The sequence below is a fragment of the Xenopus laevis genome, chromosome 7L (assembly GCF_017654675.1).
Source record: "Xenopus laevis strain J_2021 chromosome 7L, Xenopus_laevis_v10.1, whole genome shotgun sequence".
NCBI lineage: Eukaryota > Metazoa > Chordata > Amphibia > Anura > Pipidae > Xenopus > Xenopus laevis.
The window spans coordinates 137,305,304-137,422,154 of NC_054383.1; the positions used below are offsets into that span (position 1 = coordinate 137,305,304).

Here is a 116,851-nt window from a genome sequence, read left to right on the forward strand (position 1 = left end):
GGACAACGGGAAAGAACAGTAGGACAAGATTGGGGAAAGTAGATAAGCAAGATAATGAGACGTAGTAGCGAGATGGAGTTGTGAGTAGAGATAGAGAGCACGGATATGAAGGAGAAACAGTAGAGTAAAGATTGGGACAGTTAGGAAGAGGGAGACAGTCGGACATGAGGGAGAAGTAGGAGATGGAGACGTAGGCAAGATGGTAAGAAGTAGGGATGATGGAGAAAGTGACAGAAGATGGAGACGTAGGAAGAGTAAGTGGGAAGTAAGGGGGAAGATGAGACAAGTAGGGAAAGAAGTGGTTAGAGTAGGTCAAGATAACAATAGTTTTGAGAAGTAGAGACAAATGGAACAGTCAAAGGAAAGAGGAGTACAGTAGGACAAGTATGGAGACAGTAGGATCAAGCTGGAGAGACAGTAGGACCGTGGAGACAGTAGGAAAAGGGAGACAGTAGGACAGATGGATGGACAGTAGGGTAAGATGGAGACAGTCGGCAATGGAGACGTAGGACAGAAAGTGAGGAAAAGACGAAGTAGGCACAAAATGGAGACAGTAGGACAAGATGGAGACAGTAGACAAGAGGGAGCAGTAGGTTAAGATAGGAGACAAGTAGGACAAGATGGGAGAAGTAGGACAAGGAAGGAGACTAGTAGACAAAGATGGAGAACAGTAGGCTCAAGATGGGAGACAGTAGGACATTGATGAGACAGTAGGACAAGATGTGAGACGTAGAACAAGATGGAAGGACAGTTAGGATAAGATGGAGACATAAGACAACAGAGGAGACAGTAGGACAAGGATGGAGGAGCACAGCTAGGACAGATGGAGACAGTAGGACAATCAGGCAGACAGTAAGCATTAGAGGGAGACATAGGACAAGATTGGAGAGAGTAGAGCGCCCGATGGATAGCAGTTAGGACAAGATGAGACAGTAGGACAGACAGGGAGACAGTCGGAAAGATGGGACATAGGAAGATAGAGACAGTAGAGCGATGGAGCAGTAGGGCCAAGTTGGGGTTCCCCCCGGGACCTGGGCCCCCCCCCCCCCCGGGGCGCCCGGGGGACCGGGAAAATCACCACGGTAGATGGATTTGGCGACCCGACCCTTAATGGGCCCCCGCCGGGCCAGACCCCTCTCCCGACCATTTTGATTAAAAAAAAAAGATTTCTTTAGGCGCCGCGCTGCGCTATCTGCGCATGCGCGCAGCAAAATACAGAGCTCTGAGCGGTGCCTTTCAAGAAGGAGCGGCGAGCCGTGCCGTCACGCAGGCGCGCAGTGCGCATCACGGTAGGTGGGGTCGGGGGGCCCTGGGCAGTAGTCCCGGTGGGCCCCGGGCCCCCCAGTCCGACCCTGCAGTAGGGCAAGATGGAGACAGTAGGACAAGAGGGAGACAGAAATGATTTACTGATATTGATGTGAGTAGGAGCTTTCAGTTTTATCTCCTGGGTGCCAGTCCTGTTTCTATTGGCCCTGGTGCTGGTGATGTCATGAGGAGGCAGGAGTACAGTCTGTTTAATTAGAGGAGCCCAGAGCTGCTTGGAGATCACAAGGACCTGGGAGGAGCCTGAATTTGGGGCTCAAATTGGAAGAGGTGGCACTAGGGTCTATAAAGTCCTCCTGTCACCAACATGTCCAGAGACCGTCAATATAGTTAATTAGGTTCTCTCCTGGCCACAAGTTCTGCTCTGAAGTTCCAGTGACTCCAGCAAGTGACTTATGTATAGTAACCTGTGACTGTTTATACAGAGCTCAGTTGTGCCCAGATGGCAGTTAGTGTCGGCACTTGTGGATTGTGTCATGTGACCTGGCTGTTTGGCAATTAATTGTGGCTGGAGGGGCAAGTTTAACACTTTGGGACACTGGAAAGAGAAGACGTGGAAGGAATCAGGGTAAAGGGGCAATAAGGGTATTAAATGGATGGGGGGGGGGCTGTAGAAGTAAAACCCAGATCTTCCTCTCTCTTCCCCCACAGTGTAGACCCCACTCTTCCCCCCTAACAGGAAATGTTTCTGAGCTCCCCACCCTAAATAATTAATTACCCCAGGGAGAGAGATTGCGTGTGGGAGCTGCCCTGTAGCAAACAAATGAATTCATTATCTACTGCCACTGCTCAATGCGACTCATGAGAAAATAGGACTTGGGAGGATATTTACAGTGTCGGCTGCAGGATCATAAGAACCAGAGAAACCCAGAGAGAGGGAACAGTCTGAGCCAAAGGGAATAAAGTCGCTGTGATTTCTACTTCCTCTTCCTCCTGCAAATTGACATTCTTTTTTATATGTTTTATATGTTCAGTGACCAGAATTGACCTTTTTTACCTAAACTAATAATTCATAAAAATGTTGTTTCCACCATTGGTTTCTTGTTCATCAAATAATGTATAATATTATCTAGTCCTGAGTCCCCTGAGTATAGATTCATTTACCAGGAGGTTCCTGTCTGACCATGGGAAAGAGAACAGCCCAGGAGCAGGAAGTACAGAGAATCAGAGCTCTGTACCTGGGTAAGTACTGGGGGAGATTGGATTCACTTACCCAGGGGGAGGTTCCTGTCTGACCATGGGAAAGAGAACAGCCCAGGAGCAGGAGAGTAACAGAGAATCAGAGCTCCTGTACCTGCCGGTAAGTACTGGGGGAGATTGGCATTCATTACCCAGGGGGAGGTTCCTGTCCTGACCATGGGCGAAAGAGAACAGCCCAGGAGCAGGAAGTACAGAGAATCAGAAGCTCATGTACCTGGGTAAGTAGCTGGGGGAGATTGGATTAATTTACCCAGGGGGGAGGTTTCCTGTCTGACCATGCGGAAAGAGAACAGCCCAGGAGCAGGAAGTACAGGCGAATCAGAGCTCTTGTACCTGGGTAAGTACTGGGGGAGATTGGGATTCCACTTACCCAGGGGAGGTTCTTGTCTGACCATGGGAAGAGAACACCCAGGAGCAGGAAGTACAGAGAATCAGAGCTCTGTACCTGGGTAAGTACTGGGGGAGATTGGATTGACTTACCCAGGGGAGGTTCCTGTCTGACCATGGGAAAGAGACAGCCCAGGAGCAGGAAGTACAGAGATCAGAGCTCTGTACCTGGTAAGTACTGGGGGAGATTGGATTCACTTACCCCAGGGGGACGGTTCCTGTCTGACCATGGGAAAGAGAACAGCCCAGGAGCAGGAAGTACAGAGAATCAGAGCTCTGTACCTGGGTAAGTACTGGGGGAGATTGGATTCACTTACCCAGGGGGAGGTTTCTGGGGGATTAGTAACAATTTTCTCTCAGTTAGAGTTTTCATTTAATCAGGGTCAGTACTAGGATTAGTCAGTATAGGCCTATGTGGAAGTGGGGGTGCAGCAAGGGAATGGGGTGTAACGGCTCTGGATTTATGGAAATTTGCTGATTTATTTATGTTTTAATTTCTTTATACATTGCAAATGACATGTAATAATTGAAATAAAATAAAATGAACAAATCAATTGTCTGGTACAAATTAAGTTGTACGAAGATCAGAAATAATGATTATTATCTCCAGATGTTACCGGAACATCGAGTCATTTCTAGTAAAATTAACAAGTTTATCCGTTTGGTTCCAGCAGGTAGTGTAGAAGGTTACTAGTAGTTGTAAGTTGCAATGAGTAACCGTTTGTTAAGATTATGTCTCATTGTATTTTGTTGTTGTTGATTTTCTGACACATTCGCTTCCTCGGAGTAGTTCTGTTTCCATGTTGTTTGGTATAATATTTCTAGGGACACTTCTTGGTATGAACTTGTCGATAGTAATGATTAGGGATGTAGCGAACTGCCGATTTGTTGTTCGCGAACGCCGTTCGCGAACACCGGCAAAAATGCGAACGTTCGCGAACAGTTCGCGAACTTCGAACACCCGCTAAAATCGTTCGATTCGAACGATCGAAGGATTTTAATCGTTCGATCGAACGATTTTCATTCGAATCGAACGATCGAAGCATTCGATCGAATGCTTTTCATTCGATCGAATGCTTACAATCGTTCGAACGAATGGAAATCGTTCGATTTTTAGCGGTCGAAGGAATTCGAATGGTCGAATGGTCGAACGATTTGTATTCGAATCGAACGCGAACTCAAAATGCGAACGTCACGCGACGTTCGCGAACATTCGGCGGACGCGAACGGTCGAAGTTCGCGCGAACAAGTTCGCCGGCGAACAGTTCGCTACATCCCTAGTAATGATAGTGAATAAATTCGTGTTTCGCTGGTGGCGAATAAATTCACAAAACTCCCACGAAAATGTTGCTGCAAAAAGTCGCTTGCGTCAAAATCGCCATGCGTCAACACTATTCAGACGCCCATTGATTTTAACGCCGGCGTCAAAATTGACACGAGTGACTTTTCGAACGCGCGGCCACAATTGCCGCGGGCGTCAACTTTCAAGTTTCACTAACTTTTTGCGAATTTTTCAACGTTTCATGAATTTTGCTGGAAATTTGCCAATTTTTCAGGAGAAATTCCAATTGTTGTTCCAATGTGTCTGTAGATTTGTGCGGTCGATTTACTGATTTATTTATATCAGGAGGAGGCCCTCTGGCTTCTGCTAAACTACAACTCCCAGTATCCCACCTCCAAGCCATGTCATGAGGGTGCTGGGAGTTGTAGCTGGGCAGCCATTTGGGTTCTATAAGGGACATTTTATTGCATCAGGTCCCCGGTCCCCTCTATATAAACAAGATCATGTCGAGCAGCGCAGATTTGCCCAATTACGAGGCGACGCAGAAAATGAGGAGCAACGAGACTAGTGCGACGTCTCTGGAGCAGAAATCCACTGGGACTGTCAGCGGGGAGAAACGACAGTGCATGTGCCCCGGTTTCACCCCAATCTCAGCTCAGCCTCCGACATCAACGCCGAAACCCGCGCCCTCTCCTAGCGACTTTGCCGCGGATGATCAGACTGAGCAATTTGACTGTAATCGCCTTGAATCGCGCCCCATTATCTTATCACAAAGTGACACACAATGAAATTTCCATCTGCCGGAGCCTCCGCCGGGATAAAAGCCTCATTCGCTCCTCGCGGGGTTATTTTTGGGTCTCGTCTCTTTTGTGTTGTTTTTATTACCGAGTCAGAACCGGCGACTGGAGACGCAGACGTGGAGACTGGAGCTTGAGCTTCTCATAAAAGGGATTTGGATTCACAAAAAGTGGGGGCTTTTATTATAGGGGTTCAGTTACAATATTATATTAACACACTCCCCTGGTTACCCCACTGAGCATTGTGCCGTTTATTTCTAACATTGCCCCCCAATTTGTGTCGTCTTCTGGTACCGTGACCCCAAAAATACATGATACAGTGACCCCAGCATTTCATAGGGGGCAACTAGTGACCTCTTTATAAACACAACAGCCGGCTCCCTTTTATCTGCATTTCTGGCTGTTTCAGGAGTAAAGTGTCAGTTGGAGAGAAGGGAGAATCTGCTCATAAAATATGGACTGTGTCTGGCTAAAAACTCCTGCACATAGAAAGACACAAAACTCTTTTTGTATTAACCCAAGGGGAAAGTGATGCTCAAACCTCAGTGATCCCCCCTCTGGAATTGACGTTTGTTCCTCCCCCCAGAGAACGGGACGTTATTTTTCTAAGTTGCAGTTCCAGTTGTGGCCACAGGAGGGCGAGCTTGGCGTTTGGGCTGGTACCAGATCTCAGGGGCACCTTCTCTCCTACAACTTACACCTCATTGAATATTTATGGATATTAAAAGGCTGACATTTCAAAGAATTTTAATGGCAATAATTCAACCTCCAAAAACGAGAAACTGCTCAGAAAGCGTCAGCAGCTTGACTTGGACTTGACAAGACGCCTAATCAAGTGACATTGTTGGAAATACCAACGGGGAGGAAAACTGCCCAGAATTCTGATGCTTTACACCAATTAAACATCAATTCACGGTTAATTCAACCTCCATATTGTGCATTTCTGATACATAACCAATTTAGATTGTCAGCTCTAATGCACAGAGATCTCTTTACCTCACTGTATCTGTCTGCGTGTTTGTATGTAACCTCCATGTTTGATATATTCACCCTTCCATCATACAACTTACTGCACTACAAGCCTAATCAAACATCTCATCTAATCAAACTTTGTTATACATCTTTGCAAGACCAAGACTGTGCACATGCTCAGTGTGATCTGGGCTGCTTAGGGATCATCATAAATGATCAAAACAGCACAAGTCAAATAATATCTGCCAGAAGCCGATACAACAAGACTGATTAATAATCAGAATATACAGACTGCACTGGGTCCTGTGTTGTCATGTAATCTAATGTGGATTTTATAGTTTTTGGATTGTTTAATACAAACTTTCTCCAACTCTGCAGAACCAGTGGCTGCAGCAAAATAATCTTCCAAATAGAATCCCAGTTTATCTGTTTAAATCTGGCTCCATGATCTTTGTCCCTGCAGCTGGAGTTGGAAACAGTAAAGGGGATGTAAAGGCAAAAATAAAATCCAATACAAATCTCTACACAGTCGCCGACTGCTCTACAGGGAAACAAACAAAGCTGCTTGAGTTCTGCATGGCTGGGAAGTAAGGCGGGGGCTCCCCCTGCTGTACATAAGTATGATTGTTTCCCCGCAGAGCAGTTAGGGACTGTCTGACAATTCCTATCCACAGCATTAAATGAAGGGAGAATTTCACTGCATAGTCAGGTTTCTTATAAAAACTGTACATATTTTTTAATTAACGTATATTAGAGATAGGTTTGTTTTTCATATAAGAAAGTAAAAATGGGATTTTATTTTTTATTTTTTGCCTTTACATGCCCTTTAATATCTTGGAATTAAAAATAAATAAAAAATGAATGTACAATGCAAAAGTGCTTAGAATAGCCCCCATTATGAATTGTACATTCTCTTATTTCAAAGCTTTACTTATCCTTTAAATTCATCTTTCTGATTACAGGAGGGATTCCTTTTTTATACACGGGCCACTTGTAACACTTTATTTTGCCCTCAGGGGTAAGCGCCATCTTGTGGCTGAAACAGGTGGTGCAGCAAATATTCACAAATCCTTTTCTTAAGGGCGACTAATGGGCGACTAATCGGCTATTCTTCGGGGCAACTATTTCCCGGAACTGCCTTCCACCTGCAAAAATGAAAAATGGCCTGCACCAATACACTAGCGGTGCTTCGAATTCCGAAGTCGCCCAAAGTTTCCTCATGAAGCAACTTTGGGCGACTTCGTAAAGCGCCACAAGTGCCATTGGCGCAGGCCAGTTCGAGGAGATTGTTGCCCCGAAGAAGAGGCGATTAGTTGCCAGGCGACTCCCCGAATCTGCCCGTGTGCCCCTGCCATTAAGGTATTGTTCACCTTTAGGTTAACCTTTAGTAGGTTAGTAGGCTAATTCGAAGCAACTTTTCAATTGGTCTTCATTATTTATTTTTAGTGTTTTTTGCCTTCTTCTTTTGACTCTTTTGCGCTTTCAAATAGGGGTCACTGACCCCATCTAAAAAACAAATGCTCTGTAAGGCTACAAATGTATTGTTATTGTTCATTTTTATTCCTCCTCTTTCTATTCAGGCCTCTCCTATTCATATTCCAGTCTCTTATTCAAATCAGTGCATGGTTGCTAGGGGAATTTGGAGCCTAGCAACCAGATGTGAAATTATAAACTGGAGAGCTGCTGAATAAAAAGCTAAATAACTCAAAAATAATAAAAAGTGAAAACCAATTGTAAATTATGACAGAGTATTAGTCTCTACATCATACAAACAGTTAATTTAAAGGTGAACAACCCTTTAGGGTCAGAGTAAAAGGCATCAATATTCTTTTCCAGGTCACTCTCACCTGTGAAACACAAACACGAGCACTTGTAAGGCAATTACAGGTATGGGACCTGTTATCCAGAATGGTCGGGACCTGGGGGTTTCTGGATAAAGGATCTTTCCATAATTTGGATCTCTATTCTAGAAAATCATATAAATATTAAATAAAGCCAATAGGCTGGTTCTGCTTCCAATAAGGATTAATTATATCTTAGTTGGGATCAAGTACAAGCGACTGTTTTATTATTACAGAGGCCACAATTAGTGGGACTGAAGCTGATTCGTTACAATGTATCAGTCCATTTCCTGCAGGAGCAGCTCAGCCAATCAGAGCTCAGTGAGTGAAGATGAAAGGGCATCGAGGATGAAGAGCAAAGTCAGTGTCGGCCCCTACATAAAGCCCAAGGGGTTAAACACATCGCTCCCTCTAATGACCTGATATTTCGGGTGTTTTCTCTTCACTCCTTTGATTACTGTTTCTTTTCTGTTTGTGGAGAAGATTGGGATGAAAGCGACTCCTGAATATTTTATAGGAATAAAACTCTGTCTTTGCCACAAAGAGACTTTATATCAAATGTCTAAATACTCACAGCCCTCCTCTTCCTGCCATTCTGTATCCAAAGGGTTAATACAATGTTAGGCCCAGAATTAAACTTCATTAGAATTGGGGGAGATTGGATTCACTTACCCAGGGGGAGGTTCCTGTCTGACCATGGGAAAGAGAACAGCCCAGGAGCAGGAAGTACAGAGAATCAGAGCTCTGTACCTGGGTAAGTACTGGGGGAGATTCACTTACCCAGGGGGAGGTTCCTGTCTGACCATGGGAAAGAGAACAGCCCAGGAGCAGGAAGTACAGAGAATCAGAGCTCTGTACCTGGGTAAGTACTGGGGGAGATTGGATTGACTTACCCAGGGGGAGGTTCCTGTCTGACCATGGGAAAGAGAACAGCCCAGGAGCAGGAAGTACAGAGAATCAGAGCTCTGTACCTGGGTAAGTACTGGGGGAGATTGGATTCACTTACCCAGGGGGAGGTTCCTGTCTGACCATGGGAAAGAGAACAGCCCAGGAGCAGAAAGTACAGAGAATCAGAGCTCTGTACCTGGGTAAGTACTGGGGGAGATTGGATTCACTTACCCAGGGGGAGGTTCCTGTCTGACCATGGGAAAGAGAGCAGCCCAGGAGCAGGAAGTACAGAGAATCAGAGCTCTGTACCTGGGTAAGTACTGGGGAGATTGGATTGACTTACCCAGGGGGAGGTTCCTGTCTGACCATGGGAAAGAGAACAGCCCAGGAGCAGGAAGTACAGAGAATCAGAGCTCTGTACCTGGGTAAGTACTGGGGGAGATTGGATTGACTTACCCAGGGGGAGGTTCCTGTCTGACCATGGGAAAGAGAACAGCCCAGGAGCAGGAAGTACAGAGAATCAGAGCTCTGTACCTGGGTAAGTACTGGGGGAGATTCACTTACCCAGGGGGAGGTTCCTGTCTGACCATGGGAAAGAGAACAGCCCAGGAGCAGGAAGTACAGAGAATCAGAGCTCTGTACCTGGGTAAGTACTGGGGGAGATTGGATTCACTTACCCAGGGGGAGGTTCCTGTCTGACCATGGGAAAGAGAACAGCCCAGGAGCAGAGAATCAGAGCTCTGTATTGGGGGGGGGGGTTGGAGTACAGGAAAGTAATGGGATAAGTAGTTTAGTTTGTCAGTAGAATTTCTCAGGGTCAGTTGAGAATATACAGGGGGGTGCACAGGTGAGTTTATGGGGTGGGGAGGCAGTTGCATCCAGAGGGGGGGGCAGGTTGGGGGGCAGATCAGTCAGTGTCCGTGTGGTTAATTAATTACTAACGAGAGACAATGTGTTTCCCATTTATCATTTTAATTGAGGTCGGTCGGCCCAGGGGTCGTCCATCAAACTGATCAGTGAGTCTCCGAGTGAAACGTTGGTTCTAGGGGAAGGGGGGGTGATGCGCGGATCTGAAACTCATCTCTGCGGGGGGGGGGTATCATAATAAAGTCTCTTCTTTACAAGTAAATATATTGTGTGGCAAACGCACAGCAGTTGGGTCTCGCTTTATGGCAGAATTCATTACAACTATAGGGGTCCCTTCAATAAAAAACGGTACCAGTGCAGTTGCCAATAGCGACCAATCCTTTAATTGCTAAACCTTGGGCACGAAATAAATGGAATAAACCAAAAGCTCATTGGCGGGGTGAAAGTTTAGGAACAGAAAGGGTTTGTGTTGGAGTAAAACTCCCAGTTATTACCGTTTCATCTCAGAGCCTTGAGCCGTACAACTCCCCGCAGCCTCCAGTCTCTCTCATGTGCGACTCCCCGACACCCCCCCCATGTCACAGAATGGAACGTTCTGAAGAATCTTTTTGCTTTTGAAGTTCCCAGAGCGGCGCCATGGGGGGGGATAAAGATTCTCCGACATCTGAGTTTGTCCAAGGGGGGGGGATCTCTGACTCACAAACTCTCTGCAACTCCCGTCACCTTCCCCCCGGGATCTTTTTGTTATAGGGATTTTATTTTATGGCCCATTTCTAGTTCTGCAGAGAAAGTCCCAAGTCAGGAATAATATTTGTAACCCCTTCCGTGCTGAACTCTGGGACTGACCCTTCTACTGCAACATTATTCATTGACTTCTTATTCTGAGCAAGTTCCCTGTGTTACTAACGTCTGTCCCATAGCAACTGTTACAATTGGTAAATTAGTCGCTCCATTTCCCAGCAGCCCCTACTGAGCGTTACTAACGTCTCTCCCATAGCAACTGTTACAACTGGTACATGAGTCGCTCCATTTCCCAGCAGCCCCTACTGAGCATGTTCCCTGAGTGTTACTAACGTCTGTCCCATAGCAACTGTTACAATTGGCCCATGAGTCGCTCCATTTCCCAGCAGCCCCTACTGAGCGTTACTAGCGTCTCTCCCATAGCAACTGTTACAATTGGCCCACGAGTCGCTCCATTTCCCAGCAGCCCCTACTGAGCGTTACTAACGTCTCTCCCATAGCAACTGTTACAATTGGCCCACGAGTCGCTCCATTTCCCAGCAGCCCCTACTGAGCGTTACTAACGTCTCTCCCATAGCAACTGTTACAATTGGCCCACGGGTCGCTCGATTTCCCAGCAGCCCCTTTAGCTCAGTGTATAAAGTTCCATAAACCCAATGGTTCTTCTGTGAATATATTTTTACAGATAAAGAGATTTTCCATTCCGGCTCCTTTTCACCTGATTCCACCAGCCCCGGGTTCAGACAATAATCCAAAACCCGAGAACAATATTTAGGGAAAGTGATTACTGTACAAAAAAGAAGGATTTCATGCAGAAAATCCCAGGGTGCTGTGTCAGCAGTAAAGGGGTGAGACGTTCTGTACTGATGGGCCCTGTCTGAGCGCAGGGGGAGGGGTAGTACATAAATACTGCCTGCGGGGGGATCTGTAATCAGCAAAGCACTGCATGCTGGGAACATTCTACTATAAATGTAACAAATGAGTCAAACATCGCATGTGAGAAGCTTTAAATATATAAGGTTTGTGCAGTTTCTGGCTGTAATCTGTCTGAACTGCTGGTTGTGACTCCTGACAACTGAGGCTGTTTCTCTCTCCTAGAGGTGATTCCTGAGTCGCATAGAGACTGTGAGCTCACGTGCCTAGATGGGAGGGAGAGAAAGGTGACATGTTTGGCAGAAGACGTGGGGGTATTGCCCTGACTCTGTGGATGTTTATTCCTCACAGACTGAGAGTTGTGTCTGTTCTACAGGCGGCTCCTGCTGAACCACATCATTACTCACATTCTCTAACAATGAACTAGTGCCAATTAGGCAGTGACTCCCCCGGCAGCACAACATGTCACATAACCCAGTGTATCAGACGTGAAACCTGGAAGAACAACAAGTTCAATATGAACCCCCAGGAACCCCCCTCTTCTCTTCCTACATGTTCCTCATAATAATAAATGGACTGTCCTTCCCCCCTATCTCTTCCCTATTCACATAAGCTCTTGGCTACAGGACCCCCCTCCCCTGAACAATAAATGAAGGTCAATAGTATAAACACTGCCGATATTGTCCAACTCTCATTATCATCAATGTATCTTCCTACTGTCACCTGCTGTCTTGTGTTACTGTAGTTATTTACTTGTTCCACTAAACCCATCTCTCCCTACTCTCTCCATCTTGTCCTACTGTCTCCATATTCACCTACTGCCTCCATCATGACCTATGGTCTCCATCTTTCCCTTTTGTCTCCCTCTTGTCCTACTGTCACCCTCTTGGCCAACTGTCTCCATCTTGTCCAATGGCCTCCATATTGGACTATTGTCTCCCTCTTGTCCTACTGTCTCCATCATGACATACTGTCTCCATCTTTCCCTATTGTCTCCCTCTTATCCTACTGTAACCCTCTTAGCCTACTGCCTCCTTCTTGGCCTACTGTCTCCCTCTTATCCCACTGTTTCCCTATTGTCCAATGGCCTCCATCTTGCCCTACTGTCTCCATCTTGACCTACTGTCTCCATCATGACCTACAGTCTCCATCTTTCCCTATTGTCTCCCTCTTATCCTACTGTAACCCTCTTGGCCTACTGCCTCCTTCTTGGCCTACTGTCTCCCTCTTATCCCACTGTTTCCCTATTGTCCAATGGCCTCCATCTTGCCCTACTGTCTCCATCTTGACCTACTGTCTCCATCATGACCTACAGTCTCCATATTTCCCTATTGTCTCCCTCTTATCCTACTGTAACCCTCTTGGCCTACTGTCTCCCTATTGTCCAATGGCCTCCATATTGGCCTACTGTCTCCCTCTTGTCCTACTGTCTCCATCTTGTCCTACTGTCTCCATCTTTCCCTTCTGTCTCCATCTTGTCCTACTGTCTCCCTCTTGACCTACTGTCTCCATCTTGCACTATTGTCTCCATCTTGTCCTACTTTCTCCATCTTTCCCAATTGTCTTTCTCTTGTCCTACTGTCTCCATCTTGTCCTACTGTCTCCATCTTGTCCTACTGTCTCCATCTTTCCCTATTGTCTCCATCTTGCCCTACTGTCTCCATCATGACCTACTGTCTCCATCTTTCCCTATTGTCTCCCTCTTATACTACTGTAACCCTCTTGGCCTACTACCTCCTTCTTGGCTTCTGTCGCCCTCTTGTCCTACTGTCTCCCTATTGTCCAATGGCCTCCATCTTGCCCTACTGTCTCCCTCTTGTCCTACTGTCTCCCTCTTGCCCTATTGTCTCCATCTTGTCCTACTGTCTCCATCTTTCCTTATTGTCTCCATCTTGCCCTACTGTCTCCATCTTGACCTACTGTCTCCATCATGACCTACGATCTCCCTCTTTCCCTATTGTCTCCCTCTTATCCTACTGTAACCCTCTTGGCCTACTGTCTCCTTCTTGGCCTACTGTCTCCCTATTGTCCAATGGCCTCCATCTTGGCCTACTGTCTCCATCATGACCTACGGTCTCCATCTTTCCCTATTGTCTCCCTCTTATCCTACTGTAACCCTCTTGGCCTACTGTCTCCTTCTTGGCCTACTGTCTCCATCTTGTCCTACTGTCTCCATCTTGGCCTACTGTCTCCCTCTTGCCCTATTGTCTCCATCTTGGCCTACTGTCTCCCTCTTGTCCTACTTTCTCCCTCTTGTCCAACTGTCTCCATCTTTCCCTATTGTCTCCATCTTGCCCTACTGTCTCCATCTTGATCTACTGTCTCCATCATGACCTACGGTCTCCATCTTTCCCTATTGTCTCCATCTTATCCTACTGGAACCCTCTAGGCCTACTGTCTCCTTCTTGGCCTACTGTCTCCCTCTTGTCCTACGGTCTCCCTCTTGTCCTACTGTCTCCCTCTTGTCCTACTGTCTCCCTCTTGTCCTACTGTCTCCCTCTTGTCCTACTGTCTCCCTCTTGTCCTACTGTCTCCCTCTTGTCCTACTGTCTCCCTCTTGTCCTACTGTCTCCCTCTTGTCCTACTGTCTCCATCTTTCCCTATTGTCTCCATCTTTTCCTACTATCACCCTCTTGGCCTACTGTCTCCCTTTTGGCCTACTGTCTCCATCTTGCCCTACTGTCTTCATCTTGACCTACTGTGTCCATCTTGTCCTACTCTCTCCATCTTGGCCTATGGTCTCCATCTTGCCCTACTGTCTCCATCTAGATCTACTGTCTACATCTTGTCCTACTGTCTCCCACCTGTCCTACTGTCTCCATTTTCCTCTATTGTCTCCATCTTGACCTACTGTCTCCATCTTGACCTACTGTCTCCATCTTGTCCTACTGTCTCCATCTTTTTTTCATCTTGTCCTACTGTCTCGCTCAGCCTACTGTCTCCATCTTTCCCAACTGTCTCCCTCTTGTCCTACTGTCTCCCTTTTGGCCTATGGTCTCCATCTTGGCCTACGGTCTGTCTCTTGTCCTATGGCCTCCATCTTGGCCTACTGTCTCTCTCTTGTCCCATGGTCTCCATCTTGGCCTACCATACCTGCTCTCCACTACTCTTCCTACTGGCATCACTGAGCTGTAGGACCCCATTATGAGCAGGGACATTGCAGCTTCCTGTACCCCTAAAGGCAGCTCTGTCACTTACAGCTTTTGAGTGTAGTTGTTCTTGAGGTTGCAGCTGTCAGGGCTGCAGAGAAACTGCTTTTCAAAAACCTGGACAGGATCATTATTGTGGTGCTGACCTGCAGTCGGTTAATGTCTCGGCTCTTTATCTCTCATACAGCAAATAATGAGAAGAGACAGTTGGGGAGGGAAGCAATTTTCAGGGAGGGAGAAACCTAGAATTACAAGTCCTGCTCTGACATGCAAATTAATGAAATGAGAGAGGAACCCTGGGAAATTCACTGATCTGCATTAGGGAACTCAACTCTGAGCACAGGCCGCATGCAGTTGGGCTCCTTCACACTATAAACACCCCCTGTCTAATATTCACTAGCAGAGCCATTTCCTCTCTACTGGGGCATCTTCTGAAACCGACTGATAGGAGGGGGCACATGAGAGGGTTTTTTATTGTGAGGGTAGTGAAAGTGTTATCTGCTAAAAGATCCAATGAATGAAGGTGAGGGGTACATACAGAATGAGGAACCACAGATGGACCCTGCCCAGACAGAGGGGAAGGTGAGGGGCACATACAGAATGAAGAACCACAGATGGACCTGCCCAGACAGAGGAGAAGGTGAGGGGTACATACAGAATGAGGAACCACAGATGGACCTGCCCAGACAGAGGGAAGGTGAGGGGCACATACAGAATGAGGAACCACAGATGGACCTGCCCAGACAGAGGGGAAGGTGAGGGGCACATACAGAATGAGGAACCACAGATGGACCCTGCCCAGACAGAGGGGAAGGTGAGGGGTACATACAGAATGAGGAACCACAGATGGACCCTGCCCAGACAGAGGGGAAGGTGAGGGGCACATACAGAATGAGGAACCACAGATGGACCCTGCCCAGACAGAGGGGAAGGTGAGGGGCACATACAGAATGAGGAACCACAGATGGACCTGCCAGACAGAGGGGAAGGTGAGTGGTACATACAGAATGAGGAACCACAGATGGACCCTGCCCAGACAGAGGAGAAGGTGAGGGGCACATACAGAATGAAGAACCACAGATGGACCCTGCCCAGACAGAGGGGAAGGTGAGGGGCACATACAGAATGAAGAACCACAGATGGACCCTGCCCAGACAGAGGGGAAGGTGAGGGGCACATACAGAATGAGGAACCACAGATGGACCCTGCCCAGACAGAGGGGAAGGTGAGGGGCACATACAGAATGAAGAACCACAGATGGACCCTGCCCAGACAGAGGGGAAGGTGAGGTGGAGTACGGCATATCACTAACCCAGGCTGCAGCAGTAATTTAGCCCCACTGGCCCCTGTATGTACCTCAGTCTCAAGCAAGAGTGATGCAAGGGGTCAGCTTCAGGAAGGTTTTGAGGTTTATAAAACTGTTACAGAATGAATTTGGGCAGCTTCCAGGTTACTCAGTGGGAAATTCTGGGAGCTGTTATAGAAAACACCGGGTAGGAGTCACCTGACACATAATAAGCTTGTTTAACTGTATTTGCATGTTTTTCCCTCTACAATATATTAATTACTCCCCCATCAGGGAACGGTGCCAAAATAGAAATCGGCTCCAACTGACAATTTAATCCTGAAACCACAATCAAACAACGGCCTCCCTGATACTGACGGACACAGAGGGTACAGAGACCCCCCATGGGAGGAATAAGAAAAGGAAATGGCACAGAGGGAACCTTCCTGGATTAAACTCTCCCCATTGTGAATGGGCTCCCAGGGAAGGAATGGAAGAATGGGAATGGGCAGAATAAAGGGGAGTAGGAGAGACAGAGAGGAACAGAGAGAAAAGATAGAGACTGAAGAGACAGAGAGAAGAGAGATAGAGACAGAAAGAGAGAAACAGGAGAGGAAGAGAGAGACAGAGGGGGGGGAGAGAAGGAAGAGACACAGAGGAGAGGAAGAGAGAGAGAGAAAGAAGGAAGAGACAGAGAGGAGAGACAGAAAGAGAGAGACAGAGGGAAGAGACGGAGGAGAGGAAGAGAGAAAGAAGGAAGAGACAGGAGAGGGAGAGACAGAAAGAAAAAGAAGAGAGAGACAGAGGGAAAAGAGAGCAGCTAATTACTATGGCAGCGCCATGCGCAGGACTCGATTTGTTTATTTTACAGTTTTATCCCAGTAAATGATTTTCTCTGCTCCCCAGTCACATTGTCATTTCAGTGTCAGGGAGGGAGGGAGGAAACACTCACATCTCTGCTCAGCCTCCTTGTTGTACCAATGTGCCCGCGGGGATGGCAAAATGAGTGGGTGGAGCTTGAAATATTATAGATCAGCACCCAGGGGGGTAGGAGTAAATAGGCTACAGCACAAGCTGCTATGGAAGACATGTATGTATTTATACACAGTGTTTGGTATATTGTATTAATCCACTTGTGGCCATTTTTACCTTGTTCCCAATTAAACTAACCCCCAGTACTTACCCAGGTACAGAGCTCTGATTCTCTGTACTTCCTGCTCCTGGGCTGTTCTCTTTCCCATGGTCAGACAGGAACCTCCCCCTGGGTAAGTGAATCCAATCTCCCCCAGTACTTACCCAGGTACAAAGCTCTGATTCTCTGTACTTCCTGCTCCTGGGCTGTTCTCTTTCCCATGGTCAGACAGGAACCTCCCCCTGGGTAAGTGAATCCAATCTCCCCCAGTACTTAACCAGGTACAGAGCTCTGATTCTCTGTACTTCCTGCTCCTGGGCTGTTCTCTTTCCCATGGTCAGACAGGAACCTCCCCCTGGGTAAGTGAATCCAATCTCCCCCAGTACTTAACCAGGTACAGAGCTCTGATTCTCTGTACTTCCTGCTCCTGGGCTGTTCTCTTTCCTATGGTCAGACAGGAACCTCCTCCAGGGTAAGTGAATCCAATCTCCCCCAGTACTTACCCAGGTACAGAGCTCTGATTCTCTGTACTTCCTGCTCCTGGGCTGTTCTCTTTCCCATGGTCAGACAGGAACCTCCCCCTGGGTAAGTGAATCCAATCTCCCCCAGTACTTAACCAGGTACAGAGCTCTGATTCTCTGTACTTCCTGCTCCTGGGCTGTTCTCTTTCCCATGGTCAGACAGGAACCTCCCCCTGGGTAAGTGAATCCAATCTCCCCCAGTACTTACCCAGGTACAGAGCTCTGATTCTCTGTACTTCCTGCTCCTGGGCTGTTCTCTTTCCCATGGTCAGACAGGAACCTCCCCCTGGGTAAGTGAATCCAAGAGAAGAGAGACACCTGTTTGTACCGCACTCCTGGCTCTTATAAGCATTACAGTGCAGAGACCCCTCTCTCATGGTGGGAACAGACAACATCACTGCAGTAAAGCAAGGACTGGGCAAAGGTAGTGCACCATGTGATACAACCACAGACATCTTTATATTTCAGAAACTTCCACGAATAATGTGGAGAGAAGGGATTCCTCTTCATAACCAAAAACCCAATAAGGAGAACCTTGGACTTATGGCACACAGGGCATTTTGGCAGCAATTTTGGTTATAGGGGAGTTTGGATTCGCTTACCCAGGGGGAGGTTCCTGTCTGACCATGGGAAAGAGAACAGCCCAGGAGCAGGAAGTACAGAGAATCAGAGCTCTGTACCTGGGTAAGTACTGGGGGAGATTGGATTCACTTACCCAGGGGGAGGTTCCTGTCTGACCATGGGAAAGAGAACAGCCCAGGAGCAGGAAGTACAGAGAATTAGAGCTCTGTACCTGGGTAAGTACTGGGGGAGATTGGATTCACTTACCCAGGAGGAGGTTCCTGTCTGACCATAGGAAAGAGAGCAGCCCAGGAGCAGGAAGTACAAAGAAAGTACTTGGAGGAAATTGTTATCACTTACTCAGGTAAGTTCAGGCAAATTAAACTATTTCTCCTCCCAAATGGATGTGCCCTGTTAGGCTTAGGTAAGATGACACAGTCAATGTGCTAGTTATAAATATGACATATATTTCAGTTAAATAGAAACAATCTTTTTTCCACCAGGTACAACAAGCGCCACATTATGAACATTCCTGAGTATCTAAGTGACCAGCTAAAGAGTCAGTGTAACAGTAAGAGCCGTACCAATGAGAGTCTTTCCATAGCAACAGCAGCCGCTATAGGATCAGGGGCAACTGCCACATCAGCAATGTACTGTCTGTGTCGCCTGCCACCTGGGAAGCGCAGGAGGAGGGGTGGAAGGAGCGATGCCCCGCCCCTCCTGAGACTATGACCACCGACGTGATCTCCTTGCGGTTAGTGTCTTTACTGCAGGGTCGGCTCCTAAACCAGACATCCGGGTCATCTGCCATCTCATAGATAGAACCGTCCTCCTCACTGTTTTCTGGGGTGCAACTGTCAGTCCTGGAACCTTCCCTGGCAGAGAGGTGATGGCCCGGGAGGTGGGAGGTGCCTCTCAGGCGGTACTGCAGGAGGATCCCTTTCAGGCGAGAAGGAGGAGGGTTGTCGGAGGGGAGATCCTGGGACGGCCCATCTGAAGTGTCTTCCTTCGGTTCCACTAGCCCATCACTTTGGCTGATGTCTTCCCCTGAGCCTTGATCAGTCCTCAGCTCATCCGGGGAAATAGAACTGCAGGCTAATGTGAGGAACTGGACCGGCCCACAGTGACCATTCAGGGAAGCCATTCCCTTTCCTAGTGCCACACACAAAACATAAGTGTCATTTTCTGTATTACATGGAACACAACCATATCCATGGACTTTATACTGGCCAAGAAGAAACCAATTGGGAATTATATAAGGGGAGATTATATTGGCCAATAAGAAACAAAGGGGGGATAACAAAAAGGGGGATTATATTGGCCAATAAGAAACCAACTGGAGTTGCACTGACCAAGAAGAATCCAAAGTGGGTTATATTGGCCAATAAGAAACCATGGGGGGTTATATTGGCCAATAAGAAACCACAGGGCAGTTATATTGGCCAATAAGAAACCATGGGGGGTTATATTGGCCAATAAGAAACCATGGGGGGTTATATTGGCCAATAAGAAACCATGGGGGGTTATATTGGCCAATAAGAAATCAAATGGGGGATTATATTGGTCAATAAGAAACCAAGGAGGTTATATTGGCCAATAAGAAATCAAGAGGGGGTTGTACTGGCCAATAAGAAACCAAGGGGGTTATATTGGCCAATAAGAAATCAAGAGGGGTTGTACTTGCCAATAAGAAACCAAGGAGGTTATATTGGCCAATAAGAAATCAAGAGGGGGTTGTACTGGCCAATAAGAAACCAATGAGGTTATATTGGCCAATTAGAAACCAATGAGGTTATGTTGACCAATAAGAAACCGAGGGGTGGTTTTATTGGTCAAAAAAAAATCAAGGGGGCTAGGGGACTATATTGGCCAATATGGAACGGGGGGGGGGGGGGTGTTTGTACTGGAGAATACGAAACCAAGAAGGTTTATATTAGGTAAAAGGTTGAACATGATGTACATGAATTATTGGGCCATTGCGCCCCCTAGAGCTCAGCTACATGTAGGGCAGTTGGGTCACAATCCTGGGCCCTTCAGGTCCAGTTAGTTTGCTGGGTGTGATGTCACCATGAATTGTGGCTCAACCTAAACTGCCTGATAATGAAGTGTATAATAGTAACCAATCCCAAGCCATTCTATCAGTGACTGAGTTAAAGGGCAACACAGCACAGAATTCTAGGATTAGAGCCCTGCCTTTACCCACTGTGCTGTGTTCCCTTTCCCTTTAAACTCAGGCCGATTGCTCACTCAGCACTAAATGATGGAAAGACTTTTCCTTGATCTCATGGATTTGTATTGAGTTTTTCTAAATTCCTCCAGTTGCCGGCAGCTCCGGGTAATCACTGCAGGAACGTGAGATACAGGGATTACGGCTTCGTAAGGATAAAATCAAGAATAAATGGTTTCTACTTGCCGGAAGCTCACAGGAGCCCGTCAGTGTCATTTCCCTCACTTACCGGTGATTTTGGGAATCCCCTCGAGCTTTGGCACAGGCAGCGTGATGAGAATGCCCAAATCTGTGCCCACCCACAGCAAACCTTGGCATATGAGAAGGGCTGTGATGCGAGGGGTCTTCTGTCCTGCACACACAAAGGACACGAGGAGAAATCAGACAGACAGACGTAACACAACAGGGTGCTCATTCCACTGAATGTCACATTGATGGGCAACATGGGGTCATGTGGTGCCCCCATAACCTGAATGTATCAACTGAATCACCTCGAGGGTTTTGCTGTATGACCCACCGCATCAGTTGCGTTATCATTTCCAAGCAGAGAAGGTCACGCCAATAACACACAAAGGGAAGCAGCATTTTATCTGGTGCCAGGGATTAACATGTTTCGGGAGTCAGATCAGATTACGTCTCCTGCACTCTGATATTCTTTAGGTTGGTGCCAGGCGTGGGGAGAACCAAGGGGGTTATATTCACCAATAAGAAACCAAGGGAAATTATATTGGCCAATAAGAAACCAAGGGGGTTTAATTGGCCAATGAGAAGCCAAGGGGTGGTTATATTGGCCAATAAGAAATCAAGGGGGTTTAATAGGCCAATAAGAAGCCAAGGGGTGGTTATATTGGCCAATAAGAAACCAAGGGGAGTTTAATAGGCCAATTAGAAACAAAGAGGGGATTATATTGGCCAATAAGAAACTGGGGGGGGGTTATACTGGCCAATAAGAAACCAAGGGGTGGTTATATTGGCTGATAAAAAACCAAGGAAGTTATATTGGCCAAAAAGAAACCAAGGGGGGTTATATTGGTCAATATGAAACTGGGGGTTGTGTTTTGGGTTGCACAGGAGATTACGTCTCCTGTACTCTGATATTCTATAGGTGGGTGACAAGCATGGGGTCCACAGTCAAGCTTTACTCACTGATGGCTTAGGACTACCTCTCGTTGTAAAGCCATGCAGAATGGCAAGCATACTCACTTATTGGAGTGGAGATCCCACACCCACCCACCCCATAGTTTTATATGAAAAAAACACACCTAAGGGCACCCACTTAAAACTCCTTCTTCAATGTTTTCATCATATGGCAAAGAAGGAGCAACTATGGGACAGCACTCAACCCAATATAGATATATACACACACCCTACTATAGATATAAATATATAATATACACACACCTATGCTCAATAAATAGTTACCTGGCAAAAGCAAGGTCCGAGTAGCGATGTTGATCTCCTGTAGCAGTTCTAGGGTCTCCGTATGGAAGAGACGGATAGAGGAACCGCCCGAAAATGCCATCCATACCCCTCCTCCTGACCTCACCATGTGGGTAACGCTTATACCCTCCTCCTGGGAGGCCTCGAAGGTCTGTGGGGCAAAAGCAGAGAGTAAGTATCACACAGTGCAGGTACTCTACCTGAAAACAATGTTCACCCTATACTGTATGTACATATATATATATAAAGGTAATGCTATAGTAAACTGAGTGGCACCGTTCTCTGACTATAAGCTTTACCCCAGTATTTTGCTCTGGATGAGATCTTAATTCTTAGGGGGTAAACCCTTGCAACGGTGTGTAGGCAGGGTGTAGTACAACTGTAACTAGGCGCAGTGCACAATAATTGTGATTCTTGTAACTTAAATAAGAGAACGTGTTTATTGTACAGAATGATCCACAAGGGGGTGTAACATAAAGATCAAGCAGGAACATAGAGTAACAGTGGATAGGCATATACTCACAAGCACTACTAATCACTATTAGTCCCCGCAGGGAAGAGAACAAATACAGCAACAATGAAGGTACACCCAGCTTTTAGCCTTTTCCCTAAGTGGAACCCAGGGGAATCTCTACATCCCTGATTCTATACATTTAGTCCCTACTCTGGGCAATTAGTACCCGGGAAACTAATCCCACTCACACTCCTCGTCAGAGGCTCAGGCTGCTCAGCTAAATAGCCTGACTGTCTGTCACTCCTAGAGTGAGTAGCCTATCCTTACTAGAGCTGACCGGACTAGGTTCCACTTCACCCTTCCTACCTGCTCAGGTAGGGGCTTAACAAAATAGACCCTGAGCACATGGCTACTATATACTTTAACACAGTGCCATCTACTGGGCACTGGTTGGTACAGGGGGCATAACTTTAAGCAAGATAAGGAAACCGGTCCCCCTGATAACTGTATTTTAGGACCCATTTTAGGAGTCTATAACAGTAGGATGCTGCCTGCTAAATAGTACTGGGAGATGAAGTACATAGTTCATAGTGCTACTCCTAGTGCTATAGATGTGCTGGGACTTTGTAGTGCAGAGTAGTTCCCTGGTCGCCACCATACTGTACAGAAACACGTCAAAACCCCTTGGTACAGACTGTGAGGATCCGGATACCCTGGGGCAGACCCCTGTGGTGTGAGTAAGACCCATTGTGAGATATATAATGTGACTGACACAAGGGAAAGGCAGTATCTAGCCTGAGCAGCTGACAGTCTAAGAGGAGGGCAATTTGTGCATATATGCCAACATTGTGAAAATAGAAAGAGGGACAAAAAGATTAGTGTGGCAAACATTATTGACCACACCCATTGTGAGGCCACACCCCTAATTATCATGTCAATTTTACAAAATTTGTCAGGTTATGAAAGTTTGAACACATTTCTGTGGTTTTTATGCATTATTAGTTTTGTAATGAAGGTGAATTGCCCTTTAAGCTGCAAGTAACAAGAGACCTGCTGATCTTAAATTGTTACAATTGTTTCTTTGCTTACCTACAGTTGTTACAATTGTTTCTTTGCTTATCTATAATTGTTACAATTGCTTCTTTGCTTATCTACAATTGTTACAAAGGTATCTACATGAAGTGCACCTGCCACGTATTCTGGTCTCTCTGCCAAAAGTTTCAAGTTTTTAAAAAACTTTGTATCTTTTCCTGGCTGTTCAGTGCAGGAGATCAAAGAGAGAGTCGGGACATTTCAGTAACAATCTGGGACTGCGGTTGAGCTGTCAGAATCGGAACTGTCCCTTGAAAAACAGGACAGTTGGGAGGTATGTTACAGGTACAAAAAGAAGTGAAGTAAGTGGGGTACTTATATAGGAAACAGACTCTGCAACTTCTGGACTGGGTACAGGGGGTATAGAGGACCAGGTCAAGCTCTGACCAATAGGAAACTTTCAGTATGTTTCTGAGAACAATCTTATTTCAAAAGTTTAAGGGGGGCCTAAAATGATTATGTTACGGGGCCAATCAGAATATTGTGACCCCATTGTCTATCAAGGTGGGGGAGATGGAATCTTACACCTCCTTGGGGCAGTTATAAGGGGCATATAAAGGAAAAGCTCAGCTCCACTTTACAACACAAGTTTGTAACCACAAAACCAAGCGCAGGGGGCGAGTGTCAGGGAACGCAGTCAGGCTGCAAATTGTAGCAATGAGCCGCGTGTCTGGAAACACAAAACAGGGGCGGCTAATTAAGCTTCTACAGAGCCAAGAAACCGAGAGAGATTGACCCCAAAGAGGCTGCATAATTAAACACCCATAAATTAGCAACTCTGCCCACAGAGTTCCCGCGAGAGGCTCCTGGAAATTCATTAACGCTCTTATCCGGTTCACTAAAACTACTGGTAACATTATTAGGGTTAGGGACCCTGCACTCCACACTGGGAAGCCCACAAAGTTAAAGAGCCTCATAATTCGCTCCATTTCACATTCATCTCTTCAGAGCAAACCGAGAACCTTCCCCGAATCCTCAGTGACACCCAAAGCCTCTTTTTTATCAGCCCCCCTCTCCCAAAAGCTCCTCTCTGCTCAGTGTTGTGTGTGTGCCAATCCAGCAGGAGCGGATACAAGTCGCAACTCCAGGGGTGCAGAGCCAAGGACCGAGAAAAAGAATCCGAGAAAGCGACTAATTAACTTACCCCTCAAAGTACTCGCACTCCAAGCCAATCAATACTTATAATTAAATCCTGGTTAGAAATGTTCCAGCGATATACTGTTACCATGTCATTAGCAGGCAATTCAATGACCAGGCTCAATGGTGCAGAATTCCATTTGTAGTCTGGGTTACTAGGCATAAAGGCAACGCAAGAGAAATAACTGCTCGGAGAAAAGCGAACCGGCGGGGAAAGAGGGGAGCCATAATGCCGGCAACTCAATCATGTTTTACTGAATTCAATTCAGGCCAAATGGAAGAAAAAAGAAAACAGATAAATGGAAACCCAAAAATCTAATTTTACTGCTGTGTTTAATCAAGGGCAAAACAGGGACTTGTTATTCACCCAAGAACCTCAGCTAAAAAGGGACCTTATCAGGCCCGGACTGGCAATCTGTGGGTTCTGGCAAATGCCAGAGGGGCTGCTATAAGGTGCCATAGAAAGTCAGTATTTAGTGGGCTGGTGGGGGCTGTTTGGGCTTCTGTGTAGGCTTATTGTGCCTCTGTGCATACCTCCCAACATTTTGGAAGTAAAAAGAGGGACAAAAAATTTTTTCCCGCATGTAGCGCAGCAATTTTTTGACCACACCCTTTCTGTGGCCACACCCCCTAATTACCATGTTTGTTTTACAAAATTTGGCAGGTTATGAAAGTTTGAAAATATTTCTCCTTATCTAAACTGTGTTTTTGTGTCTCAAAATTGTTACAAAGTATCTTATTTGCACCTGTTAGCTGTTCTGGGCTCTCTGCTAAAAGCCAATTAAGTGAGAAACTTTGTTTCTTTTTCTGGCTGTTCAGTGCAGAGAAAAGAGGGACTTTCCAGTACAAATGAGGGACTGCGGGTTGAGCTGTCAAAAGAGGGACTGTCCCTCCGAAAAAGGGACAGTTGCGAGGTATGCTCTGTGTACCTCAAATGCCAGGGCCTATTTTAATTCTCAGTCCGGACCTGGACCTAATTATATTATATGGGTGCAACTTGTGGTGACTGACAGTGGCTGAAATAAGGAGACCCCCCTGATGATCCAAAGATAGAGGAAGGCAGGTTGGTGCCTCATTAACAGGAGATCCCATGTGCACTTCTTTGCGACACTTCTCTATGATGTTCTTTAAAGGATAAGTAAACCTTTAAAATAAGTGAATGTAAAATTGACGACTAGGCTATTCTAAGCACTTTTGTTATTTACATTGATTATTTTCTTTTGAGTCCAAGATATTAAGGGATACCTGTACTGTTACTATGAATGAATTTTGTTACAACAGCGCCACCTGCTGGTCAGTTTCCCACCAGTCTGACCAGCAAGTAGTCAAGGAAGTTGCCAGGAGAAAGAAAGAGGCTGATGTTCTTCTGCTTAGGAAAGATGTGAGAAAGGTTTCTAATTTTATTCCTAAGCAGAAGAACATCAGCCTCTTTCTTTCTCCTGACAACTTCCTTGACTACTTGCTGGTCAGACTGGTGGGAAACTGACCAGCAGGTGGCGCTGTTGTAACTAAATCCATTCATAGTAACAGTACATGTATCCCTTAATATCGTCAACGGAATTTAAAGCTGCACAGTCCTATAATGAAGTATTTAATAAATATATATTCATCGGATGTGTGGCAAAACCTCTCTCACCCTGTAACAAACTTGACCTGGGTGTAAAAACCCCAGGTCCGACACTTGAACGTAGAATTGAAGTCACTGGTGGAAAATGGAAAAAACACTCACCCGACGTCTCGAGTTGTCCGGGTGCGTCGCCCCGAGGGGTGTGTGTACTTTCAAGTATGAAGAGATCGGCAAGCACTCCGGACGCCACTTTAGATAGGTAAAATTCAACTTTTATTTCGAACGCATTAAAACCATAATATCCTAGGATATTATGGTTTTAATGCGTCCGTTAATATCGTGGGATAAAAATAAAACAATAAAAAGTGCTTAGAAAGCCCCCTCGTCAATTTTACATTCACTTATTTTAAAGGTTGATTTATCCTTTAAGGTGTTTAGACTCATGAATCGCCTCTCGCCCAAAATCTCAGAATCAGCCCATAAGGCCAGAACAAATTTGGGTGCCCCTCTTCCTTCCAATATGGAATCGGCATAGGAGAATCGACCAAAAGGCCAGTGATAGGTGATCTGATGAAACATAAAGCTCTCCCAAAATTGTGTTGACAACATTCCTGAGCTTTCCTTATTGCATGTGACTCCGTCAGCCCATACAGTCTATGACATTTTGCACCCACATATTATATCACAGATCCCAGGGTCCAACAGTAGATTGAAATTAGGTTAAAAACTCTCCAAATGTTTTATTTGTTGAAGGGTCAATAGGAAACTGTCGACTTGGCCCTTCCACACTGAGTTGGCAGTTTTTTGTCCCTTCCTGACGGCCGCTCCTACTTATATGGGTGGTCCTCCTGCTTGTGGTACCACCCACTACTAATATCAGCCTGATTTGGCCAAGCATGGGTGACAATTGGGGCAAAAATCTGAAGCCTATACCCTGCTGTAACCTTGTCTATTGAAACTGGGACATTTCGCTACTGAAAACTTCTTCCGTGGGACTAAAATTATTTTTCTTTTGTTGTTTTTCAGATACGGCTCCCAATGTGCTTTCACTTGAGGCAAAGTTCTGACTGGTAACCTGGCGAATCAGAGGGCACAGTCGTATTTATTTAAGGAAGGGACGGCAATTTGCATATCTCTGTGCATCTTCCTACCCACAATGCACTTCCCCAGCAGCGCTGCATACGGACTCCAGTCCACAGTCTGCATGCGATAACCTAGGGCTGCCCATACATTATTCATGATTATGCCGGCAGCAGCTGGCAGACTTATGGAACTTAAATAGATGCAAAGTAAGTTTGGCTGTTAAAATATGTGAGTGCAGGAGCAGTGAGGGGGGGACAAGAGAAAAAGGGAGAAGTAAATGCGGCTGTGGTGCAAGATTTGTTCACCCCTCAAATAGGGAAGTGCCACGACTCACGAGATCTTTGCCAACGCTAAGCAGTTAAAGAGGGAAGGATGGAAGAAGTTTCCTGGTTAAAGGATAAATAAATTAATGTAAAATAGATTAGGGGGCTATTCTAAGCACTTTTGCAATGTACATTCATTATTTATTTATTTTTAATTCCAAGATATTAAGGGATACATGTACTGTTACTATGAATGAATTTTGTTACAACAGCGCCACCTGCTGGTCATTTTCCCACCAGTCTGACCAGCAAGTAGTCAAGGAAGTTGTCAGGAGAAAGAAAGAGGCTGATGTTCTTCTGCTTAGGAATAAAATTAGAAACCTTTCTCACATCTTTACCTTGCAACGGTGCTTAGAATAGAACCCTCATCAATTTTACATTCACCTATTTTAAAGGTTTACTTATCCTTTAAAGAGACAGTAACCTGCTGCAAGTATGCCCATGCAGGGCATGAAAAAAAAATCTGCTCTTAAAATCTCCCTGTTAATTTACAAAATCCTTCTGCTAACCTTCTTCTGGTTATTAGGGTCAGCGACTCTTGAAAACCAAAAAAAAAAAAACCCCAATCTGTAGCACTAATTTTTATTGTTCCTATTATACTTGTTCCTCTTTCAGCTCAGGGCAACTCTTATTGGTTGTTTATTCTGACATTTTTCCCAATAAGAAGAAGAAAGTTTATTTATGTACCTGAGTTTTTAAGGTCTCTGGCTCCAGCACCGTCACCTTATTTCGGCAACTTGCCCACACACAGCCATCGATGACCAGTAAGGCCTCCACAGGGCCATCTCCCACCTGTACGACCAATGGGCTCCCGGGATCCCAGAGTCCTCCTGGGAAATAATAAAGAATTTTAATGAGCCGGTTTGACAACCAGTTCTGCTGACTCCAGCCACTCTATGGTACAACTTGCCAAGGGGAATGTACCATGGAGACTTTTCCTTGCCTGCAGTCTGGCCACCATATATTTGGAGGACACATCTGTGCTAAAGAGCCCCACACAGGTGAGTAGTAGTACTGCAAGTGACCAAGCTATCAATCGCTGAGTACCTTGAGTTGCTGGGTAGAGAACAACAGAGCCATCTTGTAGTCCCGCACAGAGGAACCTTGGGCTGTCCCTGAGGCACTTCACAGGCTGCACCCCCGGACTCCCCACGGCCATTAAACAGGGGGTGCCAGTGTCCACATTCCCATACACCATGATGCTGCGAAAAAATGTCAGGAGAGAGAAAAAAGCATTATAAATATTCAAACGGTATTGACTTGCAGCCTAGTTCATTCCACCAATTAAAGGAACAGTTACACCAAAAAATTTAAGTGATTTTTGGGGGCCCAGTAACATGTAGTTGTGCCGGTGCTCTCACCTCCCATCCTGCAGCCCCACACACACAGCAGGACGCATGGAGCCGGCCGCACTCTCCTCTTCTCTCTCGTCTGTGCCTTCTGATTCCCGGGAGCTCACGTTCTCCACACAGAGGACACAAGAGGGCAGAGGGAAAGCCTTCAGCATTCGGGGGGACGTGTGATTGAGGGAGAAAATCTGGATCTGCCCTGCTCCTCCCACCTGCCCCCCGCCAACCTGTAGGGACAAACATAACAGCGACCAACGTAAATGGGCAGTGCAAGGACCTCCCCTCCCACTACCTGTGACAGCCAATCAGCAATTAGCTTTATCTGGCCACCCAACCAATCCAAGAACCTCAGCTTTAGCTGAAAGCCCCTGCAGATCCCTTAGACGTTATTTACTGGGCATCAGTTTGGGTTTTACTAGGGACCTATAATAGGGGTGTCACCCACACTGCAGGGTGGCATCTGGGCAGGTGGTAGTTACAGGAGGTGACCACTGCTCAATCTAAATCCAGATCCCCCCATTGCCCTTCCCTCAGGCCTCTCCCATCAATGTCCCTGGTTGTGGGTGAAGTTTTGGTTGGGATCAGGCCCGGACTGGCAATCTGTGGCTTCTGGCAAATGCCAGAGGGGCTGCTGTAAGTTGCCATAGACACTATTCAGTGGGCTGGTCAGGGACTGTTTGGGCCTCTGTCTACCTGAAATGTCAGGGCCTATTCTGACTCCCAGTCCAGACCTGGTTGGGCCGGATATGCTGCAGGGGAAGGTGAACTCACCCATAAATATCCCTGCGGTAACGAGGTGCTGACCGAGGAGAAGCCCAGGAGCGAGTTCTGGACGGGGGTGTGTGCCGAGCCTCCCAGCTTGAACAACAACAACAAAAAAAAGAGAGAGAGAGTTTGAACAAGGAAATGATCCAAGTGAAAAAAGAAGAAAAACACATAAAAGACAAAAGAAAGAAAAAAAGAGAATGAGGGGAAAATGTAAATTGAGAGAAAACGGGGTGAGTCTGCTCTGAATGAACCCAAATAATGAGGGCACGGGGGGTGGGGCAAAACTGTTCCACCAAAAACATTTGTATAGAAAACTGTGCAAAATTGCTCAATGATTGTTCATCGGATCCACCTCATTTTGTTCTGTAGAAGGTTGAAAAGACTTGATTTCATCAGATTTCCCCTTACACTGTACAATGAGCTCCTTCTTTATAATCAGTGCAGCAAATGGAATTGGATAAAATTAAGTAAGTTTTATCAGAAAGGTCTATATAAATACACCAGTAACCCCTCAAAGTAATGCTGCTCTGAGTCCTCTGTCAAACATCACATTTCTTTCCTTCTATTGTGTACTCATGGGCTTCTGTATCAGACTTCCTGTTTTCAGCTTAAACCTCCAGGGCTAGGGCTTGAGCATGCTCAGTTTGTTCCTCTCTCCCTGCTGTAATCTGAGCCCAGAGCTATGAGTGAGCAGGGAGAGACTCAGGCAGGAAGTGATGTCACACCAAGCTAATATGGCAGCTGCTATCCTAAACAAACAGAGAGCTTCTAGAGCTGTTTACTCAGGTATAGTAAAACATTCTGCAGAATAAATAGTGTTATAGCTTGTACTATTCTAATAATAATTCAGCTATTCTAATCTATTGGCAATGTACTGCTTCAGTAGCTTTCCTTCTCCTTTAAATATAAAGGCAGTGCTGAACCCCCAAACTACTACCTTGGACATAAGCCCGTGGGTCCCTATATAAAAATATAACCCTGCTATAAACAGTGGCGTAACTGGGGAGTTTCAAGTCTTGATGCAAAGAGCCCCCCGTCCCATGCCAGAAACTGTACAACCTGCAGTCAGGGCTCCTGTTGTGACCCGTCTCTGGTGCAGACTCACACCCTGCCCCCCAGTAGCTATACCCCCACGTTACCCTCTTTTTTTTCTATAAAATACCAGCTTGTCTATATGAACCCCTATAAATACAGATTGAGTGTGGCAGCTGTCAGTGGACTGGTTGAATAGAGAGACAAAAGAGACATATTATTATGTGGCACACAGCGGGGGTAACAGTGAGGAGCCAGTGAAGGAGTGTGGGGGGCACGGGCTTCACATGAATCAGAGGGTAGAACTGTAGAAGAGATCTCAGCAGTAACTACTGGAGTGGGATTCCCAGAGGAGAGCGGCAGGGGGGCTCAGTCAGATAAAACGAGGCATATAAGTCGGCTCTGCACAGACTCAGACAAATGGCCATTACTTGTAATTAGAGGCAACAGCAGGAAGACTTGCCAGTCCCACAGGAGTCACCAAATGTCTGTCACATCTCAGCTGTCAGTCCTCACAGGAGTGGCCCCGGGGCCCCAGCTGAACAGGGAGGAGACATGTCCCATAGTGCTCTGGGTGGGTGGGGAGTTATACAGCCCCCCTAGTAACAGACACTGTATAATAACTGATTATTATCATTCTTTAACCCTTATTTATAGAACAGTCACGTAGATTACACATCACTCCCTGCACCTGTGGAACAATCTAAGGTCCCTATCACATTCCCATCAGTCCCTGCCCCAGTGAGCTAACAATCTACTGTCCCTATTACATTCCCATCACTCCCTGTCCCAGTGAGCTAACAATCTAATGCCCCTATCACATTCCCATCACTCCCTGCCCCAGTGAGCGTACAATCTAAGGTCCCTATCATATTCCCATAACTCCCTGCCCCAGTGAATTTACAATCTAATGTCCCTATCACATTCCCATCAGTCCCTGCCCCAGTGAGCTTACAATCTAATGTCCCTATTACATTCCCATCACTCCCTGTCCCAGTGAACTTACAATCTAATGTCCCTATCACATTCCCATCAGTCCCTGCCCCAGTGAGCTTACAATCTACTGTCCCTATTACATTCCCACCACTCCCTGTCCCAGTGAACTTACAATCTAATGTCCCTATCACATTCCCATCAGTCCCTGCCCCAGTGAGCTAACAATCTAATGCCCCTATCACATTCCCATCACTCCCTGCCCCAGTGAGCTTACAATCTAAGGTCCCTATCATATTCCCATAACTCCCTGCCCCAGTGAATTTACAATCTAGTGTCCCTATCACATTCCCATCAGTCCCTGCCCAAGTGAGCTTACAATCTAAGGTCCCTATCACTTTCCATCAGTCCCTGCCCCAGTGAGCTTACAATCTAATGTCCCTATTATATTCCCATCAGTCCCTGCCCCAGTCAATTTACAATCTAATGTTCCTATCACATTCCCATCACTCCCTTCTCCAGTAAGCTTACAATCTAAGGTCCCTATCATATTCCCATCACTCCCTGCCCCAGTGAGCTTACATTCTAATGTCCCTATTACATTACCATCAGTCCCTGCCCCAATGAACTTACAATCTAATGTTCCTATTACATTCACACACACACACTAGGGTCAGTTCTAGCAGGAGCCAATTAACCTAAATAGGAGTGTAACCATAGAAACGGCACACCCAACGTATGCCAGGGGGACCCAAGTCTTGTAAAGAGCCCCGAATGCACAGTTTCAATATATGAAATGTTGTTATAGGGTTCAGAGACCCCCCTGTTCCATTGTGTTAGCCCCACACAGAGGGACTCAGAGACAATGTTGGAAAGAGTGCAAGCTCAGAAGCCAAGTGATCTCTGAGGCCAATGCAGATGATATCACTGCGGCTACTCCATAGCCAGACGCTTATAATGACATTATCTGCCACTGATCACTATCAAGCTTTGCAATTTGCATTCATTGTTTCCCTCTCAGGGAGATGAAAGGGAGTCGTAACCTTGAGATTAAAGGGAAAGTAGGAATGTAGGTCGGCATGCGGCTGAGCAAGTGTTAATGTGCCATCATTATGCATGACTGCCTGCACGGGACATGCGGCGCATTCCAAGGGACCCGCATTGTCTCTATCTATGAGCTGCACCCACTGCTTCACATTTACTAATTAACTCTCCTTGTAACGAGGAACGACTTCACTTATCTGCTTCCCAGAAATGACTCTGTGCAAAGGTTAATCTCATCCCCAGCCCCCGCAGGAGCAACTGGTCACCATAAATAGACACCACTAACCAACTAAACCATCACATCCCCAGATCTGTTACTTCCTAAAGGTTGTGCTCTCTGCACCCCACCCACAACCACAAAATATAATATAGTAACTAACACTGTAACCAGTTCATCCATCAAATTCAACCATGGGAAAGAGAACAGCCCAGGAGCAGGAAGTACAGAGAATCAGAGCTCTGTACCTGGGTAAGTACTGGGGGAGATTGGATTCACTTACCCAGGGGGAGGTTCCTGTCTGACCATGGGAAAGAGAACAGCCCAGGAGCAGGAAGTACAGAGAATCAGAGCTCTGTACCTGGGTAAGTACTGGGGGAGATTGGATTCACTTACCCAGGGGGAGGTTCCTGTCTGACCATGGGAAAGAGAACAGCCCAGGAGCAGGAAGTACAGAGAATCAGAGTTCTGTACCTGGGTAAGTACTGGGGGAGATTGGATTCACTTACCCAGGGGGAGGTTCCTGTCTGACCATGGGAAAGAGAACAGCCCAGGAGCAGGAAGTACAGAGAATCAGAGTTCTGTAACTGGGTAAGTACTGGGGGATTATCATCCAGGACCATCTACTGCCAACTGGTCCCTGACAATCTTTTCAGAGGCCTAACGGTGGGTCCTTTCACCTAACCCCCCCCCCCAAAATAGAGGCTGTGCTCACAGCAGAATCCCAGCCATAAATAAATACACACATATGACCTAGTACATGTGCTTGAAAGCTTTAGTGCATTCAGTACTCAGTGTGACTTATTTAAGAATTATAATAATTGTACTTCATTTCCATCTTCCATAATATCGACACATTGGTTGGTAACTGACCTGCAGATCAGCAGCTTTGGTGGAGAATGCGGGGAGTCGACACACCAGTGTAGGAGACCAAAACGGACCTTTCACCTTCTTCTCTTCTTCTGGGCACAACCAACCCGGCTGGTTCTCTTCCCCTGCAGAAAAGGGCGACAAGTAATGAAAGCTGCTGTTAACGCTGACGGAGAATGGAACTGAGCGGTGACTCCATCTTTAATCAGCCGTTACCTGTTCAGGGATATTTCGATTGGATTACCGACCTAAAGTTGTTAAAGCACAGAGCAGTCCAACCAAACAATTTAGGGTAATCTTAATGTAATACTACAGAGAATTAATCCCGTGATGACCCCAATTCCACAAAAGGAAACGCAAAGAGGATTAATAACAGAGAATATAATGGAAAGAATATTTGGCCGCAAAGAGATTGGAATCACTTTCATCTGCATTTAAGGATAAAGCAGCTGAGAAATGTATAGAGTAGAATATCCCCCTAACACAAAAACATCTCATAAGGGAAATTAATACAATGCTCTAAAAATAAGAATTATCTGCATTTTATAGAAATTGGTTTTACGTGCATTTTGCATGCCATTGAGTACATATATATATATATAGTGAATAAAGTACCCCATATAACACAAGGATATTATAGTTCCAAGATGATATAAAAGTACGAGGGCGAAGACCAGTGTTTTTATACAGGTCATGGAACTCCGAGGTGACTTCTAATATCCTTCTATTTTCCAACAAGGGGAACTTTATTTATTATAATACACAAGTTTTAATGAGTCATGTGACAAAAATGACATCACTACTCACCGTTTATAACTGATGACATCACTAGTCACCATTTATTAATTTACAGGATATTCATGACTTTTGTGTATCCTACCTTCAATTCTTTTGTAAATGATTTAACTGTACCCAGTATTTATCCAGGTACAGAGTTCTGATTATCAAGGTTGAGCTGTGACCCTTCCCTTAATCTCCCCCAGTACTGTATTAGGTACAGAGCTCTGATTCTCTGTACTTCCTGCTCCTGGGCTGCTCTCTTTCCCATGGTCAGACAGGAACCTCCCCCTGGGTAAGTGAATCCAATCTCCCCCAGTACTTACCCAGGTACAGAGCTCTGATTCTCTGTACTTCCTGCTCCTGGGCTGTTCTCTTTCCCATGGTCAGACAGGAACCTCCCCCTGGGTAAGTGAATCTCCCCCAGTACTTAACCAGGTACAGAGCTCTGATTCTCTGTACTTCCTGCTCCTGGGCTGCTCTCTTTCCCATGGTCAGTCAGGAACCTCCCCCTGGGTAAGTGAATCCAATCTCCCCCAGTACTTACCCAGGTACAGAGCTCTGATTCCCTGTACTTCCTGCTCCTGGGCTGTTCTCTTTCCCATGGTCAGACAGGAACCTCCCCCTGGGTAAGTGAATCCAATCTCCCCCAGTACTTACCCAGGTACAGAGCTCTGATTCTCTGTACTTCCTGCTCCTGGGCTGTTCTCTTTCCCATGGTCAGACAGGAACCTCCCCCTGGGTAAGTGAATCCAATCTCCCCCAGTACTTACCCAGGTACAGAGCTCTGATTCTCTGTACTTCCTGCTCCTGGGCTGTTCTCTTTCCCATGGTCAGACAGGAACCTCCCCCTGGGTAAGTGAATCCAATCTCCCCAGTACTTACCCAGGTACAGAGCTCTGATTCTCTGTACTTCCTGCTCCTGGGCTGTTCTCTTTCCCATGGTCAGACAGGAACCTCCCCCTGGGTAAGTGAATCCAATCTCCCCCAGTACTTACCCAGGTACAGAGCTCTGATTCTCTGTACTTCCTGCTCCTGGGCTGTTCTCTTTCCCATTGCCACAAAAGGAAGAAGGACTTAGAATTGAATATAAAAAAGAACTAGTGGCTAAAAAGCTCTACCAGCCTTAAATTATCTGGCCCAGAGAGACCAATGAAATGAGGAGGTCATGAAGCTGGATCTCTGACCCCCTCCTCGCAGCTGACCATGGGAAAGAGAGCAGGACGGGAGTTGCATATATTTTCACAAATGCAGCTCCCATTTACATTACATAAATGTGCCCGTTTATCCAGTTCTATATATATATATATATATATATATATATATATATATATATATATATATATATATATATATATATATATATATATATATATATATATATATATATATACGATTGCAATTAAGAAAGAAGCGTCTCTTTATTTTGCAGGGACAGCAGATTATATTTAAGGCAAGAACAGTGAATGCGCTCATTCTGTCAGTAGTTATATCCAGTGATATCACAATCACCTCCCTGACTGTGGGCTCTATGTGTGTCTCTATGTGTGGCTCTGTGTGTGGCTCTGTGTGTGGCTCTATGTGTGGCTCTATGTGTGGCTCTGTGTGTGGCTCTATGTGTGGCTCTATGTGTGGCTCTGTGTGTGGCTCTGTGTGTAGCTCTGTGTGTAGCTCTGTGTGTGGCTCAATGTGTAGCTCTGTGTGTGGCTCTATGTATGTCTCTATGTGTGTCTCTCATTAGCTCTATAAGCCTGGCTATAATGTCAATTATTGTCTTACACTCTATTGTCTCTGTTATACCCTGGCCTGTTATTTGCCCCATGATGTTACAGAAGCTTCAGCCCCTACTGAGCATGTTCCCTCACTACTACTAATATCTGCCCCACAGCAACTCTTACACACCCTGGAATCGCATTGGGTCCAAATTCTAAGCAACCTTTCAACTGGTCTTCATTATTTATAGTTTTTTAACTATTTGCCTTCTTCTTCTGATTCTTTCCAGCTTTCAAATGGGGGTCACTGACCCCATTTAAAAAACAAATGCTCTGTAAGGCTACAAATATATTGTTACTTTTTATTCCTCATCTTTCTATTCAGGCCTCTCCTATTCATATTCCAGTCTCTTATTCAAATCAATGCATGGTTGCTAGGGTAATGTGAACCCTAGCAACCAGATAGCTGAAATTACAAACCGGAGAGCTGCTGAATAAAAAGCTAGATAACTCAAATACCACAAATAATAATAAATGAAAATCAATTGCAATTGGTCTCAGAACATCACTGTCTACATCATACTAAAACTTTATTCAAATGTGAACTACACCTTTAAGTTCTGCTCACAGTGCAGAAGAGAAGGAATGTTCTCTTTGTTGAATACAGAGAATTACAAGTGAAATATTTACCTGATTTCTAAGAGCAGCAGTCTAGTACGGAGCCTCACAGGTCCCAGAAATAGGAACATTCTGCAGATTTGATATCTTTTTCATCCATTTATTTTCCCAAACAGAGTGTTAAAGGGGTCGTTCACGGTTAGTAGGATGTATTCTGAGACCATTTGCAATTCGTTTTCATTTTTTATTATTTGTGGTTTTTGAGTTTTTTAGCTTTTTATTCAGCAGCTCTCCAGTTTGCATTATAAACAATCTGGTAGCTACGGTCCGAATTCCCCTAGCAACCATGCACTGATTTGAATAAGAGACTGGAATATGAATAGGAGAGGCCTGAATAGAAAGATGAGAAATAAAAAGTAACAATAAAAATACATTTGTAGCCTTACAGAACATTTGTTTTTATAGATGGGGTCAGCTCGAAAGAGTCAGAAGAAAAAACTATAAAAAAAAATAAATAAATAATGACGACCAATGGAAAAGTTGTTTAGAATTGGCCATTCTATTACCTACTAAAAGGTTAACCACCGTTTAATCAGCATAACATAATAATCAGATTCCTGCTCTATGCCGGAGCCCACAGACACCACCCCAATATGATGCCATGATCCATGAATGTAACGATAAGGATTGTTTTTTTTTTTTTTTTTTAAATAAAACCTCATTGTATTTCACAGGCCCATAAAGCTGAATAAATGCGATGCTGCATGTGTAGCACTAGAACATAAATTCCAGTATCAGCTAAGCTCACCCCCTAGTGGCCCACAGTAGTGATGAGCGAATTTATTCAGCAGCCGCGAATTCGCAGTGAATTCCCGCGATTCACCACCGGTGAATAAATTTGCGAAACCGTCGCTAAAATTGTCCGGCGTCAAAACCGATGTCAAAAACGGACGCCGGCGCAGTTTCGCAGGAAATTCGCGAATTTTTCAGCGAAGCGAAATGCCCCAAATTCGCCCATCACTAGCCCACAGCTGACACTCTACTACAACTGTTCTGCAGGGTACAGAACATTCCCTGTATTGGGATGAAATAGGACTACGGGTGAGTGTTACAAACAAAACCTGCCTGGGCTCAGATATCCAGCAGGATGAACACCAAAAATACATTGGGGCGGGGAGGGGAATCACGTGACTTTTTGTCACAAAACGAGGAAGTAAAACATGTTTTCCCCATCCCACGCCTAATTTACATATGCTAATTAGGATTCGGTTTGGAATTTAGCAGAATCTTTCGAAAAGTATTCAGGGGTTCGGCTGAATCCAAAATACTGGATTCGGTGCATCACTGATATATATATATATATAATACACAAAAGCCATGAATATCCTGTAAATGATATCCTTATAAACGGTGAGTAGTGATGTCATGAGTTATAAACGGTGAGTAGTGATGTCATTTCTGTCACATGACTCATTGAAATTTGTGTATTATAATAAATAAAGTACCCCCAGTTGCAAAATATGAGGATATTAGAAGTTACCTCGGAGTTCCATGACCTGTATAACTCGGCCTTCTGCCTCGTACTTTTATATGGTCATGAAACTCCTCGGTAACTTATAATATCCTTATATTTTACAAGAGGGGGTACTTTATTCACTATATAATACACAAAAGCCATGAATATACTGTAAATGATATCCTTATAAACGGTGAGTTCTGATGTCATCTGTTATAAACGGTGAGTTCTGATGTCATTTCTGTCACATGACTCACTGAAACTTGTGTATTATAATAAATAAAGTACCCCCTGTTGCAAAATATAAGGATATTAGAAGTTACCTCGGAGTTCCATGACCTGTATAACCTCGTGTTTATATATGGTCATGAAACTCCTCGGTAACTTATAATATCCTTATATTTTACAAGAGGGGGTACTTTGTTCACTATATATAGTGTCTTAGGCGCCATAGCAAAATTCCCTTGATCTACCCCAATACAGACCCCATTTTGTCCCACATCTCTTTATGAAGATACTGTATATGTATATATAAATATATATATATATATATATATATATATATATATATATATAATATATATATATATATATATATATATATATATATATATATATATTGATAGTTCTGTTTAACCCTCTCATCGCTGGACTGAGTGAGACCCATTTTATATATCACACCAGTCTCTGGCATAAAGAGTTACCAACCAAGCATAAAAAAAAGCAATTTCTTTTCCATCAGACTCGACTGGTCTATTTGTAGCGGGTCTCCTCTGGTTCGGCAGATAAAGAAAAGAGGAAAAAATACAAATGGTTAAAGCGGCAGAGGCAATCATCCAGCGCAGACACGTCGGGGCATTAAGAAGTGTGTTTGTGAGATGATTTAAAGGAAATTTGCGGCATTTAGTGGCTCAGCGGAGCTGGCAGAAAGATAACGATGAAAGAGAAAGGGGCTGAGATGGGGCAGGGGGGCTGGTAATGGCGAGGCCTATTCAGATGACTGACGCGTTTCTCCGCAGAGCGATGGATATTACACAGGTTCTGCTCGCTCGCTGCTAAAATGCTCGCACAGTGGAAAAGCAATTTTTCCTTTTTTGGACTGAGCTATTTTCCCAAAGTCTCCTTTTCTTTCGGCTCCTCTGGAGCAGCTTTTAACGGAGCCAAAGCCTCATCGGTAGTTACTCTGCGCAGGAACAACATAAGTGACTGTAATTGCCTCGCAAATGCCTTTAAAGCTGCACAATCCACACTCCAGGCGGCAGTTACTGGGCCCGGGCCTGTTATTGTGGGGAACAAAGGGGCCTTTTCATGGTAATTCTGGCTACTATTTGCCTGTATGAAAATTGCCTGTTCCCTGCTCCGTTCACTTACTCAGTGCGATCTTGGCCAAGTGCAAACGGTTCACCCAGGAAATTTTGCTCAGCGGGTTCGGAGTGATGAAAACCACCATGAAACTCATTGGCCGCCCAGACCTGGAACAGGGGGAAAAGAAGAGGTTTTAGGAAGGATTTAGTCCTATGACTGGTTATTGTTTCCTTGTGTGCAGATATATATGTATGATATGTATGTATAATATGTATGTATGATATGTATGTATGATATGTATGTATGATATGTATGTGTAATATGTATGTATGATATGTATGTGTAATATGTATGTATGATATGTATGTGTAATATGTATGTATGATATGTATGTGTTATATGTATGTATGATATGTATGTATAATATGTATGTATGATTTATATGTATGATATGTATGTGTAATATGTATGTGTAATATGTAGGTATGATATGTAGGTATGATATGTAGGTATGATATGTACTGTATGTATGATGTGTATGTATAATATGTATGATATGTATGTATGATTTATATGTATAATATGTATGTGTAATATGTATGATATGTATGTATGATTTATATGTATGATTTATATGTATGATATGTGTGTATAATATGTATGTGTAATATGTAGGTGTAATATGTAGGTATGATATGTATGTATGAGATATATGTATGATATGTATGTATAATATGTATGTGTAATATGTAGGTGTAATATGTAGGTATGATATGTATGTATGAGATATATGTATGATATGTATGGCCTGCAGGGAAACCCACCTATTAAATACAGATATGGAACATACAGTAGTATAGTAGTAGTAGTAGTAGTAGTAGTAGTAGTAGTAGTAGTAGTAGTAGTAGTAGTAGTAGTAGTAGTAGTAGTATTCCCCAGTGGCAATAATGTGACTACTTGTCACAATATAAATAAATACATCCCTCTAGTACATCCCCAATTAAACCCAGCAAGGTTGAGGCAAATTGTGTACACATGATTGCTGGGTTTAATTGGGGATGTAGTAGACTAGAGGGGTGTATTTATTTATTATTGACACTGGGACGCATAATTAATTAATTTTACTACAGGCACAACATGCCCAGGGTCTTAAGTGTAATCGAAGGATGATTAACTGAGACACACTGATAGTAAGTTACGTGTGAGATAGTAAAGAGGTTGAAGGGATGCGGCAATGGCGGGTGTCTAATTAATGAGGGTGGTTTTTTCTTAAAATGCAATTGATTTTCAAATGGAGGACTAAATAAATAGAAGATTATTTATGATTGAGAAACAGTAACTCTCCAGTAATGAGCGCAAATAGGCAGAGGCTTCACGAGCTATTTGATATAGTATACATCTTAAAGGTCCCTATGATATATAATAAGAGTGAATGTGATCTTTCAAATAATTAATATAACACTTTGATCGTGAGGATAAATCTCCAGGGCGATATGTACCTATAGCTCAAGCCTTTCAATACTGTCGCAATTCTGTAACATAGTGAACAGTGGTTGTAGCTAAAATAACGAATGGCAACATCATAACGGAGTGAAAATAATGCCACATTGTATCTTGTTCTTATCAGTATTTTTGATGAAATGTTTAGATTAGGATGTTATTTACTGGTGTAATATATATATATATATATATATATATATATATATATATATATATATATATATATATATATATATATATGTGATGAGGGCAGTGTATGCTTTGATGGACTCAATGTGTAATGCCTGGAGGGGAATGGTCACTTAGTGGTGATGATGAGGAGTCATTATCTCTACTCAATCTGTTTTTCCCACCAATAAGTGTATTTAAGGCATTTTGTTAACTTGGCACCTTGAGAAAGGCCTCGGAGAAGGCCGAAACGTTGAGTGCGGATCTTATGTGATGGATTATATATATATATATATATATATATATATATATATATATACTTATATATATATATATATATATATATATATATATATATATATAATATATATATCTCTCTCAAGGTTAGACATGTATGAGAACTTTGTTATGTCTGTCTTGCTCTCTCTCTTGTAATGTCTACATCTAATAATCACTCACCCCAAATCTCCCCCTAACTGACCTTCAGACTGGGCCCCCTTAGCTCATAACAAGGTTACAGATATATAGAAACATTGGGGTGTCACCCTGCTATAGTTCCAGGGTACCCAGGGTACAAATAAGCACTCACCCCCAAATCTCCCCTAACTGACCTTCAGACTGGGCCCCTTAGCTCATAACAAGGTTACAGATATATAGAAACATTGGGGTGTCACCCTGCTATAGTTCCAGGGGTACCCAGGACACAAATAAGCACTCACCCCAAATCTCCCCCTAACTGACCTTCAGACTGGGCCCCCTTAGCTCATAACAAGGTTACAGATATATAGAAACATTGGGGTAACAGTCACCCTGCTATAGTTCCAGGGGTACCCAGGGTACAAATAAGCACTCACCCCAAATCTCCCCCTAACTGACCTTCAGACTGGGCCCCCTTAGCTCATAACAAGGTTACAGATATATAGAAACATTGGGGTGTCACCCTGCTATAGTTCCAGGGGTACCCAGGGTACAAATAAACACTCACCCCAAATCTCCCCCTAACTGACCTTCAGACTGGGCCCCTTAGCTCATAACAAGGTTACAGATACATAGAAACATTGGGGTGTCACCCTGTTATAGTTCCAGGGGTACCCAGGGTACAAATAAGCACTCACCCCAAATCTCCCCCTAACTGACCTTCAGACTGGGCCCCCTTAGCTCATAACAAGGTTACAGATATATAGAAACATTGGGGTGTCACCCTGATATAGTTCCAGGGGTACCCAGGGTACAAATAAACACTCACCCCAAATCTCCCCCTAACTGACCTTCAGACTGGGCCCCCTTAGCTCATAACAAGGTTACAGATATATAGAAAAAAGTTTCAGTTTTATAGGTTTTTCTTATTTTTTTAAAAAAAATATTTTTCTGAGGGGCCCCATCGTTTCTAGTTGTGGCTGTTGCTGTGTGTGTGTGTGGGGGGGGGGGGGCTATAGTAGTTAAAGTTGCCATAATGTTCCAGTCCAATCAGTTCTGTTTGGCTCCTGAATAATGAATGAATCTCTATGGAGCAGACACACACACAATGGATTTCAGAGGCAGAAGTGACTCCCGTCTGTCACTCATGAATAGAGACCTGTCACTAATAAATAGAGACTGTCACTCGGCACTTCATTAATCACAGGCTTTTTCTTGCCGCTGTCAATTCTGAGACTCCATAACCAAATTCTCCCCAATATAATTCCAGGATATTTCATGGAAATTCAAGTTGTGGAACATGCAGCCAAACAGAGGGGTCTCAGAGGTAAATCCCTGTTTAGTGCTGGTTAGAAATGATCAGTAATGAGGTGCAGTCGTCTAACTAGTTCCCCCAGACAGAGGGGACGGGACACTGTAAGGAGACTAGACTGTCCCAGTGTGGGGATTTCAGTCTTGTGTTTAGACAGGTGAAGGGACTGAAGTAAAGAGCTCTGATGTGATCTATAGAGAGACAGCAGGACATTCTTTTTGGCAAATGCCAAAAAAGAGACTCACACAGACCTAGAGTGAATGGTCACTTGTGATTGCTCTCATTTGCAGCCAATGAGAATGAGGCCACTCCTTCTCCCATGGCAGTTAATGAGGAGCAACTATATGCCCCATGGCTAAAAGCTCAGAGTAACCAATCAGTGGCTTGATTTCATCACTCCAACAGCATTAGGCAGATGAAAGCAAACTGCTGATTGGTTGGTACAGGTTATTGGTCAATCTTAGCCAGTTTCCCCATGAGTTTTAGGATTCCCTCCATCCAATGCAAGCCGGCATCTACACTCACTTGTCGGCCTTTCTGGGAAGCTGCAGTTGGAGGTGGCATTTATTAGCCGACTGGATATCTTCTTCTTTTAGCCGCACCAACCTCTGCAGGCCCAGACACCAGTCCTGCGCTACCGTCATGTTCAGGTTCTGAAAGAACAACAAATAAAAGTCAGACTCTCACAGGTCCATTGTCGTTTGTATTCTGCCCGTTTCCAGTCAGCAACTGATCGTCTGGGTTACTGATACTAGCAACCATGATAACCGATTCGTTTTATTGCCATTCTTATTAAATTGCTCATCTTTTCTGCGCCTTTTCTCGTAGGTCTTCTATACGGACTTCCAAACTGCTACTTGGTTGTTAGGGTAACAAGGAATGATTTGAAATTCCAAGACTATATTTGCAGAAGAAAATGTAAATGTTTAAAAATCAATTCGATTGCCCTAAAATTCTGATATCTATATCGCACTGTTTTAAAGGGTAAGAAAACCTTTAAAATAAGTGAATGTAAAATGGATGAGGGGGCTATTCTAAGCACTTTTACAAAGTACATTCATTATTTATTTATTTTTATTTCCAAGATATTAAGGGATACATGTACTGTTACTATGAATGAATTTTGTTACAACAGCGCCACCTGCTGGTCATTTTCCCACCAGTCTGACCAGCAAGTAGTCAAGGAAGTTGTCAGGAGAAAGAAAGAGGCTGATGTTCTTCTGTTTAGGAAAGATGTGAGAAAGGTTTCTAATTTTATTCCTAAGCAGAAGAACATCAGCCTCTTTCTTTCTCCTGACAACTTCCTTGACTACTTGCTGGTCAGACTGGTGGGAAAATGACCAGCAGGTGGCGCTGTTGTAACACAATTCATTCATATTAACAGTACATGTATCCCTTCATAAATAAATAATGAATGTACATTGCAAAAGTGCTTAGAATAGCCCCCTCAACCATTTAACATTCACTTATTTTAAAGGTTTACTTATCCTTTAAGGTGAACTACTGCTTCAAGTGATGCTTTTTAGGCAAATTTCCGTTCTAAAAAGGAAAAAAATGTAAGTGCAATTGCCAAGATAAAAATATCTGGATGTCTCACTTAGGTGAGATGAGAAGTAAAGAAGGTGTGATAGAGAGAGAGAGGAAGAGGGTGTGAGAGGCGCTTGAGGCTGAAGGGGAGGGGGAAGGGAGTAAGCATTTCTATAGAAACCTGTATGTTTCATTAATGAAGCCGTGGATCCAGAATGTAATACAGTGGAGAGGAATTTTAGTGGTTCATGGTGCAGCTGCATTTGGTACTGCGACACTGACCTGATAGGTGCCATGCAGGGTGCTGATCAGCTGCGTAATCTGTTCCACAACCTCAAGATCCCGCTTGACATCCTGCAGCTCTTGGAAGAGGCGCGGGGAGCCCAGCGATACTTTATCTGACAGGGTAGGAATGTCTCATTAGGGGGGTTCTCATTATCTGGCAGCTCTGAGAATGCAATAGAATTATTATAAGGAAAAGTAACGCACTTTGTAACTGACTTGAGAACGAGTGCTTCCTGTTAACCCCTTGTTGCCCTGCCGCCGAGTCTTTCTCAAAGACGTTGCCTTCCTGCCCCAGCTCTGCCACGTGGATCTGAGCTAATGGGGTGTTCCACTTCAGGACGTACCGAGGGCCGAGTGGCACTAAATTCCCAATATCCGGCTGCCCCCTTAGAAAGAGATAGTGCAACTATAAAAACATTCTCTCAATCAGATATAATTCCAATATATAAAATGTATGTCACACGTCCTAATCCCCTTTAATCTCAAAAAACAATGATTTTCCTCTCCCAATTAAATGAATTCAATCTCCCCAACTACTTCCAAGTTAAAGAGCTCTGATTCTCTGTACTTCCTGCTCCTGGGCTGTTCTCTTTCCCATGGTCAGACAGGAACCTCCCCCTGGGTAAGTGAATCCAATCTCCCCCAGTACTTACCCAGGTACAGAGCTCTGATTCTCTGTACTTCCTGCTCCTGGGCTGTTCTCTTTCCCATGGTCAGACAGGAACCCCCCCCTGGGTAAGTGAATCCAATATCCCCCAGTACTTACCCAGGTACAGAGCTCTGATTCTCTGTACTTCCTGCTCCTGGGCTGTTCTCTTTCCCATGGTCAGACAGGAACCTCCCCCTGGGTAAGTGAATCCAATCTCCCCCAGTACTTACCCAGGTACAGAGCTCTGATTCTCTGTACTTCCTGCTCCTGGGCTGTTCTCTTTCCCATGGTCAGACAGGAACCCCCCCCTGGGTAAGTGAATCCAATCTCCCCCAGTACTCACCCAGGTACAGAGCTCTGATTCTCTGTACTTCCTGCTCCTGGGCTGTTCTCTTTCCCATGGTCAGACAGGAACCTCCCCCTGGGTAAGTGAATCCAATCTCCCCCAGTACTTACCCAGGTACAGAGCTCTGATTATCTGTACTTCCTGTGGCTGCTCTCTTTCCCATGGTCAGACAGGAACCTCCCCCTGGGTAAATTAATCCAATCTTCCCACCTACTTTCCAAGTTAAAGAGCTCTAATTCCCTATATGTCTTGGGCTGCTCTCTTTCCCATGGTCAGGCAGGACCCACCCCCTGGGTAAGTGAATCCAATCTCCCCAACTATTTTCCAAGTGAAAGAGCTCTGATTCCCTATACTTCCTGGCCCTGGGCTGCTCTCTTTCCCATGGTCAGACGGGAACCACCCCTGGATAAGTGAATCCAAGCTCCCCGACTATTTTCCAAGGTAAAGAGCTCTAATTCCCTGCACTTCCTGGTCCTTGGCTGCTCTCTTTCCCATGGTCACACAGGAACCTCCCCCTGGGTAAGTGAATCCAATCTCCCCACAGTTCTTTCCTGCCAGTCTGACAACAGTAAAGAGGGCACTTCAGGAGAAGGAAGGAATCAGGGTTCTTGACCTGTGTAAGCATCGGGGGAGGTTGCTGCCTGACCATAGGAAAGAGAGCAGTGCATGAGCAGAAGGCAGAGAGAATCAGAACTCTGTAACAAGCCTATATACATCACAGAATGCCATATTATAAATAGTCACTGCTTTCCCACAGACGTCCTTCAATCTGATTCTACAATAGTTAAAAAAGTTGGTCAAATTAAATCCATTTTTGGAGCTAATCCTCATTTCTAAGTCTGCAAGCAAAAAGATTAAAGGGCATATAAACCCCAAATAAAATGTTACTTAATGAAAGAAAGTGTAATTCTAAGCAACTTAAAAAGTATAGTTCCAGGAGTTATTTGTAAAGGTAATTGTATGCCCTCACTGTGGGTTCTGACTCAAAGTAGCAGAAATAAGTGCTTCTTCAGGTAAGACTCCATTATCTAAAAATGACTTCCATGACTTTTTCAAAGATCTGCTAATTGTCTTTTTAAGGTTTACAGCCCCATTAAAGGCCTTGTCATATGGTTATATAGTTCCAAACACAGTGTCCTTGGGTCTGATCAGTGCAGGAACCTACTTGAAGTTAATGTTGGCACAGACAAGCACATCGTTCATTAGGAAGAGCCGCCGTTCCTTGGATTTGAGGAGTTGCCCTTTGTCCCCATAGACCATCTCCGTCAGGGTTTCACAGAGAAGAAGCTGGTGCTGCCCAGAGCTGAGGTTCTGTAAGAGAGGAACATCGATCCAGTGAGAAGGGACACAAACACTGGATAAATTCCCCCCTCCCAAGATGGGAAGCACACAATGTATAACAGTAATACTTTTCATTTTCAGATGGAATCCTGCTGGCAAATTCTGATACCTTAAAAAGGGAAATGATATCCATAAAGGGCAAGTAAACTTTTGAAAAGAAGTGAATGTAAAATTGATGAGGGGGCTATTCTAAGCACTTTTGTAATGTACATTCATTATTTATTTATTTTTAATTCCAAGATATTAAGGGATACATGTACTGTTACTATGAATGAATTGTGTTACAACAGCGCCACCTGCTGGTCATTTTCCCACCAGTCTGACCAGCAAGTAGTCAAGGAAGTTGTCAGGAGAAAGAAAGTAGGGATGCACCGAATCCACTATTTGGGATTCGGCCGAATTCCCGAATCCTTCGTGAAAGATTTCGCCGAATACCGAACCTAATCCGAACCCTAATTTGCATATGCAAATTAGGAGCAGTAAAGGAAAAAGTGGGAAAAATTCTACTTTTGTGATGAAAACTCACGTGATTTCCCTGCCTACCCCTAATTTACATATGCAAATTAGTATTCAGATATGGTTCGGCCTGACACAAGGATTCGGCCGAATCCGAATCCTGTTGAAAAAGGCCGAATCCCGGATTCGGTGCATCCCTAAAAGAAAGAAGGCTGATGTTCTTCTGCTTAGAAAACCAATTAGAAACCTTTCTCAAACCTTTCCTAAGCAGAAGAACATCAGCCTCTTTCTTTCTCCTGACAACTTCCTTGACTACTTGCTGGTCAGACTGGTGGGAAAATGACCAGCAGGTGGCGCTGTTGTAACAAAATTCATTCATAGTAACAGTACACGTGTCCCTTAATATCTTGGAATTAAAAAAATAAATAATGAATTACAAAAGTGCTTAGAATAGCCCCATCACCAAGTTTACATTCACTTATTCTTAAGGTTTATAGGTAGGTTGTATCCAGCTAGACCAATGGAGTGCTATGCAAGGCTGAATCTGGGAATCAGCAGTGAAAGTAGGAAGTGGTCACTGTGTTTGGGTTATGGGTATAATACAGGCCACCAGGGGGAGGCAGAGAGTGGAGGGGGTTCCTCACCTTACAGAGAGAGCTGCGGTCACTGATGCTCTTGCAAAGCTGCTGGATCTCTGCCATTTGGTCGGCCACCCGTTTCTGCTCATTCAACTTCTCTGCCAAGGTCTCGAGCTCAGTAAGTGCCAGTTGCAGTGACAAACGATCTGGGTGCCCACGGGGCGTGTTCTTCAACATATCCTGCAGGGACAGACAATGAGAAAGGTGCACCGGCAAGAGGCGACTGCTGAATAAGGAGGCGGAGTTAAAGAGTGGGACATACCTGGAGGAGGAGGATGAACTGCGGGAACCGCTGGATGGGTTTAACCATCAACCCATAGAGAGTGACCCTGTCAGGGCTGGAGGCTTGTTTCTTCTGCAGAGAACACACATAAACATACAGTCTATAGATCAGCAGGATTCTGCTACATTGTTTCAGGAGTCAGAAGGAAATATAAAAAAGCCCCATGCTGCTTTCATTGTAGATTCCTGGATACTCAAAGTGAAAGCGAGGGTTTATTTTCCCTTTCTTAGAACTACATGGGGATCTGAAGTTTTTGGATTTCCCCCCAGTACTTCCCCCTTATTGCAATACATACAGTTACTAGACAGAGAGGAAGGCGGGGCGAGGATTGCTCAAGCTCAGCATGTTATATATAAATACAAAGAGCAATAAAGAGAAGTTAATGGTTTTTATGATGTTGTTTTTATTTCTAAATGACACTGTTTACACTGCAAATAATTCACTGTACAATATAAAATGTCATTCCTGAAGCAGCAAGTGTATTTAGTTGTAATATTGGTGCGTAGGTGCATCTCAGCTCATTTTGCCTGGTCATGTGATTTCAGAAAGAGCCAGCACTTTAGGATGGAACTGCTTTCTGGCAGGCTGTTGTTTCTCCTACTCAATGTAACTGAATGTGTCTCAGTGGGACCTGGATTTTACTATTGAGTGTTGTTCTTATATCTACCAGGCAGCTGTTATCTTGTGTTAGGGAGCTGCTATCTGGTTACCTTCCCATTGTTCTGTTGTTTGGCTGCTGGGGGGGAAGGGAGGGGGTGATATCACTCCAACTTGCAGTACAGCAGTAAAGAGTGACTGAAGTTTATCAGAGCACAAGTCACATGACTGGGGGCAGCTGGGAAACTGACAATATGTCGAGCCCCATGTCAGATTTCAAAATATAAAAAAACTGTTTGCTCTTTTGAGAAACAGATTTCAGTGCAGAATTCTGCTGGAGCAGCTCTATTAACTGATACGTTTTGAAAAAAATACTGATACGTTTTGAAAAAAATACATGTTTTCCCATGACAGTTAAATTGGGTTGAAAAAAAGACAAAGTCCATCAAGTTCAACCCCTCCAAATAAAAACGCAGCCCCATACACCCCCCCCCCATACCTTCAGATAATATGATATATACTCACATCACAGTATGACGGTATGCCTTTAATAAATCTAAGCGACGGACATGATGCCACTTACCCTTAGAAAGTCCAGGAAGGCAGGCTTGGTGAGACAGGCCTTCTTAATGAGGGTCATGGCGTTGGTGAAGTTATTGACGTAATCACTGTACACATCCAGCACGATGGACTTGGAAAACTGAAATAAAAACAAAAGACTGAAATCCGGCCAATTATTTTTTTTATATAGTTGGGGGGTCTGTGCGGAGGATAAGTTAAATAACCCTGGACCCGGGTCGGATCTGCTGTTAACACATTTCAGTGCCAAATTGGGTTTGACGCCATGTAAAGGAGCAGATGCTGGAGTTAATGTGCCCAAGCAGATGGTTAATGAAGTCGGTTCCAAGGGGTCGGCTATTTATCATCATTTGTGCCATAAACTCACACGTGACAACATACTCACAGGGGAATTGTTTTTTTGCAATTTTTCTCAAAAGATCCTCATAATTTCCAGGAAACATCTAGTTCCCAGGCAGGAATGTGGTTTGCACCCCTATGGCTACAGCTATACTAAATATATATATATATATCTCAGCATGTATGAGCCGCACACCCTAAAGGCAGTGGAGACCTGGCTGCTCATGTATAAATAGTAAATACAATGTGAAAGTGATGGCACTCACAGGATTTATGAAACGACAGACAAAAAGTGTCATATAAAGAAAATTTATACAGATATGGGACCTGTTATCCAGAATGCTCGGGACCTGGGGTTTTCCGGATAACGGATCTTTCCGTAATTTGGGTCTTCATGCCTTAAATCTACTAGAAATTAATTTAAACATGAAATAAACCCAATAGGCTGGTTTTGTCTCCAATAAGGATTAATTATATCTTAGTTGGGATCAAGTACAAGATACTGTTTTATTATTATAGAGAAAATGGAAATTTTTAAAAATTTGGATTCATTGGATAAAATGGAGTCTATGGGAGACAGCCATTCCGTAATTCGGAGCTTTCTGGATATCGGGTTTCCGGATAAGGGATCCTATACTGTATATATTGTCCAAACTGGTGGACACATACACAAACAGCCACAAATGCCTGGGTGCTGGTTAATCATACGGATTCAACGTAGCAAAACAAAAACCGCACTCACAGGTCTTTTGTGAAAAAGCATCAAAGTTGTTATATATTTTAACGTTCGGCTAATACATCCCTGGCTAGAGTGTATTAGCCGAAATGTTGAAATAAACAACAACTTTTAATGCTTTTTCACAAAAGCGCTGAGAGTGCGTTTTTTTGTTGTGTTTATCCTTTTGCTTGTCCTGAGTGTGTGGACCCTTTTTCTATGAGATATATATATATATGTAATACACAAAAGCCATGAATATCCTGTAAATTATTTCCTTATAAACGGTGAGTTCTGATGTCATCAGTTATAAACGGTGAGTTCTGATGTCATTTCTGTCACATGACTCACCGAAACTTGTGTATTATAATAAATAAAGTACCCCCAGTTGCAAAATATGAGGATATTAGAAGTTACCTCGGAGTTTCCTGACCTGTATAAAAACACTCTGCCTTCTGCCTCGTACTTTTATATGGTCATGAAACTCCTCGGTAACTTATAATATCCTTATATTTTACAAGAGGGGGTACTTTATTCACTATATAATACACAAAAGCCACGAATATCCTGTAAATTATATCCTTATAAACGGTGAGTTATGATGTCATCAGTTATAAACGGAGAGTTCTGATGTCATTTCTGTCACATTATGTGTAGTATAATAAATAAAGTTCCCCCAGTTGTAAAATATGAGGATATTAGAAGTTACCTCGGAGTTCCATGACCTGTATAAAAACACTCTGCCTTCTGCCTCGTACTTTTATATGGTCATGAAACTCCTCAGTAACTTATAATATCCTTATATTTTACAAAAGGGAGTACTTTATTCACTATATATATATATATATGTATATTGAATAAAGTACCCCCTCTTGTAAAATATAGGGATATTATAAGTTACTGAGGAGTTTCATGACCATATAATACCATAAATTTTTATACAGGTCATGGAACTCCGAGGTTACTTCTAATATCCTCATATTTTGCAACAGGGGGTACTTTATTTATTATAATACACACGTTTCAGTGAGTCATGTGACAGAAATGACATCTCTACTCTGTTTATAACTGATGACATCACTAGTCACCGTTTATAAGGATATAATTTACAGGATATTCATGGCTTTTGTGTATTATATATATAAAATACAAAAAGCCATGAATATCTTGTAAATTATATCCTTATAAATGGTGACAAGTGATGTCATCAGTTATAAACGGTGAGTGGTGATGTCATTGTTGTCACACGACTCACTAAAACATGTGTATTATAATAAATAAAGTAACCCCTGTTGCAAAATATGAGGACTACGTCTCGTCCTTTTATATGGTCATGGAACTCTTCAGTGATTTAGAATTTCCTTATATTTTACAATAGGAGGTACTTTATTCACTATATATATATATATATATATATATATATATATATATATATATATATATATATATATATCTCTCTATATATATACACATATATGAATACAGCTATAGGACATTGAGTAAATGGGGGTCCAGGAGAGGATCAACACATTCAGTTTTGGGCACAGAGAGATATTCGGCTAAATGCAATTCTTTCTCCTTACTGAAGCCACAAAGAGGTCCCCGACTTTCTCGGTGACATCCCACTCAGCCACCCGCGAGGACAGTGCGATCTGGAAGACGGAGTGACAGTGCAGGATCTCCTTTACTCGAGAGAAAACGATCTGGCATTTCCGAGAACTGAGCAGTTTGGGTTCCATTTCCACAAGGGGATTCCGATAATCCTACATGGGTGTAGCGGAATGATATCAGGGGGTCATATAGGTACATATTGATTTAGGTTGGAAAAAAAACACACACACGGGTCCATCAAGTTCTACCTTTTGTCTCAATGAATCCTGCCTAACTGCCCTATTTGAACTCATCTCCAATTTTCAATCCAGACTCCAATAGGGCGTTCAAACATTCCCTAGAGCTTCCTGCTCCCACTTACTTTGGAATTCATGAAGGGGGTTATGGGCAAAGATCTACTTGGTCATTTTGGGTCAGGGAACTACTAGGGTTTTAGGGTCAAAGGTTCTACTAAAGACATTGTGCAGTAAAAACCAATACCTAGCTGTACCAAGAAGACCTCCTGTCTGGTAAGACCATAGCTAACTGGATCATTGGGTCACTAAATGCCAGTAAGAGACCATAGCCAACTGGATCAATGGGTGACTTAATGCCAGTACGATGCCTAAAAGTATAGAGGAGGTACTTGCTCCCCCATAAGAGATGATACACAATGGTGCCAAAAGGAGCAACTCATTTCCCAGTAAGAGACTATTCCCAATGATATCAGGGGGCACCGACTGCCTAGTAAAACTGTATGGAGGGGGCACTAACTGCCCGGTAAAATGGCATACACAAATATGTATAAATATATAAGGGGATCATCTAATAATCTCTCTAATGCTTTATTTACCAGTAGGTCTTTCCAGCTGACAAGAAGTCACCCATTCTGAGAAGAAAAGAGGTTCCAGCTAAATATTGGGAAGGGGTTTGTTACAGTGAGAGTTGTGAAGATGTGGAATTGTCTCCCTGAATCAGTGGTACAGGCTGATACATTAGATAGGTACAAGGAAGGGTCGGATGCTTTATTCACCAGTAGCTCCTCCCAGCAGACAGGAGGGAGCCAATGAGATTAGAGGAGGGAAAGGGGTGTTACAGGGAGAGCTGGGAAGTGAATCAGTGGTACAGGCTGATACATTAGATAGGTACAAGGAAGGGTCGGATGCTTTATTCACCAGTAGCTCCTCCCAGCAGACAGGAGGGAGCCAATGAGATTAGAGAAGGGAAAGGGGTGTTACAGGGAGAGCTGGGAAGTGAATCAGTGGTACAGGCTGATACATTAGATAGGTACAAGGAAGGGTCGGATGCTTTATTCACCAGTAGCTCCTCCCAGCAGACAGGAGGGAGCCAATGAGATTAGAGGAGGGAAAGGGGTGTTACAGGGAGAGCTGGGAAGTGAATCAGGGGTACAGGCTGATACATTAGATAGGTACAAGGAAGGATCGGATGCTTTATTCACCAGTAGCTCCTCCCAGCAGACAGGAGGGAGCCAATGAGATTAGAGGAGGGAAAGGGGTGTTACAGGGAGAGCTGGGAAGTGAATCAGGGGTACAGGCTGATACATTAGATAGGTATAAGAAGGGGTTGGATGGTGTTTAGCAAGTGAGGGAATACAGGGATATGGGAGAGAGCTCATAGTACAAGTTGATCCAGGGACTGGTCCCATTGCCATTTTGGAGTCAGGAAGGAATTTTCCCCCTCTGAGGCAAATTGGAGAGGCTTCAGATGGGTTTTTTGCCTTCCTCTGGATCAACTGGCAGTTAGGCAGGTTATATAAAGACTTATATACAGACTTAATGTTGAACTTGATGGACGTGTGTCTTTTTAAAACCTAACTTACTATGTAAATGTAATTAGAAAGTCAACTATTGATCCACAAAGAGCCAAAACCTAACCATGGCTGAACAACCAACCCAATAATGTTCCAAATAAGAGTCCCCAATAAGAGAAGATTCTTTGTTACTTTGAGTTGCCTCTTACCTGTAGAACGCGCTGTAATGACTCCACGTAGCTGCGCTCACTTTGCACAATGGATGCCAGAATGTGACGCCGTAGGACCTACAAGAAAACAAGGAGATGTTGCAGCTAATATGTAGCCTCCCACGGGTGCAATGCCCAACCACAGATGCGATGGTGTACAGGGAACATCGATGGAGCATCATCCTGACCTGCTGAGCGCTGAGTCCTTCTGGCATTGGCCCAAGCTCTGATGGTGGAGGCTTCAAGTCCAGGTCCAGTCCACTGACCTCAAAAAAGCCACTTTCTTCCTCCTCAGAGTCACCTGCAAGGAAGAAAAGAGCACTGAAGAACAGAAGCTGGAAAGATTGCAGCTCAGGGAAGAAGATGGGGCCTTACCAGAGGACACACTCTCCTCATTCCTACTATTCCGTTCCCCTTTGCGGCTCCTGGACAGCTTTCTCCATATTTTTGATCCCTGGGTTTTTTGCCCCAAACCCTTTCTGAGAGACATAATGCACAGAGATATCTAGGGGAAAATCAATGTCTGGGTGTTGGGTTGTCCGGGCCCAGTGGCTGCTCTCCAGCCCACGTACACTCTGGATCACTAACTGGTGAAGATAAAGTGGCAGAAAAGGAAGGGATGACACTGAGGTTTGGCTCTATAGAGAGGAGGGGGCCCGTTCTGTTCCGTGGAGTATCTGCTGACACTTCAGTAATAATTCTGTGACTCACAAGTCACTTCCCTCTTTATAAGAACTGAAATCTTTACTTCTACTAATCATGGGTTTAACTGCACAATACCATGGACACCAAACATTAGGGGAGAAATGCTGCATCCCCGAGACCCCCTCCAAAGTATATCTCTGGGCCCCCCCCAGTAACACTAATGTACCCAGTGCTCTACTGTAGGAACAGAACTAATGCCTTTAACATTTTTTCCACCAATGTCTGTAGCACTTCCCTAAATATGTCCCTTTACAGTGTGATGTATTTAAAAAATTCAAAGTCTCAGATGAGCGAACATGTACCCTCCAAATACAACACATTTAATACCTGTAGTTTCCTTGCGCTGTAAGAAAGTGACCTTGCGCATCACTGCCATGCGAGTCTTCTCCAAACCGTCCTTTGTACCACTGCGAGCGGCTTTCATCAGCTGAGTCATCTGTAACAGGGGGAGACACATGAAGAGACCAACAATATACTGCCATGTATGCAAACATATGTCATGGCTACTGTGACTACTTGAGGGCATGGGGTTGTCAAAGGGTTAGAAATCAAAGTGCTTAGAATAGCCCCCTCGTCAATTTTATATTCACTTATTTTTATGGTTTACTTATCCTTTAAAAAAGAAATGGTAAGCATGGAAAAGAAGAGACAATCGGCAGAATCGGCTGGGAACTGTGATGGGGAGAGTGCTGAGACTGAGAACACTGATAAGGAGAGAGCTGAGATTGGGAACAATGATGGGGAGGGCGATGAGACTGGGAAAAGTGATGAGGAGAGTGCTGAAAATGGGAACAATGATGGGGATAGTGCCAAGACTGGGAACAATGATGGGGAGAGTGCTGAGACTGGGAACACTGTATTTTTAGGACAAGGGGAGGAGAGGTATATTCCTGGGGTCCAGCTAAATATTCAGAAGGGGTTTGTTACAGTGAGAGCTGTGAAGATGTGGAATCCCTGAATCAGTGGTACAGGCTGATACATTAGATAGGTATAAGAAGGAGTTGGATGCTTTATTCACCAGTAGCTCCTCCCAGCAGACAGGAGGGAGCCAATGAGATTAGAGGAGGGAAAGGGGTGTTACAGGGAGAGCTGGGAAGTGAATCAGGGGTACAGGCTGATACATTAGATAGGTACAAGGAAGGGTCGGATGCTTTATTCACCAGTAGCTCCTCCCAGCAGACAGGAGGGAGCCAATGAGATTAGAGGAGGGAAAGGGGTGTTACAGGGAGAGCTGGGAAGTGAATCAGGGGTACAGGCTGATACATTAGATAGGTATAAGGAAGGGTCAGTGCTTTATTCACCAGTAGCTCCTCCCAGCAGACAGGAGGGAGCCAATGAGATTAGAGGAGGGAAAGGGGTGTTACAGGGAGAGCTGGGAAGTGAATCAGGGGTACAGGCTGATACATTAGATAGGTACAAGGAAGGGTCGGATGCTTTATTCACCAGTAGCTCCTCCCAGCAGACAGGAGGGAGCCAATGAGATTAGAGGAGGGAAAGGGGTGTTACAGGGAGAACTGGGAAGTGAATCAGGGGTACAGGCTGATACATTAGATAGGTACAAGGAAGGGTCGGATGCTTTATTCACCAGTAGCTCCTCCCAGCAGACAGGAGGGAGCCAATGAGATTAGAGGAGGGAAAGGGGTGTTACAGGGAGAGCTGGGAAGTGAATCAGTGGTACAGGCTGATACATTAGATAGGTATAAGGAAGGGCCAGATGCTTTATTCACCAGTAGCTCCTCCCAGCAGACAGGAGGGAGCCAATGAGATTAGAGGAGGGAAAGGGGTGTTACAGGGAGAGCTGGGAAGTGAATCAGGGGTACAGAATGATACATTAGATAGGTACAAGGAAGGGTCAGATGCTTTATTCACCAGTAGCTCCTCCCAGCAGACAGGAGGGAGCCAATGAGATTAGAGGAGGGAAAGGGGTGTCACAGGGAGAGCTGGGAAGTAAATCAGGGGTACAGGCTGATACATTAGATAGGTACAAGGAAGGGTCGGATGCTTTATTCACCAGTAGCTCCTCCCAGCAGACAGGAGGGAGCCAATGAGATTAGAGGAGGGAAAGGGGTGTTACAGGGAGAGCTGGGAAGTGAATCAGTGGTACAGGCTGATACATTAGATAGGTATAAGAAGGGGTTGGATGGTGTTTAGCAAGTGAGGGAATACAGGAATATGGGAGATAGCTCATAGTACAAGTTGATCCAGGGACTGGTCCCATTGCCATTTTGGAGTCAGGAAGGAATTTTTCCCTCTGAGGCAAATTGGAGAGGCTTCAGATGGGTTTTTTGCCTTCATCTGGATCAACTGGCAGTTAGGCAGATTATATATAGACTTAAGTTTGAACTTGATGGACGTGTGTCTTTTTTCAACCTCACTTACTATGATCACCGGGGAAGGACACTGAGCCCATTGCACTGCACTTCCATTCCCCATACATGCGATAATAACGTTTCAGCAAAACTTTTGCATTCTATGAACTTCTGTGGGTTAACACTAAATAAACAATTCACCTATGTGGGTGATACTAAGGGTCAGAGTGAGGGTGGGGGCAAAGAGAAAGTGTTGGAAGGGCTTCTTGGCTGGTACCAAGTCCGATCCCTTGACTGACCAATGGAAAAGGAGAAGCCTAAACACATGATGTTCAGAGAATCAGAGCTTTGTAATGGGGTAACTCACTTACCCATGGGGAGGTGCCTAGTGGGTTTATTGTGTATAGGCCGGGGCTTCCTACTATACGGACCTAGTCCTTATGTGACAGTATTGAGGATTATCTGATGTATTTCCCAAGAGAATGAAATGATTGGTCCAGTTAGATACAAATGCAGTGAGAGCTCTACCTTCCAGTTGTATGTGTGTTTCAGCTCCTGAACATCACTCCCCCTGCTCCTTAGAGCCAAGAGGTCCCTCTTAGTCCTGCTGTACCTCTCCTTTAGTCTACTGAGGTCTGGAGAAAGCTGCAAGGTGGGTCGGGCAAGGAAGCATCAAAAGCAGAATAGCGAAGCAACACAGGGTGGGTGATCCAGAGATGCAGGGAGAGACAGAGAAGGGAGACATCAGGCAGACACACATCAGCAGCCAACACAGGGACCAACAAGAATAATTAGCATACGCCAGCCTCAGCATATTATTAACAGCAATGGGTGGTCTTGCAGCTCATAGCCATGTGTTAATAGAATTAGCTGTTTGCAGCACTGCCCCTAAGCATGCCCAACTTCTTTAAATCAAGAATATCAGAATAATAGCATTTACCTATGGACATAGTCTTTATACATTTTTAAAGGAACAGCTCAATGTAAAAATAAAAACTGTGTAAATAAATAGGCTGTGCAAAATAAAAAATGTATCTAATATAGTTAGTTAGGCAAAAATGTAATGTATAAAGGCTGGAGTGAGTGGATGTGTAACATAATAGCCAGAACACTACTTCCTGCTTTTCAGCTCTCTAATTCTGAGTTAGTCTATAAGGGGGGCCACATGGGACATAACTGTTCAGTGAGTTTGTAATTGATCCTCAGCATTCAGCTCAGATTCAAAAGCAACAGTTATGTCCCATGTGCCCCCCTCAAGTCTATGATTGGTTACTGCCTGGTAACCAATCAGTGGAAAGCAAAAGAGCTGAAAAGCAGGAAGTAGTGTTCTGGCTATTATGTTACGCATCCACTCACTCCAGTTTTTATACATTACATTTTTGCCTAATTAACTATATTAAATACATTTTTGTATTTTGCACAGTCTGTCTATTTACCTAGATTTTATTTTCATAATGAACAATTCCTTTAAAAGAAAAGTTCTGCCAAAATCTGGTTTCCCACATATTCAGGTCGGTGCAGTATTTGGCCACTAGGTGTCTCCCTAGTATTAAATCCAGCACATCCAGGTCACTACAGGTTAGGGGATTTCAGTCAAGGGTATGACTAGGGTTCTGGGAGTTGTTATGCAACAAGAACTGAAAGCACCAGATAATTAATGCCTTCCCTGGCTAATATGAAAAAACACCGGCGCTAATCACACGCGGCGATTCATTTTCCGAAGTCGCTGCATTTTTTTTCATTTTAGCCGGTGCAGAGTGAGGGAAGGCGTTTGGGGAGATTGGTCGCCGCAAAGAAGAGGCGATTAGTTGCCAGACGACTAAATCTCCCCAAAAAGCCCAGTGTGGCCTTATACCACTTTTATTATTTTTTATTTTAAAAGAGTTGCCCTGTAACATTTTTACTGGCTAACACGGTACAGCAACTTTACCTGCTAATACAAAGGGGAAACAAAATGAATATCTATTAAAGCAGGAGTGCCCGTACTTTACTAATGAGGGGTCTACTTTTAGTGATGTTGCCCCATTAGGATCTATATCAATAAAAGCACTGTTAGCATTCTGTTCCATTGAAAACATTACCGTATATACTCGAGTATAAGCCGTCCCGAGTATAAGCCGAGGTACCTAATTTTACCTCCAAAAACTGGGAAAGCTTATTGACTCGAGTATAAGCCGAGGGTGAGAAATGCAGCAGCTTCTGGTAAGTTTCAATCAAAAAATTGAGGGTTTCTGCTCCCATTGGAGGTGCCGGCGTCTCGTTTTTGGATGCCGGCGACCATTCTTGTACGCCGGCGAATATTCTTGGATGCCGGCAACTATTCTTGGATGCCGGCGACTATTCTTAGACGCCGGCGACCGTTTTTGCGATTGACCCAAGTATAAGCCGAGGTAGAGTTTTTCAGCATATTTTGGGGGCTGAAAAACTCGGCTTATACTCGAGTATATACGGTACTTAATATTATATTATATTGATTTATGAACAAATGTATATTGCTATGTTTAACTAACAACTATTTATTTAATAAAAAGAATGAAACAGAAGGGTGATTTAGACTGTCTTGAGATCTACTGATCAACAGCTAAAGATCTACTGGTAGATCCCGATATAACTTTTGGGCACCCCTGTATTAAAGGTTCAGTCCTACTGTGAATTCATTGCATCTTCTTAGTGTTCTTATTGAATTTGCACAAATGTACTTGTGAAAAAAGAGTAAGAACAGAGAAGGCTGTAGGGAGTCGCACACAGAAGACACTGGAGAGTGGGTCCATGCTGTGGCTGCTCTCTTGCCGTGGGATTATGGGAGAGAAGTTTTCGCACGGGACGTGTGGGAGTCTCAGAGACGGTGCATGAGGCTGCAGTATGTTATGATAGAGCAGGGAACGGAGCCAGACTTTACTCATCATTAAATTCAACTGCCATGAGCACTGGGCACCAGCGAAATGAAAATAATCTGCAATGCGCTTCTGCCACAGTCTGGGAGAACAAAGAGCAGAAACGAGCAAATCGGGATTTTATTAACTCGCCCACCACATGTCCCCCCGATATAATCAAGGGAGGGACCAAATCTGGGATTCATTTCTCAATACATCCAAAGGCAAGCTTTTTTTTTAGTAAGATACAGACGTATCCAAGAGCCTGGCTGAACCAAATTAGAACCATCAAAACAAGTAAAAAATGTGTGTGATCTTCGCCATCAATTTCCAGGCTCACGGATGAATTGGATTTGGTATTTGGCTGAATTTTAAGAAAAAGGATTTAGGGTTCAGTGTATTCCTAATGTAAACATAAAAATAAGGAGCCCACTGCCAAAATAAAACTGTATTCTCTAGTGATAAGACAATGGCACACTAATACATACTTACTGAGGCTCCTGTGCTGCTCTCTTTCCCATGGTCAGACAGGAACCAGGAGATTGGATTCACTTATCCAGGGGGAGGTTCCTGTCTGACCATGGGAAAGAGAGCAGCCCAGGAGCAGGAAGTACAGAGAATCAGAGCTCTGTACCTGGGTAAGTACTGGGGGAGATTCACTTACCCAGGGGGAGGTTCCTGTCTGACCATGGGAAAGAGAACAGCCCAGGAGCAGGAAGTACAGAGAATCAGAGCTCTGTACCTGGGTAAGTACTGGGGGAGATTGGATTCACTTACCCAGGGGGAGGTTCCTGTCTGACCATGGGAAAGAGAACAGCTCAGGAGCAGGAAGTACAGAGAATCAGAGCTCTGTACCTTGGTAAGTACTGGGGGAGATTGGATTCACTTACCCAGGGGGAGGTTCATGTCTGACCATGGGAAAGAGAACAGCCCAGGAGCAGGAAGTACAGAGAATCACAGCTCTGTACCTGGGTAAGTACTGGGGGAGATTGGATTCACTTATCCAGGGGGAGGTTCCTGTCTGACCATGGGAAAGAGAACAGCCCAGGAGCAGGAAGTACAGAGAATCAGAGCTCTGTACCTAGGTAAGTACTGGGGGAGATTGGATTCACTTACCCAGGGGGAGGTTCCTGTCTGACCATGGGAAAGAGAGCAGCACAGAACAGGAAGTACAAAGAACAAACAATCCCCAATGGGGATTAGACAAATAACCAGTGGCAATCAATCAGCATTAAGCTTTCATTGGACTCATGCAGACAGAATAATGAAAGGAAATGTCTGATTGGATGTTCTGGGATACAGGCAGGTGCACAGTCTCCATCTGTTGCAGAATAGGGAAACCACTAGCCTAACAAATATTGCTGAACTACAATTTAGCTGGCAGGGGGTGCTGGAAATTGTTTAATTTAACATCTATAGTATGCAAATACTTTTCGGGCAACCCCAGTCTCTAAGTACCCGTACCTTAGGTACAAATGGTTTGGCCGGCTTTGTTTTCCTCTCCTCCTCTTCCTCCTCCTCTGAGTCTTCACTGTAACTCTCAAACTCACTGGAGCTCCAGCCGGTGTCCTCAAGGTCCCGCTCAGAGCCTTCGTGCTGCACGTTCTCATAGATCAGGTGGTGTCCCAACCCTACGGAGGTACAGGGAGTTACTGTACTTGCTCCCACTACAGAAATGAAGAAGACACTTTGGATCAGGTATAAGCATACAGGGAAGCCAGAATTGCCCAAAGGTGGTTCCATGTTAAGGAGGGAAAGTGTTACAGTGAGAGTTGTGATGTTGTGGGATTCTCTCCCTGAAGCTACTGGCTGATACATTAGTTATTTTTAAGGAAGGGTCGGATGCCTCTTTAGCAAGTGACAAATTACAGGGTTACTGAAATGAACATGCTTAGTATTAAATAGAAAAGGAGGAGGGGCATGTCTGTTTGTTAGGCAGGATTTAAAAGCTTATATAAAGGAGGAGCTTATGTTAGAAAATGAGGGGGCAGAAGTCTTATGGGGGGAGTTCTTCACCAATTGTAAAGAATCCAGCAAATTAATTGTAGGAGTCGCTATAGACCCCCTAATGTAAGTGACGAGGATAAGCTCCTGATGCAAATATAAAAGGCTGCTAGTTTGGGTAAAGTAATGATAATGGGGTATTTTAATTAGCCAGATATTAACTAGAGCAACAGTACTGCTAGATCAGTTAATGGGAACAAGTTTATAAACTGTTACATGACAATATTATGGCACAGGTTGTTGAGGAGCCAACCAGAAAAAATGCTATTCTGGATCTAGTGATCTCTAATGAGCCAGAACTTATAGCAAATGTGCAAGTCATTGAATCCCCTGGGTAATAGTGACCATAATGTTATATCATTTAATATACATGTACTGTTACTATGAATGAATTGTGTTACAACAGCGCCACCTGCTGGTCATTTTCCCACCAGTCTGACCAGCAAGTAGTCAAGGAAGTTGTCAGGAGAAAGAAAGAGACTGATGTTCTTCTGCTTAGGAATAAAATTAGAAACCTTTCTCACATCTTTCCTAAGCAGAAGAACATCAGCCTCTTTCTCCTGACAACTTCCTTGACTACTTGCTGGTCAGACTGGTGGGAAAATGACCAGCAGGTGGCGCTGTTGTAATAAAATTCATTCATATTAACAGTACATGTATCCTTTAATATCTTGGAATGGAAAAAAATTGCAAAAGTGCTTAGAATAGCCCCCTGATCAATTTTACATTCACTTATTTGTAAGGTTTACTTATCCTTTAATGTAACATGTTGGAAAGGAGTCTTTTTTTCAGTCGAAGCTGCTGTGTTACTATGAAAACTGACAGTTAGATGATGTATTACAAGGGGTATTGGCACGGAAGCCTGAGGGAATGAAATTACCAACTGGGGCAATTGTGCAGGAAATTACCCCTTGCCTGGGCATTGTGGCCATGTGGGGGCAGAACCTCTGAATTATTTGGCTGTAAATATCAGTGCAGAGTTTGAAGAGGCACAGACAGTCCCTCAGGACATTAGACATGGGGTTTCTGCTTGGCTTGTTTTGTTTAAGACACTGTGTGAATAGTAGTGATGCACAGAATCCACTATTTGGGATTCGGCCGAATCCCCGAATCCTTTGTGAAAGACTCGGCAGAAGACCGAACCGAATCCGAACCCTAATTATATGCAAATTAGGAGTAGGAAAGGAAAAAGTTGGAAAAATTCTACTTTTGTGACGAAAAGTCACGTGATTTCCCTGCCTACCCCTAATTTACATATGCAAATTAGGATTCGGATTGGGTTCGGCCTGACACAAGGATTCGGCCGAATCTGAATCCTGCTGAAAAAGGCTGAATCCTGCAGAATCCCGAACTGAATCCTGGATTCGGTGCATCCCTTGTGAATAGGATCAACCTGAAAACTCAAATCGAATTAGATTCGAACTTTAAAAACTCGATTCAAGTTTTTTTCGGAAAAATTATGCCAGGAAGGCTGCAAACAACTCCAAATTGACCCCTGGACGTATCCCATTGACTAAAACAGCAATTCATCAGGTTTTCGGTGGATTTTTTGAAAAACTCTAATTGAATTTGATTAACTCCCTAGTTGGATTTGACAGTTTTGACCATTAAAAAACTCAAAAATTCAAATTTTCAATTTTCAATTCAACCCTTGATAAATCTGTTTAAATGTGTTAATTATGTCCAACCTGCCACCCAACCGAAGCCAAACCGAAGCTCTTGATACCCCAGGGACTGCTTGGAGTTACAACTGGAGGGACGCAGATTCCCCAAAGTTCAATCTCTGGGTAAAGAACAGTGATGCACACAGGGGGCACAATGATGCACACAGGGGGGCACAATGATGCAGACAGGGGGCACAATGATGCACACAGGGGGCACAATGATGCACACAGGGGGCACAATGATGCACACAGGGGGCACAATGATGCACACAGGGGGCACAATGATGCACACAGGGGGCACAATGATGCACACAGGGGGCACAATGATGCACACAGGGGGCACAATGATGCACACAGGGGGCACAATGATGCACACAGGGGGCACAATGATGCACACAGGAGGGCAAGAGTATTTGCAGTGGTTACAGGCCTATGGTATTAACTAAGTGTTGCCCCCCAAAAGTTTCCCAGTCTAATAGCATGCACTCATTATGGACTGAGACTACCCCGCAAGCACCTACAGATGCCAAAAGCTCACTGAAAAGGTGGTGCACCTTGGGGCATAAATCATAAGGCTGGAAAAATAACCCTCATCTTGCAGAGCAGAGCAATCCCAAGGGTGTATATGTGGCACCCACCGACCCCCACTTTAGGCTGCAGTAAAAACTCAGGTTTTCTTTACCATCCTGATTCTCCGGCTCACATGGAACGTCCTCATATATTGCTCCGTCCTGAGTTCCTCGGGAGACAGACAGGTGTTCAGATGAAGATTCTGGAACAAGAGCAAGCAATCTAAGGGCAGTGACATACACACAGGAGGAGGAGCCTGCACCCCCATCCCAAGATGCAGCTAGAGAATCCCCCAATGTTAGCTAAACCCCAGAGAAGGAAGAGCACTCACCCCTTTTAACAGAACTTCTTTTCAGGCTGCAGGTATAGATGTTGAGTTTCTTCCTGCCCACAGTATCCCCATTACTGACGCTGCTGGAGGACCTGCAAGGAAGGAGGGCACAGGTTATGGATCAGGTGGGTAACAATGAGAGGAGACCCTGGTCCTGCCGGGCAGTCTATATATGGGATTCCTGTATAAGAGGTATTCCAACACAAACACCTCCCTTATGTGAGCTCAGGTGTATGTGACTGGGCACAATGATGGATAAACACAAGCTAAATGCAGAATCTGCTTCACACAGACACCAGGGCTGCAGCACAGTGACCAGAATGGCAAGTCCTATTTTAGACTGCAAGCTCTTTTGGGCAGGGCTCTCTTCCCCTTTTGTATCAGTTACAGGTCGCTATGCATGTAACTTTGTAGCTTCTTTATATAAACCCATTTATTGTACAGCGCTGTGGAATATGCTGGTGCTCTAAAAATTAGGGATGCACCGAATCCAGGATTCGGTTCGGGATTCAGCCGTTTTCAGCAGGGAATCCTTCTGCCCGGCCGAACCGAATCCTAATTTGCATATGCAAATTAAGGGCAGGGAGGGAAATCGCATGACTTTGTCACAAAATAAGGAAGTAAAAAAGGTTTTCCCCTTCCCATCCCTAATTTGCATATGCAAATTAGGATTCGGATTCGGTTCGGTATTCGGCCGAATCTTCCACGAAGGAAGAGGAACTGTTGCGACAATGACAATTTAATATAAGCTTCATCATACTGAAATAAGAAACTTTCTAAATACAATTACAAATTCTGTACTGTTTCTGAAATAATCAAGTTTATATTCACTATTCCCCTCTCAGCATCTGTTTCTCTTCATTCTCTTCATGCAGCAGTTGGGTGTCAGATATTCACTGACAGTTAGATCCAATATATCTTATAGGGGGGCTCCTTTCCTAGAAGATGTATTAGAGGTCACTATTAAACTCACCAGACATCATGTCTCTCTACATTCAGGATTTGTGCAAAAGGCAGTTATTTTGTTAGATTTTGTTTGTACTGGAATCAGTTATTTGAGGGAGCTCTAATACATCTGCTAGGAAAGGAGCCCCCCTATAAGATATATTGGATCTAACCAGGGGCGATCCGTAGGCTGCTGCCGTCTGAGGCAGCAACCCTGATGCTGCCCCCCTCTCCCGCTCCGCGCTTAAAAGTTTAGCATCGGAGTGGGTCAAAAGGGGCGGTATCGCTAGTGCAATGAGCGCGTTCTGCTATTTCTGCACTAGCAGAGCCGAATTTCCAGTTTAAAAACCGGAAATTCGGCTCTTAAAGTTACAGGAGGCATCTTTTTGCCGCCCCTTGTAACTGGCCGTTCACTGCAGCCCGAGGCAAGGTGCTCATCTTGCAGCATGGCAGGAACGGCCCTGGATCTAACTGTCAGTCAATATCTGACACCCAACTGCTGCATACCTCCCAACATTTTGGAAATAAAAAGAGGGACAAAAAATGTTTTGTAGCGCAGCAATTTCTTGACCACACCCCTTTCTGTGGCCATCCCCCCTAATTACCATGTTTGTTTTACAAAATGTGGCAGGTTATGAAAGTTTGAAAATATTTTTCCTTATCTAAACTGTGTTTTTGTGTCTCAAAATTGTTACAAAGTATCTTATTTGCACCTGTTAGCTGTTCTGGGCTCTCTGCTAAAAGCCAATTAAGTGAGAAACTGTTTCTTTTTCTGGCTGTTCAGTGCAGAGAAAAGAGGGACTTTCCAGTACAAATGAGGGACTGCGGGTTGAGCTGTCAAAAGAGGGACTGTCCCTCCGAAAAAGGGACAGTTGGGAGGTGCTGCTGCATGAAGAGAGAATGAAGAGAAACAGATGCTGAGAGAGGAATGGTGAATATAAATTTGATTATTGCAGAAACAATGCAGAATTTTTAATTGATTCTATTTAGAAAGTTTCTTATTTCAATGCGAGGAAGCTTATATTAATTTTTCAATTTTTGCAATAGTAATAATAATAAAGGGATGATCTTGCAACACTATTGTATCAAGACAAACACCTATAAAATGCACAGGATTGTGATCAGTTCCCATGTGTGCAGTAACATGCAGAGAAGCAACAGACACATTTGGCTGCTGTGATGCAACTGTCAGTTTATCCGTGATATTTGCAGTGGGTCAGGCCTGGGATTAGCACGTGGCACCTGAATGGTAGAATGTATATGTAAGAAGACTGGTCTGTAGGTAATTATCCCCCTAATGTTGGCTCCTAATGACTCTGATAAATTCCCTGCACTTTAATACATTGGAGGGCAGTTCTTCTCTCTCACCTGAACATCGCTCAAGTCAAAATTCTCACTTAAAGGGATAAGAAATTACACTGCACCTGCCACACCCAAATCTCTTAATGGGTTGTTCACCTTAAAATGAACTGTTAGTATGATGTAGAGAGGGATATTCTGAGACAATTTGTAATTGGTTTTCATTTTTTTATTATTTGTGCTTTTTTAGTTATTTAGCTTTTTATTCAGCAGCTCTCCAGTTTGGAATTTCAGCCATCTGGTTACTAGAGCCCCAATTGCCCTAGCAACCATGCATTGATTTGCAATTGGTTTTAATTTTTTATTATTATTTGTGGTTTTTGAGTTATTTGGCCTTTTGTTCAGCATCTCTCCAGTTTGCAATGTCTGCCATTTGGTTGCTAGGGTCTAAATTACCCTAGCAACTATGCATTGATTTGAATAAAAGAGAGGAATATGAATAGGAGAGGCCTGAATAGAAAGAGACTGGAATATGAAACGGAAACATAAGTAATAAAAAGTGACAGCAATCTAAAACACTCATTTGTTGTGGCTGCTGGGGTCAGTGACCCCTACTTGAAAGCTGGAAAGAATCAGAAGAAGAAGAAATCATTAAAAAAAAAAAAAACTATGCAAAATAAATAAAACCAATTGAAAAGTTGCTGAGACTTAACCCTTCTATAACATATTAAAGTTAACTTAAAGGTGAGCCACAATGAAGAAAGAGGATTGGTGTTGGATAAAAAGAAAAACCCACACAAAGTAAAGTGAAACCTCATTTGTACATCCCCTGGTTTTAAGTTTCCCCTCATTTTTTTTGTGTTCCCACTTTATATTATGCACAATATATTCCCTGATTTTACATTTTCCCATTTTTTTTCTGGTCCCCTGAAAAACATACTATATACTTTACTGTATGTCCAAAAAGAAGCCATGGTCATACATCAAGCCCCCCAAATATAACATATATATTTATACAGTAGATGATGAATAACAAATATATTTATAAATGATGAATAATATATATATATATATATTTATATATATATATATAAAAATGCCTGTCGAGGGTTTCACTCTGATCACAAAGATTTAGCACAGAGGAAAGTCTTTTGGAAGGGGAACTAGTTCAGAGGGAAACCCCTATAGATCTTTACTGAAATCTGCTCTTGACACAAATGTCTATGGTTTTTGGGGGGTCACATTATATGTTTGGGAAACCTTACACTTGGGAGGAGGTTCCAGATCTGTAGTAGCAGCTCATCAATCAGAATGTTACTGGTCAGTAAGCTTACAGTCTAATTCCCTAACAGTGTGTCAGGCCACACATGGGCCAATAAAAGCTTCCCATTTAATTATGCTCAGCCAATCCCGACCAAATGCGCCATTACATCCCTGCACTGCGAGGCACCTATAATGACAAATGTAGCATAATAATGATAACAAGTGCTGGTTCCTATGGATTATTACTGCAATGGGGCCCGTTTGTACTACATTTTAACTGTATTCAGCTCATTGCTCGATGCCGATTCACCCCACTCTAGTTTAATGCAGAAGAAGCTTAGCAATAGACTGTTAGCTCTTCAGGTGGGGGGGATCCCTTGTAGGCAAGCAGGATGTATTTAAAGTGACACGTCACTGGGATTTAGCAGCTGACCGTAATAACCCTAAACAGAGGCATTAGAAAAGGAAGGGGAGCCCTAACTACAGAGGGGAATAAAGTCCAGATAAAAGTCTAACGTGCAGCCCTCCAGCTGTCTGTAGGATGCTGGGAGTTGCAGATAAGTATCCGGCGGCTGCAGATTGACAATCCCACATTACAAAATACCCTGTGATACAATTGCCCTCCATTCGGCCCTAAATCCAGCCCCGTTACTTAGTCACCGTGGGGTCCAGCTCCAGCGTGCCTGGTCAGTCGATTATTCCTCACTGAGCCTCCAGCCAAAATCACAACGGGGTCATTCCCTTTGGGAGGGAACTTTAACAAACAAGTAACAATGAAGCTATTGAAAAGCTCAATGAACCCCCTCATCTCACCCAGAGCTGCCACAGAGCTTGCACTTCCCATCAGCCCTGCCCAGCCTTGTACCGTACCTCTCTAGTTAACTCTTCCCACACCATGCTCAGCAATAGTTCACTTGTGTCCCAAGGATCCCATTGGAATTCTGCAGCAGCAGCAGGAAGTGAGAATTCCGAAGTGTCTGTAACATTCAGACCGGTTGTGCCTCGTTCTCATGAAATTCCCTCCCTCCTCCTCCTCCTCCTCAGCCTCAGCCTGACTCACAGACACAACACTGCAGTGTGGGACACACAGGGAGGCTGCGCAGGGTAGTCCTGGCTGGGGGGGGGGGACATTGAAGGGTTAAAAGATCATGTGAAACATTAGGGGCCCCTCTGGAAAATCCAGTCACATGGGCTGTACTAGTCTCACTTTTCAATGCATTCAGTTTGCAGTCCAGCCACTTGCAAATATGCAAAATGCCCTCAAAATTCAAGTATTTAAACAAACAAGGACCTTCTGCCTCATAGAGCTTGCAATCTAAACAGGTGAGTAATTTCTAGATGCAAAAAGAACGTGGCAGTCACAGGGGCATAGTGCCAAGTCTGAGTTGTTTATGCCCGAAAACAAAGCACAAGTATCACCGAACGCCAAGAAGACTTTTTTTAAACTCAAAAAGTAACAGGGTTTCTACCAATTCAAAAATCCAAATAGGGTGATACCCATTTCCAATTAAAACAGTAGCTCTGGTTTTCATTAAATTAAAAAGGCTTTATTAGGACATTCATAGGCCTAATGCATTTCGTGCCTGCGTGGGTTTCTTTATTTTCTGGGCTGTTTATTAATTTATTACTGCTCCTGGACAGAGCCCACACCAATATTTGTGTCTCTACCAATTCATCTCCATCATCTCTAAATTTGACATTATTATTCTGAACTCTATTCCAAACAAGTTGGATAAATGACAATACAGGGAATGTATCCCCTTTTATCTGCTAATACAATTAGGGATGCACTGAATCCAAGATTCGGATCAGTATTCGGCCATTTTCAGCAGGATTCAGATTCGGCCGAATCCTTATGCCTGGCCAAAACGAATCCAAATTCTTAAAATCATGTGACTTTTCGTCACAAATCAAGGAAGTAAAACGTGCGCGGCTCTATTTTTCCCTCCTGATTTACATATGCAAATTTGAGTTCGAATTCAGTTCGGTATTCGCCCGAATCTTTCACAATGGATTTGGGGGTTCGGCCGAATCCAAAATAGTGGATTCGGTGCATCCCTGATACAATCTATCACTAATCAAACTGACGACGATTCATATAAAACTTAATGTATTTAACACAACAAATGTTTCCACTTCCATTTAATTTGGACAAGAGCCTAAAGATATTCAGAAAATAATTCAAAGTAACTTCCCAATATATATATATATATATATATATATATAATAATAATTACAGATTTTCCAAGTTACCGTATACTGTATACTCCAGTATAAGCCATCCCGAGTATATAAGCCGAGGTACCTAATTTTACCTACAAAAACTGGGAAAGCTTATTGACTCGAATATAAGCCTAGGGTGAGAAATGCAGCAGCTTCTGGTAAGTTTCAATAAAAAAATTGAGGGTTTCTGTTCCCATTGGAGGTGCCGGCGTCTCGTTTTTGGATGCCAGCTACCATTCTTGGAAGCCGGCTAATATTCTTGGAGACTATTCTTGGACGCCGGCGACTATTCTTAGACGCCGGCGACCTTTTTTGCGCTTGACCCGAGTATAACCCGAGGTAGAGTTTTTCAGCATATTTTGGGGGCTGAAAAACTCGGCTTATACTCGAGTATATACGGTATTTATAAATGTAACTGCAATATTTGTCCCTTCGTATTCTCTGCCCCGGTGCTTTTGAACAAACTATGTAGCAGAAGCCAGTGGCTGATGTGTAAGAGAGCGGGCAATGAAGAAAGGGATGGATGGAAATAGTTTTGAAAGGGTTTGTTCACTTTAAATTAACTGTTAGTATGATGTAGAGAGGGATATTCTGAGACAATTTGCAATTGGTTTTCATTTTTTATTATTTTTGGTTTTTGACTTATTTAGTTTTGTATTCAGCAGCTCTCCAGTTTGCAATTTCAGCCATCTGGTTGCCAGGGATCATATTCCCCTAGCAACCATACACTGATTTGCATAAGAGACTGGCGTATAATCAAGGTCTGAATAGCAATGCGAGAAATAATAATACATTTGTAGCCTTTGCGTTTTAGATGGGGTCAGTGACCCCCCTTTTGAAAACTGGAAAGAGTCAGAAGAAAAAAGCAAATAATGAAGACCAATTAAAAAATCTGCTTAGAATTAGCCATTCTATAACAGGCTAAAAGTTACCTTAAACTTTTACAACAATTTACAAATAAGTTTAAAGCCTTTGAAAACATTGACTGAATGTATATTGTAGTTTTGGGTTTTCTTCCCCTTAATTCTGAGGATCTGGTCCTGCCCACTAAAGCTAAAAGTGACTCTGATACCTGAGTAAACCCTCACCCAGAGAGGCCGGCCCTTTATTATAATGAACTGAACCAGATCTGCAACAAATGATCTTTCATAACAAGTAATTCTTCCCTTTAAACCTTTAATGGCCATTGTCTGTGTGCTGCCTAGCAACATCTTACCTTTCCTTTGAATGGAATGCAGAACCACATAATCTACTTTGCTAGAACTCTGTGGGGCAAATTTACGAAAGGGCGAAGATTTACTAACGGTCCCTGGCGTAAATTCGGTAGCGAAGTAGACATACTCTAGCGCCACTTCGCACCCTTATGCCAGATGAAGTTTCGCTCTGGCGAAGGGACGTAAATACGCAAATTCACTAACTTGCGGATTTTACTGAACGTTACCTCTTGCGCCAGACTTTACTTGCCACCTCAGACCAAGAGAAGTGCAATAGAGTAGACAGGACTTGCTTCAAATAAAAGTCCCAAAAAATGCTGGCGTCTTTTACTTTTTTAAGGGTGATAGGCTGAAAAAGATTGTACATTTTTTTGGGGGTACCCTCCTTCCCCCCTACATTTCCTAACATATGGCACCTAAACTATACAGTGGGCACATGTATCTATTTTATTTTATGAAGGTTTCCCAGGCTTGTGTAGTGTAATGTATTTGCTGCAACACAGGGCCGGAACTAGGGGTAGGCTGAGTAGGCACATGCCTAGGGCGCAAAGGCGGAGGGGCGCCAGGCACGTACTTACTCCTACCCCTAGTCCGGTCCCTTCTCTGCCGACCACCCACTGCCGACCCACTTGTTCCCATCTGTGCAAGTATGCGAGTACGCATGTGCAGAAGCGTCTTTTCGCATATGTGCGCAACTAGCCGGCGCAGCAGCCAGGCAGGCCGCCTAGGGCGCCTGCGCGGCTTGGCTGCAACATATGCGTCCATTGTACTTTAACTTGGTGCCGTATGCAAATTCGGCATCGCTAGCGTAACTTTGCTTTGCTTGACGAATTAACACTAGCGCAACTTCACTACCTTTCGCATCCCGGGGCGCAACTTCGGATTTTAGTAAATTTGAGCGGCCCAAATGAAACTACGTATGCAAAGTGCGGCAAAGCCGTCGCTAGGGCATTTTCGGTGCTTAGTGAATTTGCCCCTGTGAATGTTTACCCTTGGGATCAGAGCCACTGGCCCAGAGTCCAATACCCTGAATGGTTCCTACACATTTATTGCACTGCTGCTGAGAGTTGCCAGCGACTGACTTCACAATGAATGAGGGAGAGATCTGGAGGCAATGTAAACAGATGCGCCGTGTTTATGCAAACATATATTTCCAAGCAACTTCTAAATATACATTCATTATGTATTCAACTTATTTGTAAATGTAAAAGCTTTTACAATCAGTATCTTTCTGGCCTTTCTCTGCACTGCTGGCTCTGACTCTTGAAACAGTTGTAGCAGAAGCCGGTGGATTATTAACAGGCCTGTGAAGGAGCAAGAAAGGGATTTTTTTTGTTTTTTTTGTTTTTTTTTCCTAACCGGTTCTGCTGGTTAAATACGGGGCGCTTGTATAGTGACATAAAGTAAAACCATCTACTGCTGTGAATAGTGACACCCTGAGGCCACCTGGAAATAATAAGCCTGTGAAAATGAGACAATGCATAAAAGCCCTTCACAAATGAGCAGTTCACTGCAGGTCTCGCACAATCTGGAAGCAATCTATGTCATTGGATGGGAGGGAGGTTGCAGGAATGGAGGAATTTTCTATTCCATTCAGGGAGGGAATACTGGCTAGGAATAATAATGGCACAGTAGGGTTATTGCAGATGGAGGATTGATGGAAACTGCTGCACTTTGCCCGGGAAAATAATGTGTGGGGGCTCAACTGGGTTTATCGGAAGAAATGCAAATTAATTGAGAAGGAAAGGTTAAAAGTAAGTAAGCTTTATCAGAAAGGTCTATATAAATACACCAGTAACCCCTCAAAGTAATGCTGCTCTGAGTCCTCTGTCATAAGAAACAGCACATTTCTTTCCTTCTATTGTGTACTCATGGGCTTCTGTATCAGACTAACTGTTTTCAGCTTAAACCTCCAGGGCTAGGGCTTGAGCATGCTCAGTTTGCTCCTCTCCCTCCTCTCACTGCTGTAATCTGAGCCCAGATCTATGAGTGAGCAGGGAGAGACTCAGGCAGGAAGTGATGTCACACCAAGCTAATATGGCAGCTGCTATCCTAAACAATCAGACAGTGTCTAGAGATGTTTATTCAGGTATGGTAAAGCATTCTGCAGAATAAATATAGTGTTATAACTTGCACTATTATGGCTAATCTATTGGCAATAAACTGCTTTGGTAGTGTTCCTACTCCTTTAACATCTTCCAATCTCTATCAATACAGTTCAGTGCTCCTAATGGCCGAGTTTCCTAATTCTTTCTATCCCAAGATCAGGCTTTTCAGTGTCTTCTGACTTTCTACCTCGATTGGTTACATCTGCCTTTCTTCCTCGTGGTCAACTGTCCAGTCTAGCGCTAGAATTAGAGGGCTACATCTACTTTTCTCTCCTGAGGTCAGGCTGCTGCAGCTCTGCTTTTCCACCTCCAGAGATCTGCTATTGTCCCCCAAATCAGTCTGTCCAGTTTACTCCTAGAATTCCATATCCAAGATCTTTCTCTTTTGAGGACAGACTGCTGTAGTTCTGCCTTTCCACCTGTAGAGGTCAGCTCTTCCATTGTCCCCCGGGTCAAGCTGTGTCCAGTGTAGTTCTCCCTTTCTACCCCTAGAGGTCAGATCAGACTTTCTCCCCTGAGGTCAGACCCATAAGTAAAATAAGCAGGAGTTCTACTTGTAGTACTTGGGGATTGTTTATTTGTATCCAGTATTGCTGTGTCCAACTATGTTTCCCATTTGTATCACTTGACAAGGCTGGGAATCCCTCTGGATACTTAGTAGCACTGTAGGAAGTAGCAACGCCAATAGGTTTCTATCTTCAACACTGACTGTACATTAATTACAAAATCACAGGAGCCACCAATTACAGTAAATACTCTTTATACAATTAACTGCCTCAATGTTGATTGATCTGCGTGTCATAAACCCAACAAATGATCATTCCTGCGCTTATAAATCATATCTGATGCTCAGCAATGCCTCATGAATAACCAGCAGAAACAGTGTTGGGAAATGAAACCAATATAAATGATATTTTTAAAGAGGTTGTTCACCTTTAAATGAACTGTTAGTATGATGTAGAGAGGGATATTCTGAGAAAATTTGCAGTTGGTTTTAATTTTTTATCATTTGTGGTTTTTGAGTTATTTAGCTTTTTATTCAGAAACTCTCCAGTTTGTAATTTCAGCCATCTGGTTGCTAGGGTCCAAATTCCCCTAGCAACCATGCACTGATTTGATTAAGAGACTGGAATATGAATAGGAGAGGCCTGAATAGAAAGATGAGGAATAAAAATGCACAGAATCCAGGATTCAGTCCAGAAGTCGGCCAGGATTCGGCCTTTTTCTGTAGGATTCAGATTCAGCCGAATCCTTGTTTTTGGCCAAACTGAGTCCTAATTTGCATATGCAAACTAAGGGGGAAGGGAAATCACGTAACTTTATCATAAAACAAGGAAGTTAAAAAAGTTTTTTCCACTTTTTCCCTTCCTGCGCTTAATATGCCTATGAAAATTAGGATTTGGTTCAGTATTTAGCCGAATCTTTCATGAAGGATTAAGCCGAATCCCAAATAGTGAATTCGGGGCATCCCTAATAAAAAGTAGCAATAACAATACATTTGCAGCCTTACAGAGCATTTGTTTTTAGATGGGGTCAGTGACCCCCATTTGAAAGCGGAAAAGCGCCAGAAGAAGAAGGCAAATAATTCAAAAACAATAAAAAAGATAATGAAGACCAATTGAAAAGTTGCTTGGAAATGGCCATTCTGTAACATACTAAAAGTTAACTTAAAGGTGTACCACTCCTTTAAAGCATGTCTTTGATTTGTTGATGTGCCTTATCCAATCAGAATGCCATAAAGCAAGACAGGACTGCTGTGTAGGGTAGATGATAAAAAACAGTCCCCCATGCAAATCAAACAAGGGAGCATATCTCTTTAAGAGGCAAAGGAAACCCCTTTATTCCCCATTATGTTCTTAAAGGGATACTGGCTTGGGAAAAAAACATTTTTCAAAATGAATCAGTTAATAGTGCTGCTCCAGCAGAATCCTGCACTGAAATCCATTTCTCAAAAGAGCAAACAGATTTTTTTATATTCAATTTTGAAATCTAACATGGGGCTAGACATTTTGTCAATTTCCCAGCTGCCCCCAGTCATGTGACTTGTGCCTGCACTTTAGGAGAGAAACGCTTTCTGGCAGGCTGCTGTTTTTCCTTCTCAATGTAACTGAATGTGTCTCAGTGGGACCTGGATTTTACTATTGAGTGTTGTTCTTAGATCTACCAGGCAGCCGTTATCTTGTGTTAGGGAGCTGCTATCTGGTTACCTTCCCATTGTTCTGTTGTTTGGCTGCTGGGGGGAAAAGGGAGGGAGGTGATATCACTCCAACTTGCAGTACAGCAGTAAAGAGTGATTGAAGTTTATCAGAGCACAAGTCACATGACTGGGGGCAGCTGGGAAATTGACAATATGTCTAGCCCCATGTCAGATTTCAAAATTGAATATAAAAAAATCTGTTTGCTCTTTTGAGAAATGGATTTCAGTGCAGAATTCTGCTGGAGCAGCACTATTAACTGATTCATTTGAATTTTTTTTTTCCCCCATGCCAGTATCCCTTTAAATAACACAATTGTACAGTCGGAGTAAAGACTAGATTAGAGAGATTAGAGGAGGGGTGCTAGGGTGCTGCTGAATATTTGGCACCTACACGTCACTGTGTATGTTATGGTGAGGGCTTGACTCACTGCAGGCCATTGGGCAGGTCTCAGTCCAATTTGAAGAGGTTTTTAGGGAATGAGTTCATGTTGGGAGGGGCAGATAATCATGTGACACTAATGGAGGCAAGTTAGATCAATGTACTGTATTTACTGTATATGGCTAAAATAACAATAAAGTCCACTTGACTTGACTTGGAGCTTCAGTCATTATTGTCACTAACAGAATATAGTGGCCTGGCTCTGGGCACATCACTCAGAAATACAAGCAGTTTAGTGAATGTGTGACTTGTACATGTTACTACCTGTCCGTCTATAAGTAAAGACTACACGTGACTTACTTATTTACTTTCATTCTCAATTATCTGCACCAAAGCCTCCAATATAAATGTCTAATGTTAACTAAGAGCGCCACCATGTGGGCTTTTATATATAGTTATATATTATCATTTATATCAATAAACCGATACCGACAGTAATAACGGCAATAGGACCTCGTCCCCCCTCAGAATTCTTTTCCAGGTGGGACCAATCCCTCACCAATCCTCCCCCAATTATTTGCCAATCAGAGCTGTATACCTTAGTAAGATTCATTGATGCAGGTGGTAGTTCCTATAGGAGAGAAGTCCAGGTTTCAAAACCAATTGGATTTTACCTTTATTAGGTACTTAAAGGGACAAACAGAGACTTGCTCTCCTCTGTACAGACTATGAGCAAACTTAGGGGGCTGTTCCTGCTGAATTGTGCTTAGTACAGGGAATACCTATACTGCCATAGTTTTATGGTATCTCTCTATACAGACTATGAGCAAACTTAGGGACTGTTCCTGCTGAATTGTGCTTAGTACAGGGAATACCTATGCTGCCATAGTTTTATGGGATCTCTCTGTACAGACTATGAGCAAACTTAGGGACTGTTCCTGCTGAATTGCGCTTAGTACAGGGAATACCTATACTGTCATAGTTTTATGAGATCTCTATGTACAGACTATGAGCAAATTTAGAAGACTGTTCCTGCTGAATTGTGCTTAGTACTGGGAATACCTATGCTGCCATAGTTTTATGGGATCTCTCTGTACAGACTATGAGCAAACTTAGGGGGCTGTTCCTGCTGAATTGTGCTTAGTACAGAGGAATACCTATGCTGCCATAGTTTTATGGGATCTCTCTGTACAGACTATGAGCAAACTTAGGAACTGTTCCTACTTGAGAAAATATACAATCAGTATTAATATTTGACACCGTATACTGTATATACATTTTCACTAGTTACTACAGTATGGTATACACACAGTGGTTGCAGTATACATGTAATTAGTAGACGTGCTTGTGATGAGTAGTGGAGTTGCTGTTTTTCCCTATGAGACAACTCCCAGCAATTATGTGAGAGGAATGTGGCTCTGCCTGATGCACACACCCAGCTCTCCTATATGCAGCCATTGTGTAAGAGCAGATACTCAGTCCTTACCTGGATAGTGACACAGGAGCTGCTGCCTCTGTAAATAAAACACAAGACAGTTAGTGTATATTGCAGCCACTAATCCCCATTTCTATTTTCATTATGCAGCAGGATTTTGGGACGGACAAGGGACAAGGGAAAGAGAGAGGGAGGGGAAGGTGCAACTGTACAACTCAGCTTCCCAGGTGGTTTCTTTACAACACAAAAAGCATGAGAAGGATTTACCTTCACTTAGTGCAATGACAAGGAGGAGAAATTCTATATAAAAACCACCTGAACCCCAGTTGCAATATGTTGCCCCTCTCTTTTCCTTATAAAACCCCCATCTGTGTATTTTTATGGTGTAATTGTAAATATGGCAGCTCAGTAGCCCAGAGAGGGAAGAGAAACAATCCCATTGTGCTGGGGAAAAAAGTCATTTTATAATGACACTGGGAAAATCTGAGACTGTAGCTTTGTATCGGGTTATTCTGATAATAATTCTGAATGGCACATGAATATGGCGGGTCTGCAGTAAAATACATTTCTATATATTAAGGCCACTGAAATGGTACAACAAGCTTTATGTATAGATGATAATACAGCTATGGGACCTGTTATCCAGAATGCTCAGGTTTTTCCAGGCAAAGGATCTTTCCTTAATTTGGATCTCCATATGTTAAAGGGGTTGTTCACCTTTGAGTTAACTGTTAGTATGATGTAGAGAGGGATATTCTGAGACAATTTGTAATTGGTTTTCATTTTTTATTATTTGTGGTTTTTGACTTATTTAGCTTTTTATTCAGCAGCTCTCCAGTTTGTAATTTCAGCCATCGGGTTGCTAGGGTCTAAATTCCCCTAGCAACCATGCACTGATAAGAGACTGGAATATAAATAGGAGAGACCTGAATAGAAAGACGAGGAATAAAAAATAACAATAACAATACATTTGTAGCCTTACAGAGCGTTTGTTTTTTACATGGGGTCAGTGACCCCCATCTGAAAGCTGGAAAGAGTCAGAAGAAAAAGGCAAATAACTATAAAACTATATAAAAAAAAATAATAATGAAAACCAATTGCAAAGTTGCTTAGAATCGGCAATTCTATAACATAATAAAAGTTACCTTAAAGGTGAACAACCCCTTTAAGTTAACATAGTATATTATAGAATAGCTAATTCTAAACAACTTTTCAATTAGTTTTCGTTACTAATTTTTTATAGTTTTTTTATTTTTTTCCTCCTTCTTCTGACTCTTCCCAACTTTCAAACAGAGGTCACTGACCCCATCTAAAAACAAATGCTCTGTAAGGCTACAAATGTATTGTTATTGTTACTTTTTATTCCTCATCTTTCTATTCAGGTCTCTCCTATTCATATTCCAGTCTCTTATTCAAATCAATGCATGGTTGCTAATAGAATTTGGACCCTAGCAACCAGATGGCTGAAATTACAAACTGGAGAGCTGCTGAATAAAAAGCTAAATAACTCAAAAACCACAAATAATAAAAAATGAAAACCGGTTACAAATTGTCTCAGAATATCACTCTCTACATCATACTAACAGTTACTTTAAAGATGAGCAATTCCTTTATGTCGGCATAAAATTAATGTAAACAATTAGGGGCTGTTTTAATAAGGTTCAAGTTGTGGTTTCCACAAAAATTTGAGTTTATGTTTGGGATTTTTTCAAAGAGTTTTGCCCAAAAAATCTAGATCAATTTGAGTGCGGAAAAAACGTGATTAATTGAAGTTTGAGTGGCAACCATAACTGCAAAGGGCTTTGTTCATATTAGCCCATATACAGGCCAGTGATACAGCGCAAAAGCACTCCATTATTTCCATTTTTTCGCGTTGTTAACCCCAAACTTACTGATTCAAGTTTTTTTCTTAAATTAGAAACCACTGCAGTTGTGAGTTCATTCGATGTATAAAAAAAACTGTAAAATTTGACCTTTGATAAATAAAGTCTGGTTTAGGCTGGTTTTGCCTCCAATAAGGATTAATTATGTCTTAGTTGGGATCAAGTACAAGTTACTGTTTTATTATTACAGAGAAAAAGGAAATCGTTTCAAAAAATGTGGATTATTTGGATAAAATGGAGCCTATGGGAGACGACCTTTCCATAATTTGGATCTTCATACCTTAAGTCTGCTAGAAAATCATATAAACATTAAATAAACCCAATAGGCTGGTTTTGCCAAAAGGAAATCATTTTAAAAAACCTGAGACAGCTTATCCGTAATTCGGAGCTGTCTGGATATTGGGTTTCTGGATAACAGATTCCATACCTGTACTGTACAAGTGGGCTTCCTATAATAACCCATAGACAGGCCCGTGATACCATACAAATAGTTTAATATGTATTATACCAGACAAAAGAGAACTATACAGTGCAAATAAGGTAGCCACCTATTCTGAAAAAAATATATATTGGCCTTCCCATATTTTTATCTTTGTAATAAATAGTAATATCAAGTATCATTTTTACCAGCCAGGTGGCAACCATAACTGCAAAATGGCTTTGTGCATATTAGCATAGACACAAGCCAGTGATACAGTGCAAAAGCACATTGTGTGTGTATATATATATATCACATATAACACCAATAACATGCAGGGAGTTTTTATTTTCCCAAAAGGCAGTGGCCCTACAATGAGGCCTGTGTCTGGGATACAGTGGAAAAAACAGCCTGGAAAACTTTCCATAACCAGCGTGTTTTCCAGATGACTGTGTTCTCTGCACTGTAAATTACCCCCGCTGACAACTAAGTAAAGAAACACTCACAGATAAGAGGCAGAGAAGGAAAATATGTAAAGGGGATTTATTTTTATATCTTACGGGCAACTGTATGGCATTACATGTAAGTGAGCTTAATATTCAGATTTGGAATGACTTACAAGCTGTCAGATCGCAATAAGGGGTTAATTATGAAAAAGGGTCGATTCACCTTTAATTTAACTTTTAGTGTGTTATAGAATGGATAATTCTAAGCAGCTTTTCTACTGGTCTTCATTATTTATTTATTTTTTATAGTTTTTAAGTTTTTGATTTGCCTTTATCCTCTGACTCTTTCCAGCTTTCAAATGGGGGTCACTGACCCCTTCTAAAAAAAATGCTTTATAAGGCTACACATGTATTGTTATTACTAATTTTTATTCCTCATCTTTCTATTCAGGCCTCTCCTATTCATATTCCAGTCTCTTATTCAAATCAATGCATGGTTGCTAGGGGAATTTGGACCCTAGTAACCAGATGGCTGAAATTACAAACCGAAGAGCTGCTGAATAAAAAGCTAAATAAGTCAAAAACCACAAATGATAAAAAATGAAAACCAATTACAAATTGTCTCAGAATATCCCTCTCTACATCACACTAACAGTTAAGTTAAACGTGAACAACCCCTTTAAAAGGGAAGTTCCCATTCCAATAAACGTTTAGTATGACACAGATGGCCCTATTGTAAGTATTTTATCTCAGAATATTCAATTAACGTTCAGTAATGTGCAGCCGACTGGGTGGTACCCGCTTATGCCAGGCTTTGTTTTTAGGATGCCGTATAACATATGGCCAGGGGATTGTCTCCTGTAACAGGTCCAGCTCTGCCAAATGTCCAATCAATAATGTATCGTATCCCGCAGGGTCTGAAATGTGATGTGGAGAGGTGGAAATATTACACACTACATGACTTGTGCTGTAACAGCCACCAATCAAGAATCAGCGTTGGCTACTACTTATTAGAAATCAAAGATTTCATTGGTTGTCATTTAGCAACTTCACCCTTTCACGATAGGACGTATCAGGTTCTCCTAAATGTGATAGGACAATGGATGTTTCCTGATATTTCCATATCATTTTCAGAATGAAAGAAAATCTCTTTTACAAAGAGTAAATGAGTCTGCACTACTGCACCATAGGAGCTAAAGTCATAGCTATTATAAATGGTTAGTTCCCCTTAAAATGAAATTTCAGTGTGATGTAGGTAAGTAGCACAATTTGCAGTTTCTGTTCATTTTGTAAGGATTATGAATTATTTATGTTATTTAGTTCTGTGCCTCTTAGCCTTGGGATTTAGACAGCTATCAAGTTGCTTAATTAGCAGAAGCCAGACTGGGAAATTAATGGGAGGGGGAGGGGCAGAACAGGAAGGCTAATAAATCAAAAACCATACAAATTTTTAAATATGAAGACCTTCCCCTTTAATTACATTACAGAAAAAAACACTTGTATAAACAATGCTCTGACCACAACAGCCTAATCCCTTGTGGCTATAATTCCCTACAGTTAGCAAAGTTCTTGTTTTAGTATTTCAATTCAGTTTCAAGGGAAATATATTCTAATTTGGGAATGCAGCCATGCTTGAAGGGATTGTTCACCTTTAAATGAACTGTTAATAGGACGTAGAGTGTGGTATTCTGAGGCAATTTGCAATTGGTTTTCATTTTTTATTATTTTTGGTTTGTGAGTTATTTAGCTTTTTATTCAGCAGCTCTCAAGTTTGCAATCTGCCATCTGGTTGCTATGGTCCAAATTACCCTAGCAACCATGCACTGACTTGAATAAAAAACTGGAATATCAATACAAGAGGCCTGAATAGAAAGAGGAGTAATAAAAAGTAACAATTGACATTGTGGTTCCATAGAAGATCATCATTACCTGTCTTGTTCTGGAGGTCCGGCCCTTCCACTTTATGTACTGAGGGGGGTCTCTCAATTCTGCTGGAGGAAGAGGTCAGTTGGACTTTGGCTTCTGGGATGGTCCCAGAATCAACTTCTTCTCCTTCACTATCAAAGTCAAATGTTTCCCCATGGTCATCATCATCATCATCCGGCTGGGAGCAGCCAATCCGCTCAGGAGCAACTTCTTCTGGAGGAACAGCAATGGCACGGGTCAGACTAACAACTACTGCACTGACCTCTTCCTTTAACTATGACTAATTGAGAGGTGGGAGGCACAACACTCTAGGAGTAGGGAGTAATAACCCACAAACTCAAAGGAGGGAGGCGCAACACTCTAGGAGTAGGGAGTAATAATTCACACACTCAGAGGAGGGAGGCACAACACTTTAGAAGTAGGGAGTAATAACCCACATACTCAGGGAGGCACAACACTTTAGAAGTAGGGAGTAATAACCCACATACTCAGTGGAGGGAGGCACAACACTCTAGGAGTAGGGAGTAATAAACCACACACTCAGAGGAGGGAGGCACAACACTTTAGGAGTAAGGAGTAATAACCCACACACTCAGAGGAGGGAGGCACAACACTTTAGGAGTTGGGAGTAATAACTTACAAACTCAGAGGTGGGAGGCACAACCCTTTAGGAGTAGGGAGTAATAACTCACACACTCAGAGGAGGGAGGCACAACACTCTATGAGTAGGGAGTAATAACCCACACACTCAGAGGAGGGAGGCACAACACTTTAGGAGTAAGGAATAATAACTCACACACTCAGTGGAGGGAGGCACAACACTCTAGGAGTAGGGAGTAATAACTCACACACTCAGTCGAGGAGGCACAACACTTTAGGAGCTGGGAGTAATAACTCACACACTCAGAGGTGGGAGGCACAACACTCTATGAGTAGGGAGTAATAATCCACACACTCAGAGGAGGGAGGCACAACACTTTAGGAGTAAGGAGTAATAACTCACACACTCAGAGGTGGGAGGCACAACACTTTAGGAGTAGGGAGTAATAACTCACACACTCAGAGGAGGGAGGCGCAACACTTTAGGAGTAGGGAGTAATAACTCACACACTCAGAGGAGGGAGGCACAACACTAGTTGTAGGGAGTAATAACTCACACACTCAGAGGAGGGAGGCACAACACTTTAGGAGTAGGGAGTAATAACTCACACACTCAGAGGAGGGAGGCACAACACTTTAGGAGTAGGGAGTAATAACTCACACACTCAGAGGAGGGAGGCACAACACTTTAGGAGTAAGAAGTAATAACTCACACACTCAGAGGTGGGAGGCACAACACTTTAGGAGTAGGGAGTAATAACTCACACACTTAGAGGAGGGAGGCACAACACTTTAGGAGTAGGGAGTAATAACTCACACACTCAGAGGTGGAAGGCACAACACTTTAGGAGTAGGGAGTAATAACTCATAAACTCAGAGGAGGGAGGCACAACACTTTAGGAGTAGGGAGTAATAACTCACACACTCAGAGGAGGGAGGCACAACACTAGTTGTAGGGAGTAATAACTCACACACTCAGAGGTGGGAGGCACAACACTTTAGGAGTAGGGAGTAATAACTCACACACTCAGAGGAGGGAGGCACAACACTAGTTGTAGGGAGTAATAATTCACACACTCAGAGGAGGGAGGCACAAGACTTTAGGAGTAGGGAGTAATAACTCAAACACTTAGATTATGAGGAGCGATACACACAGTATGTGTGCACTGAAACATACAGTATTTAATTTCATGACCATTCACAGGCACAGGCAGTCATTACTGAATCAGTAAGGGTAACGGGAGTTACATGCAGCAAAACACTCAGGATCAAGGGACTGTACACACCTAGTTTGGGGTAAAAAAAAAAAAAATAAACAACTGAAACAAAAAAAAACAAAGCAGAAAATATGTGAAACTTTACACAGCACACTCAGAGGGATGAGCAGTGATATGCAACCTGTGGCCTTGCTGAGAGTTACAGTTCCGCAACAGCTCAGAGCCACAGGTTGCAGTAGTCGCATGACATGCAGAGCACAGCACACAGGTAGTAGTTATACGGGTGCAGAATAAAGAAGAGAGCTTTGATGTCACAGTACCTACTGCATGGAAGTGAAAGCGGGAACTCTCTGCGGAATCCATCTGTCTCCTTGCTGAGCCTGAAACACAGTGACATTAACTAAGCACCGTCACCCTCTGTGACCCGTCACCCTCTGCGACCCCGTCCTTTCCTGTGCCCACCTTGCCCCAGGGACACTGCTTCCGGCATAATAGGAAACAAAACAACGGATCCGTTGTGTTTATGGAACTGGTGTAGGAGCAGCTCTATGGCCAAACCCCATCCATTCCCCATAGTGGTGCAACTATCCAAAAACAATAACCAACCCTTATCTCTGCCAACACACACCCCATCACCAGCACCCGTCCCAGAGCTCACCCATTCTCCAGCTGGAGAGGAACACTCATGTGAATCCTGTAAATCATTAATAGACCTGTGGGAACAACTCATTTATGCAAAACACTGAGACCTTTGTTATAAAAGCCACAATGGCCAACACAGAACATCCAGTATTAATATTGTGCTGCATAACTCTCTCCCAGGTTATCTAATGTTACCCAAAATCAATGAGGTGCCAATGCCCTTACTGACTGATATCACAACTGGGAGGCTCTCGTGATGACAGTTTTTTTTATATTCAATTGTAAAACCTGACATGGGGCTAGACATATTGTCAGTTTCCCAGCTGCCCCCAGTCATGTGACTTGTGCTCTGATAAACTTCAGTCACTCTTTACTGCTGTACTGCAAGTTGGAGTGATATCACCTCCCTCCCTTTTCCCCCCAGCAGCCAAACAACAGAACAATGGGAAGGTAACCAGATAGCAGCTCCCTAACACAAGATAACGGCTGCCTGGTAGATCTAAGAACAACACTCAATAGTAAAATCCAGGTCCCACTGAGACACATTCAGTTACATTGAGTAGGAGAAACAACAGCCTGCCAGAAAGCAGTTCCATCCTAAAGTGCTGACTCTTTCTGAAAGCACATGACCAGGCAAAATAAAGGCCACATTTTCCCCTTGGAAGGCTTCACCATACTCCGTGCAACGTTGTCAGACATTAATTCGCAGCAAATTCACATATTCATCAAAATGTGAAGTTTCATCTGGGCAGGTGAAAATTTGTCAGCGCAGATGTTTCTAAGCGAATTTTCGCTGGCGTTACTTTCTTCCTAGTAAAACTTTGTTAACATACTTACACTTATTTTAGCAATTTAAATATGGTGGGTACATATAGGTTCAAATATATGACTTAGTGAGTGTTGGTGAAATTGCTTGAAGTGACCACTTATTATTACAAATGTTCAAGAAAAAAATAATAAAGACAAAACGGATCCTCTATTGTCCTAGACATGACTAAACCCTAAAACAAATGTGGCGTGAGCTTCAAATGGTTAAAGAGGTGGTACACCTTCACGTTAACTTTTAGTATGTTATAGAGTTGCTAATTCCAAGCAACTTTTCTATTGGTCTTCACTATTTATTTTTCATTGTTTCTGAATTATTTGACTTCTTCTTTTGACTCTTTTCAACTTTCAAATGGGGGTCACTGACCCCATCTAAAAAAACAAATGCTCTGTATGTATTGTTATTGTTACTTTTTATCACTCATCTTTCTATTCAGGCCTCTCCTATTCATATTCCAGCCTCTTATTCAAATCAGTGCATGGTTGCTAGGGGAATTTGGACCCTAGCAACCAGATGGCTGAAATTACAAACTGGAGAGCTGCTGAATAAAAAGCTAAATAACCACAAATAATAAAAAATGAAGACCAATTGCATCTAAATCTAAAATTTTAATTAAAGGTGAACAACTGCTTTAGAAAAAAAAAAAAATTGGCAATGTCAATAGCAATAGAATTTTTCTGCAAGTGAAGCCCACTTCACCCTTTAGTAAATTTGCCCCATAGAGTCTTCAGGAGCCTTGGGATCGTCAGCTGTTGGGACCACCCAAATCCAGCCATCTTGCTTCTATGCACAACTGTAGAGTAAGTCCAAGTGGGCACCTCTATTGTTTAGTGTCTTTAGTAATGTTGATGCAAACACTTAGGGGCCGATTCACTTACTTCGAGTGAAGGATTCGAAGTAAAAAAACTTCGAATTTCGAAGTTTTTTTTGGGCTACTTCGACCATCGAATGGGCTACTTCGACCTTCAACTACGACTTCGAATCGAAGGATTCGAAGTAAAAATCTTACGACTATTCGACCATTCGATAGTCGAAGTACTGTCTCTTTAAAAAAAAACTTCGACCCCCTAGTTCGCCATCTAAAAGCTACCGAAGTCAATGTTAGCCTATGGGGAAGGACCCCATAGGCTTTCCTAACTTTTTTTGATCGAAGGATCTTCGATCGTTGGATTAAAATCCTTCCAATCGTTCGATTCGAAGGATTTTATTGTTCGATCGAAGGAATAATCCTTCGATCGTTCGATCGTACTATCTGCCCTAAATCCTTCGACTTTGATGTTCCTAGTCGAATATCGAGGGTTAATTAACCCTCGATATTCGACCCTTAGTGAATCGGCCCCTTAAAGTGGCCACTTTTTCAAACACATGTCCAATAAGCCAAAATAAAGACAGAAGATAACCTTGATTGCCCTAGACATGAGCCCACCCTTATATAAATGTGGCATGCCCCTAAAATTAGTTTAAAAAAATTGTTCAGCCGTAACTCTTTTATAGTTCAGACTTTTGAAGGCAATCACACTTTAAATAAAGAAAAGTCGCCAGCTTTTTTTTACAACTTTAATGCATTCCCGACATACAGGATATGATGTCACTGACATAAGATGGAGGAAGATGTAACTTTGTTTTATCAGTTCGCTTGGTCTGAGGTGGCGAAATAAACTCTGGCGAAAGAGGTAAAATTTGCATTTTATTGAATTTGCGGAATAATGAGCGCTCACCCGAAGGAAAAGTTGCCTGGCGATAGAGTGCGAACTACAGTCTCGTTTGCTAGCGAATGGTCCTCTACCATTGAGTGAATCTGCTCCAGTGTTGAGTAGGAACCCTGCCATGGAGCAGGGAGTTATAAATGAAGTGGGCCAGATGATCCAAAAGAAAGTGCTGATGAGAAATAAGCAGTTTTGGGAAGCTCTGTGTTTCCTCATTTCCCCTAAATCATAATAAGTATCTACAGTACTTCAAGTTTAGGCATGTTATTGAGTGGGTAGAGATGCTCATTGAATTCTGTTCCGCTATGTGACTTGCTAGAAGACTATACAAGATTATCCTGACTGTCCCAGTGATGATCTCAGTGTGTATGAATGCACAGTCACCCTCCTCCCTGCACGCCTGCTAGTTCTGCCACTGGGTGCTGGATAGAAATGCAGGTAATCCGGTTAAAGAAGAAGGAAACTGCCAATAGATTAACCACAATAGTACAAGCTATAACACTGTATTTATTCTGCAGAATGCTTTACCATAACTGAGTAAACAGCTCTAGACACTATCTGTGTTTGTTTAGGGTAGCAGCTGCCATATTAGCTTGGTGTGACATCACTTCCTGCCTGAGTCTCTCCCTGCTCACTCATAGCTCTGGGCTCAGATTACAGCAGGGAGGGAGGGGAGAGGAGCAAACTGAGCATGCTCAAGCCCTAGCCCTGGAGGTTTAAGCTGAAAACAGGAAGTCTGATACAGAAGCCCATGAGTACACAATAGAAGGAAAGAAATGTGATGTTTGTTTTGACAGAGGACTCAGAGCAGCATTACTTTGAGGGTTTACTGGTGTATTTATATAGACCTTTCTGATAAAGCTTATTTACTTTTAACCTTCCCTTCTCCTTTAAGAGTTCTTTGTTAAGATGTGAGGCATATTAGATATGTCGATTAGACACACTATTTCCTAAAGGCCTCAATGAATTTTAGCCTCACGTTTTTTTATAGGTAGGATTTTTGTATATTACTGTTGGTTCCCAAGTATACTGATGCTTTTACCCTCCACAGATAAGAATTGCTGGTGAGGATAGCAAAATGAGTAAAGGTAAAGTTAACAGCCCCAGTGGCAGTGAGTATAACTTGTTAATTAAATTGTTCATGTCATTTTTTTTATGCTATCATTTAAACCGGTTCAATTCCATGTATAATACCCCAGAACACACAGTGTGATTAATACAGTGCCAATTCCATGTATAATACCCAGAACACACAGCAGATAAATACAGGGCCAATTCCATGTATAATACCCCAGAACACACAGCAGATAAATACAGTGCCAATTCCATGTATAATACCCAGAACACACAGCAGATAAATACAGGGCCAATTCCATGTATAATACCCCAGAACACACAGCAGATAAATACAGAGCCAATTCCATGTATAATACCCAGAACACACAGCAGATAAATACAGGGCCAATTCCATGTATAATACCCCAGAACACACAGCAGATAAATACAGGGCCAATTCCATGTATAATACCCCAGAACACACAGCAGATAAATACAGTGCCAATTCCATGTATAATACCCCAGAACACACAGCAGATAAATACAGTGTCAATTCCATGTATAATACCCCAGAATACACTGTAGGATAAATATAGTGCCAATTCCATGTATAATACCCCAGAACACACAGCAGATAAATACAGTGCCAATTCCATGTATAATACCCCAGAACCCACAGCAGGATAATACAGGCCATCCATGTATAATACCCCAGAATACCCACTGTAGGATAAATAATGCCAATTCCATGTATAATACCCCAGAACACCAGCAGATAGGCCAATTCCTGTATATACCCAGAACACACAGCAATAAATACAGGGCCAATTCCATGTATAATACCCCAGAACACACAGCAGATAAATACAGGGCCAATTCCATGTATAATACCCCAGAACACACAGCAGATAAATACAGGGCCAATTCCATGTATAATACCCCAGAATACACTGTAGGATAAATATAGTGCCAATTCCATGTATAATACCCCAGAACACACAGCAGATAAATACAGTGCCAATTCCATGTATAATACCCCAGAACACACAGCAGATAAATACAGTGCCCAATTCCATGTATAATACCCAGAACACACAGCAGATAAATACAGGGCCAATTCCATGTATAATACCCCAGAAGACACAGCAGATAAATACAGTGCCAATTCCATGTATAATACCCCAGAACACACAGCAGATAAATACAATGTCATTCCATGTATAATACCCCAGAACACACAGCAGGATAAATACAGGGACCAATTCCATGTATAATACCCCAGAACACACAGCAGATAAATACAGGGCCAATTCCATGTATAATACCCAGGAACACACAGCAGATAAATACAGGGCCCAATTCCATGTATAATACCCCAGAACACACAGCAGGATAAATACAGGACCAATTCCATGTATAATACCCCAGAACCCACAGCAGATAAATACAGTGCCAATTCCAGTATAATACCCCAGAAACACACAGCAGATAAATACAGGGCAATCCATGTATAATACCCCAGAACACACAGCAGATAAATACAGTGCCAATTCCATGTATAATACCCAGAACACACAGCAGATAAATACAGTGCCAATTCCATGTATAATACCCAGAACCCACAGCAGATAAATACAGTGCCAATTCCATTTGTATGAAACTTATTGGAGTCTTTTTTTAAACCTCAGCTACTAGGCATTTATTTGCATGTGTAACCTGCTGCCTAATATATATATATATATGTGTCCCCCCTTTTTTATTCAACCAGCTCTAATTATTAGTCCTCTAATCCGTGCCCTATGGCATGAATGTACTTCATGCTGCTCTTACAGTCTCGTTCTCTCCCATCAGGATCCCCTGTTTTTCTATGGCTAATATAACCGCTTTGTCTTTCAGGCTGATTTTTATGAGCACAAACACAATAATGGAATATCTCTTCCTGGCAGATCAGACGGCAGGAAGCTATACGGAAGCAGCTCATTACTGATAGCCCAGCATAACAAAAGGGATAACGATCTTATATAGTAATTTAGTGCTTAGATGGCTCTGGGCCGCACACTGCTTCCATGATTGTGCCGGAGAAGCAAAGCCATGCATCTGGCTGTAAATACGGCGCTGATAACAATGTGCTTATTTATAAGGACACAGACATATACAAGTGGCCCTACTATGAAAGATGATGTTTGAAAGGGCAATAACTGGAACCGTTCTATTTAGAACTTGTAGCTACGAGTGCACTCGCTTTGAACCGTCACTGGTAGATCATCTGTGATTGTCTCTCCAGGCACGCAGATCTGGGAGTTTGTATGAAACAGACCAACAAGTAGGTAAGTCAGAAACAAACTCAGTTTATTTAAGATTCGGTAAGAGAATTTATAAGGTATAGGACAAAGACATTCCATTGTGATGATGAGAAAAGCATCATTATAATGACGAAAAATACATCGTACAATGGAAAAGATAGATTACGTGGAGAAAACATAATTAATGTGGCTTATCAGTGATATGCACCAGGACCGTCCTTGAAGCACAGAATGTTTTGTCTTTAAACATTCATGTTGCTACAAAAGCTTATCAATGATATGTACCAGGAGAAGTATCTAACTGAAGGTTACTGTGATCAAGTCAGAACCAAGTATTTGCACACACTGCAAATAGTCCAACAGTGTTAACCCTGTATGATACATAAATGTGTTAGCCTTATGTTTAGCTATATATGGTCCATCAATTCCCCGTTTAGTCACGAATGTGACTACAAAAGGAATAGAGGCAAAAATACTTATACGGTACGGGTAGAGAAATACATATAAAAATATAGGTATAAAAATAGTGTAAAAAAAGGAAAAACTTTAGTGAGGTGTACGACACAGAGATATGAGTGAAGGTACACATTGATTGATGAGTAAAGCAAAAATCACAAGTAAAACTACTTCAATAATAGTCTTAACCCAACCACCAACATCAGGCAACCAACTAGTGAGCCAATCCCACCAACCCTGATCTTTATGTTGGGTAATATTGTTGACTAGGCTATGTAAAATGCTGAGCTATTGGTTGATGGCCTGAGAATGATCAGAAAAATTAAGAGGCTTGCAATGGCTTTGCTAGTGGCATTAATACTCTTAACAATAATGCAAGCAATGCTATTAATTTTGTCGTCCTTGATATAAGGTTAAAACAAGGACACCAACTAGTGAAGCACTGAAAGCTATGATTTCAGATTTAGAAAACAAATACAAATTAGATTCACAATCAGGAGGAAATTGTTCATAAAATTACTCTAAATTACTCTTCCTTAAAACAAGATGTTGTGCGACTATAAAAGAGAAAAATACATCTATGCTACTGATGTATGTGTTGATGATGAAGTCATGCCAGGGCTAATTGGTCTTATAAAAAAGAAAGGAGTAACTGCAGGTGTGCTGCAAGGATGATTCTCCTTGGCATAGAATACAAAACAATACAGGATACTGATAAGAACCAACTTGGCAGATGTTACACATAACCTTGGAACAGTGTCTGTAAGGGCCGTACTGGCCCTCAGAAACCGCTCCCTTGCAATTATAGTATACATTACAAATGCTATGAATACAACCTATATAACAATACCTGTGGAATATAACATTTATATACTGTGATGATTAAATAAAATCATATTTGACCTCTAGAATTATTAGGATAGAAAAGAACAGGCTCAGTAGAATTAGCCTGAAAAATGATATAATAAGGCACAGCAAGAACAGAAACAAATAATGTTAGGAAACTTCAATTACGTTTAAAATATCAATATTTTTTTCTATCAGCAGTGGACCTATCTAGCACTAGTGAGAATGATTTGCAAATAATGTCACCCAGATGCAGGTGATTAGCCAAAATGTTGATGTAAAGGCTGACTACCAACTTACCTATCCTTGGATCACACAGTTTTATTAAAATACACTTCTGGTGGTTTGCATGCATCCTGAAATGGGCATGGGAATAAGTGTGGTGTTATACTGAAGACATATGAACTTGGCTCATGGTATTTTAACTATATCGTGAGGAGATAGAAGTTCTGTTATATATTGCATACTGCGAACTGTAAAAGGAAAATATATGCATATCCAACAATCAGTAATATTGAGTGCAGATGCTGCCACAATATGCATTTTAACAAGAGCATTAATATTATAAGTCTCTTTTGACAACTTTAACATGAGTTGGTGAAGAAACATTAACCTCAGGTGCAGAAAATGTTAGTGAGGCTACTGGCGTGTTGAGTTGTGACTTGTCATCAACAACAGGCTTTATGAGTACTGCAATCAGCACAGCGACGAAGATAAGGATGCGTAGCAAGAAGACACAGGTGATAAGTCTTTAGTCTGGCTTCGGACCGAAACATGTGGCCCACAATGATATGATGATGCTGAAGATTTGTCCTGATGCTTCATCTTCACCCGATGGGGACCCACTTCCTTAGCACTGGATGTTAGGGTCCCTGGGACTTAGGTGGTGGTGGGAAAGAGGCGTTATTATGTCCTGCAATTCCCCCACTTACACAACAGGTGGAAGTTGAATCTCCTTTCAGTAAGGCAGATGGATCCAATTCGCTTTCCTTTCAACCTTTACAGCTGTTTTCTGTGGTGAGGAGTACTTGGAATGGTCCTCCCCAGTGCGGTTGAAGAACTTTAGCAACGTATCTCTTTACTAGGATCCAATCTTCTGGAATGAGAACATGCAATGCTGGGGCATCTGCTGGATCTGGTAGGGAAGAATAAACTCGAGAACGCAATTTGGTCAGTTCTTTATATAACTGAATAACAGTCATTCATCAATAGTTCATGTAAAGGAAGTCAGCAGGAGGAAAAGGTACTGAGCCATGTGTGTTGTTGTTTCAAACAATAATTCATGTGGGGAGAGTGCCAGACAGATATAAGCACTATATCAAGGGCATCCGGCCACGCAAGTCCGGCTTCTGCACATTTTTACTTAGTCAGTTTTTTGCTTATGGTCACTCAGAGAATTGGTCACCACACACAAGTACATATTCATAAGTACAACATTTAGATAACTGTATGTAATCTATCTGCATTATCTGAAAAGGGGCACATGATTTTACATATTTGGCTGTGAAAGATGAGAAGCTGAGGGCAAATCTCATTCCTGACACTGCATCACACCTCCCCCCCTTTTTTTTTTTTTTAAAATATGGGTGAGAGCATGCGAGGCAGCAATCAAATATAGTAACAGAGCATGGGGTGCTACAGGGCAATTATCTAAACACTAAAAAAATCACCTTCTGGAGTTTGTGTACATCTGGCGTTAAGCCAATGTTCCTTCTCCTCAGGTTCCACTTGGTCCCGAATGGCTGATAAAACAGCACTAGAGGGAACAGACTGAGTTGGTTCTTTTACAACACATACTTTAAACATTTTATTATACAATGCTGCCTACTTTGCAGCTACATCAGCACGGGCATGACCTTATAATTTAGGAGGTACAGAATTTTCCTCCTCAGAAATTTCCTTTAGTGACAGAAGATTAGCAGTATCTAGTGCATTGGTCATCTCAGACACTTATGGAGGCAGGACAGGCACAAATACTGCATCCGGATTACAGTATATGGTGCACCCTGGTTTAGAAAGGATGTCCCTACCTATGAAACTGTCAGGGATGGAGGCACTTAAAAGAAAGGCAGCTTTTGTGGATACAGGACCAATGGACACTTCCGATGGGCTTGTTTCTGCCATAGGGATAGGATTTCCTCCAACTCACACTGCCGTGATTACATTACCAGATAATGGCAGGTTTGAGTGAGTCTTTAAAACTGAGCGGGCAGCACCAGTATTCACTAAACAAAGTTAGGGTCTTTTAATTAATAAACACTGCAATTAGGAGGTCTGGATGGTGATTGGAAGTGTTTGGAAATACTGGTACCGGGGCTGCGTCGCACCTTCAAGCAGGATTTATGAGGGATGCATTGGAATGTGAAGGGGCTGCATCTCCTGCAGGGAAAAGGCTTTCTTTGGGGATATGCACTTATATGCATAATGCCCTTGATTATTACAATTAACACAAACAACTGTCTTTTTGTTACAGTTATCTGACCTGTTCTGCTGTCTGTTAGTTATTGTTTCTGGAGTTTTGGGAATTATCCTGGAAGTTGTTAGACTGTTGCTGAACGAGTAACACCTGCTGGGGCTTAAGACAGGAGTTCTCAACTTGTGGCAATGGCAATTATCTTTTCTAACTTCTTATGCTTCCAGGCAAGACTATGTATGCTGAGGTTACTTTGAGGATCATTTAGTAGTCCTACCACAAAGGTAATAGCATACTGGACAGCAGACTCTTTGGCATCTTGGTTAAATTTGACAACTATGTCCCAAGAAGCTTCTGAAAGAAAAAAATTGGTGCTTACTGTACTTTTCAGAGCATGGAAACAGACTCCGACTTGGGCTGGGTCAACAGGGTTAGTATCTCAATACATTTTGTCTAACATTTGGTAATCCCCTAGACCACACGCTTTGAGTACAAATAATATATTGGTATAATTAGGCTTATGAGCACCATTGACAAACAAGAGTTCCTGTGCAAATTTGTGTGGATTAGTATGGGGCTGTGGAACATCTTGAAAAATCCTTCTAAGATCTGTGTGTTTTTAGTTAGACGCACTTCTGCAGCGTCCCCCGTCGCCCCCCTTTTTCTCTACTTTGTATTGTACGGGCGGGGTAGAGCTTAGCTGTGGGGCTGGGGACAGCCTGCTCGTCTGTATCTGAGCTATAACTTTCAGAGAACTTATCTCTGAGCTGTTTGTCTTTTTGGTGTCAATTTTTTTTTTCTTTTTCACTGTTCTCTATTATCTAACTTAACCCTTCTGCTATCAACTTTTCTTGTTCCTCTCTTTGCTTTCTAGCTTCCTTTGATTCTGAGGCACTTTCCTGACTTTCTAGGGCACTATCTTGACTATTTACTATGTCACTTACTTGACCCTCTGCTATATCACTTTCCCGAACTCTTTGTATGTCCCTTGGCTGACAATCGTCCATATCACTTACTTAATTTTCGTCTATATCACTCGCCTGACCTTTTTGTATATCAACTCTCTTGACATTCTACTTCACTTTCCTGATTCCTTCTCTCACTCACTGTTCTCATTATTCTCTTATTCTAGCCTAAGCTGGTGGGGCTATACCTCAAATGGTCTCCTTGGGTCAGGCTTTTTGCACAGCACCACCCTGTTCTTAGGAACCGGAGAAGAAAAGAGACAGAACAAGGCATATCTACCTTGTGTGGCCACTTCCGCCTCGTTAATTCCCAGGACCCCCATTATGGATGGGTGATGTCAGTGTCTTGAGCCCACCCGCATTAACTCTAAACGTTCAATTCCATAGACAAAGAGGAAAAAGTAGGAGTTAAAGGGGCTGTTTCAAACCTAATCAAATATCTGAACGGTACAATAAAATATCATTCAATGCTTAAAACTCTATGATTAGATATATAAAGCAAAACATAAAACACAAAGATGCATGCGCATACTTAATTTCGTGTAGCTGAAGTCCGTGGTCTGGAGCTTGTGATATTCAAGACCCCCCCCGTGCAACTTTTTAACTCCTCTCAAGGAAACCTCTTTTACAAGCATCAAGGGGCTTGCGTGCCGGCTTTAGAAGTTTCATTGCTAGGGTCACAGTCACACGTGTTGATCTTTTGGATCACATCCAGTCCTAAATTTGGTGGAGCTTATGTTTACAATACCAAACTAAGTGGGGCTGCACATATACACATATAACAGAAAGAGACAACAAGATTTTTACATATTCCTCTTCTGGTGCCTTTGCCCTGTCTTTAATTATAATTAGGTTGCCATTGTAAATTACGGTGACCTGTAATATTCTGTCCTTGGCACATCCTTTTTAAATAATTAAGACATGCGTCTGGGTTCTTTCTGAGATCGGGTGCATGGGACAAAATGTTTTGCAATCTATTGGGACTTCGGGAAAAAAGGGTCATCTAAACCTATATCTTCTCTCCAACCTGCAATACTATCTTTCCAAGGGTCAACAAAAAATCCTTCTTGTGGGCTACAGCGATATACATACTGTTTACATGTTTTATGTGGCAAGGGTTTTGGTAATGTTTTGGAAATCTTAGAACCCATTTTCCAACACCAGAGCAAGAGGTCGCTGTTGAGTGTACTTGTAAATCAGGAACACAATATAAGGCTGTACGAGAACAAGGTCTCATCAATACCTGACAATTGTGTTACGAGGTCTAATGCCTTAATGCAAGAATAACACTCAATTGAATTTGAATGCAATAAATAGTAAGGATAAAGCAAAAACTGAAGGTCCCAACAATACCCTCAGCAGCTCTGCGAATGTTTCTTAATATCCTCACATTTATTGTGCACAATTTTTTAGGGTTAATAGATTTAGCAGCACATTACATAACAAGTAAAGTGATAGCAATAAATCAAGACAATTGACGGGCTGTCTCGGATCGAGGGTCCCAGCAAAACCTTATCAACTGACAGAGGTATTCCTTAATATAGCGATCACTTTACATAAAGTAATAAAACAAATGATAAACAACAGAAATACGTGAAATACCTTTCAAAATTGCAGTAAGACAAAAACACATACAACAATTCTATAGTGTTGAAATGAATAGATAAAAGGGGAAAGAGAATAAGTTGTGTGAGGTAGAATTTATACCTTTAATGGTACATTAATGCATGGAGAGACAACACAGTCAGAAAAAAATGATCTCCAGTAACCCCTGGCTTACTCTTAAGTCCTAGGGCTAACTGAACCGTCTCTACCTTGAGACCATCCCTGGCTTACTCTTAAGTCCTAGGGCTAACTGAACCGTCTCTACCTTGAGACCATCCCTGGCTTACTCTTAAGTCCTAGGGCTAACCGAACCGTCTCTACCTTGAGACCATTTAAGCTACAACTTTGTTATACACCCCTCAGGCGGGGAAACGGTTTTTGGAAATAGTGGAGGGCAAGGAAAAAATCGTCTTTTCAGACAGACATTCTACTTACCGCTCCAAATGCTATTTCCAGCCGATCCCACTTCCTGACACCAACTGAAAGGGCAATAACTGGAACCGTTCTATTTAGAACTTGTAGCTACGAGTGCACTCGCTTTGAACCGTCACTGGTAGATCATCTGTGATTGTCTCTCCAGGCACGCAGATCTGGGAGTTTGTATGAAACAGACCAACAAGTAGGTAAGTCAGAAACAAACTCAGTTTATTTAAGATTCGGTAAGAGAATTTATAAGGTATAGGACAAAGACATTCCATTGTGATGATGAGAAAAGCATCATTATAATGACGAAAAATACATCGTACAATGGAAAAGATAGATTACGTGGAGAAAACATAATTAATGTGGCTTATCAGTGATATGCACCAGGACCGTCCTTGAAGCACAGAATGTTTTGTCTTTAAACATTCATGTTGCTACAAAAGCTTATCAATGATATGTACCAGGAGAAGTATCTAACTGAAGGTTACTGTGATCAAGTCAGAACCAAGTATTTGCACACACTGCAAATAGTCCAACAGTGTTAACCCTGTATGATACATAAATGTGTTAGCCTTATGTTTAGCTATATATGGTCCATCAATGTTGTGTCATGCAGCGACGCCAATCCGTAATAGTTTCCATATCTCATAGAAATAATACACAGGATAATTCATGCTCAGACTGGGGAAGAGGCTTTGCTGTAGCTCTTGCTGGTTCTGCCGCGTTCAGATAAATCCGATAAGAATAAGATAAATCATTTTTTCCCTGTCAGATGCAGCTAAACATAACATACTATATATATATATATATATATATATATATGACATAATACAAGTAGTCCGTTCTCCAAAGAGAATTCTAGTATCAGCTTGGTGGTGCATGACATATTACAGTGCTATACAGAGATTATACATCATTCCCATCAGTCCCTGTCCCAGTTATCTTACAATCTAAAGTTCTGATTAAGTTCCCATTAGTCCCTGCCCCAGTGATCTTACAATCTAAGGTCTTGATCACATTCCCATCAGTCCCTGCCCCAGTGATCTTACAATCTAAGGTCTTGATCACATTCCCATCAGTCCCTGCCCCAGTGATCTTACAATCTAAGGTCTTGATCACATTCCCATCAGTCCCTGCCCCTATGAGCTTACAATCTTAGGGCCTATCACATTCAATTGGTCTCTTGCAATTGAGACACTGAGACAAAGGAAAGCATGTCTCTTGGAATATGATATTCTCATATACTGCCTTATGAATCTATCTTCATCGCACATATGTTCTCCACGAGGCTGGGATGGGTCTTGGTTCCTGGACAGGAAAGCGAATATGACGTAGGGTGGATATTGGGGGAGGAATATGTTTTATAAAGACTAGGTAAGGCTAGTTCACTCTCTCTTGGAATCTGGAGAGCAAAGGACACACTACAGTTCTGGTAGTATATGGTAACACAGGTAACACAAAGGGAATAGTTTAGAGAAAGTTAGTATGTTTTAGAACTATAATAATAAGTTGTCAGATGCGTTATCCAGTAATGTATTAATTTGTATTTGTTATATTTTGCCTTTTTAATAAAGTAGTGGTTGTAGAAAGCAAGAAGTGTGAACTCGGTCTTTACACTTATTTATGAGTTAATTAATAGTGAAATATTAATGTTAATATTTAACAGAGGGTCCTATCACATTCCCATCAGTCCCTATCCCAGTGAGCTTACAATCTACGTTTTCCATCACATTCCCAAACTAAGGTCCCTATCACATTCCCATCAGTCCCTATCCCAGTGAGCTTACAATCTACGTTTTCCATCACATTCCCAAGCTAAGGTCCCTATCACATTCCCATCAGTCCCTGCCCCAGTGAGTTTACAATCTGACGGCCCTTTCACACTCCCATCAGTCCCTACCACCGTGAATTTACAATCTAAGGTCCCTATCATATTCCCATCACTCCCTACCCAAATGATTTTATAATCTGAGGGCCCTATCACATTCCCATCAATCTCTGCCCCAGTGAGCTTACTATCAGAGTGCCCAATCACATTCCCATCACTCCTTACCTAAATAAGATTACAAGCTTAGGTCCCTATCACATTCACATCAGTCTCTGTCCTAGTGAGCTTACAATCTGATGGCCCTATCACATTCCCATCAGTCTCTGCCCCAGTGAGCTTACAATCTAAGGTCCCTATCACATTTCCATCAGTCACTGCCCCAGTGAGCTTACAATCTGAGGTTCCCATCACATTCCCATCAGTCACTGCCCCAGTGAGCTTACAATCTGAGGGCCCTATCACCTTCATACACACTAGGCTGAGTTTTGTCAGGAGCCAGTTAACCTGTCTGTATGTATTTGGGGAGTGGAAGGAAACCAGATAACTGGGGGGGGGACTCAGACAGACAGACAAGGGTAGAACATAAAAACACCCCCTAGACCCCAGACCTATCCGCTGCCCAGTGAACGAAAACTTTGCAGAAATATTAAAGCTCTGTTTATGTCTTTGGCTGCTGGATCTACCCACTTACTTGCTCACCTCTTCCATAACCCAGAAATCATGCCTATTCACCCCTGCCCATGACTGCAGTACTCACTGTACCCCCCTGATACTGACCCCGGACTTGAACCCCAAAAGTCTGAAAACCACATAGGGACATGGGGTATGCTTATATATGGGATCCCAATACAGTTGTGACATTTCTGCATCCCATGGCATTATGTGCAGTCTTTCCCATAGAAACTGGTATGGGAATCATTTTCAGGCTACACTAGTATTGACAGAAATGCCGCTCCCTAATAATGTTTTGTTTTACTGCTGCTGCAGCGAGTAAACAATGTTGGGAAGAAATCAGCTTGAGCAGATGGATTTATTGGCAGATCACAAACCTGCTCCAATTATCATCCTGTTACAAAACAATGTCTGGAACGGCACGTTCCCCACATTAGCTCACATCACTGAAGCTTGTATTTTAGTAAGTAGGTGTTGTCAGAATCTAAGGGACACTGCTTTGCTGAATGTTTTGCAGCTCTCTGTTATGGACTTTAATCTGTAATCTGGTTGCTAGGATCCCACTTACCCTAGCAACCAGGCAGCACCTTTAATGACAGACTGGAGGATGAAGGATCATGAAAACAAGGTACACTGGGGTGGGGGGAGGGAAGCCACAGTCGGCCCTGGAGCCCCAGTGTGAAGCTTAAAGAAATTAATTATTAACATTTAATAATAATAATAATAATAGATAATTAAGGCAAATATAGGTTCCCACTGAATAAACTGGTTTATAGGTTCAACAGATAATGCACAATATAATCATTTTACGATGGGGAAGTGTGAATACACCTAGTGCTTACCTGACAGCTGTTCTGCACTTAAAGTGGTTGTTCCGCTTTGAGTTAACTTTTAACATGCCGAAGAGTGATAGCCTGAGAAAATTTGCAATTGGGTTTCATTTTTTATTTATTTGTGGTTTTTGAGTTATTTAGCTTTTTATTCAGCAGCTCTCCAGTTTGCCGTTTCAGAAATCTGGTTGCTAGGGTCCAAATCCCCCTAGCAACCATGCACTGATATAAATAAGAGACTGGATTATGGATAGAAGATGGCCTGATTAGAAAAATGAGTTCTTAAAAAGCGGCGCTAACAATACATGTGTATCTTTACAGGGCATTTATTTTTAGATGGGGTCAGCGACCCCCATTTGAAAGCTGGAAAGACTCAGAAGAAGAAGACAATTGAAAAACTATAAAAAATGAATAATGAAAACTAATTGGAAAGTTGCTTACAATTGGCCATTCTATAACATACTAGTTCACTTACAGGATAGAATACTTGCCCATTGTGCCAAATTTGCTGTCATTTTGGGGTTCACAGCAGCCTAAAATTCCTAGTCTGACTTGGTCAGTAGGAGATCAACAGCCCAGGTCCTACAGCACAGAGTGGGTTGCTCAATGTAACCAGGAACAAGGAAACTGTTCTGCATAATTGGTTTTTTTTTGGGGCAGGGGATGAGCCAATGACTACGAACCCAAAAATCATAATTTAATTAAGACATCACTCCATTATTTCAGGCGGGGTTAAGAGCTGGATGGGTTTATAAGGATTTGGCCAAGGCTTTTAAATAGGGTGAATCAGTCAGTTGGATCATCAGGGAAGTCTAGAAAGTGGAGTCACTAACCAGTTGTGGGGTGGTGCCACGTGCAGGGAGTGCTGAATCTGGCGCTGCCAGGACTTAAATAAGGAAATGCATTCTAATCCCTAATGGAAACTAGGGATGCACCGAATCCAGTATTTTGGATTCAGCCAAACCCCCAAATCCTTCAATAAAGATGCGGTCGAATAACGAGCCAAATCCTAATTTGCATATACAAATTAGGGGTGGGAATGGGAAAACATTTTCACTTCCTTGTTTTGTGACAAAAAGTCATGAGATTTCCCTCCCCGCCCCTAATTTTCATATGCAAATTATGATTCCGATTCAGTTCACCTCGGCTGAAGGATTCGGCCGAATCCGAATCCTGCTGAAAAGGGCCGAATCCAGAACCGAAATCACCTATCAGAAGTCAGTCCCAAATACAGAAACGCTACACGTAGGGGTTAAAACTGGGAGCCTGGCACATTGTTGTGCAATAGGGATACAAATAACATTATATCACTGCTTTGCTTCTGTGTAGTCAGAGGGGTGCGCAGGACAGTAATGTGGGCCCTTCTTCCTTCTTTCTTTTTAAAGGGGTTATTCACCTTTAAATTAACTGTTAGTATGATGGACAGAGTGATATTCTGAGACTATTTGGTTTTCATTACTTATTGTTTGTGGTTTTCGAGCTATTTAGTTTTGTATTCTCCAGTTTGCAATCTGGTTGCTAGGGTCCAAATTACCATAGCAACCATGCACTGATTTGAACAAGGGACTGCAATATGAATAAGAGAGGCTGGAATAGAAAGAGGAGTAATAAAAATAGTAGCAATAACAATAAATCTGTAACCTTAAAGAGTATTTGAAACAATAAAGAGTCAGAAGAAGAAGGGAAATATAGGGATGCACCAAATCCACGTTTTTGGATTCAGCCAAACCCCAGAATCCTTCATAAAAGATTCGGCCGAATACCGAACTGAACCTGAATCTTCATTTGCATATGCAAATTAGGGGTGGGAAATATTTTTTACGTCCTTGTTTTGTCACAAAAAGTCACGCAATTTTCCTCCCCACCCCTAATTTGCATGTGCAAATTAGGATTCGGTTCGGCCAGGCAGAAGGATTCGGCCAAATCCTGCTGAAAAAGTCAGAATCCTGGCCAAATCCCGAACTGAATCCTGGATTCGGTGAATCTCTTGGCAAATATTTCAAAAACTATATAAATAAATAATGGAGACCAACTAAATAGTGGCTTAGAATTGGCCAATTCTATAACATACTAACAGTTAACTTAAAGGTGAACCACCCCTTTAAATTAATTCCATTTTGCAGCTATCATGTAAGGAACCGACATTCCGAATGGAATCAGACAGGGCCCTAACATACTTTAAAGTGATACTGACACCAGAAATTAAACTCTCTTTTCATGATATTGACTTTGAATGCTACTTATAACTTTGCCATAACAAATTACCTGTCTCATGCATAGGGTTGCCACCTTTTCTGGAGAAAATACTGGCCTTCCTATATATTTATCTTTATTCCCTATTAATAACATTGGGATCACTGGCCTTCCTATATATTTATCTTTATTCCCTATTAATAACATTGGGATCACTGACCTTCCTATATATTTATCTTTATTCCCTATTAATAACATTGGGATCACTGACCTTCCTATATATTTATCTTTATTCCTTATTAATAACATTGGGATCACTGACCTTCCTATATATTTATCTCTATTCCCTATTAATAACATTGGGATCATATCACTGACCTTCCTATATATTTATCTTTATTCCCTATTAATAACATTGGGATCACTGACCTTCCTATATATTTATCTGTATTCCCTATTAATAACATTGGGATCACTGACCTTCCTATATATTTATCTTTATTCCCTATTAATAACATTGGGATCACTGACCTTATATATATTTATCTTTATTCCCTATTAATAACATTGGGATCACTGACCTTCCTATATATTTATCTTTATTCCCTATTGTTTTGTGATAGTTGGGGAGTGCCCATACTCTACCAATGCGAGGTCTATTTTTAGTGATGTTGTTCCATTATGATCTACATCCATAATAGCATTGTTAGCGTATTCTACACTTACATTCTTGTGCTGTTACTGTAATCAGAAAAGAATGAGGCGTCAGATTTACAAGCATACACCATGTCCAATAAATAAATAACACATATATAATAAATGCACAATAAAATGTAAATGTGCTGTTTCATGTTACACATTACAGGGCTGACTGTATAAACTGTAACTAGTCTGAGGCTTCTAGCGAGGGTGTGTAGCGAGCAGTTATTATTTCTGTCTGGATATAATTTACAGTCCCTATTATTAGCCTTAGCTGGATGATGTGATTCCCATCATCGTATACAGGGAAAGCTTGTTGGATCAGCTTGTATGGATATGCCCCAGTCACCTTTAAATTAACTGGTAACTGAAATCGGGACTGTCCCACGAAAAGTGGGACAGTTGGGAGGTATGGGTACAGGAAACATGTATGATGTAGAGAGGGATATTCTAAGACAATTTGCAGTTGGTTTTCATTTTGTATTATTTGTGGATTTTGAGCTTTTTTTTCAGCAGCTCAACCAGCTTGCAATTTCAGCTGCCTGGTTGCTAAGGTTTGAATTACCCTAGCAACCATGCACTGATTTGAATAAGAGTCTGGAATATGAATAGGAGAGGCCTGAATAGAAAGATGAGGAATAAAAAGTAACAATACATTTGTAGCCTTACGGAGTATTTGTTTTTAGAAGGGGTCAGTGACCTCCACTTGAATGCTGGAAAGATTCAGAAGGGAAAGGCAAATGATTGAGAAACTATAAAAGATAAATAATTTAGAACAATTGAAAATCTGCTTAGTATTGGCCATTCTATAACATACTAAAAGTATAATTTTGTAGCCTTAGAGTGCATTTGTTTTTTAGATGGGGTCAGTGACCCCCTTTTGAAAGCTGGAAAGAGTCAGAAGAATAAAGCAAAAAACTATACAGAATAAAAAATGAAGGCCAGTTTGCTTAGAACTGGCCATTCTATAACATACTAGAAGTTAACTAAGGTGGACTACCCCTTTAAAAGGGACTTGTCACCCTAAGAAATAATTTCTAATTCTTTTCTATCAGGTTTAACCATCAAAATAAACTTTACTTACACTATATAATTTCTTTCTAAATTTAGTTTGCTTCTGTCTTGGAATTCACGATCACAGAAAGCGGGCAGCAGCCATTTTGAAAAGCTAAAGGCAAGCTTTGTATTATCCCAAAATCCAGTGTAGTTATATCGGTGTAGTTATTTCGGTGTAGTTATATCAGTGTAGGTATATCAGTGTAGTTATATCAGTGTAGGTATATCGGTGTAGTTATATCGGTGTAGTTATATCGGTGTAGTTATATCGGTGTAGTTATATCGGTGTAGTTATATCAGTGTAGGTATATCAGTGTAGTTATATCGGTGTAGGTATATCGGTGTAGTTATATCAGTGTAGGTATATCGGTGTAGTTATATCGGTGTAGTTATATCGGTGTAGTTATATCAGTGTAGGTATATCAGTGTAGTTATATCGGTGTAGTTATATCAGTGTAGGTATATCGGTGTAGGTATATCGGTGTAGTTATATCGGTGTAGTTATATCGGTGTAGTTATATCGGTGTAGTTATATCAGTGTAGGTATATCGGTGTAGTTATATCGGTGTAGGTATATCGGTGTAGTTATATCAGTGTAGGTATATCGGTGTAGTTATATCGGTGTAGTTATATCGGTGTAGTTATATCAGTGTAGGTATATCAGTGTAGTTATATCGGTGTAGTTATATCAGTGTAGGTATATCGGTGTAGTTATATCGGTGTAGTTATATCGGTGTAGTTATATCGGTGTAGTTATATCAGTGTAGGTATATCAGTGTAGGTATATCAGTGTAGTTATATCAGTTTAGGTATATCAGTGTAGTTATATCGGTGTAGGTATATCGGTGTAGTTATATCAGTGTAGGTATATCGGTGTAGTTATATCGGTATCGGTGTAGTTATATCGGTGTAGTTATATCAGTGTAGTTATATCAGTGTAGTTATATCGGTGTAGTTATATCAGTGTAGGTATATCGGTGTAGTTATATCGGTGTAGTTATATCGGTGTAGTTATATCGGTGTAGTTATATCAGTGTAGGTATATCAGTGTAGGTATATCAGTGTAGTTATATCAGTTTAGGTATATCAGTGTAGTTATATCGGTGTAGTTATATCGGTGTAGTTATATCGGTGTAGTTATATCGGTGTAGTTATATCGGTGTAGTTATATCGGTGTAGGTATATCGGTGTAGTTATATCGGTGTAGTTATATCAGTGTAGGTATATCGGTGTAGTTATATCGGTGTAGTTATATCAGTGTAGTTATATCAGTGTAGTTATATCAGTGAAGTTATATCGGTGTAGTTATATCGGTGTAGGTATATCGGTGTAGGTATATCAGTGTAGTTATATCAGTGTAGTTATATCAGTGTAGGTAAATCAGTGTAGTTATATCAGTGTAGTTATATCAGTGTAGTTAGTGTAGTTATATCAGTGTAGGTATATCAGTTGCCAGGTGATATCAAGATCAACAGACAAGTGGCAGTTGTGTGCCAAGGGTGTGCCCGTGTGACAGCACATCTCAAGCTATTAAATCTATTAAATCTTACTGATGTCACAATGGATACAAATGGCTGCTACAAACGTCTAACTCTCTCCTCTGCCCATCACTGTCAAACCTTCTTCCTCTCTAACAGCCCAAGAGCTTGCTGTAAACTTGTGTGAGAAGAGACACATTAGTGGTGAGCTGCCAGCACCAAACACTTCCCCTGTCACACATAGGCCAGTACCTAACATCACATCTGTCACACAAACACCACACAATCGTCAGCTCCAGACATGCCACACTTTAACCCACGGCCGACATCTTTTCAGTGCTCAACAGTCTCTCCCTCTCCACTGAGACTTGTTCTTAAACATGAACTAGTTACTCCTAATCACCTGGTCCTTGGTCTCCTTTCAGCTACCCTCCCATCTCTCACCTTCCCTATCCTTCTAAACTTCTACAACCTGCTCTTTACAACTGCTTAACCAGGGTGCCAAGTACCCTGGTCTCGGCTCGGCTTTACCAGTAGTGTGACCATCGTTGGGCTTCGGGGGGAGCCCTCAGCTTACTTGGGTGCCCCCTGGACTTAACGAGGGGTACAAGGCGAGATGTTCTGGCTGGCAAAGGGGCACGGCTGTTAGCAGAGTCTTTTGGGCCGAAGGTCACGGTACAAAAGGATTAGGCAGGCGGATAGTCAGACAGGCTGGGTCGAGGCAGGCGGATAACAGAATCGTAGTCAGGCAGGCAAGGGTCAAAACCAGGTTAATCAATCAGTAGGGTTCAAGCAGGAGATTCAGGCACAGGTCAGGATACAGAATGGAGAGTCGTCAGGAAACAGGCAGGGGTCAAACCGGATAATCAGGCTACAGAATACAGGCAAACAGATAGCACAGGGCTTCAGGAACCACAAGGAGCAAGATCCTATCACAGGCATCTGTCAGCAGTCAGAATGGGCCTTGTATAGGGGAAAGAATTTGCGCCAAGAACGTGCATTTCCGCGCCAAAGTGCGCTGGCGCAATCACGTCCACGCCGCCGCACCGCTAGACCACCAGGTATTTTTATTACAGTCCCTCTGCTTTTCGTATTGGATGGTACACGGATTCTCTGGAAATGAGAGGAACTTCAAGCTCCAGAATGTATCACTTTACAATAGAACATGGCGAGGGAGGGTTGCATTACACTGTGAGCCTAAGGGGGTGGGGAACTAGTCCCAAGGAGCACAGATACAGACTGTCATGGTTTCCTTTCAATCTGTAGAATCAGGTATGTCTGTATAAATGATTCTAATCTATTCATTCTATTTGTTTCTGGAAGTTTAGACATTGTTTATGGATGGGGCCAGTGACCCCCATTTGAGAGCTGCAAAGAGTCAGAATAAGGTAAATAAAGGTATGGGGCCTGTTATCCAGAATGCTTGGGACCTGGAGGTTTCCGGATAACGAATCTTTCCATAATTTGGATCTTCATACCTTTAGTCTACTAGGTTGGTCTTGCTTCCAATAAGGATTAATTATATCTTAGTTGGGATCAAGTACAAGCGACTGTTTCATTATTACAGAGAAAAAGCAAATCATTTTTAAAAATTTGGATTATTAGGATGAAACGGAGTCTATGGGAGACGGACTTTCCGTAATTCGGAGCTTTTTGGATAATGGGTTTCCGGATAATGGATCCCATACCTGTAAAAACAAAGGCCAATTGAAATGTCGCTTAGAATAAGCCATTCTATAACATACTAAAATGTACCAGCCCTTTAATGCCCCACTGACATTACACTGCTGACATTATTAGGATTCCCCATGATAAACAAATACTATTAGCAAAGCATGTCCTTTCTGACTCTTTCCAGCATTCAAGTAGGAGTCACTGACCCCTTCTAAAAACAAATGCTCTATAAGGCTACAAATGTATTGTTATTGCTAGTTTATTCCTTGTCTTTCTATTCAGGCCTCTCCTATACATATTCCAATCTCTTATTCATATCAGTGCATGGTTGCTAGGGTAATTTGGACCCTAGCAACCAGATGGCTGAAATTGAAAACTGGAGAGCTGCAGCTAAATAACTCAAAAAACACAAATAATGAACAATGAAAACCAATTGCCATTGTCTCAGAATTAGGGATGCACTGAATCCAGGATTCGGTTCGGGATTCGGCCAGGATTCGGCCTTTTTCAACAGGATTCGGATTCGGCCGAATCCTTGTGCCTGGCCGAACCGAATCCGAATCCTAATTTGCATATGCAGATTAGGGGTGGAAAGGGAAATCGCGTGACTTTTTGTCACAAAACAAGGAAGTAAAAAAAAAATTCCCCTTCCCACCCCTAATTTGCATATGCAAATTAGGGTTCGGATTCGGTTCGGTATTCGGCCGAATCCTTTGCTTAGGATTCGGGGGTTCGGCCGAATCCAAAATAGTGGATTCGGTGCATCCCTACTCAGAATATCCCTCTCTACATTATACTAAAAGGTAACTCAAAGGTGAACAACCCCTTTATATATTGGTTTTCATCATTATGCTGAAATAAACCCCAAGCCCGGGAAGGGACTTACCCAATTGGAGTGTAGCAGATTTGAATACCAATAAATCACTTTCGGTTTTTTTCATCACTTTAAATAGTTTTGATTCAATTCATCTGCAGAGTTTTTTATGTCATTTGCTGTTTAAAGGGGGAACTAAAGCCTTTTATGAGGTTATAAGCGCTTACACAATGTCGTCTGCTGGTCTGGTTACCAATAGCAACTGATCAGCAGGTAGCATTTACTGGCCACCTGTTTGAAAGCAAATATTTTATTAGTTGCTATACCTGGGCAAACTTGGAGGAAATGCGTCTGTAATTGATCATATTAGGTCCCACCACTGATGAATTAATAGATAAAAACCTAATGCAGGGATTCACTTCCCCTTGAAAGTGCAACTGCCAAATAAAGAGACAGTAATAGCAAGTAGAGGTGCTGATACACATTTTACATAACTTCAGCAGGATTACCCTGAGGGTGAAAAGAGATCTCCACCCCAAAACGGTTTCCGTGAAATGAAAAAATAAAATCCAGTTGTGAGCAACTTTCCATTAATTCCTCATTCTCAATAGGTTTATTATGGACATGTGTAAATGCTATGTGGCTGTTTATTTTCTCTGTACTGTTGTTTCTGGCTCTTGAAACAGTGTAGCAGAATTCATTTCTCCTTAGGGTTGCCACCTTTTCTGGAACAAAATACCGTCTTTCCTATATATTTATCTTTTTTCCCTATTAATAACATTGGGATCACTGGCCTTCCTATATATTTATCTTTATTCCCTATTAATAACATTGGGATCACTGACCTTCCTATATATTTATCTTTATTCCCTATTAATAACATTGGGATCACTGACCTTCCTATATATTTATCTTTATTCCCTATTAATAACATTGGGATCACTGGCCTTCCTATATATTTATCTTTATTCCCTATTAATAACATTGGGATCACTGACCTTCCTATATATTTATCTTTATTCCCTATTAATAACATTGGGATCATATCACTGACCTTCCTATATATTTATCTTTATTCCCTATTAATAACATTGGGATCACTGACCTTCCTATATATTTATCTTTATTCCCTATTAATAACATTGGGATCACTGACCTTCCTATATATTTATCTTTATTCCCTATTAATAACATTGGGATCACTGACCTTCCTATATATTTATCTTTATTCCCTATTAATAACATTGGGATCACTGACCTTCCTATATATTTATCTTTATTCCCTATTAATAACATTGGGATCACTGACCTTCCTATATATTTATCTTTATTCCCTATTAATAACATTGGGATCACTGACCTTCCTATATATTTATCTTTATTCCCTATTAATAACATTGGGATCAGTCAGCATTTTTACCGGCCAGGTGGCAACCGTAGTTCCCCTCCAGGCCTATTAACCAACTGGCTCCTGCTACATTGATTCAAGAGTCAAAATCAGTAGTGGAGACATAGACCGACATTCAATAGCAATTATACATAACTTGTATATTAGAATGGCATTTCATTTTTGGGTGGAATATTTGCTCCTGACAATCTTGGTGCTTCGATTTCCGAAGTTGCCTCAAGAGGAAACTTTGGGCGACTTCGGAAATCGAATTACCGCCAGTTCATTAGCGCAGGCGATTCTTCATTCAAGCAGACGGAAGGCAGTTCGGGGAGATTGTCGCCCTGCAGAAGAGGCGAATCTGCCCGTCTGCCCCAACCATTAGGGACAAGATCCCCATGTGTTTACAAGGTATATACATATAGGAGCTTGTGTACACACACCAGGTTACACAGAATTACCCAGAATTCAGCACTTGCTCAGGACATCTGTGCAAACAATACACAAAAGAAGAATTTGCAAGAGATGAGATGGAAGTTGGTGCGGAGGCTTTTGTCGAGTTGCCCCCCTGCAGGTGCCTGTGTGCCGATCTGAATCGGATTGTGTATTGGGACCCTGGTTACTAGGTTACAAAGCCCCCTTCTTTTATGCTTGTGGGGAGGAGAGGGTGATTAGTGCTTAAAGGGGTTGGTGGGGGGAAAAAGCTGATTGGAGGGGGAGGATGAAAGCAGCAGCAGCAGTAGAGACGATCAGTGGAACCACTTACCCACTTGGTACAGGAGCCTTTGTTGTGGAACGTTACACAAAACTCTTCCTTGCGACGTCTCATCCCTTGGCTTCTCTGCTGCAAATCCCCAGTGAATGTGCCCCTGCTGGTGCCATGCGCAGCCGTGACCCACAATTCCCTTATCCAGAAACAAAAGGTCCAGGGAAAGTGGAACAAATAAAATCCCTGAGGCAGTGATGTGAGAGGCCCCTGTATGGCTCCCCAGTCTGTGTTTTACTCATGTACAATCAATAGGAGCAGCCCTTCCCCTCGTCTATTCTCAGAGCTGTCAGCATCCCAAACAACCAATCGGCTGATCCCACTCCCTATTCCCAGCCACTAGGCCACGTTATGGCTGTAAATAATCGGCCTCTCCTTGCCCTTTCCTTCTGTTCCCTCCCAATCACTTCTCGCTCTTTGGCTCACCCACTCTGTTTGTCCACTCACATTATTGGAGTTATAGCATGTGCCCTCGCTCTGCACCCCCGTTACACCCAGGAGCTGGGCAAATACAAGCCAGTGCCACACAGAGCACAGAAAGTGACAGTTTGTGCTGCAGTTGCAGGGCTGGCACATCATCTAAACTCATGACACTCTATAAATAGGATTTGCTCTCATGCGCCTGCACCCTCCTATGTGGGGTGACATTTAGTGCCCTGACCAGCAGCTGCAAACACTTGTATTACTCTCTGTCTGCTTTTACATTCAGTCACATTATCTGGGGCAGCAGCAGATTCTCACACTGGTCATTCCACATCTACATTCTGACAAGTAGAGCAGACTTTACTTCCCTGCACAGCCAAAGCCTGCACAGCCATACTTGTATATAGAAAGATTTGGGGGAAACTGGGGCAGGATGGAGACATGAGGACACAAACAAACACAGTAGAGCAAGATGGAGACAGTAGGACAACATGGAGACAGTAGGACAACATGGAGACAGTAGGACAACATGGAGACAGTAGGGCGACATGGAGACAGTAGGACAAGATGGAGACAGTAATGCAACATGGAGACAGTAGGACAACATGGAGACAGTAAGACAACATGGAGACCGTAAGGCAAGATGGAGACAGTAGACTAAGATGGAGACAGTAGGACAACATGGAGACAGTAAGGCAAGATGGAGACAGTAGGTCAAGATGGAGACAGTAAGGCAACATGGAGACAGTAGGACAACGGCGAGACAGTAAGGCAAGATGACAAAAGAGCAACTCACATCACTCACAAACAGCCGACGGGTGACATTCCTATTTTGACTATACATAATATTCTTTACAGTCAACAAACAAGCGGCTGAGTGCAGCCACAAGGAACCTGCTGGAGAAAGACAGTGCAGCAACATATGCAATGATAATTTTCAGAACCCTTGTATTGGTTTGGATCCCACTGGAACACAATGACCAGGTCCCAATTTATATACAGTACTCCCCCCGGGCCAGGGAGCCCATTCACTGGGAAGATTGCAAACTTAGCCCCACCCCTATATGCATCAATAACTCCAAATAGAGCTGGACACTGGGCCAATTGCAGGTCACCTACCGCAGTCTTTGCTAAAATGCTAAAATATTCCACTGCCACCTCTGTGAAAGAGTAAATGCCTGAAAGTGGCAGCAGTGAGAAAGAGGATTTGTTACAAAGGGGTCTCATTAACTGCCTGACTTACCCATTATCAGAGTGGCATTAGGTTTGTACCCCCAGCAGTGACTCCAAACTAAATAAAATTCATACTCACGCTGGTGTCATGGATATGGGGGTGCTGCGAGGCTCTCCTGCAACTGAGTGTAGAAAGATATCCTGCTCTGATCTGTTCCTCTGAATACAGGCAATGTGTTGTGGCAGCAGCTGAGTTATATACTCGCTATTCCTGACCTGCAGGGAGACATGAGCTGGCCTTGACTTGTCAAGTGTTGAGAATCCTCCTAAATTCCTCTGTTACTGCAAGAAGGACGTTACTACACTGAACTCTTCCTTACCTGTAATTTAGTTCCTGGTACTGACGAAACAATTAGGATCAACCGCAGTATCGCAATAGTAGGGGTTGTTCAGCTTCCAACCCTTTTTTTCAGTTCAGTTGGTTTTCAGATAGAATTAAAGACGTTTTCCAAGTACTTTCTATTTTCTATGTGTGACTGTTTTTCTAATATTAAAGTGTAAAGTTTAAAGTTTCATTTTTCACCTTCTAAAGCAGTTCTGGGAGGGGGGGTCGCCGACCCTGTAAACTGTTCTAAATTGATAATTTTGTTAATGAAAGTGAAATTGCCCTTTAGAGGGGTTGTTCACCTGCCAATACTTTTTGCAGTTAGTTCACCAGAAATAAAGATTTTTTCCAATTACTTTCTATTTTCTATGAGTGACTGTTCTTCTGATATTAAAGTGTAAATTTTTCACCTTTCTAAAACAGCTCTGGGAAGGGGGGGTCGCCGACCCTCTAAACTATTCAGAATTGATACATTTAGTTGATCCATTTCTTATCTTTGTCCCTGCTGAGCAGAATCTCTGGGTTCCATTACAGGCAGTTGTTAGACTTGATACAATAGTTACTGATACTCCAGAGATGCTGCTGAGAAATGGATCAACTCAATGTTGTAAAATTGTAACAGTTCAGAATCAGCACCTGAATTACTGAGCTGTCAGACTCAAACACCAGAGACACGGATATTAAACTTTATTGTAGAACTAAGCAAGAGTGTAAGAGTTAATCACTGTGACACAGTAATGTGACACATACAAATAAATACACAATTCAGCTTGAGTGATTATGCCTATGGGGAAACATACCTGTATGGAGGTGTTACTCAAGCAGTACCTTGTGACTTATAATAACATGTTCTAATACAGTGTTGTACAACTTACTGTATGTATAGGGCCCATTATTTCTCAAATAGCATGTCTGAGGGCTGGAATAAAATAAAATGATGTTATACAGTGAAGTCTTTGGAGCCTTTAATTAGACTTGGGTATATAAAAATACTTTGGTGGGCCTCCAGTTGGACAACCCTGGTCTAACAAATATTACTTCATTGCGCATACACATCCCTTCAGAGTTCCAACATTACACTCACCTATAGCATACCTCCCAACATAGAAAGAGGGATTGCCGCGTGTAATTTTTTGACCACATTTATTTCATGGCCACACCCACTAATAATCATGTCCGTTTTATAAAATTTGGCAGATTATGAAACACATTTCTGTGGTTTTTATGTGTTATTACAGTTGTGCTAATGAAAGCAAACTGCCCTTTAATGCAAGCCACAGTTTCCCCAAGAGACCTGCTTATCTTAAATAGATACAACTGTTTCTTTGCTTATCTTAAATTGTCACAAATGTATCAAAGTGCAACTGGGCTCTCTGCCAAAAGACAATAATGTTTTAGAAACTTTGTATTTTTTTTTTCAGGCTGTTCAGTGCAGGAGATCAAAGAGAAAGTCGGGACGTTTCAGTAACAATCTGGGACTGCGGGTTGAGCTGTCAAAATCGGGACTGTCCCGCCAAAAACAGGACAGTTGGGAGATATTCTATAGATGTCGCACACATTCCCAACTACAGCAGGGCCCTACCTGCCTGATACTCTTCACTATTGGACATTCACATCCAATGGATAATTGCACATTTACAGCTGCCAGGGATCCCCACCTTTTTGGTCTAACCCTCTTTTTGGGGGCGGCATGCCGCCCAGCCGCCTGTGCTCCCCAGTGCTTCGGCGCTCGCAGGCTGGCGATTTTGCGCCAGTGTGTGGTAGTGCGGGCGGGCGCTAGGACCGCGCGGAGTGCACGGCCTAGGGGCGCCCGCCCAGTGAATCCGGCACTGGTCACTACAGCTTCTATATGGGACCCCACTCTGAGTCAGTCTCCATCCAGGTTGATGTCTCTGAAACTGGCACACAAAACAGGCGCACCAAAGGATGCTAGGAACAGATTCCTCCTTAGCTAAAATAAGCCAGTCTTCTACAAAACAAGATTATTTCCTCACGTCTTCTTGTTGATGTTCTCTTGGCTAAATATTACAGGAGCTCAGACATCCCAGGATCTACTCAAAAGCAATGGTACATCAACATGAGTTTGAATAGAAATATGTCTATCACCTTACGTACTTGAGAATTCTTGGGCTGTATTACAACATAAATCTAGGGAAACCTAATGCAGATCTGCTCCCCTTGTTTCCAATTATATCATGTTATTGTTTAAAGGAATTGTTCAGTGTAAAAAATAAAAACTGGAGTGACTGGATGTGTAACATAATAGCCAATAACACTACTTCCTGCTTCCTGATTTCCACTGATTGGTTATCAGGCAGCAACCAATCAGTGACTTGCAGGGGCCACATGGGACATAACTGTTGCTTTTGAATCTGAGCTGAATGCTGAGGATCAATTACAAACTCACTGAACAGTTATGTCCCATGTGGCCCCCCTTATAGTCACTGACTAACTCAGAGTTAGAGAGCTGAAAAGTAATGTTCTTGCTATTATGTTACACATCCACTCACTCCAGCCTTTATACATTACATTTTTGGCTAACTATATTAGAAACTTTTTTATTTTGCACAGCCTATTTAACCAGTTTTATTTTTTACACTGAACTGTTCCTTTAAGTTAAGTCATAGTGAAAATTCTGAACACGTTTTTTTTTCTTTCTTTTCTTTCGGAGCCCATAAGAAATAAGTGAGAACAGTAGAAAGCAGAGATGAGTGGATGGGGGTTCTTACCTTGTCTGCTCATTGCAAGAGATGAGTACAACGTTTTACTGATGCTCTAAACATACTCTTTGGATATTGGCCCATTCTAGAGAAATCGGTGTGACCATCTGAAAGTGCAACTGAAAAAGAAAGTGAGAGAGCAAGAAAACAATGTTACCCTATCGCACTCATTAAGGCTAAGAACGGTTCTGCTTTGAGTGATGGGCGAAGTGCAACTTACAGAAGAGCCCTGGTGTTTGTAGGACTGGAAATAAAGACGGCTTGCTAATGTGTCCACATTGTATTTGTATTGAATGGTCAACTGCCCTCTCATGAGATATCAGAATGTTCTAATCCAGCACACTGCTTAAATTACACACTTCCCCCAACAGAATTCTGTAAATGGGTCGGAAGTGAAGAAGATGGCAGCCTTTCTTCTATTCGGCCATTACAACGTAACCCTGCCCACAATCCACTCAAGCCCCACCCACTCTCTGCAATTCCTTCACCTTGGTGACTTTCAAATTGCATTTTTTATATCTCCCTCTGCTATGGGGCCCTGTACTGGAGAGCCTCCTGCAGACGGACAGAAGACAGACATGGGATGGCATTACGCTACTATAACTCCTTGTCGGATCTTTTCTACACACATCAAAGTTATCAAGTTAATACAGCCCCAAACTACATCTTTTATCCACCACGAATGAGTATTTCCCTTATTAGTGAGCGAGAAATACATAAATGAGCAGAAAGCAACATGGCACTGCTGAAGGTAGCCTTTGTGGATAGTCTATAGCCATTTATATCTTTTTTTTTTTTTTTAACAATTCTGTTTATTGAAACAGATTAGGCTGGCTGGAGTTTGAAGCCTTACGTCCCTGGGCCGTGTCCCTCTTATATGTCTTCTTCATAGTCAGACATCCCATATTTTATGAAATGTTTTAAGGCTATTCCTTCTCATGTATGTCAATTTATATAAACGTTTTGCTTTCTGAACAAGGCCTAGCCAATATGGAACTGTTGGGCAGGAGGTAACCTTCCATTGGAAAGCTTTAGACTTTTTGTCGTACATTAGGAGGATTGATAGGAGAATGCAATCAGCTCTAGTGACAGACAAACAGATTAGACTAGTTCTTTAAAGGGATTCTGTCATGGTTTTTATGGTGTCGTTTTTATTTCTAAATGACACTGTTTACACTGCAAATAATTCACTGTACAATATAAAATGTCATTCCTGAAGCAGCAAGTGTATTTAGTTGTAATATTGGTGTGTAGGTGCATCTCAGGTCATTTTGCCTGGTCATGTGATTTCAGAAAGAGCCAGCACTTTAGGATGGAACTGCTTTCTGGCAGGCTGTTGTTTCTCCTACTCAATGTAACTGAATGTGTCTCAGTGGGACCTGGATTTTACTATTGAGTACTGTTCTTATATCTACCAGGCAGCTGTTATCTTGTGTTAGGGAGCTGCTATCTGGTTACCTTCCCATTGTTCTGTTGTTTGGCTGCTGGGAGGGGAGCG

The 116,851-nt window shown here is 42.6% G+C and overlaps 1 protein-coding gene across 12 annotated transcripts; it reads right to left on the reverse strand.

Annotated features, from left to right (window-relative positions):
• Window positions 1-18,266: 18,266 nt before the first annotated feature.
• On the reverse strand, window positions 18,267-112,582 carry arhgef10l.L (Rho guanine nucleotide exchange factor 10 like L homeolog). 12 transcript variants are annotated; one of them, XM_041569866.1, is made up of 28 exons: window positions 112,388-112,582; window positions 84,339-84,394; window positions 82,201-82,410; window positions 77,576-77,603; window positions 64,462-64,553; window positions 64,243-64,332; window positions 61,357-61,559; window positions 57,548-57,664; window positions 55,038-55,146; window positions 54,194-54,306; window positions 54,006-54,083; window positions 52,019-52,198; window positions 49,386-49,502; window positions 48,185-48,277; window positions 47,929-48,102; window positions 46,653-46,798; window positions 44,697-44,878; window positions 44,490-44,605; window positions 43,206-43,333; window positions 39,350-39,450; window positions 33,359-33,480; window positions 29,263-29,349; window positions 28,504-28,718; window positions 28,190-28,344; window positions 27,830-27,972; window positions 21,469-21,637; window positions 20,276-20,398; window positions 18,267-18,971 (listed from the first exon to the last, which is right to left on the reverse strand). In XM_041569866.1, exons 1-28 carry the CDS (start codon window positions 112,396-112,398, stop codon window positions 18,436-18,438), a joined length of 3,894 nt encoding a protein of 1,297 aa, XP_041425800.1. In that variant the 5' UTR covers window positions 112,399-112,582; the 3' UTR covers window positions 18,267-18,435. The 12 variants fall into 12 exon arrangements, with proteins under 12 accessions (XP_041425800.1, XP_041425802.1, XP_018082029.1 ...); XM_041569868.1 differs by having other exon boundaries at window positions 61,357-61,523; window positions 112,388-112,581; XM_018226540.2 differs by having other exon boundaries at window positions 82,201-82,407; window positions 84,335-84,394; window positions 112,388-112,581.
• Window positions 112,583-116,851: the final 4,269 nt, after the last annotated feature.

What these genes read in the sequence shown, in the direction of transcription:
- arhgef10l.L (XM_041569866.1), bottom strand. An exon ending in CCAAACCATTTGTACCTAAG is followed by an intron (nt 57,665 to 61,356) that starts GTACGGGTACTT and finishes CCCACCTTGCAG; the next exon opens with CTTTCTCCAGACCTCAGTAG. An exon ending in TGTGCCAACATTAACTTCAA is followed by an intron (nt 44,879 to 46,652) that starts GTAGGTTCCTGC and finishes TCTCTTTCTAAG; the next exon opens with GGGGCAGCCGGATATTGGGA.